Source organism: Eublepharis macularius, chromosome 1 (assembly GCF_028583425.1).
Source record: "Eublepharis macularius isolate TG4126 chromosome 1, MPM_Emac_v1.0, whole genome shotgun sequence".
Classification (NCBI taxonomy): Eukaryota; Metazoa; Chordata; class Lepidosauria; order Squamata; family Eublepharidae; genus Eublepharis; species Eublepharis macularius.
The window spans coordinates 17,428,752-17,552,241 of record NC_072790.1 but is presented as its reverse complement, the minus strand read 5'-3'; the positions used below and the strand labels follow the sequence as shown (position 1 = coordinate 17,552,241).

The following is a 123,490-nucleotide window of genomic DNA, read 5'->3' as shown; positions in this document are numbered from 1 at the left end:
GTATTTTTAGTAGAGAGGGAGAAAAGGTTTTCCCTGTCTTCACTATGTCTAATTTTATAGACCACTATAATCTCTTCCTTTACTCACCTTTTCCTAAACTAAAAGGCCCTAAGTATTTTAACTGATCTGCATAGGCAGATGGTGTAGCCCTCTGATCCTTTTGCTTGCTCTTTTCTGGCCCTTTTCAAGCTTTCCAATATCCTTCCTTAGGTGCAATGACCAGAATGGTACCAAGTAATTCCAAGTGTGGTCTCACCCTAGATTTCTATAAGGGCAATACGATAGTGGCAGTTTTCTTCTCTATTCCTTTTCTAATTGTGGAATTTGCATATTTCACAGTATCTGCACACTGGGTTGACATATTCAGTGAACTCTCCACTACCACCTGTTGCTGACAGCTCAGATCCCATTAATGTACATGTGAAGTTGGGAGTGTTTGCCCCAGAATGTATCACATAGCACTGCTCATACTGAATCCTATTTGCCTTTTTCATGTTCATTCTTCCAGTTTAGAGAGAGCCTTTCGGAGCTCTTCCCAAACCGTTTTTGTTTTCACTACCCTAATTAATTCAGTGTCATTTACAAATTTGGCCGTTTACTACTCACCCCTAACTCCGTACCATTTATGAGCAAGTTGAAAAGCCCCAGTCCCAGTATGGATCCCTGAGGGAGCCCCCTGCTCACATCTCTCCATTGCAAGAGCTGACCGTTTATTCTCTCCCCACTTCCTGTTTGTTAGTCAATTTCCAATTGTCCACTTACCTCATGGCTGTGACGTTTGCTCAGGAGTCTTTAGTGAGGGACTTCTTCAAAAGCCTTTTGGAAATCTAAATAAACAATGTCTACCGGCTCATTCCTGTCCATGGCTTTCTCAACACTTTCAAATATTTCTTTTCATACTCATGTTGATTTTTATTCAGCAGAGCTTCCCCTTATATATTCCTGACAATCTTACGAATGTTTTCTATCAGGTTATCCAGAACAGGATCCTACTTACATCCATGAGCAGTAAGAAACTATATACAGTAGCACAGTCCGTAGTCCATAACTCTTTACCTAAGCATCACTCAGAACCATTTTATTGCAGTTTCCGATTCGGGAAAAATACCCAAATCGGGCCCAATTCTCAAAGATTCGGGTTTTCCGAATCAGGCCCAGCACGTTGGGCCTGATTCGGAAACCCCAAATCAAAGCTTCCTGAAGCGATTTGTATCACATTTAAATGCTGCCTTCAGCTTCCTGGGTACCAGAGGCATCGCGTAACCCCTTACTGAGTGCACAGGTGAGGGACTAAGGGGTTTCTCCTTCCCTAGCTGCCTTGATACCTGTCTTTTACTAGAGGGTTTCTCCACTGGTCTTTCGGACACACTTTGGGGTTCTATCTTAGGGAGCTGGAGAAATTCTGACTGTAGGTGTACTGGGGTTTTCTTGATTTCTTCAGCTCGTGGTGATGCAAGAGGCAGAAAAGAGCTTGCTGACGTTTGCACAAGTTTTGGAAGATGCCATCTGTGTTCTGCGGTCAGACTATTTACATGGGCTTCCTGGCCGTCCTTAGTATTTGTGCTCTGAAAGAGGTGCTGCTGCCTAGGAACATGGACGTCTGTCTTGCACAGAGGTCTCTTCGTCAAGGTCTCTCCAGTGGCTTCTGTGTGCTTCTCCGGCTCAAAGGGAAAGGGAGCAAAGGCATCAAATGATGTCAGCACATCGGACGGCGGACCGCAAATATGCTGGTTTTTCTTGCGTTGCATGTGAAACTCTAAAAGATCCTGAGCCTGGTCAGTGAGGAGGGGGCAGCCTCCCCACAGGAGACGAGAAAGGAGACACTTTCATACTTGCTCATGGGATTGTTTTCTGTTTTTCCTGATGGATGACCTTTAGATGATCCCTTTTTGTTCTTCCAGGCACTGCCTCTTCCTTAGAGTCATCATGGCTGCTTTCACAAGCTGCAGCCACTGGCACAGATGTGGAGGGCTCAGATGACAGAGGCTTTGCTTCAACCAGTTTAGACTGGGCAGTGGATGTGGGAGAGATAAATTTGGTCACTTTTATGCCTGGACTCCTCCCTTTCACTTGCTTCCCTTGGCAGATGTGCTTTTCAGGCGCTCTTTGTGTGACCCTGGTCCGTACTGATTACTCTTCTCCCTTTGAAGGAAAAGGGGTTTCATGCCGCTGCTGTGATATCCAGTGATGTGTTTGTGGATACTCTTTGCTTTCTGCACAAAGGGAATCGAGTTCAGGAGGAGGAGATGTCCTCAGAGCATCTGTGGCGGCACGGGCGCTGGCTCTCAGTCCGGGCAACTGAGCCGCCGTCAATGGCCTGCTAGCCCCGCTATCCGCCTCCCACCATCCCTGGTGGGCATGGTTCACACTCTTCGTCGCTGCCACCACTCACTGATTTGTACACCGCCTGACTGAGGGGCAGTGAGACCCCTCTGGCTGAGGTTCCTTACTGGGAAGTGAATTTCCCAATCTTCGGGTGGGCCCTGGAGAATTGGCAACCCACCAAGGTCTGGCCTGATCCGTTTCTCCCGGGCTCCCTCCCTTCCTGTAGCGTGCCCAGTGGGGGAGCTTACATAGTCAGAGCACCACAAGGTCCTTTATATTCCAAAAAAGTATAATTTATTAACTATATACAGAGCACTATATACAAGCAGGTAAAGGCACAACACATAGGGGTAGACCCCCCTGTTCAGAACTCACAGGGCAGAAAATCAAACTGAGGAGAACCGCCGTCTGCTTTCCCTACCACACTGTTCCCTACTCTACCTTAAGGGGGGGGTCTGAGGGAAGGTCCCCCCTTTATTTCCCTTCTGCTGCCTCCCAGGCCCTCCACATTTAGGGCCTAGGCACCTGGGTTTCACCCAGCAGCAGGAGCCTCTCCTTCTTCAACCAAGAAAAAGACTAACTGACTTTTCCCCCTCAGGATCGGCTGGGTATATCTATTCAGGCTCCGTCCCTCATTTTTCCCGCCCTTCCTTGGCCCGGGGCAGCTGGGAGTTGTAGTCCAGGAAGAAGGGCGTCCCACACCAAGACTCCTGCAGGCCTCTCCCTGGCCCCACAGCCCATCAGACCTCATGGGGAACATTTCCTCCCCTTTCTTTAAAGACAGATTAACAGCAACTGGCAGACATTTCACCCCTGGTAACCATTTCGTTACAGCATCCTTAAGAAACTGGGGAAGCCCCCAGCTGTGTACGGCAATCCGACTCTTCAGGTGGTATTCCAGGTGCTTCCTGTCATCTGGATCCAAAAATGGCAACTCGTGGAAAGGCACCCTCACTTCCGCAACAGGTAGTGCTGCCTGAGAACCAGCTTGTCCTCCCTCCACCAGGCGCTTAGGAGCCATAGATGCTCCTGGTCTCGCTCCCACGATCGTTTCTTTGTCTGGTGGAACGGGGGCAAAGGCATGTAGGGATTCCTGCACAAGGGACGGCATTCCCCACTCGTGCTGAACCCTTTTCTGCCGAATGTGGAAGTCCAGGAGGTCCCAGGCCTGATCCATGTGGACCTTCGCTGACTTTCGCCTGTGCGGGGACGTCTCGTGTGGAGTCTTATTTTGGCTCCTGTTTGTTCGATCTTTGTGCCTGTTGTTTGGCGATGATCCTTCCCCAAGGGGGTGTTGTTGGGACCCCCCCTCTTCTGCTGGAGCTCTCGTGGGGGAAACTCTTCCGTCCGATACATTGAAGTGTAAGGCTTCAGCCTTGCTCTGAGGACCTTTGCTTCCTTGGGAAGGGGATTCAGGTGGAAGAAATATAATCTCTGGTTGCTGATCCTTTTGGGGAATGTCCCACCTGTGCGCTGCAGTTTGTCTCCCGACATGTTCCTCCAGATGCCTTTTTGCGGATGCATCCCGGATCAGCAAGCTCTGGGGGGCGACACTTATTTCTCTGCAGCTTCCGAGGGACCTGAGGACAGTGACGGGCAATCCCAGATGGTGCTGTATTCTCTTCACCAACACATGAGATTCCAAACTTGTGACTGCAATCTCTTCTAGAAAGGGAGCACCCACCTCTCCAAATTCAGTCACCTGGGCCTTTCCAGCTCCAACTGGCAAGTGTGTTGTTCTCCTCAGCAGTGAAGTTTGGGTATGGGTTTTATTCTGACGAAAAGTTCCCTGGTGCTCTGAAGAGGCCTTGCTCTCAGTCCAGGAGGACTCCTTATTCTCCTCCTGCTGTGTGAAGCCATTTTAAGGAGAGGGGTGGATATGCAGAGTGTCAGGCTATCTGCCAAGAACTCAGACAGGCCAGAAGAGGATCTTTTATACCTGCATTGAACTTGGCAATGGCCTGTTACTGTTAAATTAGACAGAGATGCCAGGTAGTGGCTTGGCAGCCCCCATAAGAAGGCCAAATATTTCTGCTTCACATTCAGGTCTAATAGGTCCAGAGTAGCTGGTAGCGGAAAGGACAGGGAGAGAGTTCTACTTCTGGGGCGTTTCTGGCCAGCACGGACCAGCTTAGGAAGGGGTGTCTTTTCCCAGCCAATGCCTGGTGTCTGGGGCTGTCTCTCTAAGGCAGGAAATGCCTCCAGGCATGTCTCAAGGTACTTTCTCTTGAGGTGACCTCCTAGAGAGTTCTGCTGTAACGAGACGTATTTGGTCATAATGCCTGCTCAGAATGCCTGTTGAGTTTCTTCCGTTCTGGAGCTTGCCTGCAGAGGTTGCTCTTTCGTCTCGCTCAGAGAATGCAGAGACTTTCCCAAGGAAAATGAGGGAAGGAACGCCTTCCAGGAGGCCAGGATTCTGCCCGGCAGGCCCCATGTCTGCTGCAGCTTCATTCTCTGGACATGGACTTCCAAGACGCTGCGCAATGCCCGGGGAAGGAATGCCAGCTCCTGAGGAAGCACAGAGGTGTCAGTCGCAGCCTTAGAAAGACAGGGCGGCATGGGCGGGGCTTGCACGAATCCACGGAGCCACTTCTTAGAAAGACAAGGCAGCAGGAGGAGGGCTTGCACAAACACAAGGAGCAACTTCTGCACAGGGGCGGGCAGTCCCCATCCATGCGGCATCCTTGCCTCCCGGATGTGTTGTTCGAAGGTCGCTGGGTCCAGGCCCTGGAAGAAGGGCGAGTGTCCTTCTGGGAGTCCAAAGGCAGCGCTTGGGGGTTCCTCTGGGCGTAACGAGAGCCTGGGCACCGTCGCATCGAGGGCCTCCATGGAGCATGGAGGTGCCGGAGGGCGACCTTGCAAGGCCAGTTCTACCCGATGGATCTCCTCTGTGCTGAGGCTTGGGAAGGAGGCGTGCTGGGGCGCCATGTCCCTGTGGCCTGGGGGGATCAGGGACCACAAGGTGTGCCTCCAAGGAAGTCTGGGGACAGCAGGGGAAACCTCCGAATGCACTTCCACGGACTCCTCCGCCAGGTGCTGCTGCAGCTTCTCCATGCTCACCCCCTTGAGTATGGAGCCTTGACGCATCTGACATGGGGCTACATCCGCTTCCCTGTGGGCCTCCTGATTGTCCTGCTCCCTCTGTATGGCCCCCGCAGCCCCAGGGCTAGAGCTGGTCTCACTGGAAGAGCTTCTCCTTGACAGCACCGTCGTCCTTTCAGTGGGGAGAGGTTCCGACTCTGGCTCCAGCAGGGATTTCAGGACCCTGTGGGGCTCCTTCCCTCCCTTATGGAGGTGTGGGTCTTCTTTAACCCTCGGGGAGCCAGGAGGGTGATTGGAGGAGGCTGGTTTCACTGGACTGCAGTGGAAGGGGCCAGAGATGGGAGCAGGCTCACGGGGGCACCGTAGGAATGTTTTTTGGCCTCCCCCTCCAGGGAGTTCAGGCTGCAGGGCTGCAGGTGCATGGCTGCCCGGTGTCCCTATGGCGTCTATGTATTGACGGGCCTCATGCGCGGCATGTTCACATAGGATGCACGCTGGGTCCTCATCACGGAGCAGTGGACAAATGGGAGGCCGGTGATCCTGGGCTGCCTGCGTTGCGGAAAACCTTCGCAGGCTGATTCCTGTAAGAGACAGGGAGATAGCGGTTAATTGTGCGTCCTCCCTACATGTGCCGTTAAGAAAACCAGAGAGGGCCTTGATTGACTTGCTTTGTTTTTCAATTTAGTTTTCAGGGAATGATCCTATTTCAAAAGCAGATGATGATCCAGAATATTCAATTTACAATGCGAATTAAAACAGGAAGAAATTGAAATAATTTAAATATCACATTTAGTAGCAGGTTTAGGTCTCCGATCCAAAGACACAGGCATCCCTGCTTAGCCTCCAAGCTCTGACAAGCTTGGACTAGTCTCAGCTCTCTGGCTAGTGGAAAGCAGATCATTATTTGCACCTTGTTTGGGAGCCTCCCTCCCTCCTGAGTCCTGGAGAGGATGGCAGAAACCCTGGCTGAAACGGAAAGCGCATTTTGCAATCTGTGCTTTTAACCGTGGAACACAATGGCCAGGTAGTCTGAGCATGGAAAGAGTTGCAGGTGGGTAGTTGGTCAGCAGAAGAAGAGCAAGATTCAAGTCCGGGAGTTTCAGACCAACAAAACAAAGGGAGCTTCTAGCCTGGAAATCTCCTTGGACTTTCAAGTGCTACAGCCCTGAATCCTGCTCAGCTTTCCTGCCTTCCCTCTTTGGAAAAGCTGCTTTGAAAACCTCTCTCAAGCACACCTCTTCCGTGTCCAACCCGCTGCCCTCCTTCCCTCTCGGCCACTTGATCTCCCTCCTGCCTCTAACAGGAAGGGGTATGCAACACTTCTCCAGCCTGCCATCACAGACGGCTTCATTTCATTCTGCTTTGCGAGTTTCCTGACTCTACTTTCAAAGCGCTTGACCCTCATTTTACCCAAAGAACTACAAAGGACAGGAATTCTCCTCTTAACGTTTCCACCCACAAAACGGGTGGATGTCGGCAAGATTAGGGCTGGCCCAAGGACTTCTTCTGTGCTTAGCAGCTTCCCTGCCTTCCCTGCTCGAGCCTACGGGGAGGGAGGCCAGCACCTGCGCTCTTTCCACCTCCACCCTGCAGGGAGAGAGCCGGGAGCTGCCCCTTGTCCTCCCCGCTCCTCATGGCGTGGGGAAGAATCCCGCTGTCTCCGCTCCTCCCTCCTCTGTGCTATGGGCAAGCAAGGAAAGACACTACAGCACACCCTCCGTGTCCAGTGCCATGCTGTAGGGTGGCATGAGAGGGAAGGATGAAGAGGCCCCTTCCCTGGCAGAGGGAGAGGGAAGGAGCAGCCTCCCCGTTGCAGACCCTCTCCGTCCAGGAGTGCCTCCAAGGATTACTGCTCGCTGCAGCAGCTCCCATACGCTTCTTCTGTCCCCATAACAGACACCCTAAATTCGAAAGGCTCAAGAGCGCCACCCAGAGCGTCTCAGAACTCAACCCCAGGGGCGTACACGAGAATGCCTCTCCCTTGACTTCCTGTTTGGGATCCATGGAGGTCTAACGCAGCTCCACTTGCGGAGCTGACCGGACTGCCATTTTAACCGGCCGGCGGGGTGAAAATAGCCCGCGGCCGACTGCTCTCAGGCGGGGAGCAGGCAAAGAACGCTCAAGACCCTAGGGTGAGCTAGATCTCGGACGAGGGGGGGCTCTACACAACGGGTCCCCTCCCGATCCTTGAGGTCCCACCTTGCGACGGGTCGGCTATAATCTCTGCGGCAGTTTTGGGGCCAATTCGGCTGGCATAAGACCTACATACCCAAGCATCGATTGGGGGAAGAAGCTGAGAGGAGAACTTAAAATCGAAACAGCGATTACAACCCGAGAAAAGTGAAGAGAAGGTAAAGATCATTATCTTCTGAGACGGGACAGATTGATAAAAACAGAGAGGAAAAAAAGTAGATTTTTAAACTGCAACAGACTAGTGAAAAGGAGGGGAAGACTCGGCAGGAATTGAATTTAAAAAGAGACTAAGTTTAAAGAAGTTATTAAAGAAATGGGACTATTGTTTTGAATACCTGTGGCTTTGGAGCTGTGAGAAAAAGACACCATCGCGAGATCTGCTGTGGGAAGACGGGAGACAGGAAGTGTGTAATAACAATAGAGTGGCTGGAGAGAAGCGGCCCTTGCTGGAGGGCAGGAAGTAGGGAATCGCCATTTTTGAAAGGGGAAGGGTCGCGGCTTCAGCGGAAGAGGAAGTAGGCCATCTTGGATTACAAAATCATAGAGAAACCATAGAGAAAAGACGCCCGACATTTTGGACTCTTTAAAATTTAATTTCTATAAGAAGACCGGGACATTTAAAATAGAAAAACGTTAAATTTTACGCCACGGAGTTAAGGAAGAGAGCGGATTCGTGGGAGCGAGCTAAAGCAAGCCCCACGATGTCAAAAAAAGAGTGGCAATCGGCAATAGAAAACCTGGATAAAAACCTGGACAAAAAACTTTTAGATATGATTAAAGAACTTAAGGACACGAAATTGGAGCTGATAAAAGAGGTTAAAGAGGTTACACAGACAGTAAAATCGGAGCTGTCAGAAGTGAAAAAAGGTATGGAAACAATACGAAGTGAATTACAAGGAACGCAGCAGAGAGTTAAAACAGTAGAAGACGCGATGGAGAATTTAGCAGACACGCAACAAACAGAGATGAGATTGGTGAAGGGGAGAATGTCAGTTGCAGAAACTAAACATATGGAGAAGCAGCTACGTTTTCGTGGCTTGCCAGAAGTGGAAGGAAAGTCAGCGCAAGAACAGATGACTGAGGTGTTGGCTGAGTACCTGGGGAAGGAGGAGGAGGAAGTTGTGGCTATCCTAGATGTGGCATACCGTGTGAATTCGAGAATAGCAACCCAGAGGAAACTACCAAGAGATGTGATTGTGCAGTTTACAACACGAAATATGAAAGAGAGGATTGTGACAAAACAGTTTCAAGATCCATTGGAGATTGATGGCAAGACGATTATTATAATGAAGGAACTGCCCAGATCAGTGTTACTGGACCGGAAAAAATATAAAGTGCTAATTCAGATTTTGAAGGACATGAAAATCAGGTACAGATGGGAGTTACCGGAAGGAGTGTCCTTTGAGTTTGGAGGGGCCAAAAAACGCATCAGATCTGAGCGAGAGATGGAGCAATTTATTAAGGACAATGAAAAAGACTTACCAACAAGATCATGAGTATGGAGTGTAAAGTATTATCTTGGAATGTAAATGGACTAAACTCACCGAATAAGAGGAAAAATACTTTTCACTGGCTACTAAAACAAAAATGTGACATTGTTTGTTTGCAAGAGACCCATATCAGAAAGCAGGATGTAAAATATTTAAAATCTGGAAAACTGGGCAAAGAATATGTAGCGGCCTCCAACAAGAAAAAAAGAGGAGTGGTGTTGTACATAAAAGAGGAGCTACAGCCAAAATTTGTTATGAGAGATGTGGAAGCTAGATTTGTAGCAGTGGAATGTATTTGGAATTTAAAGAGAGTGTTGGTAGTCGGACTTTATGCACCTAACGGTGCAAAAGAAAGCTTCTTTGAGGATTTAAGGAAGCATCTAGACGATCTTGCATATGACCAGATAATTCTTGCTGGAGACTTCAATGGAGTGACAGACTTGGAACTAGACAAAAAGACTACAACGGCACAAAAGAAAAGAGGACTATTACCAAAGCTTTTTTTTGAGTTGATTCAACAAGAGACTCTTGAAGATGTATGGAGGAGAGAATATCCTAAAAGCAGACAGTTTACTTTTTATTCTGCAAGGCATTCTACATTATCAAGAATTGATATGATCTGGGCCTCAAAAGACTTAGCATTATGGACTAAGGAGGTAGAAATAATGCCTATGGTAGGCTCAGATCACAACCCAATTATATGGAAATTTGGAAAAAAGAGAAAAAGGAAAGCATGGAGAATAAATGAGGACTTGTTACAGGAAAGAGAGAATATGGAAATACTGAGAAGAGAGACAAAGTTTTTTATACAATACAACGTGAATAAAGAAGTACCAACCAATAAAGTTTGGGATGCTTACAAGGCGGTTGTAAGGGGCATACTAATGGACTTAAATGGTAGAGCAAGAAAGAAGAAAGAGGAGAAAAGACAAGAGATTGAGGAGAAAATAAAAGCCAAAGAAATACAGCTAAAAAAGAGACCAGGGAAAAAGAAGGTATACCAGGAAATTAAAATACTTCAAGAACAGCTAACAGCAATGAGCAATAAAGAATTGGAGTGGAATCTCAAAAGACTGAATCAAAAAGCGTTTGAGGGTGCTAATAAACCTGGGAAGTACCTGGCATGGCAATTGAAGAAGAAAAGGGAAAAGAAGATAATAAATAAAATTTGCGAAGATAACAAAACGTATTTGGAGCAGGCTACCATTAGTAGAGCCTTTTATAAATTTTACGCTAAGCTGTATAATAAAAAAGAAGTAAACAAAGAATCAATAGCGTCATATTTGGAGAAAACCAAACTTCCAGAAATCTCGGAAGCTTGGAGAAATAAGTTGAATAGTGAAGTAACTGACGAGGAAATAAGTAAGGCAATACAATCTGCAAATCTAGGAAAGGCGCCAGGGCCAGATGGACTTACGGCTAAATTCTATAAGACAATGGCTAATGAACTGGCACCATTCCTAAAAGAGGTGATGAATGGGGTTTTAAGGGATCAGAAACTTTTAAGGGGTTTTAAGGATTCCAGAAACTTGGAGTGAAGCGAATATATCATTGATCCCAAAAGAGGGCCAGGACCTGACTAATGTGAAAAATTATAGACCTATATCGCTACTCAACAATGACTATAAAATTTTTGCGAAGATATTGGCGGAGAGATTGAAGGGGTGGCTCTCGGAAGTCATAGAGGAGGAACAAGCAGGCTTTTTGCCAGACAGACAAATAAGAGACAACTTAAGGACAGTGATCAATGCTATTGAATATTATGACAAGCGTTGTGACAAAGAGGTTGGTTTCTTCTTTGTAGACGCTGAAAAAGCGTTTGACAATTTAAACTGGGACTTTATGTTTGCCACTATGGAAAAGCTACAATTGGGAGAAAGATTCATCAGAGCAATTAAGGAAATTTATAGAGACCAGACTGCAGCAATCGTGGTGAATGATGAATTGACCAAGAAATTGACGATAAGTAAAGGAACAAGACAAGGTTGCCCGTTATCTCCATTGTTGTTCATTTTAGTATTGGAGATTCTGATGATACAAATACGTCAAGATGATGAAATTCGTGGAACAAAAATAAAGGACTATTCATACAAGGTCAGAGCATTTGCGGATGACATAATGTTAATTGTAGAGGACCCATTGGAGAACATGCCAAGAGTGATAGATAAGATCAAGGAGTTTGGAGACTTGGCAGGTTTCTTCATTAACAAAAAGAAGTCAAAGATATTATGCAAAAATATGACTAAGCAGAAACAACAATTGTTAATGGAAACAACGGATTGTGAAGTAACAAGTAAAGTGAAATATTTGGGAGTCGAATTAACTGCAAAGAACATAGATCTATTCAAAAACAATTATGAAAAACTATGGACTCAGATAGAGAGAGACTTGATTAAATGGAATAGATTGAATTTGTCATGGTTGGGCAGGATTGCAGCAGTTAAGATGAATGTGTTACCAAGAGTAATGTTTTTGCTACAGACAATACCAATCATCAGAGACTCCAAACAATTTGAAAAATGGCAGAGGAAAATATCAGATTTTGTTTGGGCAGGCAAGAAGCCTCGAGTGAAAGTGAAAGTTTTACAAGATGCAAAGGAAAGAGGCGGAATGCAACTGCCCAATCTGAGACTTTATCATGATGCAATCTGCCTAGTTTGGTTGAAAGAATGGATGACATTAAAGAACAAGAAACTATTAGCCCTAGAGGGATATAAAAAAATATTTGGATGGCACGCATATTTATGGCATGACAAAGTAAAGGTCAACTCGATGTTCCTGCATCACTTTGTTCGGAGAAGTCTATACATAATCTGGAAGAAGTACAGAATTTATCTACAAGAAGGAACCCCTTTGTGGGTGGTTCCATATGAGGTGATAGACCCGAGAGCTGTTGATAATGAACAACAATGTTTAACGTATAAAGAAATAACTAAAACTGAAGCATCCAAACTTAGAATAAAGACACAAGAGGAACTATCACCTAACTACGATTGGTTCCAGTATAGACAGATCAGAGACTTATATAATTCGGACTCTGTAAAGGGAGGTATACGAATAGAGAATTCGGAACTAGAGCAGACCCTTCTTAAAGAAGATAAGAAAAGAATATCCAAGGTATACCAAGTACTGTTGAAGTGGTATACCGAGGATGAGATAGTTAAAACACAAATGGTGAAATGGGCTATAAACTTTAATAAAGAAATAACAATGGAGGCATGGGAATACTTGTGGAAAACTACAATGAAGACAACGACATGTATTAATATCAAAGAGAACATTTACAAAATGATCTATCGTTGGTACATGACACCAAAGAAGATTGCGCTAGGGAATTTGAATACTTCTAATAAATGCTGGAAATGTAAGAAGCATGAGGGCTCCCTCTATCATATGTGGTGGTCGTGTGAGGTAGCCAGGCAGTACTGGGGGGAAATAATAAGAGAAATGAGTGAAATTTTACAATTTCAAATTAATAAGAACCCAGAACTCCTGCTACTGAACTTGGGAATGGAGGGAATTCCAGCCCAACACAGGACGTTGATATTTTATATGACAGCAGCAGCTAGACTTTTGTATGCGCAAAAATGGAAAGTACAAGAAGTGCCAACTATTGAAGATTGGACTTACAAATTGCTGTATATGGCTGAAATGGACAAGATGACAAGAAAACTGAGAGATCTGGACTCAGGGCAGTTCAACACAGACTGGGAGAAGCTGAAACAATACCTGGAGAAGAAATGGGAGGTGGGAGGAAAACTGTGGCAGTTTGAGAACTACTGAAGTATTGAAGTAGAGGGGGGAGACTTTACCGGGGGGAGAAGAGATAAATGTGAATTAATAAGCAGTCAGATTAATAGATTGACATATATATAGATATATATAGGTTAACAAACAGAACATAGAGAAAATAATTAATTATAAGGACTAAATATAAGGAGCGATTAACTAACAATATTTTCTTTTTTTTTCTGACAAGTTTTGTACCAAACTGAATGTCTGAAGATATAGATGGGTCAAATTGATTGACTACGTGAGGAGAGATATATAGAACTATTATAAAAAGATAGAATGAGTAATATATAGAGAGAATAAGTCAAATTGTTTGATATAAACGAATGTATGATCTATATGGTTTATGATATATAGAAATACCTGAAATTGAAAAATTGGGATAAATTGTTTATCTAAGATGGAAACAAAGGCTTACAGTTTGGGCATATAATGTTAAAAATAGTTAAGGATGTACTGCTTAGAATAATGGAGAATATATATTTGTTTTAGATAGAGGAAGTTAATAAAAGTAAGGGAAAGGGGACAAAGGGTTGGAAAGCTGTTGGAAGTCAACAAAAAGGGGGGGGGGAAAGGGAGGGGGTTAGAGATGAAAAAATTGGGGAAAATTGAATGTAAATGTGGAAATAATGGATTCTAACCCAATAAAAAATTTTCAAAAAAAAAAAAAAAGAGAATGCCTCTCCCTTACTCAGTCCACACGGGGCTACTCTGGCCAGACTCCTTTGGCAAAGGACAGCCAGTATGGGCCGCCTCCTCTATTTGTCATGGAAGTGCCTAGCCATTAATTAGCACTCTCGTTTTGGGAATCTCCTGCTTGGTAAAGAGCGTTTGGGGAATCTTCTGACTGGTCACATTAGCCTTTGACATCAGAGACAGAGCTTTACCTTCGATTGGATGAATCAGCTTATCAATCTCACAGAGGAGGCTGCCTTCGGTCAGACTCCATTGCCCATAAATACCTGGGAGCTCTGGACTTTCCTTTTCCCACTAGGGTGGAACAGTGTGGCATCTGCAGACCCCAAGACCAGTGCCTGGAGTTAAAGACCCCTCCAGTATCTTGGTATTCCAAGGAACTCTATGCTTTCTCAGAGGAACCTTCTCAACCTTGGTAAAGTGTACTTAGCCAAGTTAGACCAGCTATTGTTTTTCTTTGAGAGACTGGGTGCTACGTGGTAGCGTGCTCTTTCTCTATTTTAAATTTTGCCCTCTTTGAATCCAACCAACATTTCCCCCTTTTCTCTATAATAAACCTCCTTTTGACATTTGACATTCTCCCGCCTTGACTTCATGGGTATATTTCTCTAGGATACTTTTCTGAATCCCTTCAGTACATGCTAGAACTCTTGGGCACTACATAGTTGTTATCATGTATTTTCTAAGGCTCCCTCCTGCTCCTTGAGCTTTGTTCTAGTACTGCACTGGTAGGGCTGTCTTCAGCGGGTGAGTCTAGATGTTCTCAGGAGATCCCTGAATGGTGGCAGCTGGTTACCTGGCAGCTTTCCAGGGAGCCCTCAGTCTAAAAGAGTTTCCCAGCCAGTAGACACGTGCTTTACTTTCATTATTGATTACAACAGTTATGGAAATGGGATGTTTCATAATCATCATAATTAATAGAGAAAAGGAACAAGTTCCATATCTAAGCAGCATATAATGGGGAAAAAACACAAGACTCCCTTTAGTCTTGCTCTGGTGTCTTTTGGCCTTGTGGTCTCCGTTTCTATTGGTTTCATTTTTACAAAGCAGGCCGCGTTTTCCTCATCAGAGCACAGAGGGAGCAGCGTGCTCCTGAGGGAAAGGCAGAGAGGGGCTCTCCTGGGCTCCTTGATTCACTGTAGGCTGCAGCCATCAGGCTTCCCTACATGTGTGAGCTCTTCTTCCAATCCAGAAGAACGTAAGGTAGGACTTGGCCTTCCTCTCTCCTCCCTTGCCCCAAATTCCACCTTTCCGTCTCTCCTGCTTGTCTGCCGCTCTCCAAACTTCATCCCTCATCCAAGCAAATGTCCCCGTGAGCCCTCTTGGTGCCTCCCTGCCTACCCAGGTGCCCTCCCCTCCTGGTGCCCACCCCCCATGCCCTGGCCTTGTCAGGCTGCCTCTTCCTTGCCTTGCTCTTCTTCAGGCTAAGCTGATGCCGTGCTGCCTCTGTTACCCTCTGGGATCTTTCCTATCCATTCTCTCGCAGGTTTTAATAATAAACATGGGTGCTTTTCACTGCCTCAAGGGGAGCACGTTGTTTTCTATCTGTCTGAAATTAAGCCCTGTGGATGTCTTTGGGGGGATACTACAAGTTCCCTCTGAATTAGGATGCAAAAACATGGAAGGTACATACATGAGAACGGGGGGAGAATATTCCCTTGAAAGCAATGGGGAATAATAACGAAATTGAATTTTGAAAACAAAATAAGATCAGAAATTATTATGGAAGAAAGCCATACAAAATAACCCAATAGTGAAACAGTCCTTTTTGGAATTAGTAACAAAAATGGAAGAAATGGAACCAGCTTCCATGTGCAGGCCTAGATCCTTCTTTCCCCACTTCCTCCCATGACACCCAGTTTGTCAAGGGAACTGAACAGTCAAAGGGTCGAACGAGATTGTCACCTGGTTTGAACAGAAGGCCGATAGCACTGCCCCAGAGAACGTGGAGGTCCATTAAGAAGCAAACAAAAGTAGACAGTATCATTTTCCTGTGTTGTGCAAATGGGCACACCCACTCAACAACTCAGGAGTTGTGCTGCCAGCCCTGGCTGGCTTTCAGATGAGAGCAGGCTCCTAGGAAAATTAGGGAGGACCTCTCAAAGGGGCAAAGGTGGGTCTCCTTGGAGCTTTTGTGCCCTCAGCCGGAGGCAGTGCATGCAGCTGCCTTTGCTGGAGCCCCCTCAGCGGGTGGGGCATTTGGGGCAAGTGTACCAACCTGCACGACACAAGATCAGACACGAACAGTTCTGCATTCTTAGGGCCAGTCCAGGCAGGACACTGAGCGATAACCTTCCTTCCACCTCAGGTGGCCGCCTGCAGTTGCTATTTACTGGCAACCCAGGAGAGAAATGGCAGCTTTGGGAGAAAATTATCTCCCCTTCTAGACTCAGCCAGGCTAACTATGTTGATCCGTGCATCTTTAACCTCAATGCTAGACTACTACTACACACACTACATAGGGCTGCCTTTGCAGATAAGCTGGCATCTTGAATAGATACAGAACCCAGCTGTTTGTGCACTACAGCTTGCACTACACCTATCTTCTACCTGTTTGTTTCCAGGACCCGGGATCCATATCCTCAAAGGGCTGCTTCTACCAAGATGAACCTGCGTGCCAATTCTGTTCCTTCGGTCTGCGCCTCCCTCCAAGGCTAAGATCTGCCTCAGCCCCACCACAGACATTTTCCGCAGTAGTGCTGTCCCTTGAAACGGCTGGGTACTGTCCCTAAACCGGGTGGAATGGCCAGGTGCTGACCCTAAACGGCCGGGACCAGGTCAGTGCCAGACAGGGGAGGCTTCCTTCACACAGCACCGACCCGATCCGGATGGTTTGGGCCCCAATCTGGGCCGAAACGGGCCCAAAATGGCTGAAAACGGCCATTTTGGCCCAGATTGGGGCCTAAATGGCTGGGACCAGGTTGGTGCCAGGCGGGGGAGGCTTCCCCGCCCGACAAAGATCCCTCTGGACAGTTTCAGCCCCAATCCGGGCCAAAACAGGCCCAAAATGGCCATTTTCGGCCATTTTCAGCCTGGATCGCAGCTGAAACAGCCTGGGACCAGGTTGGTGCCAGGCGGGGGAGGCTTCCCCCGCCCAACAAAGACTCCTCCAGACAGTTTCAGCCCCAATCCGGGTTGTTTCAGCTGCGATCCAGGCTGAAAATGGCCATTTTGGGTCTGTTTTGGCCCGGATTGGGGCTGAAACCGTCCAGAGGGATCTCTGTCAGGCAGGGAACCCTCCCCCACGTGGCACCAACCTGGTCCCGGCCATTTAGGCCCCAATCTGGTCCAAATAGGCCATTTTCGGCCATTTTGGACCCACTTCGGCCCAGATTGGGGCCCAAACCATCTGGATCGGGTCGGTGCTGTGTGAAGGAAGCCTCCCCTGTCTGGCACTGACCTCATCCTGGCCATTTAGGCCACAATCCAGGCCAAAATGTGCCAAAATGGCCTTTTTGGCCGTTTTGGGCCCATTTCGGCCCGAATTGGGGCCCAAACTGTCTGGATCAGGTCGGTGCCAGGAGGCGGAAGCCTCCTCCACTCAGCACCAACCTCGTCCAAGCTGTTTTGGCCCCAATTCTGGCCCAAACAGGCCAAAAATGGCCTTTTGGCCATTTTCGGCCCATTTTGAGGCTGAAACCATTCAGATTCGGTCAGTGCTGGGTGGGGGAAGCTTTCCCTGCCCGGCACCAACCCGGGTCCCAGCCATTTAGGCCCTGATCCGGGCCAAAATGGGCCCAAAATGGCCATTTTCTGCCCTTTGGGGCCCATTTCAGCCTGGATCGGGTGAAACCATTCTGATCAGTTCGGTGCTGAGCGGGGGAAGCCTCCCCCGCCCGGCACTAACCGGGTTCCAGCCATTTCAGCCCCGATCTGGGCCCAAAATGGCCATTTTTGGCCCCCTTTTCTACTGAAGTTGGAAAAGGGGGCCATTTTGTCCCCCTTCGTACCTGAAGTTGGGTAAAAGCAACAGGAGCTATAGTGTATGGCCTTTGGGCCTGATTGCTAAAAGCACAAGAATGCTTACTGCTCCCCCACCCCTGCCCAAGGCTTTGTGGGAGAGATGAGACATATTGCGAACAAGCTGATAATGTCAGGCTCTGCCAGGGGATTCTCCTAGACTGCTCCACTTCATCAGACCAGGCTGGATGAGTTAAAGGTCTTTATTAAGAGATTACCACCATTAGAGCACAGTACAAAGCAACTGCCAGGAATACCAGGGCAAGGCCCAGTGGGCTAGTTATATTCTCCTTTCTCCTCTCCCTTTTTCAAGCAGAAGCCCGTTAGTCTTGGCGCAGTTTCTCCTGGGAAAGCTGAAAGGAAAAGAGAGGCAGGCACCAAGGTCATTCGGCTGGTCCCCAAGTGCCTTGAGATAAGACAGCTGAGTGCAGGACAGAAGCAGCAGAGAAAATAGTAAGAGTACAGCAGGCCTACCATCTATCGTCCCCCTCCCCCACAGTAAAAGAAATCACTTGAGTATGGCAGGCAGGTCACAGGCCTGCCTGACAGATAATGCTGCCAGGCTTCAACTCTGGCCGGTGGACAGAGAACAGTCGAAACGAAACGGGCTGAGCAAAATAGTCCAGTGTGCATTGGGGGTTCGCTGTCACTGGGTTAGGGTATGGCTATTCTTAACCCCCAGCACTCTTACACGGTAATCCTTGGCAGAGTTACTCTAGTCTAACCCCATAGAAGAACTGAGAAAAAGACTTGAATACCTGCATAAGGTTGCACTGTGTTTTTCTCTAGAAAGTACTGTAGTAGTCCTGCACTTTGATAACATTTCTAGGTCGTCCAGTCCTTAAAGATCAACGAGATTTCCAAGCTATAAGCTTTTGAGAGTCAAAGCTCCCTGTATCAGGAAATCTTGTTGATCTAAGATGCTACTGGACTCAAATCTTGGTCTTCTACTGTAGACACACCCAGCTTCTAACTAAGATGCATAACAAGAAGAAACAAATTCAGCTTTTGGGGGGGGTTACATCTGTAAGTAGCGATACCTTTAATCTTCAAGATGAGTAAGGATCATCTTAGGTGCAAAAACAGCAGTCCCTAGCTTGCGTGCATTTTGGAGTTCAGATTTGACAGCTGTAGCCTCACTACACAGCTGGAAAAATAGGCTAAGGGAAGATTTTCAACCACAGCCCTCTCCAAAGAGACACGACTTTCTATGGCCCACAGAGCACGTTTAACACCTAGATTCATAGGGCTGGAAGGGATCTCTAGGGTCATCTAGTCCAACCCCCTGCACGATGCAGCAAATTTACAAATACTCCCCTTCCACACACACCCAGTGCCCCCTGCTCCATGCCCAGAAGATGGCAAAACACCGTCAGGATCCCTAGCCAAACTGGTCTGGGGGAAATTGCTACCTGACCCCAAGGTGGTGAACGGCCTTACCCTGGGCATGTAAGAAGGGGCCCAGAGAACTAAGCACTGATGTAGCCGTTCCTGCCTTCCCTCTCATGATCTGCCTAGATTCACAGAATACAGCATTGCTGTCAGATGGCCATGTAGCCTCTGCTTAAAAACCTCCAAAGGAGAGCCCACCACCTCCTGAGGAAGCCTGTTCCACAGGCTGCTCTGTCAGGAAGTTCTTCCTAACATTTAGCTGAACTCTCTTAATTTCAACCCGCTGGTTCTAGTCTGACTTTCTGGGGCAGCAGAAAACAACTTCATACCATCCTCTACATGACAGCCTTTCAAGTACGTGAAGATGGTTATCGTATCACCTCTCAGTCATCTCCTCTCCAGGCTAAACATACCGAGCTCCTTCAACCTTTCATCATAGGATTTCAGTCATGGAGGCTTGCAATAAGATGTATACATCAGCCACCTCTTTGAATTCCAGATCTCATGCAGTACAGTGAAAGAGAGAAATTTAGGGATTCTGCCAGATTACACAAGCACTCGTCGATGCAGTACACATGCAATTCAGAGGACCATACCCCACCTCTTTGCGCTTTAGGAGTTCCCTGAGGTTCAGAAATGGAAGTACACACCAACTCCCTGGAACAACCGAGCAGATTCACTTCAGATGTTCGCATACAATGTAGAGAGCTTCAACAGCAGGTCTGGAAAATTCCAGGACACTTAAGATTCTTGGAACAAGTTCAACCACGGTTCTGGATAAAGCTTTATTTATTTTGAGGTGAACACACATGAAACTACTTTAAACGGAACGAGGCCATCGATCTATTCAGGTCAGAAGCAGCAGCTCTCCGGGGTCCTTGGGCAGAGGCCTTTCCCATCACCTGCTGCCTGTTCCTTTCAAGGGAAGATGCCGGAGACTGGCCTGGGACCCCTTCTACATGCCAAGCAGAAGCATTTCCGCTGAAGCCACAGGACCTCCCAGCAAATGGTCAATGACGCCACTTCCTAAAAGCACATCATGAATTGATCCACTATAAGCACACGTCATTATGAAGTACACTTTATTGTGAAATTCTCAGGAGAGCAAATTCAAAGTTTCAATAATTTCAATCTTCTGACAACAGTATGAAGACTTAAAGGACTCTACATTTCAGCGGTGGAGGCAGATCACGAATGGCCGTCCCCCACTTCCTGGGAGGCAGCTTCCATTTTTAGTGATTTGCTAACAACACTTGCCTCCCAACATACCCAAGGGGGGGTTTTGCAGTCACATCTGGGTGTTTCTTCATACAAAAAAAAAGCCGTAATGGCAGTTTTGAACAAATCTTTTGCAAAAAAAAAAGAGAGATTTGCAGTCTCTGATCAAGTTGGTAACTATAATCCCAGATGTCAGGCACTAATGGATTAGTCTCTCTGTACAAAATTTCTACTACTCAAACTCCCATTTTGTATTGAAGAGCTTCTCTTCCATATGCAACGTTACACAATAATCTTCCCATCTCTTTAACTTCTTACCAGTTCCCACCATTCCAGCTTCCTCGTGCCTTTGGGCATAACCAAGCCAACCAATAAATTGCACTAAGTTTTATTAAAGTCAACAGTTTGATTGTGAGACAATGGAAGTAACATTATATAGAAAAGACATAACATAGCGCCGGAGTTAACATCACCTTGTTAGTTTGAAGTCATTCATATGTTAGGAAAAATACTGTTTTCCTCTTCTACGACAGAGCAAAACAAAAGACAAATTATTTCTAAATGAAATCATTTAGAAACAGATCCAGACACTTAGGGGTGGGGTGGGAGACAGAAAGAATGGCAGAGTTAGTGATTATGATCCTATAAACAACGTTTAGCTAAGTTGTTTGTCCCAGGATTATCAAATGCCAGAAACATCATGACAACTTAGTCACTGAGGGTGTGCTTGCTAGTTAGCTGCTAGGAGAAGAGGATCTGATCTAAGGAAGGTTCTAGAGTGCCTTTGCTGCACATTAAAAGGAACATTTGGGGGCACAATGCAAGCCCTTCCCCTTAGCCGTGAGAATTAAGACAATACTTATCACCATACAGTTTGATATTTACTTCCAATAAGTACAATATTTATTAAACATTTCTTCGGTTTGTTACATGTTGTGCAACAAATGACAATATTCTGCAGCCACAAATTATACGTAGAGTAGGATGAAGAAGTCAATGGCAGGGATCCCAGAGCCACTTGAGCACAGGTGAAAGCCTGGGGCAACCTCCCCCCTCCCGCCATTTCCCTCGGAACTGCAGCCCCCTACGCCAGATCAGGAACTGCTTGTCAAACTCTGCTCAGAGGCATTGAGGGGGAGAGAGGGGCTGCGGGTTGAGAAACCTTCCTGCCTCCCGTTGGGTGTGTGGAACTGAATCAGCGTGGCTCGTGGATCCAGGTCGCTGGCTGTTTCTCCATTTACAACTCTACAAGGAGAAACTAGCAAATCTGATCTTACACAGAATGTCTTACAGAACTTTTGTGCATGGAAAAATGGCAGACGTGGTTGTGCTGTTGGGGATACAAAAACGGGCTCAACTTCATCTTCAGAAGGCTAAACCCGAGACTAAACCTGACATCTAAACATGCCAATATAATCAGAACAAAAAAAATATATTCCAAGTTTAGCCAACCACAGGAAACAGTCTGATATAAGAAAAAGCAACGAGGATTACACGCGTTTTATAAACCAGCACACAAAAGGTTTAACACATTTCTGAAAATGAAGTTAGCTTTGTTGAATCGGGGGAATAAAAAAAGTCAGTATTGACCATTTACAATCTCTGACCTTTGTGGAGACGATAAGAATCTGTTTGTAGTGCAGCTACATACAGTACAATTTCAGGCTTTATTTTTAAATTTGCAGTTGGGTTCAGATTCATTGCTGAGAGACAAGGTGGGAGGCGAGTTTTAGCAGCAACCTCCACTGGACTGCTTGACTGGAGTGCTCTGGATTTTGACGTTGGACTTCTCGGCACCGCCAGCCGTCGCGCCGGGCCCCATCCGCTTTTTGATCTCAGCGGCCATGGTCATGAAAGACTGTTCTACGTTTGTTGCGTTCTTTGCACTGGTTTCCAAAAAGGGAATCCCAAGGGAATCTGCAAATTCCTGTAGGGAGGAAAGCATATTATACTATTAGCTGGGCCGCCCAAAGCATTGGTGAGAATCAAGTTAGTCTACCTTTAGCCAGGATATGCTGGCATGCTGTAAGAGGGTATGTGCCAAAAGGAGAGACAGCGAGACCTAGAAGATACTGGAAAAGCTCCTAGGAAATACTCTTCTGGAATGAGTAGAATGATTTAAGACAAGGAGTTATTCAAATGTGTAGGGTGAAACTTTTTATGAAAAAAATCCATAGCATTAGATAAGTGCTGTGAATGCTTTAAACCAAAACTTTTCCAGAAATGTGTGTTTTGCTCAGCAATTAATACGCTCTAACCTGTATAACACACGGCACGACTGAAGAGTTCAGTATTCTCCACCTTATAAAATTTAACTCTTATCCAAATACGCTGCTAGCCCTGTTATGACTGCATGCAACTATTTGGTCAAATATGCTTGTTAGCTACAAAATTTGTGTCTTCTGCTTTCAACTTTTTCCCTGTCTCTCAGATGGGACAAAGATATTATGTGCTAAGGCAGCAGCGGGTGCAGCTCTCTGTCAAGCACTCGAAACAGCTATACTGGCTAGAGCTACACTTTTGCATGTGAAAATCCTAAGGTATTTATATATCCATAAATAAGCCAAATACAATTTTATATGCTTAATTAAGGGCACTTTCACACACAGATATTAATCCTGTTCTGCGTTACTTTTGGTCAGAAACGTTGTAAAAACAAGGTGGGATCTTTTCAAAGGGGGCACTTTCAGATGGGCTCTTTAAATTGTATGCCTAGAGCACCTGAAACAAATTCGGATTGTGCCATGTTTTCCCACGCTGTCCACCTTTTTTGTTCCCTAAGTTGCGTGAAACAGACAGAAATGAATTGATGATTTGTGGTTTAGATGATTAAGAAACATTTTTTAGATAAATAGAAAAAAGAGAGCTTTTCTTTGTAACCATAGACTAAAAGAGTCCAGTAGCACCTTTAAGACTTACCAACTTTACTGTAGCATAAGCTTTTGAGAACCACAGCTCTCTCTGTCAGATGCATTGTCAGCTGTTGACGATGCATCTGACAAAGAGGGCTGTGGTTCTTGAAAGCTGACGATGCATCTGACGAAGAGAGCTGAGGTTCTTGAAAGCTTATGCTACAGTAAAGTTGGTTAGTCTTATAGGTGCTACTGGACTCTTTACTATTTTGCTACTACAGACTAACACGGCTAACTCCTCTGGATCATAGACTAAAAGATAATTTTATAACTGTACTTGTATTTGCCTCAGAGAAAATGGGAAGCCTTTTCATTCTTCCTTTATATTTCTTTTGTATTTTATTTTCTCTTTTTTCCCCTCCCTCCCTCTCTCCTTTTTTCTATTCTTTCTATGCTCTATGTACTTTATGTTAAGTTTTGTTACTTGTATATTGTCTGTTTAAATAAAAAATAAACTTCTGAAAAAAAGGACAATACTTGCCCTTTGGTGGTAGGGAGTGCCCTCGTCAAAGTTGACTTATGGCGACCCCTGGTGGGGTTTTCCTGGCAAAAGACTAACAGAGGTAGTTTGCCTCTGCAACCTTGGTCTTTGTTGGAGGTCTCCCATCCAATTACTAACCAAGGCCAACCCTGCTTAGCTTCTGAGATGTGATTAGATCAGTCTCTCCTGGGCTATCCAGGTCAGGAGTTGCCCTTTAAGAAGTCTGAAATGGGGGGGGGGGGGGAAACTGTTCACCGTCAGAGTAGTCAACAGTTATCAGAAGGTGTCCTGATCTGGCATGGAGTCCAGTGAATTAGTAGACAGGCAGGGTTTGGGTGCTGTTCCTCTCAAAAGCAGCTAGGAGTAAAAAAGTGTTATCTACTGAGGTATCCACGACTACAAGCCTCTCAAAGATTTCATACTGTAAGTTCTTTAGAACCAGCTCACAATTGTCATTTCATTTTGTTTCATTCTGTGTCTGTGAACAGTCTAAGCGATAATATAAACTGCGTGGGTTAAAAGATAAACAAAGGGTAAGTTGTCCTGGTAGATAATAAATCTGTCCTGTGAATATTGGTCTCTTCAATGAATAAAACTTCGCCTCACATCTGAACCTCCTAGAACAGGGGTGTGTGTGTGTGTGTGTGTGTGTGTGTGTGAAACGAAACACCCCAATTTGGCCTGAGAGACTTTACTACATAAAAAGAGAAAGGCCGAAATAAAAGGGCGGGTTATTATGACACACGTTTTATGTTGTTAAAGAAGTAAAATAAGTTCAGTTTAGGTAAGTACCGTGTATGTTTCGATTTCCCACAAAATTTCCTTTCCAGAAAAAAAGGAAAAGGAAAACTCTGTTTTTTCCCTCATGGCTTCCAAATTTTTAGGAAAGTCTGCATCTCTAGCCAAAAGTATGACTGGCTAGAAAACTCCCCCACTGTGCTTTCGACTGGTCCCCTTTTCTTGACCTTGCGCTCCCTCTGTCTCATTTGGACCCTTATTGCAGAATCAGATCCAGGCAGCTGACATACCTTCGCTGTTGTGTAGTCGACTACTTTCTTTGTGGTCAGATCACACTTGTTCCCTACCAACAATTTGTTAACGTTTTCACTGGCGTAACGATCTATTTCTTGCAGCCACTGTTTTACATTGTTGAAAGACTCCTGGGAAGGGGGGGGAAAAGAAGAAAAAGGTCAAAAAGCGCCCCTGACAGATCACTGCAAGGCACTCCAGTCCAACAGCCCTGCAAGTCAGCTCAACGCTTACCTAGAAGAGGCGTATTTAGCCCATGGGAGGTTACAAAAATGGATGTTTCTATGTCTATTGCAATGTTGGATCCGCACTGCAAAAGCAGGAGCCGGCATCTGCAGTGGGCTTTCCTGCTGGCCCTTCCTACTACAGGCCATGCATTCACACACAGGAGGAAGAGCAGGAGGGCTGGGAGACCTTTGGGCATTGCATGGGAAGGAACATGAATGGCTGCAGCTGAAGGTGGGATCCTGGACACGACCCTGGACCTGTTCCCTCTGGAGCCAAGCCCTTCCCTCCTAGGCCCAGCACTGTACTCCATACACTTACTCTTCAGGGTGCACAACTGCAGCCAAGAAAGAGCATCTCCAAGGCCCAAGAGCAATCAACTCCTGCCAGCGCTGCACGCTTAGTGCTAACCGTGGGTGTGGGTGGGAAGAGTAGCAAGCAATCCCAAAGAAAGAGACACTTCACTGTTTAACCAGAGGACTGTCACAGGAACCTGTAGTGCCAATCCAACCTGGCAGATGCATTCTAGAACACAGCGCTTGCGGTGTACCGTGATGGTGCCATGGGATGGATTCCATCTTGTATTTGCATTTAACAGTAGGTGAGGCAGTCAGAACAAAGGTCCAGCATCTCATTTACCATGGAAGCTAACCAGATGACCGTGAAGAGCCACAGCTGGGGTGAGCCCCTCCCTCCCATTCCAGCAATTGGCACTGATCCCAGTCTGCCCCTTCAAATGCATATTTGCAGTTTCGGGGGCTGCAGTTTCGGGGGCTCAAATAGGGTCTAACCAGGGCTTTTTTTCAGCAGGAACGTGGTGGAACGGAGTTCCGGAACCTCTTGAAAATGGTCACATGGGCTGGTGGCCCCGCCCCCTGATCTCCAGACAGAGGGGAGTTGAGATTGCCCTCCGCGCCGCTCGGCAGCGCGGAGGGCAATCTAAACTCCCCTCTGTCTGGAGATCAGGGGGCGGGGCCACTGGCCATGTGACCATTTTCTCTGAGGGCAACCCACTGAGTTCTACCACCTCTTTTCCTAGAAAAAAAGCCCTGGGTCTAACACTATGTATCTTTCAGCAGCTTTGGCTGGTACAGCGGCCCCTCCTAACATTGACTTTCCATAGTTAGCCATGGTTTGTATACCCGTTGGAACATGCTAAGCTGGTCTGCACTGCCAATATTCAAATATTTCACTGGTTGCCCATTGGATTGAGCATAAGCCATGGTATTAGTTTAGACTCCTAAACTAAAAGGACTCTCTCCTCTACTATTTAAAATTCTGTGGTGTCTACAAAAGCTAACCAACAGCCTTCTAGCACTAAAACCAGATCAACAAGAATGTAATCCAACAAATCTGCCAGCAGAGAAAAAAAATCAAAGATTGGAATGGCAAAAGCAACCAGAATTCAGACCCTAGCCATCACTAATAATCAGTCCTCCCAAATCATGAGAAATCATGAGAAGCTAAAATGGTTTTAGCTCAACACTTGAAAGCAAGAGGGGGCAGAGCTAAATGCATTCCTCTAGGAAGCCTAGTTCTGCAACTTTGGTGAAAATTCATTATAGGAAAAAAAAGTGACACGGTAATAAACTGCAACAAAAAACAAGGGAAAGAAACCCACCATGACATACTAATTAGAAATCAAATCAAATTCCTATTTAGAAATATTTACACAAGACTGGTAAGTCTCAAGGCCAATTATAAAGTTATATATTCATCATACAGAGATAAGAGGTGATGATACATAAGATCATTAACTCTTCTAGCAATATTTGTGGATCAATCCATGGCACGTGACTTATGTATTTATCTTTGGATGGCACCTTTTAAGAGACCTTGGATATACAGGCTGATTCTTTGATATGCATTCTGTATATATTTATTGTATTTTGCACTTAGTTACTCTGTTATAGAGAATCACTCTGTATGATGGGTATATAACTTTTGAGTTGATCTTGAGACTTACTAATCTTGTGTCAATGTTTCTAAATAGCAATCTGATTTGATGTCTAATTAGTACGTCATGGTGGGTTTCTTTCCCTTGGTTTTTGTTACTGAAAATTCATTGGTAACCCACCAGACCTCTGACAGTGAGGCAACAAAGCAGGGGTTGCTTAAATGACCCAAAAATATATGGGCCACAGGTGGTCCTAATACCACCCAAGCCATTTATAGAGTTTCTTGGCTTAATCCAAAATGCTTATATTGACCTAACAAGAGGAACCAAAGAGCCAGCAAAGTTATTTCAGGATTGGGGTTTGGGCGGGCTACTCCAACTACCTGCATGAATAAAACCACACTTCCAAGGTTTGCTTTGAAGAATGCTTTCAGACACGCTACTTCTCGCGTGCCAGATACACAAGTGCTTACCTGATCCGTAACATCATACACAACTATAATGCCATGAGCTCCTCTGTAGTAACTTGAAGTGATTGTTCGAAATCTTTCTTGCCCTGCTGTGTCCCACTACAAAGAGAAAAGAGAATTCAGATGGCATTTTCTCCAAACTGCGGTGCCGTTTCATCCTGTTTTAGAGAAGGTTAGGAAAAAATCCTACAATAGCACAAGGTACTCAAATGATCCTGAATGAGATGCTGTGAATTGTCCACCATAAAGACAAAAAAAAAAGACTTCAGGTATTCCATGAAAAGGCATATAGTAGGATCCACATACTACTGAACTCATTGGCAAAATACTTCTAGACATTATGCCAGGTATCAAGACCTCACGGGGAAAAAGCTGGCAGCTCTAGGAAGGCCAGGCATTTTGAAGAACAGATTGAAGTCTTGTACATCACCCCTTTCATCGTTCCAAGACATTAGCAGCTGAGAAGTCAAAGCAATGAAAGTATACAGGAGAACATGGAATTTATAGAGGGAAGACAATAAACTGGCCTAAGGGGCAGGCGACACACCACAGTTCAAAGGTTTCTGCCACATTTGAAAAGCACCCACACCCCTCGTGAAGGTCCTACAGTTTCAATACCTCCATGAGATTCACAGTTTCTGTAACCAACCTGCCCAGCTCTTTCAGTTAGAAGCCTTTTATAAAAATGTACTTCTTAGCTACTGACAACACAAAGCTGTTATCCAGTCTGCAAAAATCTATCACTTCTGATTGGCACTGCATTCCCAAAGGCACTGAAACACTTTGCTGTTTTATATGCAGAAATCTACAACTGCTTTGATTCAAAAATCCATCACCATTAGTATTATAGAAACTTTGTTCACCTTTACTGTTAATTTTATTAACTTGGTTTCAAGAATCCCAGTTGCCTAGTTACCCAGGTATCTGAAAATGTTGTCACAGCAAGTTAAATATTTGCCAGCAGAAACAAAATATAATTTTTTTACCAAGCTAGCCAAGTACAGCTCAGGAATCCGTAAGGGGAACGACATTCACACAGGAGACAGAGAGGAGATGTGATTCACAGAATATAGCAAGGTGGATAAAAATCAATGGTTTTTAAAAAAAAAATCAGATTTTTTAATTTAAATTGGATTTTTTAAATATAATGTTTTTTTGAGGAAAAATCTATCTAAAGATAGTTTTCTATTTAAGACCATAGAATCATAGAGTTGGAAGGGGCCATACAGACCATCTAGTCCAACCCCCTGCCCAGTGCGGGATCAGCCTAAAGCATCTCTGATAAGTATTCATCCAGCCTCTTCTTGAAAACTGCCAGTGAGGGGGAGCTCACCACTTTCCTAGGCAGCTGATTCCACCTTTGAACTACTCTGACTGTGAAAAAGTTTTTCCTAATATCCAGCCAGTACCTTTGTGCATGTAATTTAAGCCCATTGCTTCGGGTCCTATCCTCTGCTGCCAACTGGAACAGCTCCTTGCCCTCCTCCAAATGACAGCCTTTCAAATATTGAAAGAGAGCAATCATGTCCCCCCTCAACCTCCTCTTCTCCACATTACATTACACTACATTATAGTCCAAAGGTTATTCATCATGAAATAAGGATTGGTTTTTAATTATGTAGCACGAAGCTGTATATTCATGCAAAGTTTAAATTTTTGGGTCAACGAATTCTATTACTCCATGCACAATGTCATGCTCTTCCAGAGGTTTCTATAAGATTATTGGGCAGTTTTTCTACCTAGAAGATATTATCACTTTATGCTTGGTTTTACAGTTCTCAAAACTGTGAATCTGCAGAGATCACATGTCTCTTCTTCACAGCAAAAAGGTTACAAAATAAACATACGCAGCTGAGAAAAAGACCTTAATCCCATTGTTCCTTTGCAAATCTGTGTACAAAGAATCAACCCCTTACCAAGTTTTAAAAAGTACTAAGTTTTTAAAAAATTCAATGAATAGAAGATTGTTGGGAGTGGAACAGATCTGCACAAGAAGCTAAGTGTGAGGAGTCTTTATGCAGAAAAGAATGATTTAAATCTAGTCTTACTGAGTAGTGATTTAAATCAATTTAAACCAAACCCACCCTGGAACACAGCCAGCGATTTGGTGCAGCCTGAATGGAGCAGACAAGCAGCAGCAAGGGAGCCACTTTGGTTGTCTTCGTCTGACCCATGCGCCTGAGGGGTCAGCCCTGGTAGGCACAAGCCAGGTTGGTTTCCACGGAGCGTTTCTGCTGACAGAAGCATTTACCTCCCCCCAGCAACCCAAACTGCTGCTCCGAGGGGCTACCGTTGGCGGGGGCGGGGGGAGGCAATGAAACAGTACTCCACAGACAGAAACCCTTCCATCAGTAGAAATGCTCTGTGGGAGTCAAGCCCAGAATTAGCTTCAACAAGGGGACAAAGATCTGTAGCGTCACCACCACCATGTTCTGAGAGGCTCCCTCCAGTTATTCTGCACTCAGTCAGTCTCTTCACGGAAAAGCACACCACTGAACGGTAAGTCCACACCATGCTAAGTTCCCCCACCGCTTTGCTGTTCACCAAGAGTACTTGGGGTCACGCTCAAGGTTGACTGAACTTACCATAAAAGCAGGGCCTGTCGACTGAGCTGCTACAGCTATCTTGGCATTGGCTTTATTTCCCAGACTAGTAATTGGCCAAGAGTTCAGAGACATTGCCTTGCTTAGAACAAATTTTGCAGCGTACTGATGCAGCAGGCGGAAAAGCCAAATGAATGGGATGCGCGTCCCTGGAAGGATCCTACCGGAGCTTGATGGAGCTTCCTCCGCAAGGCTTCCATCCCTTTGTTCTACTCCCTCGAGAACTACTCGGCCTCAGACAAAAGTCATTCCATTTTGTTTACCACGGCATGACGCACCACAACAAGAAGGCCATTAAGCTTCCACAGAGAGAGTTAGTCCAGTAAGATATAAACCAAAATGGAACTACTTTTGAGCCAAGGATTTTAAATGCTGGACATTCAGCAATCAGGCAAAGGTTCAACCAGTAAGCTGTGTGGAAGACAGTAGAAGCGAGCGCTTGGGCTCCATCCAGGCCACTGATTACTGGAAGCACCTAACGTTTAACTGGTTTGTGTGTGTGTGTAAAAGTGCCATCAAGCTGCAGCGGACTTATGGCAGCCCCAGAGAGTTTTCAAGGCAAGAGTCGACCAGAGTTGGTTTGCCACTGCCTGCCTCTGAATATTGACCGTGGACTTCCTTGGTGGCCTCCGAGGGCCAACCCTGCTTAGCTGCCAAGATCTGAGGAGATCAGGCCAGCCTGGGCCATCCTGCTCGGAGTTTTATAGCACCGTATTTTTCAACGTTTCACATCCAACAGAAACAAGATTTGTCAAGGAAACGGAGAATACTCACTATTTGAAGCTTGATTGTTTTCCCATCTAATTCTATAGTTCTGATTTTAAAGTCCACACCAATTGTGCTGATGTAGCTTTCCGTGTAGGTGTCATCCTAGAAAAAGAAAAGAACACCACAGTTTGAGTTGGCCCCAGTGTTTCTCCTGGGGCGTCAACGCAGGGGAGAAAAGCCTGGTCCAGGCAAAAGCTGCACAAATCCACGCAAGAAACACAACCACAACACTGGCACAAGGTTTCCTGCTGAAGCAGGCAGAGCTGTGTGGGCCAGCAGCCCCCACCCACCCACCCACAAGCAGTGCAAAGACACACACATACACACCCTCCCCAAGGCTGCACGACGCTCATATCGTGACATTGCAGGCAGGCTTACAACTCAGCTACAACTGTGTGACAGAAGGACTCAAGAGTCCCCTCACATGAGTGGACTGTCAAGAAGAGTTGAGGAAAGAGTGCTAATCCTTAGGAGCTCAGCCAGGAGCTGGTACAGGCAATTGGGATTTCTGAGATGGCATTAACAACACTCCCAGGAAATCAGATCCTGAGAAAGACACTCTTTTCCAGAGGGGGGGGGGGGCAATAAAACACCCAAGTTGTCAGATGAGTTTCCTGCCATGGGATGACAATCTGCTTGACTGTCAAAGTGGCTTTTTGTGTCCCCCGTGTTCTGCAATAAAGCCAAAAGCCACAGGCACGGAGGGGAGGGTTGCCTAGTCGCTGCAGGGAATGCAATTTGCAAACCCAGAACTGGGAGGCAGGACAGGCTGTCCGCTGGAGGAAAGGGTTAAAAAATCTGAACGTCTTTTGTTCCGGGTATGTCCGGCCTAGACCAGAAACAGGAAGACGAGAGGGGCACCCTGCCTCTACTGCCCATGTCCTAGAGAAGCCGCTCACCCGTCACACCGTTTGGAGATGCTGAGGTGATGTCTAGTTAAGTCTAGCTAAAACGTGTTTACATTCTTGTCCTTAGCTCTGCAGCAGACTTTGTGTTATAATATTATTTTCCAAGTGTTCTGTGCTCTGTAGTGTATCTAGGTATAGTATAATAAAGATCTTCCTCTGTTTAAGAACATACACTGTGTCAAAGTCTTCCCCTTGTGCCTAGATACTTGTTCAGGCTCACCTGCAGACTCCTGGCTGGGTCAGCAGATACAGGAGAAGGGAGTGAGGAACCAGAGGGCACCTCCACCCTGTACACACCATCTGCTGTGCTGGTGCCGGAACTCATTGTTACAGGGAGGGCTGGAATGAGTTTGGTAGCGGCAGAACCGTACAGTGGGACAGGGATGGGGGAGAAGCGGGAGAATGGCTTTCTTAGCCACATGCAAGCAAACCCAGATCACCCCCTTGGGCTGTAACGGGAGGTCGCTGCAGCAACTCTACTCGCGTTCCAGGCCCCACTGAAATGTACCTGAAGGATAGCTCAGGCCTTGTGTAAGGTTTGCCGTATGTGGGCCCTTCCAGGCTAAGCCAGAGATGATGCCGTCCCTCCTGAAAAGGCTAAAGATGTGAAGGCCCAAGGGGTGTGTGTGTGTGTGTGCGCGGAGAGAATGGAAAACTTTGGAAAAGCATCCCCCCAGACTTCTTCAATTATTCTGATACTAAAATAAGACAATTTCGGGTAACTCTGTGTGTGTGTGCGTGCGCACGCATGTGTGTGTGCGTGTGACCGCGATGATTTTCTCCCCGCTTGGGAAATGACTGAAATGTTGTAAGACCTCAAAATGTGTAATATGAAAATTTTTAGGCAAGGAAATGCAGCATTAGATAATGATAAGATCTATGAATAATGTAGACATTTTCAAGAATATGTTTTTATTTAACTGCAAATAATGTTGGCAATAGAAGACTATAATGTGTTTAATGACATTTTTAAAGAGCCCAGCATTTTCAGTTTTATGAGAAAACTGCACACAAACTGGGAGAGCAACGTCAAGCAAACCATATTGTGGGTGAGGGAGAAGGAAAAGCAGTGCGGTTAAGAAGCCAAGAGGAAATAAAAACCCAGCGCAGGAAAGCTAGAAGACGCATCCGGTCCCCTTACCTTTCCCCACCGGGTGAAGATTTTTCTCTTTTATCAGATGGTCCCTCACTGACCCTTGCTCCTATTCATATGTGCTGTTTTAAATGTTTTTTAAAAATGTATTATTTAAAAGATCTTTAATCCACCTTTCCATCTTTAAACACACACACACTCACACACACTGTGTGTGTGTGTTTAATCCCATTTTAATGTTTTCACTGTTGACTGCCTTTGTGACCCTAAATTGGGTGGAAAGGTGGATTAAAGATGTGTGTGTTATGTGCCGTTAAGCTGCCTCCGACCTATGGCGACCCTATGAATGGAAGACCTCCAAAACATCCTATCATTAAGAGACTTGCTCAGATCCTGCAAACTGGAGGACGTGGCTTCTTTGGTTGAGTCAAGCCACCTCGTTTTAGGTCTTCCTCTTTTCCTAGCATTATTGACTTCTCCAGAGAATCTTGTCTTCTCATGATGTGACCAGAGTACAACAGTCTCAGTTTTGTCATTTTAGCTTCAAGGGAGAATCCAGGCTTGATTTGATCTAGTAGCCACTTATTTGTCTTTTTGGCTGTCCTCGGTATCAGCAAAACTCTCCTCCAGCACATTTCAAATGAATCCATTTTCTTCCTGTCAGCTTTTTAAAGAAACTTCCACGGTAAGCCTTTGAATGTCAGTGCTGGGAGACAGTATCAGGGAAAGGTCTTGGCTTCTGTGCCGTCTGTTGGGCCTCCAAGACTGTTGCTGGACCACTGGCAGAGCACCTCATGTTCTTCTGACTCAGGTAAACCTACACAACTACTGTACTCACGTTCAGTCTAATAGTTCAAAACCCCTCCAGTGAAAAAAGAACACTGCAGACTTGCCTGAACCAAAGAGGGGGCTGGAGTCATGGTGCAGGCTGCCTGGAATCCATGGAACCCACCAAGCAGACGTGGATACTGAAAGGGGCTTTCAGCTTGTGCTCCTCAGGCAGCAGCCCTTACTTGGGAGTTAAGTCATGTTGAACTCAATGTGCCTTGCTTTCCAAGAAACCATGCATGGGATCCGACTGTTAAAGAGTTTCAAAAACTTGATTTGGTTGCTGCACAAATGTCACAGGGAGTTGGTCTTGTGATGATCTGGGCAGGGGCCAGGGCTCAGTGGCAGAACATCTGCTTGGCACGCAGGAGGTTCCAGGTCCCTAGCATCTTCAGCTGAAGGATCAGGTAAGAACAGAACTTTGTTTTTGCCTGCCAGAGGAATATGAGCCAGTATGCCTTTATCTTCATAGGGAAGAGTCTTAGACTGCATGCGCATGAGCAGAGCTCTTTCTTGAGTGTAAGGAGGTGCTTCCTTTGGTTACAAACAGTCAGAAAGCCAAAAACCCAACAGGAAGTACACAAACACAGGGTCAGCTTTTTAAGAAGGTTAATTGTTAACATGCAAGACAACTTACTGCAAACCTAAGGAGGAGGCAAGACTTCCCGACACCGGAATCTCCAATCAGAAGCAGCTTGAATAAATAGTCACTGCAAAGAGAAAAACTGGAATTGAAGCTGCCTGTCATATCAGGGATATACAACTCAAACAGTTTCAAGGAGCAGAATGGATATTAAATGGAGCTAAACGGGCTGCCCTATGACATCACCAAGCCTCAACCCATGAGACAACCTCTTAAAAGCGAGCAAAGAATGGGGGTCACTAGGGCAACCACAGCATCTGGGTTAGCTGTAGCCGGAACTTGGGCCCTGTCTCATTAATAGAGAAGGGTGCTTTGGGCCAATGGAAACTGGTGCCTCCCATGTGTGGTCGAGGCATTGCGGTTTCTGTGGTTATAGGTGCACCTTGGACTCTGCTGGGAGACTGTCCCTCCCTTGGGAGAAATTGGCAACTCAGTGCCTAGTATGAGGCATTGTGGTTGCCACAGCAACCGTAATGTCCTCCTCGGCTCCAATGGGAGACCAGAACGTCTCAGAAGAGGAGAACTTCTCCCCAAGGACACCTGGGCTCCTACTGGAGCCAGCCAAGGTACTGCTCTACTGAAGACAATCGTAGCACCTTGGAATCAGCTGACAGGGTCCTCCTCTCCTGGGATGAATGCAATTCATCTGCCTCTCCTGGTGGATGCAGATTTCCACCAAGCTAAAAGATCTCTTCCTGCAATCTCATTGGAAGGAGGACCTATTATGTCAAGCTAGCAGGGCCAGTATGGAAAGTCTTTCATGGGCTGCATGTTATACGCCACGTGTTGTATTATGAGACGTAGCAGCTGAAGCCATTTATCACACACATGTGTTTTCTTTGCTGGAAAAGCAGTTCAGCCCTGAAAACTGCTGGGGTCTACAAAGGTGACATTAGGACTGGAAATACATTCAGGTTTCAGCCATATTGCAAATTTAAGTATTTGATTTCCCTGGGATCTTGCAAACTGCGACTTTATGAGGGTACAGACTGCCCTTTCATTTCAAGTCCCCGCATTCCCAAGTTGGGAGCCATAATATTTAAGCAAGTTAAGTAAGTTTGAAACTAGCTTATATTTGTAGTACAGGCATGACCAAGAGTTTTCATTTCTAGGATGATGAAACTTGCACGTCAAGAGCTTAGTGTGATCATGGAAGAGTTTATTTCTTTTAGCTTAGAGCTATCATCATTTTAGACTTGTGCAGAATTACCATTACTGACTATTCCCAACATGGCAGAAGACCACTGTCTGTTTCCATCAGACCTGTATCACACATTTACTTAATACTGTTCACTGCCAGAAGCCAACGGTTAAGCACACCCTGTTATTGCGTTTTGAGATTGCAGACTCTAAAATATCTGATTTTTCACCTTATTTAAATCATATCTACACAAACCGTAAATTTTAGAATGTCTCAAACAGAGAGAGCACTACCTCACTTCACACTTCCACAAGCCACACATATGAAGGTATTAAAGCAATAATATACTACCATAAAAATTTAAGAGATTAAGAACTGTCTAACAGTAATAATGGCTTGGAAACTACTGATGTTCCCACAATATTGCTCAGTTAAGCACGGAGCATTCTGTCTGGGCAATATGTGCCGAGGGGTGACAAAACATGCAGCCCTAGGCTGAGGAGATACAGGAGATATAGGATACAGCCCAATATACTTTAGCAGAGACTACCAATTCGCTCAGCCAATGCCAAATATGGCTCCCACAAATGACAAATACTTAAGCTGGTGGCTGGAACTGGTTCTGATCACAAAGGATTTGGCCATCAATGAAGAAAAGAAGCTGTTAACAAATTTGCATTGGTGCTTGTAAATCGCATGTAAAACCAAAGGCCGTACAAGGCCATCTCCCCACCCACCCAGCTCTTTTATTAAAAAAGCATACAACTCTGAAGGCTTGCAGTATTAAAAATGTATTCGGCAGCCTCACACAGTGCATAGCATTTTTCCCCCAAAATGCACTTCACTTACATTTCCTTCAATGCATGGTTAACTGACAAATTAATTCCACCCTATCCCTAAACATTTCCCCTGAAAGAGATACTATCACACAAATTGGGTTGGATCCAGACAAGATTCTCCAACAGAAGAGTGTAACAGTTCTCTCCTCCCTTCCTTGCAGCCCACTAATCTCTGTGAAAGGCAGCTGCTGTGGAAGGGGATCCTCTGAAGAATGCCAGAAGCGGGGTCTGGAGCGGGAAGAGGGAACTGGTGGAAACTGCTCTCTTAGTCAGGATCCAACCCCCTTGTTTATACAATTGAGAGAGGCATACTTTATGGGCCTGTCCAATTATTTAGCTAAGCTTCAAGCAAGTTTCAATTCATGAGATATCACATCAGATACAGTTGTATTTATGGCATAAAATCCAGTTAGAGAATTATATGTAAACAGCATTAAGGCATCTTTATGCTCCTTGACGTGCTTGCAGCTGCCAGGTAGGAAGGAGGTCAGAGAACTGAAGGGCAGGGGGAAGGACTGAGAAATTTGGAACGTGCTTGGTTTTCCTCCTCCAAGGACTTCATTTAGTTTTTTTCAACAGAAGAACTAGAAATTTATGGGGCACGCTGGAAAACTATCAAATATTGTCTCTTGAAATGATTTTTAAACACAATGAGCAAGAATCCTCCTGCCATGGAAGCTGAGGACATCCACGGGATTGAAAGCAATATGTTCTGGCTAATAAGATGGCCATTACAATACACCAGCGCATCCGGTAAGCATCAGTACTTTCCAAGGCCACAGAAAAGGGGTTGCTTGGCTTTCAAGGGACACTGCTACCTGAAGTGAACGCCTCTTGTTTGATGCTGCCACAAGTACAGTCTGTTATAGCAGGCTGTGAATAGGAGGGCCCTTTGTTTATTCCCTTCCTGAAGACCAGAAGAGAAGATGTGGCCAGTGTGGCAGTTTTAATGGCTCTGAATGCTAAACGAGACTGCTGTCAACATGAGATTCCTTCCTTCATGGAATCACGTAAGCAGGGCCAGAGAGAATGCGTGGCTAGGAAAGGCCTACATTCCTGAGGCTGTCTCTCACCCCTGTACTTGCACAGCAAGACCTCATGAGTTTTCACCCCAAAAACTTTCTCTTTAGTGACAAAGTCATTTTTGATAGGTATGTGAAAAAACTTTTCATATGCTTTTAACACTTTGCCATAGGTTACAAAGAACACAATAAAGGTTGTCAGCAATTCCACCTTCTGGTGACCATAAATCCCCTGGAGTTATTGAAAACAGATCTTGCCCAACAATTATGGGCAAGCTTCCTATATGCAATATCCTTGATCCTAAACCGATACTACCAAATTGGGAGGAGTAGCAAACACCCAAGAAGATAGAATTAAAATTCGACAAGACCTGAATACTCTGGAGAAGTGGGCAGCTGTGAATAGGATGCAATTCAACAAAGACAAGTGCACAGTATTACATCTGGGCCACAAAAATGGGAAGCACAAATACTGGATGGGGGATACACTTCTGGGCAGTAGTATATGTGAAAGGGATCTTGGGGTAAGAGTGGACTGTAAACTAAATATGAGCAGTCAGTGTGATGCGGTGGCAAAAAAGGCTAATTCAATCCTGGGTTGTATCAAAGGGGCCATAGCGTCGAAATCGCAGATCATAGCCCCTCTCTATACTGCCTTGGTCAGGCTGCACCTGGAGTATTGTGTGCAGTTCTGGAGGCCTCATTTCAAAAAGGATGTGGACAAAATCGAGAGGGTGCAGAAGAGAACGACGAGGATGATCAGGGGTGTGGAGACTGAGCCCTACGAGGAAAGGCTGAGGGCCTTGGGAATGTTTAGTTTGTAGAAGCGGAGGTTGAGGGGGGACATGATTGCGCTCTTTAAATATTTGAAAGGCTGTCATTTGGAGGAGGGCAGGGAGCTGTTCCAGTTGGCAGCAGAGGGTAGGACCCGAAGCAATGGGCTAAAACTACATGCACAAAAGTACCGGATGGATATTAGGAAAAACTTTTTCACGGTCAGAGTAGTTCAAAAGTGGAATCAGCTGCCTAGGGAGGTGGTGAGCTCGCCCTTACTGGCAGTTTTCAAGAAGAGGCTGGATGAATACTTGTCAGAGATGCTTTAGGCTGATCTTGCACTGGGCAGGGGGTTGGACTAGATGGTCTGTATGGCCCCTTCCAACTCTATGATTCTATGATACTTGGACTACGTCTCTACTGAAACAAACAGGATTTGCTCACAATTATTTTAGAATCAAAATGAAAGACTAAGAGGTACAATACTGACTGTCAGGAGAGAGGTATCTCCAAGGGCTTCAACCAATTGTTATTTTTACATTCGCTTAGTCATTTGTTTCACAGTAAGTTTTAAAAGGAATGGGAAATGCTCCGTTATGCCTTTATTTCAATATATGACAAAATATATCGATGACAAGAGCCAGTTTGGTGTAGTGGCTGGAATGCCCGATGAGGGTTTGCAAAACCCACATTCAAATCCTGACTTTGCCATGGAAGCTCAATGGGTAACTTTGGGACAGTCACACCCTCTCAGCCTAACCTCCCTCACAGGGTTGCTGTTGTCAGTATGAAATGGAGGACAAGAGAACTTGTCCCCACTGGGGAGAGAGAGAGAGAGGGGATAAATGAAGACAAACAAGTACGTACACACATGTGACAGGCAGGACTGGCTCCAGCCCCACCTCTCCTGAGAAATCAGCCAATGAGAGGGGCCAGAGTTGGTGTCTGTTGGCTTTTGACTTTACTGAGATATTGCTGGTTGATTTCAAACCTGTTCAGATACATTGGCACATTCCCTGTTTAACCACGATTTATTTATCATTCCCTCCAGTGTTCCATCTTGCAAATAAAAGTTCTTCTGGTTTCTGTTTTAATCCTGGCTGGCCTGAAGTTGTTAGCTGAGGGGAAGCAACACGAACACACAAAAACATGCTCTAGTCATGACCAATGGGCCAATATATCTAAACTGAATGGTGGCAGCATATATATAGGGAAAATAAGTTCTGAGTTTCCTTTTCCCCAATAGGTAAATACAGTGACCTGGCTGCCTGTCTGTCAGAGCCTCTGGAAGAGGAGAGAGGGGACCTGGAGAGGATTTGGGGTCAGGGTTCTCTGCCTACTAACTGGAGGCTAGACAGGTAGCCCTTACCTGTCTGGAAGCCCCAAACCTGTGAAGGGAGGTTTAAGGTGTGTGGCAGGGTGAGTGAAATGCAAGAGGGGCTGCCATAAGACAATACAGTAGTTCCTTTTAATTTTAAATAGTGTGGGCATCCTTTGGGGTTAGTAAGTGCTATGAAGGAAGTGCATCTTTATGCTCTATACTTACAAGAAGGCACACTGGAGGCAGGGACCTACTATAGTATCAAGGTCTTCACAGATTAGTTACCTAGCACTTTATGCTATGGCCTGGCTGGCTTTCTTTCATTTACCCAATCACTCTGGAACAAATATATGATATTAATTATTATGACTGCTGTCATGAGGGAGCTAGATAAGATCCTTAAAGATAAAGATGTCTCTCTGGGAACCAAGATCAAGATAATCCAAACTATGGCATTCCCCATTACGATGTATAGATGTGAAAGTTGGACAGTGAAGAAAGCGGACAGGAAGAAAACTGATTCATTTGAAATGTGGTGCTGGAGGAGAGTTCTGCAGATTCCACGGACAGCCCAAAAGACCAATAAGTGGGCACTAGAAACCAAGCCTGAATTCTCCCTAGAATCTAAAATGACAAGATTAAGGCTATCATACTTTGGTCACATCATGAGAAGACAAGATTCTCTGGAAAAGTCAATAATGCTAGGAAAAGTAGAAGGCAGTAGGAAAAGAGGAAGACCTAAAATGAGATGGCTTGACTCAATAAAAGAAGCCATGCCCTCCAGCTTGCAGGATCTGAGCAAGTCTGTTAACGATAGAACGTTTGGGAGGTCTTTCATTCTTAGGGTCGTCATAGGTCAAAGACGACTTGACGGCACATCACACACACACACACACACACACAAGGCTTGATCAAGAAACAAGAAATAGAACACAGAATCCTTACAAGCCTCTAAATATTCATCACTGGGGCTCTGGAAGTTACAAAAATTCAAACGCAAGACAAGTTGCACTTTCAGCTTCTTTAATACCTCAAGAGCTCATGTAAAGATAAGGAAGTTAGACTGTACAAGGTAAGAGAAGCCTGAAGAGAGGAGTATACATTCTGCAAAAAGGCTTTTCATACAGTTAAGCCTCATGTTTATTAGACAACATAGCGAAAGCTGAGGTTCGACATGCAGTTCCTTGGAGACAAGAGGCCCACTGGACTCCGTGAGGGTTAGGGTGCACACGGAGGTCCCATCTGAACCTTTTAAACCATCATGTTCAAGAGGCTATCGCTTATAGCAATCCTGCTTAAATTCAAAGGCACTTTCAACTTAACCAACCCACACCACACAGGGAAGTACTTGTGTGTACATATGTAGTTTTCCTGATACTGTGAATTTGTTTCTACAGCCAAAAGAGATCCATAATCCCTGTGCTGTTTCAGATGGCATTTGGCATTAAAAATGTTCAGCAGAACGCTGAAGGAATACAACACGAACAGCCTACACATGAACAAGCTACTACTGCTGCAAGAGGCGACTTAAAATTCTAAGATTTAGACACTAAGCGTATTTTAGGCTTCCCTTATTTATCCCAGCTCCATCTTCCCTCCCGCCTCCCCACGTGTCCAGTTTTACGTTGCAAACTTCTCTAGGCAGGGACCCATGTTGGCTGTTACCCAACTCTTACGGATCATACACATTAACGTAATAATTTTTCATTTAACATACTTCATTAGCTGTCACTATATTATTATGGTGTCACTATATTATTATGTTAAGTGTTCACTTCCTATTCAATACAAGCAAGAATTGATAACAAGCTTGTATATCTCAGGGAGCTTTTTTATATCCTACATAGCAAATGTAGGCCTGGGAATCTTGCTGGCCAAAGACAAGTAAAAAATGCCATTGGATATGCTCAAGTCCTTGGGCGTTTCTTAAGCAACTGAAAGGATTCTAACCATTAGCTCTACCATCAAACTGCATATATGCTAGCTCAGATAAACTGATGCCATATTTGGAAATATCCGATTAAGATAAAAGCTTTTATATTCATTGCTGCTATTCCAAAAGATGATTTAATGTACTTCATGCCCAGTCAAGGTTTATGACCCACATAAACACATTTTTTGTTTGCATAAGAACTCTCTCCATGCACTACTTTACCTACGCACAGCTAAGGAGACATCTCTAACTTTTCGCTTCATCATTAAAACAATGCAAAATGAATCTCCCAACAGCTGATAAATTAAAACCATTCATTGCCTACAACTCTTATATCAGAAGGTGTATGTGAATGACCCCCCTCCCCTGCCCGGAGGTGAGAGAAGTGCTACCCTGACGGCACTTTATTTTCTACAGCTTTTAATGGTGTTTGAGCCACTCTGGTTTTCTTGGAAAGAGAATTAATAGGGTTTTATTGCATTATGTCTGGTTTTAATTTGAGCCATAAGGGGAAGAATATAGATAAGTAAACCGCCAGTGCTAGCACCAGCCTTAACCCCTGGGCACAAACCAACCAAACTGTTTTGGTGTAAGTTGTAGTTTGGTAAGAGAGACACTTAAAGCCCCATTCAGTTCAACTAGAATCTTACGCACCTGTTTCCCAACCAATCAGTCCAATTTTAAATTGTTTAACTTTAGTACGATTCTGCCTTTGGCCACTTGCTATATTCACTATTAATTAGTTCTAAGGCTCTTATTCCCTGTTAGCCAATTACTCTTCCTACAAACGCGCATTTCACAGAAAGTTTAGTCCAAAATAATTTGCCCATTGAATACAAAAATAAAAAACAAGAGGAAATATTCCGGTTAATACTTGCTTTAACTTCAAAGACCAAATCCTGATTTCTGTTAAGTTACTTGCTCCTATACTTGAAAATGCATACATTTTTTTCCTGATCTGAGGTGGCACTTTTATTAGATGCTTTGTGAATTCTCGACTGGAAGAGTGGGATACAAACTCCCTAAGTAAATATTTCTGTAAGAAAGACTAGGAACCGAAGCCAATCACTACGTTACCTGGAAACATCCAGAAAACCGTTTCTACCGCTTGCATATCCAATCAAACTACAGCTTGAACAAAACAGGATGCCCAAGGGAAAAACAAGTTAGTGATAGATGCAAACTGTTCAACAGCTAAAGAACAACCTCCTTCATTCTGGGTATTTGCTGCTACAGTTTTAAGTTACTGTGTCTTAGAAGGGTTTCACCGCAGTGCAGGGGCATTGCAAAATCAACGGTAAGCCCAGAAAGCGTTTTGCAAGAATCATGTGGCAAACACATGACCTGCAGTTCATTGAAGAACAGCAGTCAGCAGTCAACGGTAACCAGCTGCAAAGCAAGAGCTGGATCAACCGTCAGTATCAACCCAGGCTTTATTCCCTTATATCTTACTACGTTGGATGCCAAATCAACTTTATTAAATTCTGGCACAAAACAGCAATAGAACCATTACAATGTACGCTCACGTGTTCTCTCATGGCAGTAACTGGGGATGTAAACAAACTTTGCAAAGGTGGCCTGCTATATAGTTAGTCACGTCTTAGTTCAGAGGAGAAAATATCATTAACTTTTCATGACATGTCATGAAATCTCTCACTCCCCGTCTGTGAGCACTGCTGTCTGTAATCCAAACTCCATGGAGACCGTGCTAAAGGTTCCAGGCACTTCTCTTTGTGTTCCTCTTCAGTTTGGTTAAGTTTCTCAGCACACTTGAGAGAGAAAAAGCCAGACAAGCAGTGTGGTGATGTCGTGGAAGAGGTCAGAGAGCCAGCGATCATTCCTGTTCTTCCTCCATCAAACATGGAGATGGGAGAAGGTCTACACTGCTATGCTGGCACTGTTTGTCTCTCTGCCACCTCTATTTAAAGGTGTATGACCAATCATGCTACAAGTTCTACTTCAGCTTCAGCCTCCTCCATTAGTGCAAACTACTGGGAGAGGGGAAGGTTTGTGTCGTAATGTGATCGGACTCGAGGAGGAGTACAGGTAAGAGGGAGAGGAGAGAAAGACATGCACCAGAGAACGAAAGCAAGGGGGAACACAAGTGGGGTAGAGAGGTAACCAAAGAAATAAAACTGTAGAGACCTAGGAGCAGGAGAACGACCAAAGGGAGCAACTGAGAGATGGAATGCAGAACTGTGGTGATGGAAGAGATAGAAAAAGAGCACAGACAGCACTGTGGAACACATACCAGGAAATAGTAAAGATGGGGTGCAGTGAGGAAGAGGGTTATCAGATAATGGGATAAAAAGAAAGCTGTTTCAGAAGATCCGGCTCTTATTACTAAAATTTAAGAGGTCCTCAGACAGCCAGTGTGTAGTGTTAGACTAGGATCTGTGAGACCTAGGTTTGAATCCTCATTCTGCTGTGGAAGCTTAATGGGTGACCTTGGGCCGCTCACACTCTCTCAGCCTACCTCGCAGGGTTGTTGCAAGGATAAAAAGGAGGAGAGGAGAATGATGTAAGCCACTTTGGATCCCCATTGGGGAGAAACGTGAGGTATAAATGAAGTAAAATAAATGTTAAAACCTGAGTTATGCCTCACAGTTGTAAGGTTTATTGAGAAGGTGTGAAATGGTTTGAAGAGCATGAAATCGTACACACAAGTCTAACAACAAACCTTCTTAATAACTAATATCCTAAGCAGGTTACATCCCCCCACCCATGTTTACTTAAGCCGCTGAATAGTCAGGCGCTTCTCAGGTGTACGTTTCCAAAATTAAGGAATGCACACAGGTTCCAGCAGAGCTCTAGTTTTCAAAGGGGGAAGCATCCCACCCCCACAGCACATAGCAGATACTGATCTTGAAACTGACCTCTAGGACTCCACTTGTTACAGGCCTTTGGCTTGACAGATCTGAGCCGCTGAAAAACCAACACTGTCTATCATCAGCCTCAGTTATCCTTTTTCCAAATGTACCCAACCCTGTCACATCACTCCTAATGTGGCCTTCTCATTAAGGTTCCCTTTCACTTCTACCAGCCCCTTTTGCCTTTCTAATCAGCAGTCAAAGGTTCTATATTCCTTTATCCAGCACCAATTTTAATCCCATTCTTTCTCCCAGGAGACCAACATAAGCACAAACAGTTCTTCCTCCTTCCATTTTATCTACAGAACAACAGTTGACTAAAGTTATCCACTGAGTTTTGTGGCCAAGAGAGGATTTGAACTCAGGTCTCTCAGATCCCTGTTAAGAAGCCAGAGTAAGATTTGAGTCCAGTTGCACCTTAGAGACTAACCAGACTTTCAGGATATAAGCTATTGAGAGTCAAAGATTCCTTCGGATCTGGTATCTGACAAAGGGAGTTTTGACTCTCTAAAGTTTAGACCCTGAAAATCTTGTCGGTTTCTCAATTGCCACTGGATTCAAATCCTGCTGTTCTTCTGCAGGACAACACGGCTACATACCTGAAACTAGATTTCTAGGGGATGATCTTTCAAGAGTCAAAACTCCCTTTGTCAGATACAAGGGATCTTCATTCCTAGTTTCTGGCAAAAGGAGCTTTGACTCGTGAAAGCTCATACAAGGGAAGTCCACATGGTGTCTAAGGGGCCACTGGATTCTCACCTTGCTCTTCTCCTGCAGACCAACGCTTGAAACTACCTTGGAAATAAATCAAAATGGGTAGCCATGTTAGTCTGTCTGTAGCAGTAGAAAAGAGCAAAAGTCCAGTAGCACCTGTAAGACTAACAAAATTTGTGGTAGGGTGTGATTTTTTGGCTCATAAAAGCTGATACCCTACCACAAATTTTTTTAGTCTTACAGGCGCTACTGGACTCTTGCTCTTTTCTACTGAAACTACCTGTCAGGTAGGTTAGACTGAGACCCAGCGACTGGCTCACGGGGGATTTGTAGACAGAAGGATTTGAACCCAGGTCTCTGAGTATGGAAACAAGAAAAGCAGGTAAACCAAGATATGGGGAACAGAACCAGGGCAGCGCAGCCAAGAAGCATTTGAAAAGAAGCCACTCAGGAACACTACCCTGTGCTGGCTTTGTATGCCTAACAATCCTTGAGAGAATTTAGGCTGAGAGAAAGGAAGGATACGGCTGGTTCAAACCCGCCAGCGAGGGTGACAGCTAAGCGTACCCATCTCCAGGTGGTGGCTGGAGATCTCCCGAATTACAACTGATCTCCAGGTGGCAGAGATGAGTTCCCACGGGGAAAAATGGCTGCTTCGGACAGTGATAATGGGATATGGGACTATGGGATAATACCCTGCTGGGGCTCCTGCACCTCCCCAAACCCCGCTCTCCCCAAGCTCCACCCCCAAACTCTCCAGGAATTTCCCTCCCCGGAGCTGGCAACCCTGATCGTAACCCAGATCCTGGTCTAACCACTGCGCCGCACTGCCTCTCACGCCGCGCAAATGCCAGCACGGGCCCCCTTCCCTCCCTCCCTCCCCCCCTCGACGAGGGCTCCCCCTGCGCCTCCCCGGACTCACTATTCGGGGTTCATGCTGGACATGTCAGCGGGGGCCCGGCGGCCTGTGGAGGTCGAGGGCGCGGCGCGGCGCAGGCGGCAGCCAGACCCTCCGGGGGCGGCGGCGGCTCCTCGCGGGGTCCGGCGCGCTGTCCGGCGTCTCCCTGCCTTCCCTCCGCGCCGGGCTCGGCTCCCCCCCTCCTCACAGGCGGCAGCGGCGGCCTCCGCTTCGGCGACTCGGACCCAAAATGGCCGCCGGCCCCCGAACCAGGAAACAGAGCGGCCTTCAGTGCGGGGTGGAGGCTTACATGACGGTCGGGAGGCGGCAGGGGGCCCTCGCTGGGCGTTATGGGAAACCGAGTTTCTCGCCGCAGAGGCGGCTTCCACTAAGAGCCGGCGAAGGACTCCGTTTCCCGGCAGCCCCCTCCCGCGCCTGCGCAGTCGCACGCCTTTCTTTCCGGCTTTCCCGGTTGACTCGGCTTTGAGAGGCGGGTTCGGGATTGGCTGACAAGTGCAGCCGGCCGGGCAACATCAGCAGGGAGACGTGGCAGCTGGGGCGAGCCGTTGACCTCACCGAACAGGTTGGGGAAAGGAGGGGCGGGGCCGGGGAGGGGAAGGCGGGGCTGCCGGCTCTGTGGGCGGGGCGACGAGGGCGGCTGTGGAATTTGAAAGCGGCGGCTTTATGGGTCATAAGTTCGAGTCCCACCTTGGGAAGGGAAAAAGGAAGAAATAGCGATTGATCTGCGGGAAAAGACTGCCGGGAAGTTCTGTCAAAAAGCAAATAAAGACGCAGCAAAGTGTCAACTTGTATTTATTTACCCTGTGGCATTGTTTATGGAAGTGTCCTTGATACTGATTGTACTCATCTCACACCGTGTAACCTGTCTTGAGTCTCAGTGAGAAAGGTAAGGTCAGATGTTGTTAGCTCTTGTCTCTGTATAAAACAGGACTGAATATCTTCATAAGAGGGCAGAACAACAATTTTGTCTAATTGTCATTTTTTGCATCGAAGAAGATGCCTTTGAAACATCTGGATTCCTTGTTATCTTTCCTTTTACTTCTTAATCTTGTTCTTGTTGTATCCCATTTGAACGCATGTGTTATAACTTATTTCCCTATCATTGCAATTTTTGCCATGTTCACTCTTTGCTTCACATTCTTTTGCAAATAATGCAGTTACCAAACACAATCTATCCACAGTCTTTGCTGTAGGATTGGGTCTGGTAGCACCTTAGAGCAACAAGATTTTCAGGGTATGAGCTTTCGGGAGTCAGAGATCCATTTTTGAGAGACACAGTCTTTGCTTTGGCATTTCATTTTTTTTTTAAAGTTGTCAGACTTTGTATTGTCGAAGGCTTTCACGGCCGGAGAACGATGGTGGTTGTGGGTTTTCCGGGCGGTAAGACCACGGCAATACAGCCCAGAAAACCCACAACCACCATTGTCAGACTTTATTTATTTACTTCATTAATATCTAGCCTTGCTCTCTATTGGAGACTCAAAGCGGCTTACATCATTGGCCACACCTCCATTTCATCCTCACAACCACCCTGTGAGGTAGGCTAGGCTGAGAGTGTGTGACTGGCCCAAGGTCATCCACCGAGCTGCCAAGGCACAGCAGGGAATCAAACCTAGCAGTGCAATCCTACACAGAGTTAGGCCAGTCTAAGCCCATCGAAATGAATGGGCTTAGACTGGAGTAACTCTATTTAGGATTGCATTGTAGCTCTTAGTCCAGCACTGTAACCACGACATCACATGGGCCCTTTAGGGCTGTGCTTGCTTTCTTGTTTGTAAGGGATGGGCGCTTGGAACACAGGCATCCCTGTGCTATATTGTGACAAGCAGCAGCTGACTCTACCATAAGGAGCATTTTCTTTGCTTTATTTCTGTCAAGAACTGGGAAAACACCTCTGAAAACTGGGATGGGGTCCATACAAGAGACAGTACCTGAAAGACAATTCAGTTTACAACTGTGTGTGACAAAGGGCTCTCTTTGGTTTCCATGGTGCCCTGGAAACTATGGGAGATATGTGATGGTTCCACTCAGGGCTTTTTTTCTGGGGAAAGAGGTGGTGGAACTCAGTGGGTTGCCCTCGGAGAAAATGGTCACATGGCTGGTGGCCCCGCCCCCTGATCTCCAGACAGAGGGGAGTTGAGATTGCCCTCCGCGCCGCTGAGCGGTGCGGAAGGCAATCTAAACTCCCCTCTGTCTGGAGATCAGGGGGCGGGGCCACTAGCCATGTGACCATTTTGAAGAGGTTCCGGAACTCCACGGAGGGCAATCTCAACTCCCCTCTGTCTGGAGATCAGGGGGCGGGGCCACCAGCCATGTGGCCATTTTCAAGAGGTTCCGGAACTCCGTTCCACCACGTTCCCGCTGAAAAAAAAGCCCTGGTTCCACTCATCAAAGTGGTGTGCATTCCTGCCAGCCCTTGGGGGTGTGATGTCTTGCTTTGGCAAGGGAAAGGCGCACTGTGCATGGTCAGAATCCATGCAGCTATCAGGTGCACATTCCAGAACTCATGTCTGGGACTGCAAACAAGTTCTGGGGCCACAGAGGCCTTCTGCCTTCTAGCACCCATGAAAGCCGTGGGCATGAATAATTTAATGCTGCCACTTTTTATTGTAAATGAGTTTTCTCCTTGACGGGAGAATTATGCTACCTGCGACAAAGGGTAGCAATGCTGCGCTCCTATTAATGCCATACACAGAGGGCTTTTATTTCATCATCTGTCACTGCTAGGGTTGCCAACTCTGGCTTGGGAAATTCCTGGAGATTTGGGGGCAGAGCCTGGGAGGGTTGGCATTTGTGAAGAGAGGGATTTCATAAGTCTAGAGATCAGCTGTAATTCTGAGTAATCTCCAGGGCTTGCCTGGAGGTTGCCAACTTGAGCCACTGCATTGACATGACCAATGGAGGTCAATGACGAGTCTTTATTTTTTCTGATTAAAGCATTTCCTCCTTTCCCTGGAGCCATCAGAGCTTTTTGTTCGGCAGGGTAGACAAATGTACCTAGCCTGCCTAAACCATTGCTGCTTATTAAACAACACATCACAAAACATTTGAATGACACAAATACCACTTTCAAGACACCACATCTGAGACATTAAATATAATGCTTTTGATCCGCTTTTGTTTAGGTTGTCATTTTTAATACTGCTTGTAATAATGCTACTTCTGAACCGGTTCAATAATTACAGTGTTCGTTTTGGCGCCTGGATATTTTTAAAAAAATTACACAAAAATCTTAAATTTTAATGATCTATTTTGATATTTTATCTTGATTTTCTTCCCAGTGGGAAGGTGAAGTGGCCATTCTCCTCTCTTCTATTTTATCCTCACAACAACCCTGTGAGGTAGGTTAAGTTGAAAGTGAAAGTCCAAAGTCACCCAATGAGCTTCCACTGCAATGAACTTCCACTCAAACCTAGATGTCCCCGATTTTAGTCCAACTCTCTCCCCACTAATGCTACACCATTAAAACTACATTTATTAAAAGTATCTGTACTATGGAAATATATGTAGGATTACATTATTTTTATATACATAGATATAGCAGTCAGAATTTTTGCCCTACTGGAGTGTTGATAGTTTCTGCTTTTCTCTGGCAGGTTTCGGATGACTAATGATGAATGTACAGGTGAGAAATGCAAGGGCAAAATAAAAATAGTTTAAAATCCACCCATTCCTTCCGATAGGAAACATAAATTGCCCACTCATTTGGCACTCTGCTACATGCTGCATTTTGCAGAAGTTTGCAAGTCTCGACGGCTGTTTTTATCCAGTGCTGGAATGCATCTCCCAACTAAATTTCATTGTCTTAATTATGTTCAATTGACTGCCTAAAGCTTGTTTTCCCATCTATGCTAACAAAATTAAGCATAATCCCAAAGGTTAATAGGATAGCCACAAGATCCTGTGCCTGATAGCCATTAAAGTTAATCTATTTTCAGCTGAGGCTCAGTAGTAGCTAGAGGACAGTTTTAAAATCTGAATATTAATTTAAGGGTATTCACACATGCAAAAATAGATTAGGCCTGTCTCTTGCCCTTCCCAGAGGAGGCCCAGTGGGATCTAAATGGGGTGGTGAAGGGAAGCAATCAGAATCCACTGAATTTTTCTATTTCCCCAAACTTCTTCAAGCTTATTGTTGTTCAAATGAGAAAAAAAAATACTAGTCGACCACCGTCCTCCTCTCCCTCTGTCCTTGATCATGGCCAGCACTCAGCAAAATGAGGCATTTGGCAGAGTCTGGGCACTTTTGTTGCGTGTCCGACACCCGATTCAGACATTACTGAATATACACAGGCTGCGTCTGTAACTGATATGAGCTGCAGATTTGTGGGAAAGGGACTTCAGCCTCTTCCCTTGCACAGTTTTCCCATGTTTGTCTTGCAGGGGGAACCCACATGTTCCATGAGATACATGTGGATTTCTCCAACAGGCCAAACAATGCCCTCCTCTGGGGCAGTTTCAGGTTGGAAAAACGACACCGCGTGGGGAAAGCTGAAGCCTTTTCTCCACGTGTGCCGTAGCCCCAGGCACCGTGCACACAGGAGTCGTGTGCTCCATAATGTGCAAATCTCTATGCTTGCGCATGACTACCATCTCTGCGCAACATCTGAGGAAGGGAGCCTGAAAGCTTATACCCTGAAAATCTTGTGGGTCTCTAAAAGTCCCACTAGACTCAAATACTGCTGTGCAGTATTGGAAGAGGAAGTGGAAGAAAGAGCTGGGCCCAGACCACACTGGATTGTTACCACAACAAACTGGATACAATTGCAAAAACGGCTCACTGAGATTAGGAAAAGTGTTGGCTCACTAAAATCCTGACAACTGAGCGCATTGAGTCATCTGGAGTGAGGAGACCTGCCCACAACCAGACAGGATGTTGGTTGGGTGTGCCCGCATCCTAGTAATCTTTGGAGAAACAGGGAGGGTAGGTTTTGCCTCATACTGGCTGGACGACTTGTCTTCCTTGGGATCCTTTGTAACTTTTTTTTTTCTGCAGGTAAAACAGAAACAAGTTGGGGTGGGTGGGAAAGGGAGTTGCCTTCCCATGTTATGGGCCACCTTGCCATCTATGGCACGCCTTGGTGCAGGTTAGGGTTGCCAGTCTCCAAGTGCAGCCTGAAGACATCCCAGAATGATCTTGAGGTGACATGGATCAGTTCCTCTGGAGAAAATGGCTGCTCTGGAGGGTGGATTTTTCGGCATTATACCCTGCTGAGGTCCCTCCCCTCTCCAAACCCTGCTGTCATAAGAACATGATAACATAAGAAAAGCCCTGCTGGACCAGCCCGGCAGTTCCCCTAGCCTAGCATTCCATCTCACATAGTGGCCAAACAGTAAAAAGCCCCATAGCATCTTTAAAACTAACCAACTCTATTGAGGCATAAGCTTTTGAGAACCACAGCTCTCTTTGTCAGATGCGTCGTCAGCTTTTGAGAACCACAGCTGTCTTTGTCAGATGCATCGTCAGCTTTCGAGAACCACAGCTGTCTTCGTCATGTGTCGTCAAGCTTTTGAGAACCACAGCTCTCTTCGTCATATGCATCTGATGACGCATCTGCTGAAGAGAGCTGTGGTTCTCAAAAGCTTATGCCTCAATAAAGTTGGTTAGTCTTAAAGGTGCTACTGGACTTTTTACTGTTTTTTAACTACAGATTAATATAGCTAATTCCTCTGGATCAGTGGCCAAACGGTTACTTTGGAGGGCCAACAACAGGGCATGCAGACCAAGGCCCCCTTGAAGAAAAAGTATGTGCACATTTAGTAAATAACAGGTAACAAAAGCTGTAATCGGCTCTGGAAATGGCCTCTTTTTTCTTAAGCAAGCCCACATAAATAGATGCAATAGAATTTGCACTGCTGTGAATGTAATGATAAGGCCCAGAGCAGGCAGATCACATCCGACCCGTGTTCTCCCGTTAAATCTCTCAAGCAGTTCTGAATCCTGACTAGATGGAGAAGCAACTGTTGGCCACTCGGTAACAGCAGTCTTGCTTGCTGCCTTGAAAGAGCAAAAAAGAGTGCCTCAATGACAAAGGCACGGCATAATTACCACCAGCAGCCCATATTTCCACTCGGATGGCAAGCTGTGATTATTTCCTAAAATGTCAGTGTATTCTTATCCTACTCTCTTTCTCCTCCACACAGAGGCTCCCAGCACCAGGTCACAAATCTTCCACGTGGGAGGCAGCCGATTCTCAGCCTGTAGCCTGCATCACACTCCCACCCCAATTTTTCCAGTCTCCTACCCCTCCCCATACCCTTTGCTTCCAATCTGGCAGTCAGCCCTCTGGATGCAAAATGAGTGGGAAGGACACCTTTTGGCTTCTGCAGCTGGGAAGGCTGGATGGCTCTGGTCCCATTCGTTTTGGGCTGTGATCACCTCAGGGGCTGGGTTCTCTGTGACTTGAGCAGTTCGGCTGGGCAGGCTGACGCCCAAAGCTTGAGAAACTGGATGTTGCCACAACACACATGCCCGAGATGCAGAGAGTTAGCTTGGCTTGGGGCATCTTTGAGAGCTGGATCGGTCCAAATACATCACCCCTTGGGATCACATCTGCCAATCATGCTGCTTGGGCTGGACAGAAATGTCAGTTCAAAGAGAACTGGGGCAAAATAGGTTATGAAACAGGCCAAAAAAGCCATTTTTTAATTCCACCTGTCCTCCAAGGGTCGCAGGGTGCATGGCTCTTTCTCATCCTATTTAATCCTCACGACCCTGCAAGGCTGAGAATCAGCAACTGGCCCAAAGTAACCTGCACCACAATAGTATGAAGAATTACTCTGGTCTGAATGAAATGAGATCCTGCCCTCAAGTCATAGCTGACTAATGGCGACCCCCCCTGGAGGGGGGCAAGAGACTAAGAGAGGTGGTTTGCCATTGCCTGCCTCTGCAGCCCTGGTCTTCACTGGAGGTCTCCCATCCAATTACTAACCAAGGCCGACCCTGCTTAGCTTCCGAGATCTGATAAGATCAAGCTATCCAGGTCAGGGATATGCCGGTCTAAGCCTGCTGCAATCAATGTAACATGTAAACGATATCAACTATTGTTACGCATGTAGGTCATCAGTACATGTGAGTTTCCTCAGCAAGAAGAACAGGCCAAGCCATTTCAGGTCAGGAAAACAGCAAGGGGAACAAGGTGCGAGTCCCCTCTCACCAAATGCTGTGATCCCAAGCAGAACTGAAAAATAAAGTTTTGTCATGGAACTCCCAACCCATGTCTGGATTGACTGGACCTGAAAACAGCGTAATGTATAGTTAGGCCCTCTGCGTAGTCTGGACCAGGGAGAAATTAAGAGTTTTGGAAGTGGTGACGACGTGTACATGTCTTCATTCTCCAGAGTGAGCAAGGAAGAGCCTGACCAGAAAGAGGGTGAGTTCAGAACAAAGCAAGCAGGCTTTGTGACTTAGGGCGGAGGGCAGAGTCAGGGAAATGGGCCATTGGGTTTTAATTATGAGGGAGAACTCATGTAGGTTAAATATCTGTTTCATCCTTTCAATAATTAATTAATTCCTTAATAAACACGTTTATATTGGGGCCGCTACGCTCTTGGGTCTCAGTGCCTATCCTGTACCTAATAAATGCCAAGCTTCCTGGGTATTAAAAAGTATGCTCTACCTTTAAGGGTGAATGGTGGCAGTGAAAAACAACATTAGGGAATATACAACATACCTCCTCCACAGATTTTGGCCCACAAAGCCTGATTTCCTCACCTGCTGTGAAAGCCCAAAATGCCCCCCCAAATTCCTGCTCCTGGGGGGGGGGGCAGGTCTGCTCTCCCCCTTATCGGGTGCTGTTTCCCAGGTGATGTTATTTATCTCTATCCCACGAAAAGCTTCACCTGCCCATTTCCCCACATTAAGCCACTATCAAAGGGATAGGACACTTTTCTCCAGACCTGATGGAAACCCTAATTTAGGGCTCTTGGGAGATACAGTTTTCCCAGGGCACCTAAAGATAACGATCCACTGGGGTGCTCACATTCTAGGGGCCAGGGAGTTAAGGAAAGCTTCCCAGGCTTCTAGCAGGGCAATCAAGTCTGCCCAGAATCCTACTCAAGTCTACTCAAGGCAGCTCACTCCTTGGAAAGTGTTCATAGGGTTGCACAGCAAAGCATCCAGGAGGCCAGATAATTGAAGGGAGGAAGACAGGGGAAGAGGAGGCATGGAACTCCCTGCTTTCACATTGGAGCTGAGCTGAGATTGAGGAGGGGGAATAGTACTTGGACTTGGGATTTTAGTATCATCACTGGCTTGGATGCACCACAGCTGTGACACGGAGATACCCCGGGGGCATTTTGGGCGGCAGAAGGAGTGGGGAGGCAAGAAAGTCACCTTCCTTGGGTGGAAGTTGTTCCGTTCGTGGACACTGCCCTAGTGGGTTCAAGCTGCTATTGAGAAGCTTTTCATGTTACTGGAACCTGGCATCCCCTTTTTCGTAACCTGGGCATACTATCATCTAACAGAAGAAAATATGCCATTGAGATACCTTGTGTGGCTCCAACCACATCTACTTTATTAAGACAGGATTGTTGAGACTCCACAAAACGCAAAGCAACTTTGCCTCTGGCTGCCAGAGTGGCAGGACTATCGGCACCAAAGGTTCAAATCTTGTGTGTAATTTCTGTGAAATCAGCAGCACACAAAGCGTAACATTGTCACTGTGTTGCACAAGAGTGACAACAGGTGTATCATCCATAATAAAATTACTTCCTTATGTATTCCAGAATGATACATGGCCAACTCCCCCCACCCCGTTATTGGGCAAAGGGTATATATTTGACTGTTGTCGTCAAAATGCTCCAGAGCTAACGTTCACGTATTCTTGAGAAGTAAGATGTATCACATCTTGATGTAAGAAGGAAGTCTGGTATCGTGTGATTTTTAGGTGGTGGTGGTGGTGAGTGCCCTCAAGTCATAGCTGACTTATGGCAACCCTCCGGTGGGGTTTTCATGGCAAGAGACTAATAGAGGCAGTTTGCCATTGCCTGCCTCTGCCTGGTCTTTGCTGGAGGTTTCCCATCCAATTACTAACCAAGGCAGACCCTGCTTAACTTCTGAAATCTCACGAGGTCAGGCTCACCTGGGCTATCCGGGGCAGGGTAGATTTTTAGGTAGTTGTCCAGTATAAGGCCACCATCTGGAATTCATTGTGATGAATTAAAGCCTTCATGGCATGAAGAGCCAGGATGAGTTGGAAGGCACCACCCTTCTTAAGGACTTCAAACTGCTGAGAACAGAAGCCCCGATGGAGTTGGGGAGTTAAAGGCAGGCTTCATTGAACCTTGCTGGAAAGGGCACGCAATTAAGTGTTACAGAACTGGCATAAAGTGGTAACACTGAATCAAATTAAACTGTGTACCCCCATCCAGAAGACTGTTAAGGACCCAGGTGTCCGACCAGATGCCTTGCGGTGATGGAACTAAAGGTACACGTGGTGCTCATTAGCTGCCCCTTTGTGCCAGTTCTCTACCTGCTTGGGAAGTGAAACTCCATGGTCAAGGCAGATGAAGTACTCAACCTGAGAGGCAACCTTTGCTTTAAATCCCACAGGTTTGTGGTGTGATCTTTGACAACTATCCTTTATGGAAAAAATGCAGAGCTTCCTCCAAGTCCAGGACTTGGGCTGTTTTCACACTGCTTACCGGCCGCAGAACATCGCGCCAAGCTCCCAGAACAACAGCGTCTTCTTGCGTGAAATCGCGTCAGGAAGGAGCTGTCGTTTCGGGAGCTTGGCACAATGTTCCGTGGCTGGTAACCAGTGTGAAAACGGCCTTGGTCAAAAACAGGGAAGGGGGGGCCCTTTTGAGAATCCAAAAGTTTATGCTCAGGGTCATGGGGGCTTGCATGGGTCCCTTTTTAAAATAAATGTGCCTGAAGTTCTTGACGCTGCTTGTTTGTATGGAAACTTAACTTTACATCATTCATTTCTTCACCCGTTATTCCAAAGTTCAAATAAATGGAAGTTTTTAAAAGCAATAATGGAGTGATGAGAAACTGGGAAGAAGTTGGATTGGAGGTTAGCTTTTTGTTGTGGTGATGACAACCAGAGTTACCCCATATTGATTTAACTACTGCAATACTTTTGTCATAATTTTAATAAAATTACGAGAAATGGTGAAGAGGTTAGGATTAGGTTTTGTGGTAGCAATAATGAGAAAGTTTTCATAAAAATACAAAGCCCTGAAAAGTGAAAAATGATCCTGGCTCTGAAGTATTTTGGGCTAGTTCTTAGAGCCAAAGAAAATTGGTCAAAGAAAAATCTTAGAATATACACCCATACACTGGAACGAAACTCCTGAAAGTTAACGGGCGAAGAAGTCTTTGAATCAGAGACCAAACAGAAGTCTTCCCTTGATTTCTTCAGGGTTGTTGGGTCACTTGCTCTACGGCGTCTTTTCCCTGAGACCAGCTGCAGTACGGAAATGCCACGGACGAAGCAGCTCCAACTTCCCCCTAACGTAAGAACCCACACGTGAACAAGTCATGACGACTAAACACACACCGCTCAACATTTACTGGAGCAGTTCTTCTCCTACCAACTCTGTCTTCCTGTACTTACTTATTAAAGTTAATAGATGCAGAGGAGTTAGCCGTGTTAGTCTGTAGTAGCAAAATCAAAGAGTCCAGTAGCACCTTTAAGACTAACCCCCTTTATTGTAGCATAAGCTTTCAAGAATCACAGCTCTCTTCGTGAGATGCATGGAGGGCAAGAAGGAACTGGTCAGATATATAGGTGTTGAGGGGAGGGAGGAGTAGATGCAAACAGTAGCCTTTGATATGGAGATCAGTTTGCTCCATATCAGAAGCTACTGTTTGCATCTACTCCTCCCTCCCCTCTCCACCTATATATCTGACCAGTTCCTTCTTGCCCTCCATGCATCTCACGAAGAGAGCTGTGATTCTTGAAAGCTTATGCTACAATAAAGGGGGTTAGTCTTAAAGGTGCTACTGGACTCTCTTTGATTTTATTAAAGTTAAGTATTTGCTGGCTACATTATCCCATGTTTGGAAGACCCAATGGCATTCAGGAAAATGTTCTGTGCCGTACCTTCATATTCATTGCTATTATGCCAAGTTCAAACATCTTTTCCTTTCCTGCTCGTTGGAGGATATCCTGGACAACAGTCTGGCATGCATCCACAGGAGACAAGCCCTGAAAGATAAACAGCGGAGTCTGCTTAGAACAAGTCTCTCTCACCATCCAGTTGTATTCCTGTCTCTAAACAAACGGTCCTCCTCTCGCCAGGCCCCTGTACTGCGCCACTGACAGAGAAAATGCACTTTGCCCTTGTGTTGTAGAAAGGCATGTGTGAAACCCTACAGTCCAAGACATCATGCTTTGGATTCCAGCAAGTAGCAGCCTTGGCCTTCAACTTGGCCAGAAGTGCCAGCGGGACAGCTCTCTCTGCTAAAGTCATCTCCCGGTTCTACTTGCACAGGGCAGATCTTTATCTGAGAACATAACTGTGAGCAGTCAACTTGTTAAAACGAATACATAGTTTAACAGGGCTGGCTGGCTCCAGCAGGCAGCCAATGGGCAGCAGAAAACATCCCCGCGTCAAGTGCTGGACTCTGGACTGGCCCCTCTCTTCTGTCAGGATCAGAATGCTCTTTTGTATACCTATACTTAACTGACTCCATATTTAATCCTTTCAGTGTTCAGTGCTTTCTTTCCCAGGTGCAGAGGTTCCCAGGCAGCTATCTGACAGACCAGCTTTGTTTTGGCTACCGACGTTCCACCAAGAACCGGCCTTGGGGAAGCTTTTGCTTTTGCAGCTTCAAAGGGAATATTTTGGGAACTGTGGGGGGAGGATGGGCCAGCTATGATATTTAGTATGTATCTTTTGCTTTGCCTGGCATTGGTAACAATGCATATGTACCAACCTGGATATTGCATTCAGGCCAGTGGACTATAATAATCTTTTTCTTCATTAAATGCTTTTTGGAAACAATGGACTTTTGTCTAATTGCAGAAGGCAGACTGGAGTAAGGATTTTATCTAGCCACAGTTCTGACATCTTCAGCTCTTCCCCTTTGAGCATGTCGCCGCGATTCATGACTGCTGCTTCTTGCGGTTTCTCCTCAGCCACTAGTCCTGTCAGCATCTGTTTCTTTTTCTCTCTCTTTTATCACTTGTGTTGCAGTGACTGGCTGGTAATGAGCCACAAAGAGTACTGGTAATGAACCACACTTTCTACCTGTCTTTTAGGTGCCAGGCCAAAGCCTCTACCTGGACTTTTAACTAAGGGGTTCCATCTTTTAAATCTTTTTTTATGGCGTGCTTCTAGCCTGTGTACAGTTTTATGAATCTTTCTTTCCGGTTGTAGTTTTATGCTGTTTTATACCTTGGCTTGTATTTAATGGCTATTTATGATTGATAGGTTTTATACTGTTTTTATGACTGTACTGTATTGTTTTATTTTGTAACCAGCCTTGAGCAGATCTCCGGAGAAACATCATACAAATAGCCTAAGCAAGCAAGCAAACAAGCAAATAGATGCAGGTCTTTATCCCGATCACTCTCTCTCCAAGCTATACCATTAACTGTGCTCCTTCTACTTCATATGTGCCCACTCTACTTTGAATATTATTGCCTTCCTTCAAGTAGGCATGCTTACAACTCGAAGATAACACATGACGAACATACCTGTCTCATTAACAGGACTGTATGAAAACAAGGACAGAAGCACATGATCTTGTCTCCCTCGCCTGTAGCTGATGGAAATAAAGAAATTTACTCATGGAAACTATGCACTGTCAACTCTTACCACAAAGCCAAGACGACTGAAGTTGCGCTCATATATAAACGCCAATCCTCTCGTATCACACGTTGGTAGAAGTCACAGGTGGTGAAGGTTTCCTTCCACTGGGTGGAGCCTATCCCTATCTTCTCACTGCTCTATGCAAAGTTTAAAGCATTCCTCCAACTTAAGTGGCTCTTCTGATGGGATGGAGGAAGAGTCACTTAAGTTGGAGGGAGGTCCACACCATTCATCCCAGAAGATCCCTTCAGTTCACAGGAACAATCTTCCGTGAACAGAACGGTCCTTATTTAGCAAAAGGGTCCTTTAAGACCCAGTCCAATACTTGCTTTCAAATATTCTTGCAACCGAAGCAAGGAACACTCCCATGAATCCAAGCAGGCTTCCACATCTGCCTCAGTAACTGGGAGTGTAAACCGGATGCGTATTTAATGTGGGACTCATCAGCCCACACTGCACAAGGAGGCGTGTGAAGATTCACACCTGAATGTGCATCCACATCCAGATGTTGATGGGAATTAAATGCAACCATTACTGAAAGGAACAAACAACCTGGCCCCGACCGGGTGGAACTCTCTTTTGGAAGACATTCGGGCCCGCCAAGATCTTCCATCCTTTCGGCAGGCCTGCAAGACAGAGATGTTCTGCCAGGCATTTGGTTGAGGCCAGGGCTTTTTTTCAGCTGGAACGCGGGGGAATGGAGTTCCGGAACCTCTTGAAAATGGTCACATGGCTGGTGGCCCCGCCCCCTGATCTCCAGGCAGAGGGGAGTTGAGATTGCCCTCCGTGGAGTTCCGGAACCTCTTGAAAATGGTCACATGGCTGGTGGCCCCGCCCCCTGATCTCCAGACAGAGGGGAGTTGAGATTGCCCTCCGTGGAGTTCCGGAACCTCTTCAAAATGGTCACATGGCTGGTGGCCCCGCCCCCTGATCTCCAGACAGAGGGGAGTTGAGATTGCCCTCCGTGGAGTTCCGGAACCTCTTCAAAATGGTCACATGGCTGGTGGCCCCGCCCCCTGATCTCCAGACAGAGGGGAGTTGAGATTGCCCTCCATGGAGTTCTGGAACCTCTTCAAAATGGTCACATGGCTGGTGGCCCCGCCCCCTGATCTCCAGACAGAGGGGAGTTGAGATTGCCCTCCGCGCCGCTCAGCGGCGCGGAGGGCAATCTCAACTCCCCTCTGTCTGGAGATCAGGGGGCGGGGCCACCAGCCATGTGACCATTTTCTCCGAGGGCAACCCACTGAGTTCCGCCACCCCTTTTCCCAGAAAAAAAGCCCTGGTTGAGGCCACCATTAAATCCATCAAATGAGTCTCCCTGCCAGCCTCCCACCTGCAGGGCGGGGGGGGGGCTATATGGTCATATGAGCAGCCGCAGGATATCAACCCACATCTTCACCCTTGAGCAGGTGAATTGTTGAAGTGCTGTATTGTAAGATTTGTGATATTATTGTATACCTGTGTTTTTATTTTGTTGTAACTTGCCTTGAGCCTGCTTGCGGGGAAGGCGGGCTATAAATTAAACAAACAAACAAACCAACCAACAACTGCATTTGAGGCACATCTGATCTGTGTCGGCACTTTCCAATCTGCATGACAAAGCCTGTTTCCACATGCAGACCACTTTCTCTACATTTTGGTGATAATACTTTAGAATTGGCGGGGGGGGGGGGGCGGAGAGAGAGACCTGGTCTCTTTCCTTATATGGTCAAATACCTCAACAATAATATTTTTTCCTTCTACACTGTGAGCCCCATAACCACAAACCATTTCAGGCTAAGTATAGAGATGTTACCCCCCACCCCACCCCCAATGCCAAGTGGCAAGACACAAAAATGTTTGTTTACACTAAACAGATAGTTATACCTGAACATGTTAACAATTTCTCCCAGCTTTATTTCTTTATTAGTTCTCACTGAAAGTAGTGAGAAGTTAAAATGTTATAGCTGGCAAGCTGATGGCACGAGAACCTGTTTCTACTTAGTACGTATAACAAACAAGGTTTTATGAGCACACATTCTGCCATCTGAAAAACACATCCTGGAAGACTTGACTTCCCATTAGCATGGCAATTTTAGAAAGTGCGCTTCCTCCATTAAGTAAGATTTCAGAACTTCTGGTACATTTACATAGAAATCTGGATAGGTTAACATGGGCAAATACCAAATCATCAATGACTGGCTGCGCTGCCTGTAAATCTGATAATCCTACTATATAAAAGAATAAGTGTGTTTCAGATGACTCACTTCATACCCTTATGTGCCACCAGAGGGCGCTGCCACAGAGGGAAGCCCAGGCAAGCCAGCCTGTCCCTCAAGGAGTGTGCTGTGGTGAGCAGCTCAGGCCAGGATCAGGAAGAGAGCAGGCAGCAATGCCATCCCCCACCTTCACCCAGCTGGGATCAAGAGCGGAGCAGGTGGCAATGCCCATCCCCTGCCTTCACCCAGCTGGGATCAAGAGCGGAGCAGGTGGCAATGCCCATCCCCCACCTTCACCCAGCTGGGATCAAGAGCGGAGCAGGTGGCAATGCCCATCCCCTGCCTTCACCCAGCTGGGATCAGGAGCAGAGCAAGCGGCAATACCCATTGCTCGCCTTCACCCAGCTGGGATCAGGAGGGGAGCAGATGGCAATGCCCATCCCCCGCTTCATTCAGCTGGAATCAGGATCGGAGCAGGTGGCAATGCCCATCCCCTGCCTTTACCCAGCTGGGATCAGGAGCAGAGCAGGTGGCAATGCCCACCCCCTGCCTTCACCCAGCAGGGATCAGAAGCGGAGCAGGTGGCAATGCCCATCCCCTGTCTTCACCCAGCTGGGATCAGGAGGGGAGCAGATGGCAATGCCCATCCCCTGCCTTCACCCAGCTGGGATCAGGATCAGAGCAGGTGGCAATGCCCATCCCCTGCCTTCACCCAGCTGGGATCAGGAGCAGAGCAGGTGGCAATGCCCATCCCCTGCCTTCACTCAGCTGGGATCAGAAGTGGAGCAGGTGGCAATGCCCACCCCCCCTTCACCTGGCCACTATCAGAAGCAGAGCAGGTGGCAATGCCCTCCCCCTGCCTTCACTAGCTGGGATCATGAGTGGAACATGAGGCAATGCCCACCCACCCCTTCACCTGGCATGGAGCAGGAGTTAATGCCCTCCCGCCCTTCACCCTTCCAGGATCAGGTGCGTTGCAGATGGCAATGCCCACCTGACCCCTCCACCTGGCAAGGATCAGGAGCACAGGAAATGGCAATGACTGCCCCCTACCTTCACTCGACTGGGATCAGGCATGGAGAAAGAGGCAATGCCCCCCCTTCACCCGGCCAGGATCAGTCATGGAAGAGGAGGAAATGCCCGCTTGCCCACCCTCCCCTTTCCAGAGCCTGTTGTATTTTTTCCCACAACGGGCTTTGTTGCTAGTCCTTTGATATAGGCCGTCAGTGCTTTCTCAAATAGTACCATGTCATACTTTCAGTTTTCATTTCTGTTCCTTTCAGAGTTGGTTTCTGGTTTGAATTTCACATTCTGTGAGCCACGTACTCGCCTTAAGCCAAAGAGCTGCAAGAACAGGAGACTTCACATTCACTGCAGTGCATAGCCTTCCACACTGAAACTCCTACAGAGGACGTGCATTTGGTGACATGCGCTTCATCAGAACGCCAAATTCTGCTTGTTGCTCCAACAACCTTCCTTAAATTCTATCTATGAAATCCTAAACAGAGTTATTCCTTTCTAACTCTTTTCTAAGTCAGTGGCTTTAGAAAGGCGTAACTTGCTTAGGATTGCACTGTAAGTTAATTATCCAAGGTGTTAACATTTAACAGCAGATTAAAATATTTGGGCAGGGTGACCTTTGAGCCTAAATGTTTTAGGTCTCTGAAAGGATTTTCCCCATGCTTGTCAGAAGGTATTGCTGCGAATAAGATTTCTTAAAGCATTCCAGTTTCCCTTTCTTGACTGCAAGTTTACATGGTGGATCCACACACCAATAACCCACATTCTACAGGCCTTTTCTTGCTTTCCAATTTGTATTCATAGACCTGGTCTTGCCAGAAAGGTCTTATTAAGCAGCATCATTTCCCCCTTCAGGAATAGTAATAGCAGGTAATAGTGTGATTTTTGCTTTTAAGCAGATGACCTGAAGTATTTAAATTTCTCTCCTTTTCAGTATTAATAAAGGGGTCAGTTTCAATCACATTTTTCATTTGTTGTGAAAGCAAGAGGTAAATGTGTCCAAATCCAACCATTTAGGATTCTTGCAAGGCAAATCAGAGTACTGGCAGAAATGACTAAACTTAGGTAGGCCTACTTAAAAGTAAGTTCCACTTTATTTAAGAGGGCTTACCCCCAGGAAAGTAGATCAAGATGGGTAGCCATGTTAGTTTATCTGAGGCAGTAGAAAAAAGCAAGAGTCCAGTAGCACCTAGAAAACTAACAAAATTTGAGCTTTTGTGAGTCACAGCTCACTTCTTCAGATACAGCTATAATGTGAGTCCATCTAGGTGTGATTGAATAGGGTGGGGTATGCAGAAGGGTAGTGGGTGTGGAGAAATCAGCATTGGTAATGAGACAAGAAGCCTTTGTCTCGATTCAGTCCAAGTGGATGTATTGTCTTGAGCTTCGTTATCAGTTGCGATTCAGGGACAAGTTTTGTTAGTTTCATAGGTGCTACTGGACTCTTGCTCTTTTCTACTGTCCCAGGACAGTGTTCTTAGGATCGCAGCCGAATGAAACTATAATCTGATCTGAAATAAGTGTTTATAATAGTAAGCAAGTTAGTCAGTTCTGAAGGCATTTTAGATTGATACATGCATCAACATATATTTAAAAGCATTAACCGATTATCCAAAGCATTTTTATTATAACTTCTGATACGTACCTGCTGCAGCTCCTACCTAGGGAGAAAAAAAGATATCACTTTGGAAAAAACTATAAACTACCTGGATGAATCACAAAAAGGAAACTTAGGAATGCAGCTTGTAGAACGACTGAACTCTACGTAAATTTTTTCTCCCATGTAAAATCTTGTCATTTCAAAATGTTATTTCTACCATTTTAGAATGAAGGAACCTTAAAAAAGTAAATTAGGTGGCAATATATATCTAAACTGCTGTTGACCAACCATTTCCCCCTCTTTTTAAGACAACACAGCTACTCTGAAGAATCAAGATTACTGTTGCTCCCGCAAAGGAGCATTTCTTGAGTAACATCTGGGCCCAATAGCACCTTCTGACCAACTAAGTTTCCAAGGCCTGAGCTTTCAACAGCCAAAGCTCCCTTTATCAGGTAAGGTGCTAATGGACCCAGAATCTTACCTTTCAACTGCAGACCAACATGGCTACCAACCTGAAACTACCATCCATTTTTTATTTGTAAACGACTAAACTACTGAAATTTATGGAACCTGCATCTACTCGAATGGAGCAAAAAAAAAAAGTATGAGTCGTTTAAGAGGAAGAGGAGGATCCCCAGGAACAAGAGAAAGTGGGGGGGGAGAGCAGAAAAGTGGAAGCAGATATGGTCCTCAAAAATATTTAATTCTAAAGCCGTGGTAACTAAATTACAGACATATAAGATAGTCAACAGGTGGTATTTGACCCCTAAAAAGTTGTCCCAAATCTTTGGAAGAAAGTTCTTAAAGAAATCCAAATAATGACAGGCTATTCCGTTCCATTGTCACCAGAAATCATTTTCCTTGATCAATGGGAAGCACACCCGGTCCACATTCCTTTGATACGTAGGGACCTTATAGCAACCCTTTTGGTTGCTGCAAAGAGTGCCATTGCGACCTTATGGAAGTCTAAGCAAGTCCCGACGATTGAAAATTGGCTCACAAAAATTTGGGATCATTTTATCTCTGAAAAATTGGCTGATAAGATTTATCAGGCAGAGCATTTTCCATCTAGTACAAATTTTGGGGAGAAGTGGTTTCCGTTTTTTGAGTATCTAGGCAGTAACAGTTCTCATCCAGGTCTAAAGTTCTTTCAGGTTTTAGACTATGTTTAAAATATTTGTAAATTTCTGTATTTCATCACTTTGCAAACTTTTCATAGTTATGTGCTAGTTATCAACTCTCTCAGAAATGTTGTAATTATGAAAGTGACAGTTTGAATTTTTTGGAATGTTGGAATTTTGAAACTGGGAATTTTAAACGTTTTGAATTTTGTAATTTGTTAGTTGTATTTTACATTGTACAAATTCTATTTAATCATTGTATGGAGAATAAGTATTATCAATAAAAATTATTTTTTAAAAAAAGAAAGGGGGAGAGGGGATACTATTCAGTCATGCATTGTTGGGCAAGCAAGCCCAACGCCTCCGAGGTCGAGGATTTGAGAATTTCAGTTGCAAGCGGAAAGCTGTTTCCCATCAGAAACCATCCTTCTAGGCGTGACTGCTCCGAATCACTCATTGGATTGCAAATAGACTCCAGCAACATGAACAGGACATCCAGTTCCATGAGTACAACTATCTGGACATGTGAGTTTCCAAGAGGGCTCCACCTGCTTTTGCTGACGGATGCATGGAATTTCTGAGACTGCTGAAGTTAATATATGAGCGTATGACTGCTTACGGTTTTTACTGTTTGTCTTCAATTGATACTTATTGCATTTGTATTTTATAGTTTAGTTACAAACTCGGACCTATATCTTCCTATTGCTTGTGCGCAGGGCTTTTTTTCTGGGAAAAGGGGTGGTGGAACTCAGTGGGTTGCCTTCGGAGAAAATGGTCACATGGCTGGTGGCCCCACCCCTGATCTCCAGACAGAGGGGAGTTTAGATGGCCCTCTGTCCAGATCTTCCCCTTGGTTTAAACTGATCAAAAGAGATCATGTGAGATCTCCTTATTTAGTGAATATCACATCCCAAAATCTCAGAAAATCATTTACCTCCCTGCGCTTTCAAACAGTGTCGACAGCTTTACTTACAGGAAGATACCATCAAGCCCCAATGGTTCTCCGTCTCTGCATATGCGGTGCCTCAGTTCCTGAGGATCTTCTATATTACACCTTATTTTGTCCCATGTAGGCAGAGGTTAGAGCTACATTTCTTGCCAACTTATTATTAGTGGGGCGTAACTTTACCTCTGATATCGACGAATTAGTTTTTTTGTTATCTGATACTGACTCTTTTGTCACTAGCAGAGTATCCCTGTTTGCCCTAGCTGCAAAAAAGATTAGGGCCAAGATTGTTTCCTTAGAAACCTAATTTTCCCATAACTGCCTGGTATTTATTAAGGTCCCATTTTAATTGTATTCTATTTTTATTATGTTAATAACTGTATTTTATGCTTGTAAGATAGATTTCTATTTTTACTGTTTTTAACTTTGTATTGTGACAGCCTTTGGCCATATACAATTAAACCTGACTGACTGATTGCCCTCTGCGCCGCTCAGTGACCATTTTCAAGAGGTGCCGGAACTCCGTTCCACCACATTCCAGCTGAAAAAAAGCCCTGCTTGTGCGTAAGCAGAAAGTGTCTTCCGTTGGAGGAACAAGAAAAGGAGAGCCGTGCTGGGCAAGCAGAAAACAGGCTCAGGCTCCAACCCTATGATTTACATGCAAGTGCTTTCTAGCTGTGTCCTCAACAGCTGAGCTTTCTCCGTGTTCTAGCTCATGTTGCCTTAGTTGTCTTAGAGAGCCAGTTTGGTATAGTGGTTAAGAAAAGAGCAGCAGGACTCTAATTTGGAGAACCGGGTTTGCTTCCTCACTCCTCCCCTTGAAGCCAGCTGGGTGACCTTGGGTTAGTCGCAGCTCTCTGGAGCTCTCTCAGCCCCACCCACCTCACAGGGTGTTTGCTGTTGTGGGGATAATAATGACATACTTTGTAAACCGCTCTGAGTGGGTGTTAAGTCGTCCTGAAGGGCAGTATATAAATCAAATATTATTAGTAGTAGTATAGAAGCCAGATATCGATCTGCTAACCTAGACCATCTGCAGTCTTTCAAGAACTATGTTACATTTCTTTTTTTTTAAAAAAAAATATTATTAATTTTGAATTAGTTTACAACATACAACTCACGAAACATAACATTAACAAACTTCGACAGATGTTTAAAACAGTTCGTTGTAATCTTATTATGAGTTATTAACTTACATTAAATTAACATGTAAAATGTTATTATAGCAAAAGCAGTATTAAATAGAACTTCATCTGGGTAAGACTGCCACAAACCTCACGTTTCCATATCTAGGATATCTTGATAGGGCAATTTTGTTAACAAAAGCTCATTTTTAGAAAGGAATTCTAAAAAAGGTTCCCATTTAGTACAGAAGTCTGAGATACCCGTGGGGTTAATTTGGAGATACAATTTTTCTGTGATTTTTTCCATTAAAAGTAGATCCCAAATTTAGTTAAACCAGGTGCTGCATGTTACATTTCTGATGTTTCTTTCCTTCATACAGTTCAGGTCAGATCCTGACGTACCTCTTGATCAGCAAACAGCCCACATCCGGGCAATGGAGAATCGCCTACTCGTCCTGGATATTTAAAGGGAGACCCAGAGGTAGAAACTCCTAGATGTTGTTTAAAAAGTAGATTATTAACAGTTCTGGTGACTGTATTGTCGAAGGCTTTCACGGCCGGAGAAGGATGGTTGTTGTGGGTTTTCCGGGCTGTATTGCCGTGGTCTTGGCATTGTAGTTCCTGACGTTTCGCCCGCCATAGCTGCTGGCGAAACGTCAGGAACTACAATGCCAAGACCACGGCAATACAGCCCAGAAAACCCACAACAACCATCGTTCTGGTGACTCTTTGCAGAAATGGTTCAAGAAGAGTGGAAAATGGAGGACGGAATGCAGTCTCTTATTCAACCTGCCTCCTTGTATCCAACAATATATTTTCTGTACTCTTCTCCTTTTCAAAAGGTGAGAAATAGGCAGAATGACTCAGCTTTTCAGTTAATGAATTCTGTACCAACACTACAATTTACTAAGTGCTAACTATTAATCAAGATCTAATTTTAAAGGGTTCATTGCTTTAATATAAATACTAACCCAGATGGCTGCTGTCTCATATCATGTTTCCTTTTTCCTCCAAGTAAGCAAGCATCTGAACTCCCTCCCATCAACTGAAGATGAGGCCCAACACAGTCAACTAGCAGCATTTGCATCTGACATAAGGCGGGCATGAAATCTGAACCGCTTTCTGGTCTGTGCTGTTCTCTCTTACCAACTGTTATGTTTCCATAGATATCCAAGGCGATCAAACCTAGGGAAAACACAGATCCAGAAGAGTTAGCTGTGTTAGTCTGTAGTTGCAGAATAGTAAAGAGTCCAGTAGCACCTTTAAGACTAACCAACTTTATTGTAGCAGAAGCTTTCAAGAACAGCTCTCTTTGTCAGATGCATCTGACGAAGAGAGCTGTGGTTCTCGAAAGCTTCTGCTACAATAAAGTTGGTTAGTCTTAAAGGTGCTACTGGAGTCTTTACTATAGTGAAAACACAGGAGTAATAAGAGTTACTTAGCAAGCAACAGTTGAGACATTACATCAAATAAATTCATCTGTTACCCTCTGAGATGGCAAAAAGATGCTGTCAGGCTTAGCTGGCAGGACTGCAGGGCGAGTTCAAGGCGAGGGATCATTGGAGTTCAGTTCACAAATCCGTTTGGTGGTGGGTTTTTTTTACATCAGTTTAGACAAAAAGGGGGGGGAGATTAAGCACACTGGACTGCTCTAATAACATTTAATTTGCTCGATAAAGACAGTATCTGAATTTATTGGGAAAGAATATTATCGCTGTCCTGAGTGATTATCTGTCTCCCTTGAGTTTTATAGGCAGGTCCTGAAATCAGCAAAGGGGAACAGAACGTGCACAAACATCCAAGCAGCTTTTCCAGTTGGTTCCACAAGTCATTTGGAACTCTTGGGCAAATTGCAATGATCCAGTTTTATTCAGAGGTAAAAAACCAACTCCACTCTAGAGAAGCCAAAAGGATCCCCCAGAGATACTCAGTTAAAACTCTCACATGCTCTGAGATTTTCAGGAGGAGGTCAGGTGCCACAGGGCCTGAGTGGCAAAGAGTCAGAACAGTACAGTGGGTACTATGCCAGACTATGACTTGGGAGATCCAGGCTTGAATTCCCATTCTGTCATGGAAGCTCACTGGGTGATCTTGGGTCAGACACATGCTTTCAGCCCAACCTACCTCACAGGATTGTTGTGAGCATAAAATCGAGGCAAGAAGAACAATGTAAGCTGCTTTGGGGAGAAAGGCAAGGTATAAATAAACAAAACTAAACAAACAAACAGGATTTGGGAGACCCACATGCAAATCCTCATTCAGCCACAGAAGTTTGCTGGGTAACTTTGAACCTGTCACAAACTCTCAGCCTAACCTACCTCACAGGGAGGTTGTGAGGATAATACGAAGAAGAGGAGAACAATGTAAGCTGCTTTGGGTCCCCTTTGAGGGAAAAAAAAGGCAGAAGACAACTGCCCCAGGCAATGCCAGCAGTCCATACTCCATTAAAAGCCCTAGTGACATGAGGTCAGTCACTTTCTCTCAGAACCTAACCCAACTCATTGGGAGGACAAAATGGAGGGGCTATGTTTGCCATTCCGAGGGAAGAAGGATGGGACAAAAATGGATAGACCTATATCCTTTCAAGAAAAAAAAAGAGATGAAAAGCCCAAACCATTATAAGCCTAATTTTTAAAACAGGTTCAGTCAATGGGATATTTACAACATCTCTTTAAGACTAAACTAATGGACACCCTTACAGGGAAGCCAGTTCTGCTGAAATCCATGGGACTTGCTTTAAGTACAAGTAAAAATAAGACAATTCTTGGCTGTAAGATTATTGTAAAATTAAATTGGTTGTAGAGGCCAGTTATCTCCAAAGAGGGGGAAACACCCTTGATTAAAATTAATGCATTTAACTGAGGAAAGATACATCCTAGAGCAATGCTTCAAGAATATTCTAGTGAATACAGCTACATTGTAATTAACAAAACAGCTAAATGACTATATTAGAACTTCCCTTGATGACACAAAGAAATTAATTTGCTGTTACCTGGCAGATGCTAACAGGTTCTTGCTAATGTTATGTCTTTTAAAACTTGTATCTATTTACCATATGGCATTGTTTATAGAAATGTCCTTCACAGAATCACAGAGTTGGAAGGGGCCATACAGACCTTCTAGTCCAACCCCCTGCCCAGTGCAGGATGAGCCTAAAGCGTCCCTGACAAATACTGTATGGAAAAGTACTTTATACTGATTGTACTAATCTCATACTGTGTAATATGCCTTGACTCTCACTGAGAAAGGCAGACTATAAATGGCATAAATAAATAAATACAATATATGACTTCCTAAATCTAGAACACTAAACTGAGACCGTGAATTATCTTTTCAGTTATTTCTTTACACACAGGGGACCTGCAAGGCTTTGCGGGGGGAGCATCTCATTTGCCCCTCCACTTCTATTTCCTCTCCCCTTTCCCGGAAAGCCCCCACAGCCTTTTCGCTTCTCCTGCCTCCTTCTCTCCTTCCCACCCACCAGCCAAGCTACATTTATCTGCCACCCTTCTTCAGCTTTCCTCCTTCCCTCTCTCTAGAAGCCTCTCCCTGGCTAAGTCGTGTGATGCCAGCTGCTGGGCTGGGCCCAGTTCTCTAGAGGGAACCGGCATCGTCACTGTATCCCCCTTCCCACCTTATTCTGGCTTGAGAAATGCCTGGAGACTTGGAGATGGAGCATGGTGAAGGCAGGGTCCCACCAAAGCAGACATTTTTCTCCAGGGGAAACTGATCTCTACATTCTGCCGGGTGAATTATAATTCCATGAGATCTCCAGGCCAAACCTGGAGGTTGGCAACCCTAATACTATTTCCCCTCCTCCTAGTAACCTTTCCTTACTTCCTGCTCTCCTTCCAACCCACCAACATTTTATCTCCCAATGGGAAACCAAAGAAACTTTCATCATTATCTTCCATTTTATCTTCATAAAACCCCTGTGAAGTAGGTTAAGCTGAGAGTGGCTGGCCTAAGATCACCCAGCAAGATTCCGTGGCAGAGTGCAAATTTGAACCCGGGTCTCTCAGATCGAGTCTGAAACTCAAACCACTATACTACACAGACTTCCACGTGGTGGCTGCTGTTGAACAATAGTAAGCAGCTGGGCCTGGGCGAGCCACGCAAGTTGGGTGGTACCAAGTTGCTCAGAGCTGATACCAGACCTGGCACCAACGAGTCCTCCCTCAAAGGCTAAAATAGCCCCAGAAAAGCCCCTCCCCTTCGCCGACAGAAACCAGGAAATACTGCTGTTGTTGCCTAGCAACAGCTGCTGCTTCTATTATGGGAGGGGGGGGGTAGATTTCAGATTTTTTTCTACAAACCCTGGGACCTTTCTTAAGTTTGTAGAAAGATCTGTCTTGTCTGCTCAGGGCTCCACATAGATTCATTCAGCCACACTGAAAATGAGGCATCTTGATTTCTGTCATTCGTTCCCTGCTTTTCTCCCCAATTGGGGAGCCAAAGCGACTCACCTTCATTCTCTTCTCCTCCACTCTATCCTCACAACCCTGTGGGGAAGGCTAGGTGGAGAGCGTGAGAGTGCGTGCCTGGCTCCTGGCCACCCAGTGAACTTCCAGGGCAGACTGGGATCCGACCCCGGGGCTCTCGGGTCTTAATCTGACCGGCTGACCGCTACGCTATACTGGCTCTAAACACAAGAGTTCCAAACCCACCAGATTAAAAAGAAATTTGGAACATGAAGTGCACTGTGTGGTTCTGTGCTAGGCAACAACAGCAGTATTTCCTGGTTTCTGTCGGTGAAGGGGAGGGGCCTTTCTGGGGCTATTTTAGCCTTTGAGGGAGGACTCGTTGGAGCCAGGTCTGGTATCAGCTCTGAGCAACTTGGTACCACCCGACTTGCGTGGCTCGCCCAGCTGCTTACTATTGTTCAACAGCAAACATATGATCCGTAAGAAGCTCTCTCTGCTGATGTACTTAGTATGCATTCTTAGCCGATTCTCTCCATTTGCACACATACACATTCTCGTTCAGTTTCAGGCGCATGCACGCACACCCACAAATAGCATCTGCATTTGGCTAAAGCACTGAACGAAAGCAACACAATGTTTGTGACAAATTTCTACAGCCCCATGGTTAAGTCTTTTCTCCCAAGGATTGATGTAGAGAGCAGTGACCTTCCTTACTAATTAAAAGTGCACAGATATATTTACTACTGGCTAGATGTAAAGCATAAAAATATGACAATTCAAACCATACAGCACAATCCTAAGCACAGCTACACCTTTCCAAGTCCTCTGGCATCCATGGGCTTGAAAGAGTATAACTGTCTAGGACTGCACTGTTAGTAACCATATCACAGGAATTTTATAGGACAACAATAACAATAACAACATCCCATTTATATACCGCCCTTCAGGACAACTTAACGTCCACTCAAAGCGGTTTACAAAGTATGTCATTATTATCCCCACAACAAAACACCCTGTGAGGTGGGTGGGGCTGAGAGAGCTCCTAGAAGCTGTGTCTGACCCAAGGTCACCCAGCTGGCTTCAAGTGGAGGAGCGAGGAATCAAACCTGGCTCTCCAGATTAGAGTCCTGCCACTCTTAACCAATACACCAAACAGGCTTCTTCAAGAACTGCAGAATCCTTTAAAAATAAGGTTTGGGGTGCAAAGTATAAATATTAACATAGGGAAAAAAGTGGGAACACCAATATTGTTCTGAAGAAAACTGGGTTCTGAAGAGCATTAGAATGTATTACCAAACATCATCCAAACAGCAATAATATACTTCCCAACAAGGGGTTGGATCCAAAGATGCTTGAATGCAGGTGTACGGGTGTTTACCACAGAATGGCAAGAAGAAGAAATGGCAGTCTTCACACATACCCCCAAAAAGGAAGCAAGACCCCACGTATGCCATCACCTCCACCCCTTCCGCTGTTCATAAGGGTTGCCAGGAGCAGAATTCCAGGAGGGGCCCAGAGGGCTGCAGCAAGAGGCACGAGGTGAGAAAGTTCTATTCCACAAGTTTTATTCCACTCGGATCCACCCCATGAAACAGAAATGAAATTGTGGAATATGGATTTAATGAAAGAGATTTTATATACCAGTAAACCCCAATAAACATATGATCGTCTTCATTTGCCCGATGTGCTTAAACTCACCGGTCTTCCTCAGTGGTCTGTGCTGACAAAAATGGAGTGGGTCGTGGGGACCATATCACTCCAGTCTGGTCCATCTACACTGGCTCCCAATCGGTTTCCGGGCACAATTCAAGCCCTATATGGGCCGTTTTCACACTGCTTACCAGCCGTGGAACATCGTGCCGAGCTCCCAGAAGGACAGCGTCTTCCTGGCACGATTTCACCATTCTCGCGCGAAATTGTGCCAGGAAGACTCTGTCATTCCAGGAGCTTGGCACGATGTTCCATGGCCAGGAAGCAGTGTGAAAACAGCCGTGGTTTGGGATCAACATACCTGAAGGACCACCTACTCCCTATGAATGTCCCCGACCACTGCAGTCATCTTTGGAAGCCCTGCTTTAGGTGCCCCCCCCTTATGAGATTAAGCAAGTGGCCTTCTCGGTCGTGGCACCAAAACTCTGGAATTCTCTCCCCAGGGAGATCTGCCTATCTCCTTCTGAGTTTCATTGTCAACACAGGCTTGGAGAAAGGGCTGTGGCTCAGTGAGCGAGAGCATCTGCTTTCAGTCCCCAGCATCTCCAATTAAAAGGATCAGAAAATATGAAAGACCTCTGCCTGAGACCCCTGAAAGCTGCTGCCGGTCAGAAGGGACAAGGCTGTCCTTGACACACCAATGGACACACCAATGGTCCAATTAGGACTGGGCAGGCTCAGAATACTTCACCACAAATTATCTGTGGATTACAGTCGTAAACAAAGGCTTTCTTGTGTACATTTCCTTGAAAAATTCTAGGTACGCCTCTGTTGCGCCCCTTGCAATGGAAGCATGCAGGCATGATTTATCACTTTCCCTCTGTACTGGAACATGTGCCAAGAGACCTTGTTCCAGCCACCCTTTCTTTCCGAGTAGGCCAAGTATTCGGCTTTTGTTGAGCCACAGCACCCTCTTGAGGCCTTGAAAGAAAGAGCATAATAAATGCACCCGGGTATGTTTTTAGAGGGAAAGCCCCCGTAACTACACTAGGCTGCTGAGTCCCTGAACTAACTCCAGGTTTTTATGGACCCCGTAGGTAAGAGTGAGCCCTACATTTCAATGATCTTTAATTCACCTTTCCCACTGGTTTCCTGAGCACTGAACTGGGAAAAAGGAAGATTGGGGAACATGCTAGTATGCTAGTTTCCTTGAGCACAGACCTGTTCCTGGATTGTGCCACGTGCGTGAATGCATGAAGCTGCCTCGCCCGGAGTCAGGCCCTTGGTCTACCTAGGTCACTGTTGTCTATTCTGACTGGCAGTGACTCTCTCTGGTCTCAGGAGGAGGTCCTCCACATCATCTACTTGATCCTTTCTACTTGAGATGCTGGGGATTGAACCAGGGGCCTTCTGCATGCAAACCAGAGGCTCTACCACCAGGGTTGCCAGGTCCCTATACCCTCCTGGAGGGAGGAGGGAAACCTGGCACTTACCTTGTGCCTTGTTTGTGCTCTGTTTTGCGCATTTCCCGACGATGGTATGATGATGTCACTTCCTGGAAGTGAAGTCATCACACTTCCTGGAAGTGAAGTCATCACACCAGTCATGGGGATGTTCCTGAGCTTTGTGCAGGGCTAATTCTGACCTATTTGCAGCCAAAATTGGCCCCAGAAAAGTGTGGGAGCAAGCTTACGGCCAGTGTGGTGGCATCACTTCAGGAAGTGACATCGTTGTGCCCCACCGGAAGCGCGTCCGGTTTGCGCTTTCCAGCGTTGGCTGCCAGTGGTGGGTGATCTCCAGGCAACATGGCAAACCCTCAGGAGACTGCCCTCCACTGGTGGGCAACTGGAAAGCCTATCTACCACTGAGTATGGCCCCTCCCAATGTTATGTAGGTGCTCTCTGGATATTTTCTGTCTGTCTTTAACAAGGCTATATATGATCATAGGGGAATGAAATGTTCTAGCACGTATTCACACAGCACAATAGGCTTGCTGTTGTCATAACATGACCACCTACATGAAAATTTGCAAGTTTTCCTACAGAGAAATGCAGTTCTATCAAATCTGAAACACTCCAAAATGTCTTGTCTGACATTTCTGTCAATCCCTGTATTATTTCATTCCGATGAAATGTTTCAGATAATTTTAGAAAAGAGCAATAGTCCAGTAGCACCTATACAACTAACAAAATTTGTGGTAGAGTATGAGTTTTTGTGAGTCACAGCTCACTTCTTCATGAAAGCTCATACCCTACTACAAATTTTGTAAGTCTTACAGGTGCTACTGGACTCTTGCTCTTTTCCACTGCTACAGACAAACATGGCTACCCATCTTGATCGGATAATTTTGTAAAAGTTGTTACTTGATGCACAAACCTTAGCTCAGTATATCACCCTATGGTTGTACGCACAATCATACACTGACAAGCATTACACCAATATCTCAACAATTACAAAACAAAACAAAAAATCTACACCACCATTTAGGAAGAGGCAGCATTTTCCATCAACGTTTCATTTATAAAAGATAACTTACCTAATGTATCATGTTTCTTCAAGGTTTTTTTTGTTTCTAAATACTTCTGTAGAACAAGAGAAACTGAATTAATTATGCTGATAAATACTACTTGATTGTATGGACCTATAAGCAGAGGCCCTTGCTACCTGAGGCTAGATTGGTGGCGACCTGAGAAAGGGTCTTCTTGATCATTACTCTAAAATTATGGAATTTCCATCCCAGGGAGATTCATTTGTCCTCCTCAATCACTGTCTTCTACCAGTGGGTAAAGACTTGTCTGTTTCATTTGCCATTCCCTCACTGACCCTCCTTCCTGTTTATCGGTTTTAATTGTTCATGTTAATTCCCCAGAGGGTTGGACCAGAACCAATGGGTTAAAATGAAATCCAAAGAGTTTTCAGCTAAACATTAGGAAGAACTTCCTGACAGAGCGGATCCTCATTGGAACAGGCTTCCTTGGGAGGTAGTGGGCCCGCCTTCTTTGGAGATTTTAAGAAGAGGCTAGATGGCCATCTGATAGCAATGGTGATTCTATGACTCAGCAGGGGTCATTTCATAGAAAAAGAGCTGGAGGAACTCATTAGCGTAACTCATCAGCATAACTCATGAGCATATGCCATGCCTCTTGCCATCACCAGAAGCGTGTCATTAGTATAACTGATTTGCATATGCCACACCCCCTGACGTCACCTATTCTGGCTGTTTTGGACCCAATTCTGGTCATTCAGGGCCAAAACTGGGCCCAAAATGGCAAAAAGGGAGTGAAAATTGCTGAAAAGGGGCCCAAACTGGTCAGGATTGGGCCGCTGATGAGCAGGAGAGTGATCCACCACCTGTCAGAGGCCCGATCCAGGCCGTTTCGGCCCCAATCCAGGCCGAAATGAGCCCAAAACGGCAGAGAGTCAGGTGGGCGGGGCCACCTGACATGTGACCTCTTTGGGAACTGCCGGAACTGTGTTCCTGTGCGTTCCCCCTCGAAATGAGCCCTGTGACTCAGTATAAATCTCGGCGGATTGGGAAAGGGAGGGCAGAAAGGGACGAGCCCCTGCTAGGCTTTTGTGGCCCTTTTGTAATGCTGATTGCCACTTCGGGGTCAGGAAAGAATTTTCCTCCAGGCCAGATCGGCCAGGGATTCTGGAGGTTTTTTGCCTCTTTGGGAATAAAGTAACAGTCACTGGGGGAGTGAGGGGGGAGGTAGCTGTGAATTTCCTGCATTGTGCAGGGGTTGGACTAGATAACCCTTGGGGTAGATATCCTTTGGGGATACCTTCCAGCTCTATGTTTCTATGTGTTTTGCTTCATTATTGTTTTTAATTGATTTTATATTATGTATTTTGAAAAGCTTGTTTTTGGGGACCTCTGGGGACCCTGCATTGGGTTGAAAGGCAGCATTTAAATGTTCTAAATAAAATACTGGTCTAAAGCAGAACGTCACCTGGTAAGCCTCAGTACTCTTTTTACTCATCAAACTGCTGTTATCTTCCACGACGAAGCCTTGGTCCTTTGCGAAAGCCACAGCACCGTCTCCGACTAGAAAACTGTGAGGAGTCTCTTCCATGACCTTACGAGCGACAGCAAGTGGAGTTCCAATTCTTTATTAACAAAAGGAACATATTTTAGGATATTTTTTGATCCACAGCTCCTTTTAAGAAGTCAGGAGTGCTATTGCTCAATGGAATGATGAGCATACAAAATGTGAAACACGAACAAAAAAGAACATGCTAAAGAAAAAAATACTTTACTTCTTTTAGAATGGTAGCAAAACTATGTTGAAATAAAATATATCAAATTAAGATATGCATAGTAGTCTCTAGAAGGGTTGATGGCAGGAAAAGAAAAAAATCTCAGAATAAATCTCAGTAAATAGATCTTAGGTGGTTCCAGATACGTCATAGATATTCATTTTAATGAGGTACAAGTTCTTGCCCAATAAGATCAGGAAACTTAAATACTGACAGAACATATTACAAACTACATCTCAGCTTCATGCGAAAATTAGCTACAGACAGTACATTTATGGAGGCACCCATAAAATCTCTCAGGAATATTTTGTCCAGGTTCTTATAATTTACAGTGCAATCCTAAGCAGAGTGACTCCGATCTAAGACCTCTGATTTCAGTGGGCTTAGAATAGAGTCACTCTATTTAGGATTATGCTGTTAAACTATGTGGGAAACTACACAAAATGTCCAGATGCATGTTGGGTCCTGCAAGGTTCCCTGGGCAGTGTAGTCTTACAAAGAACAGCTGCTCGATGCAATTCTCTGCTGGGAAGGAGCGATGTTGGTGGGATTCTCTCTCGTCCTCTCTCTCATACAAAAAGCCGCTCTGGCTTTCCTTCCTATTACGTCTAACCCCACCCCCACCCCCTGAGCTCCTGGAAGAAAACCAGACCTGAGGCTTTTTGCAAGAGACAGAAAGAGAATCCCTCCCATCATTTTTTCCCCTGCAAAGAATCTAATCAAGAGGCTGTTCTTTGTAAGATTGCACTATTTATTTATTTATTTATAGTCCACCTTGCTTACTGAGACTCAAGGCGGATTATATAGCGTGAGATTAGTACCCAGGGAACCTTACAGAACCTGTCATGCGCCCAGGGACCTCGTGTAATTTGGCTCTGAGCTTGATGATGAACCCAAGATTTCATTCCAGATATAACTCACAAATCAACAAGTACCAGAAAATGCAGGTTAAGCCAAACTTTCAATCCTACACAGTTTGACTACTTCTGGACTCTGCATAGGATCAGTTTACATGACACCTCTAATCACAACTAACCCATGATCAAAAAGAGTCCAAAAACAATGTCTTTCCACTATACCCCCTCAGAAAAAGTTCTAGTTCATGCGCTACTCATCTCCCCTTGACTACTGCAATATTCTCTTTTCCGACAATCCACTGGCCCATCTCAACCCCCCCCCCCTTATATCTAGTACTCTGTCACCAAAATCATTTGCCTCTCTCAGTGCTTTCCTTCCTTATATCCCTTTTTGGCTTTCTGTCCCCTCCCAAATCCAGAACAAACTCTCCCCCCTCACCTGAAAAGAGCTCTATGGCCTTGTTCCCCTTCCTTTCTTCTATCCCAATATGCTTCTAGCCTCAGCCTTCCAAAAATTCCCCCTCTCTCAAATGAATCCACCATTACATCCTTGCTGCCTCGTGTACCTGGAATTGTTTGCTAGAATTCCTGTGTGAAGGAAATTCTGAATGTCTGTTGCAACAGGAACTACCAGATATCACTAGGGGTGTGCGCTTTGGGTTTCCAATTTGGGAAAAATACCCGAATTAGACCTGATTTGCAAAGATTCGGGATTTATGAAACGGCCCCAGCATACTGGGGCTGTTTCGGGAACCCTGAATCAAAGATTCCCAAAGCTATCTGTGTAGCTTCAGGAAGCTTCGGGTCAAGGGGCTGAAATGTCTCTCTCCATGCCCCTCTGCAGCAGGAGGGAGAGGGATATTTAAACTGCTGATCAGATGTTTGTTGGGGGTTTCCCGACAAGCAGCTGAGTGCAGCCTGCCAGGGTTTAAATTTCCCTCTCCGTGCTGCTGTGCAGCCTGCCTGGGTGAAATGCCCTTCTCCCTGCTGTAGCAGCAAGGAGAGGGACATTTAAATCCCCGACTCAGCTGCTTGTCAGGGGTTTCCCTGACAAGTGGCTGAGTGCAGCCTGCCGGGGTGATATCATATGCCCTTCTCCCTGCTGCTGTGCAGCGGCAGAGAAAGGGGCATTTCACTCCTGACTCAGCCGCTTGTCAGGGAAACCCCTGACGAGCAGCTGAGTGTAGCCTGCCGGGGAGTGTTCTTCCCTTCAAACTCTCCCCCCTTCCCCCAGCCAGCTGGAAGGGGCCGTTCCGTGCTTCACCTGGGTCATGGGGGTTCCCCCACAACCCAGATGGAGTTTAAAGGGCCGGCCACAAACCCTGCCAAGCAGCTGATCTGCTCGGTGGGGTTTGAACTTCTCCCCCCTCAGCTTATTTCACCCAATGGCAGGGGGAAGAGGGGGTTCCCTCCTCCCCTTCCCATCGGGTGAAATAAGCAGGGGGGGCAGTTTGTCGGTATGCTCTGAATCTTTACGGGGCACACTGAAGCGGGTCAAACAAGGGATTCCCAAAGTGGCTTGCCGCTCCGAGAATCCCTTATTTCTGATTATTTTTTTCTGCTTCGGGTTCCCTGAAGCGGGAAACACAGATTATTTTTTTTTGCACACCCCTAGATACCACTATATAGATCCTCCTGAAGAAGCGAAGGCAAAATGCATAGGTGCAGATAACAGAATAAACCCTTCCCCCCCAGTGTACCATTGGTTTTTTGCTCTTTTGCTCTGTCTTCAGTATGGCCTTCTTCACCTGTGTACTGGTTTGTGTGTCTGACTGGCTCTAGGCAGTCAAAGTTCAAATCCCAGCTTTGCCACTGAATGTTGTCAGGTGACCCTGGGCCAGGCACACTGTCATATATGCCCCCTGCATATCTGCCATGCATGTATATGGGTTCTGCCTCTGGCTTCTGAGAGTGTGGGAAGTTCTTTATTGCTCCATGCCAATGGGTTATCTTGCAAACGTTTACTTTCTCTTTCTCGCTCCGCTGAGCCAGTGTCCTTGACAGCCAGCCAAAGCTGGCTCGGGGTGTGCTCCTCGTGAAAACCAAAGATAAGTTCATCTTTCTCACTGTCTGCTCTAAAACAATGTCTCACTAGAACCCCCCCCCCCCCTCTTAACAGTCCTCTATCCTAAGGCGGGAAGATTCCCTATAACTAACATTGCTAGCCCCACATATGTCACTTCTGCCAATTCCACTGTCTAAGCACCTTATACTGAATGAATCTCTAATAAAGTTATTTCAACTGCAACACCTGTGGGTGTTAACAGTGGAGAACTTGGGAATTCTACCTGCCAAGGACTGAGACATGCATTCTCAACCTAACCTACCTCACAGGATTGTTGTGAGGATAAAATGGAGGCGAAATGAATGAGCCACTTTGGGTCCCCATTGGGGAGAAGGCGGAGTGTAAATCAAGACAGTAAGCAAATACTGTTCTGTTTTTATTGCATTATTTTTAAATTTTGTAATCCACCTTGAATCCCAGCAAGAAAAGCAGCTTCAAAATAAATAAAATAAATAAAATAAATGCCGCCCCTCTCACTTCCTTTAATTTTTTCCTCAAAACTTAACTTTTCTATGAAGTCTTTGGGTACAACCTTTTATCTACATTTCTCATGAGACCAACAGTTGCCATCTCAAGCACACTGGCTGGTACCCTATATCTACAAAAACAAACAAACAAACAACTGTGCAAACTGATACACCGAAACTCAGGGACTTGGACTACAGTAATTCAGCATAGATAGCACTGCAAGTCTTCCAACCACTGCAGAACAGTCTTCTTACTCTTAAAAATCTTGAAATCTGGTTAAAACCTTAAGTAATATACAATACTAGATAATAGATGTCAGATGCTTACCCATGCAAAGCTGCTACAGCTCCAAAACGGCCAGGCTGTCCTTCCATTATTGCTGCATCACACTGGATGATACCGTCTTTGTTTGGGTAGCCTCCACGTCCCACTACAAAAACTCCAGTCTCTTCATCATTTTCTATATCTAGATACAAGGTCAGAACAGTTTGAGCTCAAATTGTTTCCAAAAAGAAAGCCTGTTACAAATAAATCCCCAGAATTTTAAAATGAGCATTCATAAGCATCCAGTATACAACTGAAATATCTGTATGTAAGGTATTTGTGTATTATTGTTTTTGGTCAGTTGCCAACTCTGCACCAAGAAATTCCTGGAGATTGGGGGGGGGGGCTTAGGAAAAGAGGGCTTTGGGAAGGGGAACTCAGCAGAGCATAATGCCATACAATCCACCCTCCAAAGCACCCATGTTCTACAGGAGACTTGATCTTTGTAGTCTGGAGATCAGTTGTAAATCCGGGAGATCTCCAGGCCCCACTTGAAAGTTGTCAACCCAATTCCATAAAAATCAGGAAAAATACAGAGACCCTCCACACAAGCGACACTGAGGACCAAGCTACAAGTGACTCACTTGTAGCTTGACTCAGAGCTAGTCAACGCATGTAAGTAGGCAGTAGGGAGTCCTGTTCAGGGAAGCTAGCTGGCGCCTTTACTTTGCTTGTTACTGCTATCAATGATAATGATAGTAAAAAGTCCAGTAGCACCTTTAAGACTAACCAACTTTATTGTAACTTAAGCTTTCGAGAACCACAGATGCATCTGACGAAGAGAGCTGTGGTTTCCGAAAGCTTATGCTCTAATAACGTTGGTTAGTCTTAAAGGTGCTACTGGACTCTATTACCGACTAACACGGCTAACTCCTCTGCATCAATGATAATGATAACTACATTATTCTTCTTGTTGTTATTATGACTAAGCATCACCTGCCATGGCCTCCTGGAGGCAGTCGGTCGCTAAGCCCCCCCGGAGCAGCCTCTGCCTCATCCTCTCCACCGCCGGGAGGGAGAAGCCCCAAGTGCCCGCGGCCGCTGCCATAGCAACCCACCCGGAAGTGGGAGAGGAGGCGCGAGCCTTACAAGGGCTGGGCACAGCCCGTGCGCTGATTGGTTGTCGGCGCGCCAGTCCAGCACGCCGAGGTGCCCGCGGCGGGAGGAGGCGGGCCTTAGCGGGGCGGACATTTCCTTTACGTCACTTCCGGGTCTGCGTGCGGCCTGGCGCAGGGGAGGAAAGAAGGAAGGAGCAGCGAGGCGGGCGGCGTCGGCCTCTCCCCTTCCTCCTGTCGGTCGCTGCTGCTCGGTGGAAGGGGCGAGATGGACACTCTGGGCAGGAAGGTGGTGGTCTGCGACAACGGCACCGGGGTGAGCAGCAAGTGGGGCCGGCGGCGGAGGGGAAGCCGCCCCTGCTGAGGGGAAAAGGGGGGGGGGGATGAGCTCCCCTCCCCCCCACCTTTTTTCTACTACCCCCACTAAGGACTCGAAGAGCCCTTAAAAGGCCCCCTCAGGCCGCAGCAGCCCAGCCCGCTGCGCATCCATTCATTGGGCTGACTCCCAAGGAGGCGTGAGAGGGGGAGGCTTTGGGGCCCTGGCTGCGAGGCTGGGCGCCTTCCTTCCTCTCTCTCTCTCTCTCCTCTGGTTTTGCCACCGTAGATCCCTTGGGATGCTGCTTCTTATTGAGCGCATCGTTATTTTATTTACGTCCTTTATAGTCCGCCCTTCTCACTGAGACTCAAGGCGGATTACGCAGTATGAGATGAGTATCAAGGACATTTCCATTGAATATTTGGTAGTACATTTCTTTTTATAATTCTCTTCTTCCTCCAAAGTGGTGCTTGTGGTTCCCTCATCTGTTTTATGTCTACAGTAAGATGGGTGAGGCTAAGTCGCTGCCCCCAGATCAACTTCATGGCGGAGATTTGGACCCAGAGCCTCATCAAAAACTTTAGGCCATTATGTCACGCTGGCCCTCTTCTTAGTTGTTTACAGTATTTATAGTTGGCCTTTCTCATTGAGACTCAAAGCAGATTACACAGTGCTATCAATTTTCAAGGATATTTCAATAAATAATGCAGTGGGGTCTATAAATGCTGTATTTATACTGCACCTTTTCTTCCCAACTGGGACCCAAAATGGCTTACATCAATCTCCTCTCTTTTTATCCCCACAACAACCCTGCAAGGTGGGTTAGACTGAGAGCAAGTGACTGGCCCAAGGCCTCCCTGCAAGCTTCCATGGCAGAGCAAGGATTTGCACCTGAGTTTTCCAGATCCTACTCTGACACTCTTAACTACTACACCACACTGACTCTCTTCTGTCTCCACCCACACAGCTAAATGCTGCATATGAGAGGGAAATCCCAGGCAGATGAGTCTTGCTTTAGTACTTGTCTAGGTAATCTGGACCTGGGATCTTGGTTACAAAGTTGTTGTCTCTCCCCCTGCCTACCTTTTTTACATTCAAGCAAAACCTCTTGAGTCTAGTTTCAAGTCTCTCAGAAGGCTTAAGGTCTGCAGCAGTATTAATAGTAGTACTCTATTGCCAGTATGTCACCACCATCATGTAAAAATGCTCAGGAGCTTAGCAAAAGATCTCTGAGCAAATAAATACAATAAAACCAAATAGGGAGAAAATCCAAATCAGTAACATGGCAGGGACTTAACTCTTCTATCTCAGTGTAAGTCTGAAATTTTTGTGTGCCCTTTCCTAAAGATTAATTAGCTCTATCAGAGTAAATAAAAATAATATTTTGTCATTGAATAGATTTTCTGCACGTAGGGTTGGCTCCAATCACCTTTTTCCCTGCTGGAAAAGGGAGGAGGGGGTCCCCTTTGACCACTCAAGAATGCTATGTAAAAGCTTTTGGGATCAGCATAGACAAAAAGCTGTGTGGAAGCTTTTTGATGAGGCTGTAGTAAGGAAGGGAGAATTGAGCAAGGTTGAGTGAAAAAGCTAGCTTGATCCAACTCCCTGTGCTGTGGGAACAATACCAACATTTCCTCTGTTGGGCCCTCTCAGAGTTGCCCCACAGGGCCCACATTTATATGTTCTTAGACAATTTTGTCTCTTTATCATTATGTTGAGTGCTGCACAATCTGGGTTCATTCATCTTGGTTAGCTCTCTATTCCCCCCCCCCACCCCTGATTTTAAAACAAAAACCTTCCAATTGAAAAAAATGTGAAGAACGCTAAAACAATCCCCATGAAATATTTGCTGTTTTGAAATTAATAAAATCTTTTGAAGATGAGATTTTGCTCTCTTAAAATACGCAGCATGATTTTTTATGTAAGACAATGTATAGCATTAGATATTTACGTACACTAGACATATACAGCATATTTTCAAGGATGTGTTTTAAATGTGAATAATTTTGTCAGTTTATGTGCTGTAATGTTTTTGATAATATATTATTAAAGAGTTCATTGTTTTCACTATTAGAGTTTAACTTGATGTCCAAATATGCTGGTAGTCTACAGTGATTATGACATTGTTTCTGTCCAAATAATATGCTTTATTTTGTTTGGCATTTAATTTGGCATTTAATTTCAATTTTTTCCTCTACATCTCATATAGCTGTTTACTTGTCTCTCAGCTATTGCATATATTTGCAGTTTTGCTTGTAAAAGACTTAGAGCAATCCTGAGTGGTATTAGAGTTGCACTGTAAATGCCATAGACTGAAATCCAAACACTTTCCTGGGGATAAACCTCATTGAGTAGACCTGAGTAGCCTGTTTAGGATTGCTTTCTTAGGTAATATAAATAGGTCAGATCCTACAGTTTTGCATGCTGAGTTAAAATGATGCATTTTTGTTAAAGTGGCAAGATCAGTTTAGGTTTGATAAGAAAAGACATTGCATATTTTTCAGTTTTCCTATCCCGTCCATATTTTCCATAGTTTCAGCATTTCTAGATATTTTACATCGCTAATCTCATTTGGGGAATAATAGTTGTGTGCTCCAAGATACATGTGCAGTTGAGGCCCCACAGGTGAACGAGGCAAGAGTGTTCCTATGTCCTCACAGAGCGAATACAGCATGATCAAAATGCTTTTAAATGATCTTCAGAGTAAGCATTCTTTCAAGAGATTGCTAGGCGGCACCTTCATTTTCAGTTGTGTATGTGTTTAGATTTTAATTGCAGTATTTGCAATGTTAACAGTCATGTTCTGTGGTGGTGAAAGTTGATGATTATAGCTTACTTGTTATGATTGAAACAATTTTTAGTAAGGTAATTATCTCTTAAGCCATTTCAGCTGCTAACTAACATAACAAGCATCTTATAGTGAATTTCCAGCCTAAAATCCAATATAGGAAGGCAAGATTTATAATTATTTGACATACCTATGGAAATTATTAGTCTGTGATGGAAAATACCTGAAAAATGCATGACAACAATATTTATAATAAAAGTGGAGTGTCATGAGTGTCGGTAGGAATGTTTGCAAATGCTGATGTTGGGTACATTGGCTGCTTTTCGAAGACTAACAGTAAAATCCTATATTCCTTCTAAAGAGATTGAAACTGCTGAAGGAATGTTGTAATGTTTAATTTTTGAAGAGTCTTACATTTGTAGTTTCCATTTCAAAGAGTATTTATACATAGGCATTTTTCTCACCACTTGATGACTGAATGGGAAGTGAGAGGGCCAGTCAGAAACCACAGTGCAGTGCAGAAGAAACTATATATGGTAAAATGCACGCTACATTAACCTAGTGGGTTCTACTAAATCATTTGCTATTGCTTTTGCAAGTTAATGCATGTGCTCATAACTGTGAGCTTCGATAGTCCAAATTTAGAAGGGGTAAAAGAACAGTGACAGTGAAATCCTAAGCAGAGTTACTCCTGTCTAAATCTTAGACTGGACTAACTCTGCTTAGGATTTCACCGTTAAATATATTTGCAGAGGTTAGTAAAGCACAATATGCTCAAAGATGTGGTAAGCTAAAATAATGTATATTGATTTATAGATTCATGTGAAAGCACATGAGTAATTCTTGAAAGGCTTCTTCAAAAAGCAAAAAAAATATTTTCCTAGGTATGTTAGCGATTAAAAGAACAAATGAGGGACATGCTGTGTATGTGGGTGTTAAAGCAAGTTCTCAACGTTGTTGCCTAGGATAAGATTATACATAGAGGCTTGAGGTTCATCCAGTCAGGGATTTGTTTCATCCCTTATCCTGGGGTAGCCACAAGTGCACTCCTTGACACTTCTCTCTTGGAAACAGTGGCAACCATTTTTGTTGCATTCGGGAATGTGCTTTCTCTGTGGTAGCCCCCTTCTGATGGAATAGCCTGCCTGTTGTGGTCAGGAAAGCTCCCGCTCTCCTGGCTTTCTGCAAACTATACAAAACTGAATTATTCAGGAGGGCTTTCTGCCCAGATTACAGGACTGTGTCATAAGAAATAGCTCCGAGAGATACCTTGGTAAGGAAGGGGGCTAAATGCTATGCTATTGGGTACTGTCTGCTGATGTAGATGTGTCTACTACGGAGTTCCAGTGCTGCTAAAAGTGCCATGGAAATCAGTTCTGCTTTGTTTAAGATAGATTTCATCTCTGTGCTCAGCTTTATGGTTATTTAATTTTTATCTGCTACTATTCCCTATTGTATCTGTTTTCCCTGAATGACCTAACTGTTGTTCATTATTGTACTTTAGTCAGTGAATGTCCTAGCTTTTGATTATATTGTACTTTTATTTGCATTGTGTAATCAGCCTTGGATCTCAGTGAGAAAGCAAGATCTATAAATAAATAATAATATTGTGGTGGAATCAAGACCTGCCTGCTAACCATGTTATTGGATGGCCAGCCATTGCAAATAGGCGCACAGTGTGTTTGGCAGGGTGGGAAGAAGAGTATCTTCCATTTGCCTTTTGAGAGGGTAATGTTTCTGAAACATCTTCCCTGCTCCTAAAAAAGAACATCTTAGGAACTTGGTCTAGGAGGGGAAAACTGCACCCCCCCTCAAAAAGAGCCATTGGGGGAGGGGCCAGAGTTAGATTTGGAAACTCAGACCAGTCTCTTCATCCCAGTGATGGACATTGGAACGCACGGAAGGGGGAGGGGGTTGGGTTGAGGAGTGAATTCAACCTCTTTGTTCCTCCTTCATCCATCAAACTTGATGGAACTTTAAATACTAATTCCCATCCCACCCCCTAGCAGATGAGATGGCATTAGTTAGAACATTCAGGCAGTGCCACCTCAGATTACCTGCTTGTCTTTAATCCTCTTGGTCTGCTACTTTCGTAGGGAAGATATACAACTGCTTAGATCAATACAAGCTTAGAACAAAGTTGTATACAAGCTGCTTAGAGCTTCCAAGTTGATGAAGTCTGCTTTGTTCATCTCATCAATTACAAGCCTTTGTTTTTTTTCTCAACACCAAATACAAAACAATAGGCATACCAAGGAGCGCAATACTCCTTCCAACAGTCCTTATTGCTTAACTATAATCAGAAGGTTTGGTGGTGGTAGAGAGTGCTGATAAGTGATCGCTGACTTCTGGTGACCCCTGGTGGGGTTTTCATGGCAAGAGACTAACAGAGGTGGCCTGCCATTACCTGCCTCTGCAACCCTGGTCTTCATGGGATGTGTCCCATCCAGTTACTAACCAAGGCTGACCTGCTTAGCTTCCAAGATCTGACAAGATCACACATCAGGGCAGTCAGAAGAATTGTTCTCTCTCTATTCAAAAATAAGTTGTATTCTAATTTTCATGACTGTTTTAACCAAATGGAATTAATATGAAGTTTACTCTTGTCTTAATAACTGTGAAATCGTACTCACTAGATCATATACAACGCAGCCCTGATCAAGTTGATTGTGAAGATGGATCAGGATGTGTAGCAACTAGGAAGAACTGTTTGGTGTTCACAAATGCACTGAGCAAGGAGAGAGATGTTCTCTTCAGAAAGCTGTGCCTTGTGTTGAGAGAAGGAAAGAGAAGGAAGTCTAAACTTCATTCAGGGAACTTCTTTTGTGCATGCTCTGTGTAATGAAAATGTAGCTTTTGGGTAATTGAGGCAAAATATAAGAGAGTCAATCAATCGATTTATTCTTGTAATTCACGACCAGCACAGTTTACTCAGATTATAACAGAATCAAAATAAACAGTAATAAAATTTACAAAAATGTGCATAAAAACTTTGTAAATTTAAAAACAAGGCTCAATATTAATTAATAGAACCTAGACCAAGAGGACCACTTAATTCATATATCAAATACCTTCTGTAGTCATTCCTTGCAAATTCTATAGGCTGCGGCAAGGAATATGGCACAGGCAAATGAAAGCTGAGAAATTCCACCAGATAAAAACTTATTAGTAATTTCTAATGCAGGGAGTATGGGAAACCTCTTAAGTAAAGGTGTAAGATCTTCACACAAGCTTCTTGATAAAAGCTGAAATAAAGCAGAATATCCTCGATTGTCTCAACCATGCCTGCTCTGCCATTGAGATCTTTTTCTACGGACCCTCAGCAGCTGCAGAGGGGGAGATGGCCAAGGAGAAGGCTCTGTGATGAGATGGAATCACCAACGACTATAGGCTGCTGGGGTTACAACTTTGTCAGGTTTTCCCCCAGGCGCTGCTGCGTCAGGCGCTGGGGCACTTGGCTTCATTATCAGGGTGCCGTTAGGGATTATGCGGGACTCCGCTTTGTGGTAGAAGGGGAGGTATACATCACCCATGCACCCTCTCAGGCCACCAGCGAGTCTGCTCAACCTAGCCCTGCCCCTGTGTCCACCGTCCTCCTCCATCACCTTCGCCGCCTTCCTTCCTCGCTCCCTCATTCTCTCCATCTGAGCTCCAACCACTCCTGCTCCGCTCCTCCTACACAACCCACCCTGCCCTGTGGATGGAATTTCCTTATATCCTTTCCCTCATTCCTGGCCCCACCTGCCAGCCACACCCTGCTTTGGCCCTCTAGCATTGGCCTTGGCTGCCTCAAGCAGTTGCCTCTGGAGGTAGCTAGTTTGGCTGCTTTGGACAGCCCCAAGCACTTGCACCTGTGGTAGCTTGTTGGGCTGTGTTGGACAGCTACAGGTGTGCTCTCTTGGCTGGCTGCCAAGCCTCCTCTTCTCCGAGCTTCCAGCAGCCCCAGCTGGTCTCTATTATCCCCTTCCTCCCTGTTTGCAGCTTGGGGCGTGGCTCTGTGCTGCTTCTGCTGTCCTGCTGGTAAGGTAGCTGTGTGCTGCTTCCACTGTCCTGCCGGTAAGGTAGCTGCCTGTCTGGCTGTCCCTATCTCTTGTGCCTCCTCCCTCTGCCCTGGCCCTCTCCTGGCTGTCCTTCCTGCCCCCGGTAGGGCTCTTAGTCTCCCACTGGAGGGTGGGGCTGGCTGGCTTCCACCTGCTCCTTCTGACCTTCTGGGGCTTGGGGGCTGCTCCACCTTCCTGTGGCTGGGTGGCTTCTTCCCCTCTCCTGGTGGTCCGTGCTGGCCCAGGGTGATTAGGGCCCTTGCTTGATCTAAGGACATTGTTAGAAGAAACTTGGGGGTGGGGGAAGCCTAACAAATTCAGCTTGTGATAGTCTGCCTTAAGCCAGGCAGAACAGAAACCATCCCTAAGAATTAACCATGTAATATCTAAAGAAGGATGGTTTAACTTAAGCCATATATTTATGGAGACGAGACAAACCTTCGTATAAGAGAATTTGACATTGTTTCTTGGATACTTAGGCTCATAAGAATGTGTACTGCAGATTAAGGGAAAACCAAAATAAAGTGTCATCTGAATAAAATATAAAATCACATATTTTGCTTATGCGGTTTAAGGAGCAGAGCAGTGTATCACCTGGCCAGTTTATAGAGTTCATTGATCATTTTCAAGTCTGTGGTCAAAAGAGTGAAAAACTTGCTTTAGCGGAGGAAAGCCAGCTGGAAATCTTCAAAATCTTAGTTCTGTGTCTGTATGCTGTTGCTTTTCTTAACTTTTAACAGGACTAGAGATTATAAATAGGGAATCTTGCTGTTTTCCTTGCTTCCCCTCTTTTGCCTGGTTCTTTCAGGTGTGTTCAAGGATGCCAGAGAAAACTAGATTTATTAGTGTGATATAATGTTGACTTAAGAGTGGCAGTCCTCAAACAGAGAAGGTTCAAGGGAAGATTACCGTGTGAGATTGTTGAACTTGAGTTCAACAAATTCAGAACAAAGGCACTCCCCCCTTCCTCAGCTAAATAGGGACATAGGATCCTTACCCAGTTACAGGTGCTAGTTTTTTTGCATTTCCTAGCCATGTGCATTTCTCTCGTGCTCTAATAAAGCTGGTTACATTTTTGCATTGTACCTTTACATCTTAACCCCCTTCTTTGCAACAATGGAGAGATTATGATGGTTTCATAATTGTCTGTATAGATGCTAATTGTAGTTAAACTAACCAGGATTTTTGCAAGCACTTAAATTTGGTTAATGTTAACTATACGAGAGTATCATTCACTACACTATTTAACACTAAACCGTGATTCCTGGTGATGAGGGAGGGAAGAGGCGAGGAGGAGGAGTTCCCAGTCCTGTGTGCTGCTCCTGATCTCCCAAGTGATAAGAAGCTCTACAGATGGCCGGTCATTATTTCATCTCACCCTCATAGTTGTGCTGACATTGAGGCTGTTTTCAAACGTCTTACGGGCCGTGCAAAATTACGCAAAACTCCTGGAATGATAGTCTCTTCCCGGCGCGATTTCCCATCATGGCTCCGGTTTGTGGTACAATTCGTGCCACAAACAGGAGTCGATGGGAAATTGAACCAGGAAGAGGCCGTTGTTTGGGGAGTTTTGCACGATTTTGGGCAGCCAGTAAGATGTGTGAAAACGGCCTTAGTTCACTTAAAACTAATAAGTTTAGGAGCAGTATGAGGTAGAGCTAGAGACATTTGAAGCCGCTTGATCAGAGAGAGTCATTTGAAGCCACTTAAAATCCTCAGCCACTCTTGCTTCGGGCCTCTGTAAACTTAAGGGAGGCCTGTTCTTAGAGCCAGCTTCTATTGAAGCATTTGACAAAAAGGACAATTTAATTTTCTGTTACAACCTTGAGTTTTTAATCTTGATTAAGATGTGTTAGCATAAATGGTAGGTTAAAGAATGTGCGGACACATAAATGCGGTAGGTTGGATTCTGTCCAGTTTTCCTTCAAGAAAGAGACTGATGTACATCCAGGGAAAGATTCTCCATTGGAGGAAAAACTATAAGATCCAACCTCAAACAGCCAAAATGACAGTTTTTAATATATTTGATCAGATGAAATCATCTTATGCCTTTCCACAATTTCAAATATATTTTTCATAAAACAATTTGTAACTAAAAATATTGTAATTCAAGGTTTCTTTTCACAGGCTCTCAAATGGTTTGGGAACATAGCTGGCTGCGTTCAGCAATTTTTCATTGTTTTAGATTTGTGTTAAAGTAATTGCATCAACAATCTGCTATTATGCTCATCATTAAATTATCTTTTTTTTTTCTTTCCAGTTTGTGAAGTGTGGATATGCCGGCTCAAATTTTCCAGAACACATCTTTCCGGCTCTGGTGGGAAGACCAATAATTCGATCAACTGCCAAAGTGGGAAACATTGAGATCAAGGTAATATCAAAGGAAATCTCTCCATTGCATGGTACTCTAGCATACCCTCCCCATAAAGCTTCAGGTACATTACGTGATAGTCACATGCTGAAAAGAACACAAATTAAAAGTGAGTGAAGGATTCTATGCTGCTTCAAATCCAATAGTATAAATATGGGTTATATAAGTTTTGGAACGGTTGTGTGACATCACAACAGTCTCTTAACCGTTGTCTTCAGACTGCTCAAGTGAATAGAACATGTCTGCGGAAAACTTTTCATGTAGCCTGAGAAAAACTTACAGTCTGGTACGAAGCACCTAAATCTGTTAAAATTTTATTATGAGGAAGTGGTGAATGTTTGAAAGGGAAAAGTAGGAATCTACAACATAAATTGTAGCATGAACTGTGGCTGATCTCAGTCACCCTGCTGTTATCCCGGGGGGTCCCGGAATCCTGCGGTAATTCCAGGGCACAAATTTCCCATGCTTGGTTCTAGGGAAGAGAGGTGCAAGGGCTTCTTCCTGTGGGAAGATGCATGCAAAGGGAATTACTGTGTCTTGCCTGAGATGAGGGAGTCTTGGGTCTGAGACAGGCAGTGCTGTGAGATTAGGTTCGGAAGAGAAACATCCACCCAGCAGAGTCATGCTCTGTGCTTTGCTTCGCGAGCAGCAGAGGCATGCCCTGGCCAGTCGGGCAAGGAGGCATCTTTGCCACTCGTCCTCCTCACATAATATAGTGTAGTTGACTGAGAGAAAGGGGGACAGTGGAAGGCTTCTGATGGGTGAGCTGGAAGGTCCTTAAGTTTCCATGTCAGATTGGTGCCTCCCTCAGTGTCAAAGTCCGAAGTGTGCATTACACTTTGTCCTGGAGGTTGGCAAGACAGACTCCCGGCCAGCTTCATGTGCCCTGTGTGCATGTAGCGCTGTCGGCCACCTTCTGTTTAGCAGACCATAGAAAGAAGAACATGTAGCAGCACAAGTGTGCATAGAATCTTTTTCTGACTCTTTCATCGTCTGGGAGCATGGGCAGCCTTCCCGTCTGCAGCACTGCTTTATGTCTAAGCAAAAGTGTAGCGCTTTCATCCTCTTTTCCTGGACTCCTCAAAGCATTGTGTAGGTAGCGTGGTGGTGGAGAGTGCCCTCAAGTAATAGCTGATTTATGGCGACCCCTGGCAGGGTTTTCATGGCAAGAGACGGTTTGCCATTGCCTGCCTCTGCGACCCTGGTCTTTGCTGGAGGTCTCCCATCCAATTAGTAACCAAGGCTGGCCCTGCTTAGCTTCTGAGATCTGATGGGATCAGGCTCACCTGGGCTATCCAGGTCAGGGCACATAGGTAGCGTAGTGAACTGTTTTCTTCTTCCTATATCGAAACACACAGGTGGGCCCCGAGGTGAAGAATACAGGAAGTTCAGGGGACAAAGACATCTTTTTTTAAAGTTAGATAGTGATTAGGAGGCCCATCCCTTTGGAAATCTTGGCCAGTTAAAAGCACATGACAATACTCTCAAACTTGTTAAGGCTTGTCTGGTGTGGGTGTCCTGCTAGGGTTGTCTGTAGACAGGTGACGTGAATACATAACTGCTTTCAATATTATGAATGCTCAGGTTTTGCAGCATTTCTGAAAGATATCCAAGGTTGTGTTGCTGGATCTCCTGAGACTCCCATTCTCATGAGCTGCTCCCACTTGACTATTCTTTTTTTACTTGGCTAATGTCTGGCATTGCCCAGAGAGAGCTCTTGGGTGCTTCGAGGTGATTGAGAGACGATGTAGGGGAGGAGTCTGTCTTGGGGTGTATCGGACCCTGACCATTTTGAGATGTACAGCTAGCACCCCAGATTGTCTGAGAGGGGTTAATGGACGTCCGTGCCAGTATGTTTTATTGGGCATCTGTTGAAGCGATGTGTTGATCTTACGAGTAATTGGCTTCTCATTATTTCATTATTTATTCAATGTGCTGTGGTGGGTAAAAATAATCTAAAAAACAGGGACTCCTGAGCTGTCTTCATGCAGATACAGCCAGTGTAGTGACTATGAGAGAAGAGTTCCCTTGCTCAAATCTCACCTCTCCAATAACTAGACCTTAAGCAAGTCCTTCAGCGCACGATCGGAAAGAATTGGATAACACTGATGTATTTCACAGGGTGTCCGTAGTTATTACAGCAAGATAATATAACTCTTTCAGTTCCTGAACGTTAGTATTGTGCTGTCATTAGGATTTTTTCTTTGTGAGATGGAAAAGAAATAAGCCAGGATCAGTAAATGTTCCTCTTCCTCTCAAATTGCCCTATAAACAGAGGAAGAAAAAGGTTTGAAGCCGGTGTCCAGAATGCCTCTCCTGATGCTGCATGTCCTAGATTACGGTGGGTTTCCAAAATGCAATGTTTACTGGAAGCTAGGGGCTGAGTCCAGTAACAGGAGTATGTAAAAATGTGCTGAAGTAGCATTAGCGCATACTGGAATAGTAGCTGAGAGAAGCATGTTGAATTAAGAGCCCATTAGAGGATGCCGGGAACGCATCTTTGTGCTCAATAGCTTGGCCCTTATTTTTTTATCCCTCATAGTTAAAGGACAATTTAGTGGCATCTGTGTTTGCGAAGAGAGCCAGTGTGATATAGTTGCTAGAGTGCTGGCCTAAGATCTGGGTGACCCAGGCTCCCGTCCTCGCTCTGTGATACCGCTATAATTATCACACACTTGAATGCAGGTTTTTAACAGTATGCTAAAACACTGAAGTAACAAACCTCTACAGGTTCTTTCCCACCTCCAAGCTACTGAAATTATCCCGGATGTGCTCTCGGCACTTCTGAACGAGTGGTTCTGTTCCTAGTGAGCTGTTTAGTAAAACTGGTTTATGCTGCTGGGGCACCTGCTGATTGTAAAGAGTTAATAGTGCCTCTGAAGCACTGCCTAATAATAGCAATTACAGACCCACTTCCTGTTGTATGTAAATCTCCCCACCCAAGAAAGCAAACTTCTGAAAATGTAGTAGCAGAACTTTGGCTTTGATCAGGGGTGAGGGGGCAGAGTAGACTGCGATAGTGTATGGCTCCCCCCGCCCCCAACAGGATGGGGGAATATCTGCTTTCCTTGATCTTTCATTGAAGTATATCAAGAAATCAAATGTTATTTTTATGCTAATAGCTTCCTCAGTGATAGGAGACTTTATTTGGGCTAGATCAAGATGGATAGCCATGTTAATCTGTCCGTAGCAGTAGAAAAGAGCAAGAGTCCAGGAGCACCTGTAAGACTAACAAAATTCATTTGGGTTGCTGCTCTTAAATGAGGTGACTAATAGCAACTGAAGAGAGATTTATTACCAACAGAAGTGCAAGTCGCTGAAAACAACTATGTTGATTTTCCTCTTTGATTTAAAGTAGCAGTGTGTTAAGAAAGCCAAGGTGGTGTGATAGTCATGGTTGAAGTCAGGCCTGTGTTCAAATGTCCGCGCGGCCGTGATGTTCACCAGGTGACCTTGGGCTCATGATTCTCTTAGCTTCATCTGGCTCACGGGGCTGTTTCGAGAATCAAATTGGGGAGAGGGATTTACAGTGCCCTAAGCTGATTGGCAGAAGAGTGGGATAAAAGTGTGGCTGGTAGATAAGAAGATTAAGGTAGACGGACAGTTTTAAAGAATTAGGTTTGCTCACCATCAGTTTGCTTCTTTCTGCTGCTGCCTCTTCATTTTATGAACAGGAATAAATATTAAGATTACTGAATATACTTTTATTTTTATTATTTTTATTAGTTATGGAAAATTTCTGAATTTTTTTTCTGTGGGCAGGGAAATTGCAATAGAAGAAATGCTTACTGTCCTGTTGAACCTAAACACTTATTTTATTGGTTTAATAACATAAAATGTCTCATTTATAACTTCACATATAAAATTGCAATAGTTAACATATTTATAGCATTCAAAAGTTATAAATGCCTTAGCTTTCTAGAAGGAAAATTGCAAACATACTCAGTATTTGATGGAAAACTACAAGCTGATGCTACCTTAGGATAGATATCTTAATATTTATCTGAAAAGTAGCAAAAAATAGGAGTTAAACAGAAAACTTGATCACTGCAATATTATTTGGTCAGAAAAAGGGTCACAGAAATGGCCAATAATAATAATATCGGCAGAGTTAGGTGTAGTTCCAGCTAGATGTGCTTCTCTTCCTTCTTTGGCTACTGGTTAGAAAGAGCCCAGTTCTCAGAGAGACTTGCAGAGTTTTCCTCTGAAACTTGGGTGCGTTTTCTGCCCCATCTCCTTCTGATCTTTTCCCTCGGGCAAGGCAAGGCAATAAGCTACTTCTTACGCAGTCTGTGGGTATGTGTGTCACAGTGGTTTGGGGGAGAGGTAGAAAGTTCTACCAAGAGGGAAGAGTCGGGTCAGAAGGACAACAGAAGGCCTGCAGCGGTTCAGAAGCAATGAAGGCCCTGCATGAAGATCAGGTATATTTCTAGGGGAAGAAATGCATCTTAGATTCAAGAGTTGTGTGTGTCTACAGAGTTCCCACCTGGTGTTTAAAAGCGTTTCATTCTAAAGGAGAAAGCATTTCATAGGAGTCCTTTTTTCAGTATCCCCCCAAATTTCCATATTTCCCTGACAGAGAAATGGAGGGAGGCCTGAGGGGGGGAGTTTTCTCCCCAACTCTTTCCATGGTATCTCAGGCCTTCACATCTTTACTGAGGCATGATTTTGATACTCATTTCCTATGGGTTGGTGGGTGGCACGTGCTTGTTATAATAAATAAGAGGTTGCTATGGAAAGGTTCCTGCTTAGTAAGCGTGCCAGCCTCCCCATAGTACATTATCAGTGAAAATGCGTTCTGGCCGACTGCGTGTATGGGAATTGGTTCTTCCAGGAGCTGCTTCCATGGGTTTATTTTGCCAGAGCATTAGTCTTGGCTGTTGCTTGCACTGAACTGTACTATCTTTGGATCATTTCCACCTGTCCCCGCATCTGGTTTTCTGCTTTATTTCTGTTGTGTGTACTTAAATAATTTGATTAAAGATTCCATTTAGACTACTTCTGATTCTCTCGCTTCTGCCTTTTCTTCATCTTTCTTGACCTGTTGAAGTAGAATAACAAAAAGATGGTAAGTGAGGCGCCCCCCTGTACTGTCATCTAAACTTTTGCTTGATTGGGACCATGTAGCCATCCTTTTATTTTATTTTTTGGTGCTTTTTATTTTTGCCATGTCATCTTGAGTTACAAATACATCTTTTAATCTTTCTTCATTGCTTTGATTTGGTAGCTGTTGAATTCTTCCAAATATGACATACTGCCAATAAGTGCAGTTCGCTGTAGGCACAGGCTGTTCGACTAAAGGTCAGTACTGAGGTTAGAATCCATGCTAGAAACTTGAACATGACAAAGGTGAGCTATGGAGAAAATGCTGACATGCCATTTACCTTATATTCATTAGACAACCGGATAGGACTGTTAACAATGACTGTAGCTGGTTCACATAGGCAGACTGTCCGTCTTCGTTTTTTCACATGGTTCCTCTGGAAGTTTCTGGGTATAGAATCACATGGGGAGCGTGAGCTGGTGGCAAACTGTACATGGATGCATTGCTAAGACTTCTTTGATGGCAGCGGTTCCAAAAGTACAGGTGCTGAAATCTTTTCCCTGTGTAGTGAAGTTCACACATTTTGACCACACAATCCCATATCAAGGAATAGTTGGGAGGGATTGGTGGGCCAGGGGTAGTGGTGACTTGAGTTGTGTGTGTGATCCCACACTTCATGTGTTCTGTGTTGTAACTTGGTGAGAACATGACATTGCACATAGCTTTTTAGTTGTTTTTGAAGACCTCTGTCGGAATGCAAGTTCTGAAGCATACTCTTAAGAGCTCTGTAGGCAGGATAAATTTTGGTTTGTTGCCTGTTTTAAAAATTGGCAGTTGTAGGCGGTAAAAACACCAATGTGCTAAAGTGGGATGAAATCTATGTGGCATATACTTAACCAATTTGAATCTTTCTAAAGGTTTGCTTCTGCAATTGCTTTCTGAATTACCTTCAGTAGATTATTTAACTAAAACCGACATGAAGTTGTATTGTGAACTGCCTTGGGCAACATGACTGAAAAGACAAGTATTTTTTAAACAATGAAAGTCTTAAAGAGGTATGACACTAATACACATTTCTTCTCATTTTGAACATCTTCATTTTGGTGCCTCTTCTCTCTGCACTGAAGCTCCCTATGATTTAAAAAAAACAACCTTTAGGCTTCCCCAAATGGCTTCAATATTATAAATGTGTTCAGGTGCTGAAGATCAGTTGCTTCCACTCTGTTTGTTTGTATGTGAGAAATAAGAAGCATTCCTTTTGGCATTTCCTTTTACAGGCCACATTAACTCTAGTTAACATACAAGGGCTAATTTAACTTTCTTCATTTGCATTTCATGCTAAGGTAGAATATTGGTGGGATGCAGAATAAAGGTTGCCTGTTTTCTGCCTGTATTGCAAAAAGAATGGCCATAAAGAGTTATAGCGCTGGTTTTCGGGGCACATCACAACAGTGTATGGTGCAACTTCTAAATCGATTACAGGCATATCTATGTAAAAATTAGTATTGTTGGGAGACAGCATTAATATAAAGCTTCTGCCTCTTTTTTCACTCAACGTAGAACCTGCAGTCCCTTATTTGCTTTTGCTACTTGTTCTCTATGCTTGTGCGGCAACTTGTTACTCCCATTTGGTGCTGTGCTCAGAAACATGGATGAGATGCATGGAAAGTTTATTCTGCTAAGCCTGCCTACTTACATGCAATTCCATCTCGCGTGGCCTTTTCGTATAAATGTAAATAAAATAATGCCAAGATGTCGAGAAGCATTTCATGTAAAGCTAAGATCTTTACAGTGCAATCCTAAGCAGTGTTACACCGGTCTAAGGCCACTGATTTCAATGGGCTTAGACTGGAGTAACTCTTCCTAGGATTGCACTGTTAGTGTCCTAGAGATGCAGTTGTAGCTTGCATGTATCGGTGAACTGACATTCCTTTAACAATGGCATAAATCTCCCTTCTTGATGCTTAGTGAGGCATATAGGCAAAAAGTTGCATGCTTGGAAGTAAATTGAAATTTGTGAGATTTATATAGACATAATAGATTGTGGAATTGAGGCTTGCACTACTAAATTTCTTGGCCTTTTCAATTGAGTACATTAGCTTGTTCCCTTCTCCATCTCCTGTCCTCCAAAGACTGTATCACAAGCCTAAATGTAAAATAGCCATTCTTTTTGTATGAGGCTTCCCCCCCCCCTTGAATTGATTGAACAAAAAAGATCAGGAAAACTTGTTAACTTACCAATTCCTGTTTGTACCCTGTAGGATCTCATGGTAGGTGATGAAGCAAGTGAGTTGCGGTCAATGTTGGAAGTGAACTACCCAATGGAAAACGGCATCGTCCGAAACTGGGATGATATGAAGCATCTTTGGGACTACACCTTTGGACCAGAAAAACTGAACATCGACACGCAAAACTGTAAAATATTGCTGACAGAACCTCCCATGAACCCAACAAAGAACAGGGAAAAGATTGTGGAGGTGGGTTCTTTGGAGAGAAATCAAGCTGGAAGTCTGGCAGGAAATTGGGGTTTCCTAACTGGAGCAGAGTAGTGCTGTGTGCAAGGAAGGCCCATAGCACAGGTTAGGTTTCTCTCAATGTTGATATTTATCCAGTATCCAGGAAATGGTTGTGTTCCAAAGCTGTTGAAACTGCAATAAAATGACAGTACACCTGTTGGAACAGGAAGTGCTAGCATCGAGCATGTTGGTCTGTGTTGAATCAGCTAGATGTATGATGCAACTAAAAGGGTTAATAACTTTGCATTGTATCACCTCATAGTGGGTGAAATTGGCTGATTTAAAGGCGAGGAATGATTCCTGTAGTCTTTGGTTAGGGATTGCATCAAGATAGGCACTTCAAAGAAAACTAGGTTGGGCTGGATCCAAAGGTGTCGTGCATCTGACAGAAGATGCCCTTCTAGCCTATTGCAGTTAGCATGACTTACTTCCAGGTAATAATCGAAGCCCAACATGGTGAATACGTCTTTCAAGAAATGAAGGTACAGGATTGTCATGACCTGGCTAAAAATGGGACTTGGAGTCCATATTCCCTAGTACCTGCTGATGGAGGAGGCCATACTAGCACACGTGCCTTGTAATGTTTCCTTTACCTGTGTGTGTGTGTGTGTGTGAGAGAGAGAGAGAGAGAGAGAGAGAGTCTGTTTGTTAAATGCTTGCCCAGCCTTTGCAAACTTGACCTGCACCATGTCGATCTAGATTAATTTATGGTTTAAGACATCCATTTGGGGACAGAGTAGAAATCCCTGGGACAAGATTAAATCATGATTAAATAATGCCCTTCAGGATCGTTCCTGTTAAGAACAAGTAGAAGACATTCAGCCAGCATTTTCACTCCATCTCATTTACTTCCTCTCCTTGCTACAGGCTACATGATGCTTGTCCTTGCAGGTCCCTCGATCTCCACCATAGCCCTTTTGGAGGTTTAGAGCATTCCTTCCTCCCTTTTTCTGTAGCGGAGAAGCTGGTTGGTTCAATCCCATTGAATGCTAATCGGGTCCTGCAGATACATTTGAACAGAGCTTTGTGGGGACTGCAGGTGTCATCATCAAATGATGGGGTACTGTTTCCACAGAGTGAAAGCTCTTGGTCAAAACTGCCAGATATGTCCAAGTCAAAAGATGAATTGGCACTTAGAGGTATTCCTCTTGCTTAGCAAAAGAATTCCCTTCTCCCAAGAAAGGGAAGCTTGGAGGTAGCAGGGTTGGGCTAGAGGGTCTGCATCAGGGCTGGGGGGTTTGATCAAGGTCTAGACTTGTGCATACCTGTGGCCATCTTGGTCTCATAATTCACAAGCAGTAAGAGATCCAATCTTCCCCATGTTGACAGGCTTTGGACGTGACTGCATCTTTAAAACGAGTATCTTGAGTAAGATTTGTCTGCTCTAGAACAGATTCCACTTTATACTGAAGGTAGTAAAATTCTGCATGCCAAAATCAATCCAGCGTGCGTTCTTTTGCATCCGAGCTAAGTCTAGCCACAGTAAAGACTAGGAGTGTTTTTTTTTTCATGCCAGAACTAACTGGTTTCTAAAAAGCAAGGCTTCAGGAGTTATTACTTGAGTTGGCTTTCTCAAGGAGGAAGGGGCAGCTACAGTTAACACACTATGTGTTACTTTTTTAGTATACAGAAGCTGCTATCATGGTTAAATTGTGTCTTGAGTATTCTTTGCTCCCCACCTAGTGGTGGGCTCTGACAGTGAACAAGACTGTGGATTGTGAACCAGACTGCTCCATTTTCAGTATGTAAAATGAAATGATCGAGGAGGGGGGAGGCCTTATTTCTACTTCCCTTGACGGTGCTTGTAGTGGTACCTAATTTCTACCGGCCTTAGCTGTCTTCTCAATTGCATCTGAAGGTCAGGTCAGGCATAACTGTCAATATTGACCCAAGGACATTCATTTTAGTAGATACTGAGCTCAACGGGAGAAACGAGTCGTAATGCCTGCCGTCTCAGAGACAGACGAGACATGATGGCGTCCCCAAGTCCCCTGTGAGGATGCCTCCACCATTTTAGGGATGTTTACAAAAGCTGTGGAGGCCAGATCTTGGTTGGGACTGTGGCGTGGGGAGAGGCAGGGTGTCTCTCACCCCTGGCACCGTTTTCAAAAGCCCAAGCACCAGGGGTTTGGACCCTTGAAAACTGTATGGGGCTGGGGAGAGGAGCCTCCCTCAGGGTCCAAATCAGGATCAAGCTCACAGTTTTAACAGAGCAAATAGAGGGAATTTCATCTAGGGGGTGGGTGGGGGTGGGTGTGGATGTTAGGTATCTAACAATGTAATCCTATGCCAAGTGACTCTAGTCTAAACTGGAGGAAACGGTCTAAACTGGAGTAACTCGGCATAGAAGTAATTTGGCATAGGACTGCACCACAAATGCAGGAATCCATTTGTTTTAAATGGTTAGAACATTGTTCTCCTGGGTCATATTTTCAAAGCTATCATTTCCCCCCCTTTCTCTGCACCACAGTAGCTCTTTTGTTTGCAGCACTGAGCAATTTGAATTTGCATCAGGATATTTTACAGAGACTTCCAGAATTCTGTTGTACTAGAAGTTTAATGAGTCATTGTCTTAAGCAGAGCGGCATTATTTCTAAAATGCTGCCATTGGGAATTGGAGTGAAATCAGTACTTGATTTCTGTAATTTTTTTAAAAAATTAAGGAATGATCTTCCCGAAGCCAGCAGTTAGTAATTAACTGGAAATGTTTCAGAGCTACTAAACTTTGTAGACAGGCTCCTTATTGAATGGATGAACTGATATTTCTGATATTTCTTTATTATTGCCCTTGCTTTATTGGACTGGCGTGCCTGGGAGGGCAGCGCAGGAAGAATAGGTGGCAGAGAGGCCTCCATCCAGCTCCTCTGTATGAAATTAAATTGTGGGAGGAGTATGGTCCCGCTCTACTGAAGTGCCCTTGACTGCAGCAGTTAAGCACCTGCTGAAGTCTCTTTGGTTGAAAGCGGTGGGACTTTGGATTTGTGTGCAGAGTCTGCTGTAATAAAACCAGCCCAGGAAGTTATAGTATCAACTCTGAAAACCTTTTGACCGTATCTCAGCAGTATCTTGTAGGTATTGAAGACTTGGTCTCATGCACGGAGTCTGCATTTTCATTTCAGTGGTAGCAAGGAGTAGTGTTTTATTGTGTGATTGTGCAATTTCACTTACTGTGCCTTGGATCTTGATGTCTGTGACGTTCGGACTTGCGTCCTGTGCATTGCAGGTTGTGTTTTGAAAAGGGCTGTTGCTGCTTATACTGCTGAAAGTTTCTGTGTTGAGTCATACAGTGTAGACCTTTCTGCTCATGCTCCAAGAATCCGAAGGCCCTTTGGGAATGTATTTTGCTGCTGTGGATTTTGTGTCTCTCTGCTGTTTTGGGGATTGTAAGATTGATGCTTCTTTTATCTCTAAATCTTGTCCTCTTTTTTTCATTTTGGTAAGCAGGGTAAAGAGTCTGTTGGCAGACCTTGGCAAAAAGAAAACGTTAGCTTAACGATAAGACCAGTTTGCCACTTTTCAGGAACACACCTTGAACAAATATATCAGTCCAAAGTCAAACGTCAACATTTAAATGTTTGGCTCTTCTTAGAGAGGCATTCACTTGCTCTGAAGAGAATTCATACAGCCTTTTCTTTTTTTCTTTTTCTTTTTTTGCATAGTTGCAGGCAGTTCTGAGAACATGGTCTGTGCGAGGTCCTTGTTTGCAATCTCTTGCACACAAAGGCCTCCTCCGTCTCATTGCCAGTAATGAAAGAGTGCCACTTACTTGCCTCATGAGATAGCAGTCTCAACTGTTTGTACCCTCTAAAACTCAAAGCCCTCTTACGAAATCCTGCATTAGCTGGGTTGGATCCCAACAATAATTTCTGCTAGCAAGGGGTGGGGAGGGGGGTTGACTCTTACTGATTTCCATCTCTGACTGGTGGAGAGCGCTGTCAAGACATAGCTGACCAATGGCAACTCCTGGTGGGGTTTCCGTGGCAAGAGACTAACAAAGATGGTTTGCCATTGCCTTCCTCTGCAGCCCTGGTCTTCATTAAAGGTCTCCCACCCAATTACCTCTCTGACTGCCAACCTCCGTTTTCTCCTGATGGTGCCGCTGAGGGTCTCTTGGCCTCCAGGAGCAGCATTTCTAGGAGATCAGTATGGAAGCCGAGGCAAGGAAGTCTGTTCTTCTAGCAGAAATGCCTTTTGTTAGTGGAAATGATCATCAGGATGCAGCCCTTGGTCTAAGAAAAGGCACCACAGCTTTGCGCGTGCATTTTAGCCAAAGCTCGTTTGTTATATTCTTCAAAGTTGCAGGAGCGCTCTTGGGACTTAAATGCTATCTAATCATCAAGACTTGTTAGACGATACAGAATTTTACTTGGGAAGTTTTCAACAAGATAATGTTAAACGGCCACCACGGGTCAGGTTTCACAGCTGTGAAATGTGTTGCAATGAACTTCCGGCAGCAAGAGGGTTTTTCTCCCCCTTTTGGGTTAGAAAGAAAGCTTTTGAAAGCCAGTGTGGAGTGGGGGCTTGTGTGTCAAACTGGGTTCAGATCTCCACTCTGGGTGATCTTGGGCCAGCCACACACTCTTAGCCTAGCCTATCCCATTAAGATGTTGAGATAAAATGGAGGAGGGAGAGAACCAAATCCGCTGCCCAGACCTCCTTGGAGATACGGATGGATTTTAAAAGAAAAACAGGCATCTTTTTATTTTCCAGGTAATGTTTGAAACATACCAGTTTTCTGGGGTCTATGTAGCCATTCAAGCAGTGCTCACTCTATACGCTCAAGGTAAGTAAAACCCTGCTTTTAATTGCATGCACCTTAAAGAGACTTATTGCAAATGCTATTTGGCCAGTTTTCCCCTGGCACTTGGTGGTACCTCTCTTAATTGCTTTTGTTTAAGAAATAGGTGATAAACATTGCTAGTCAGGCTGTCATTTTCCAAAGTGTCGTGTTTCTACTACTAAATAATGGTGTGTGTACATAACTGGTACAGAAATTATGTATTCAACTGCAGCCATATTTTATCACAAACGTGGGTCAGGCTCCTTATTTTTTCCCTTTAGCTTTTTGAGGCTGAAGCTGCTTCCTGTGGCTTAGAGTCTTATGGAAGCATGTTTCTTCATGTATTGATTCCAGAGGCTCCAGAGTCTGCTCAGTTGGCTGCTTTATTTCCTGAGAACAGAAGGTCGGCTTCACCTTTGTAGCATAGCCAGGGCATTAGACCGATGGGATCATGATGTCAGTCTGTGTCTGATAAATGTTCTGGAAGCATCCAACTTAGCATTACAACCATGCTTGCATTTTGAAGAACAGGAATAAAGTGCTAGTTATTTTATGTATTTGTTCGGAACGTTATGCAAATATGTTCGCCAGGGCAATGAAAATCAGAACATTTCAACAGTAAAACAACATTTAAAGTAGAGTATATGTAAAATATTTAAACAATTCAATAAAAACGTATAGGCCATTTCCACACGTCTTACCTGCCTGTGGAACATTGCGTGAAAGACCCGGAAGACACCATCTTCTCGCACGAAATCTCTCCAGGAAGACGCTGTTATCCGGGAGTTTCGCGCAAAACTCCCGGATAACAGAGTCTTCCTGGCACAATTTTGCGCCAGAAGACAGTGTCTTCTGGGTCTTTTGTGCGATGTTCCGCAGGCAGGTAAGACGTGTGGAAACGGCCATAAACACACAACAACACAACCAGGGTAGAGAGTTAATAAAGAGTTACTGGAGGAACGCCAAACAAAGCAAAAAAGTATTCACTTGCTGGTGGAAGATAATGATATAGGCAGACAGACAAATCTCTGTAGGGAGGGAGTTCCAAAGTTTTAGCACCACTATCGAGAAGGTCCTTTCTCTTGGAGAGCAGTTGTAATTCCAGGAGGTCTCTGGGCCCCACCTAGAGGCTGGTAGCCCTTCTGGAGTGCTTGGTTGGTTCATATGGGAGGAGGTGGGGGGTTGATATAACATCTGTTACATTTAAAAACGTTAATGGAGCATAATTTCTAAACAGCTCTGTGCTGGGCTCCAGATTTAAGTGCTAGATGGGAAATGATCGGAGTCTGTTTCATTTCTTTTTTTCCCCCTGTGGCAGCTGAAATGATTTTTTGTTGACTTGAGAAAAAGATCGAAACACAAACAAATCATCATCAGCAGCAGAGGGCCCATAAAAGAAAGGAAGGCTGTAAAAGGGGGCGCTAGGATTCAGCTGACACATTTATGATGCTTATGTAGGGATCTGCCAAATGATCTCTCTTAATGGGTTCCTACTGGAACTGTAAAGATTCTTTCCAGACTGTGGCTTTGGAGCCTTGAGGTGTCCTGGTCACTTGCTCTTTCTCCTTGAGGAGGAGTGGGAAGATGCACTAACTGTCCTTGAGGATGGGTTTTATAAAGGAGGACCCCAGACTCTGCTCCAGCCATCAGCAGTGATCCAGATATTTCCAGGGTCTGTGACCCTGGGCCGTTTACCGGCCACGGAACATCGCGCCGAGCTCCCGGAACAGCAGCGTCTTCCTGGTGCAGAAATTGCGCCAGGGGGACGCTGTCGTTCTGGAAGCTCAGCACAATGTTCCATGGCCAGTGAGCAGTGTGAAAATGGCCCAGATGTCAGAAGCAGAACTGCAGCTTTCCATCTGTTTGGTCTGAAACTGATTGCAAGAGGGATAATGGGCTAAAGCAATTCATGTAGGGTCTGGGCTTTGTTGGTTATAACCCAAAGGCGCTGGGGACGGCAGCCTGTTTTCGACTGCCCTTCAAAAACTTGATTCCTAAAGGTGCCTATATTGGTTCTGTACCTTGGTATGTTTTTTGTATGGGACCTGTGAACATTTTTAACCAATGTGGTGGAGTGGTTCTGGTGTTGGACTAGGACTTGGGTTTGCCAGGTGACCTTGGGCCAGCCATTCTCAGCTTAATTTACTGCACGGGGATGTTGTGAGGATAATGACAACGTAAGCCATTTTCTATACATTAAGGAAATGTGTATATTTATTTTGAAATGGGTTACTCTGTGTAAAAAAAATGCAATGAGATCTTACCAGGGAGAAAAGTCAAGCTAGGTTAAGTTAAAAACCCCCAAAACATCCTAATCTACACCTTTCAATGTTATTCCAGTAATGACATTCCTTTTATCAGGTGATTTTTTTCTTCTTATTTAGGGTTATTGACAGGAGTTGTTGTGGACTCCGGAGACGGTGTGACTCATATCTGTCCAGTCTATGAAGGTTTCTCTCTTCCTCATCTCACCAGAAGACTAGACATTGCTGGTAGAGATATTACCAGATACCTCATCAAGGTAATTAAATCTAAGTAGAAGGCCCCCGTTGTCCAACTACCTTTTGCTTTTATGTGCTCAAAAGCCTGCATAAAAACAAAACAGAAACCCCACCAATGAGATGGGTTATTCTTCAGAAGATTACAGTCCATTGTGGAAGAAAGGAGCATAGCAGGATACCCAAAAGCAGAACCTGAACTCATTTTCTTCCAACACTTTCTGAATTTCAAGCAGCCTCTGTGGATTCTTTTTCCTCAGAATCTGCTGCTACTAGAGATGAGCATGAACCAAAATATGAACCAAAGTTCGTCACAAACCAGGCCAGTTTTTGGTCCACAAACCAGCGGTTTGTCGGAGTTCATTTCTGACAAACCGTGATGAATCGCTATGATTTTTAGAGCAGTCCGTTTGGTTCGTTTTTCGGTTCGTCACTTCAGACAGCCTGATGCTGATCAATCTGTTACCTAGGCAATGGGAGGGATGGGCTTTCTGCAGACCTTCTGCAGCCCTGGAAGTGATGTACGCACAAACCAAACAAGCCGGTTCACGAACCAGGCAAGTTCACGACAGTTCGTGAAATGCAACGAACCACAACAAACCGCCATTTCCCAGTTTATGCCCATCTCTAGGTGCTACCCTTCAATTGGTGCTTGCCAGCAATATGCCATTAGAACAAGTATTTTAAGGGATAATATTTAAATAACACCTGGGGAAACATGGGATGCCTGTTTCCAAATATTTGTTTTAAACTGCTTTTCTTTATGTTTGCATTTGGATGCTCAAGGAAATAATAGACTTAACACTGAAACAGTAGTATGAAATATCAGACAGGAGCACAGATGTACCACCATGGCAACAGAGGAATAATGTTAAGCTGATAAACAGCTAAACATTATGGCTAAAAGTTAGCAGAGGAATGCTGGTTGCCCCCACAGGAATGCAGTTCTGCAGCAGCAGGCAAAACGACACCGCTCAGATACAAGGGATGTTTGGCAAAGGGCTCCCCGGAAAGAAGACCTTACGGACCATGGAGGCTCTTAGGCAAAAAGAGATTCCCAGGCCCCTTTAGGACTTTTCAAGACAATAACCAGCGTTTTTAATTGGCCGCTATATCTGAGGAAGTGAACTCTGAAATTGTACTGCCAGACAGTGCAAGGGAGCAAGAGATGATTTTGGTTTTCCTTGAAGTCCTGCCTCCTCCCTCAGAGGTGGGCGACAGAATCTTTGGCAAGTTAACGTCTTGTGCTCCATACCGTGACTGTCTTCAAGAAGAGACAATTTCAGAACCAGATAAACCTGAAGTCAATTATGAAGGAACCACTAACGGAATTTGAACAAATACTAAACTCCCCTGCTCATCAAAAGGAAGGGATGATAGCTAAAATATATAACATCCTGCTGAACACATTTAATAAAAAACAATTAAGCTGTCAAACAAGTTGGTACAAAGAATGTGAAATGGACCAATCACAGGATAATTGGATAAAAATACGGTCAACTGGAATATTTATATCAAATGTCATTGTAACTAAACTGCAAACGTTTAAAATCATTCATGGATGGTACTTGACACCCAAAAAAAATCATTAATTACGGCTAAAGCATCTCCAAAATGCTGGAAAAAATGTGGTGAGGAAGGGAACCTTTGCTCACTGTTTTGGAAGGAAGTCATGGGTGCAATAAAAGACATCACTAACTATGATCTTTCCTTTGATCCAAAAATAATCTTTTTGGACCTGTGGGGGAATATACTTATTCCTAAAGTTGGAAAGGAGCTGATCGCCTCACTCTTTATAGCAGCCAAAAGCACCATTGCGACAGTTTGGAAATCAGACAGACCACCAACACTTGAGACTTGGTTCTCCGAAGTTTGGAATCATTTTATTTTTGAAAAAATAAGCAACGACTTACAAAATGCAGAGCAATTTACAAAAAATGATGGTTTTATCGAAAAATGGCTTCCGTTTTTGGACTGTATTGAAAAGAACAACTTACAACCTACATCGAAAGTTTTACAGTGTACAGTGGATACTTCGCTCTATATTAAAGTAGTAGATCAAATGTGAACAATACCAGAACTCCTCCTGATTCATGAAGAAGATACTGTGTTAACTTTGTATTGTTTAAAGAGTGATATGTTATATTTGTAATGGTTATTGTTTATTAGTTATCTGTTAATAAAACTAAAATTTAAAAAATAAAAGAAGAAGAAGAGGCAATTTCAGTAACCTTCGTTTTTTAAAAAAGGAAAACCGGCACACTCCTGCTATACGCGACGAGCAGCTCGTGTGCATTCTGCCTTCAGATAATCCAGATTATAACATGTAAAGTGAGGATCAGCCCTTGGACAAATGCGTGATAGAACTTCCAGTAGCGCCAGAAGACTTAATTTCAGAAATTAAAAGCTCGGCTGTCTTTAGCACATAAATGGTTTTCTTTGGTGTTGGGATTAAATGACTTTGTAATTTCGTAGTATTCCCTCTATGCTGATCTTTGACCGTATAATAAATTTGATTTGATTTGACTTAGGAGGCCGTTTCCCTTTTAAAAGGTTATGTATAGAAGGGGCGCACAGTTGTTTCCCAATCTGCCACTAACTCTGCTTGCTTTTGTCCCCAGCTGCTTTTGCTACGAGGTTACGCCTTCAACCATTCTGCTGATTTTGAGACTGTGCGTATGATTAAAGAAAAACTCTGCTACGTGGGCTACAATATTGAACAGGAGCAGAAACTGGCCTTGGAAACGACGGTGCTGGTGGAGTCTTACACAGTGAGTGTGCCTAGCTGCTGCCTGTCCGAATGTTTTCTGGAGCTACTCGAAATATGATGGTTTGAGCAGAACTTGTTCCTTTTGGCATATGGCTGTCATGGTCCCAACGGCTGTGAATGTGGCCCTTTAATTTCATAGAACTCAGTGAAATTGGTTGATTGAAGATAGTGGAAAGTGACGCTGCTGTAATATTTGCCAGACTCGTGTCCTTGGCAAGGTGTGTGCCCCCCCCCCACCGCCTTGCAATTTGCTTCTTAACTTAAAGCAAGTAGAAAGCAAATGGGCTGGATCCAGACGGTGGAGCTCTTTGTCCACTTTTGAGGACTGTCCCACCCCCCCACCCCCCGTAGCATATTGATGACAGAGAGCAGACTGCAGCTTTGTTAAGCCTCGTCGGTTGCCAGGGATAAACGTATTCCTTCTCTTGGCACAGATCTTCAGTGAGGCCTTAGGGCAGGCAGCCCTTCTCTTTCAAAATGCCGAATCTGGAGCTTGCCCTGTCAGAGCACCCAGCACCCCCTATTGCAAGCCAAGCTTAGTGCATGATGTGACCCATTGGGGCAGTTTGGGAATTCCCCCCACCCACCCACCCACCCACCCACCCACCCACACACACACACACACACACACACACACACACACACACACACACACACACACACTTGGATTGCTAGGGGTGGTGGTTCCCGGTAGCAACCAGGTGCTTTCGGGATGCAGTTGGCGTTCACTAGAGATTTAATAACTTTCGGGATGCCTTTCGTTGATCAGCTCCCGGATGGTAGAATTATCAAAGTGGGGGGTGAGCGGTTTGAGGCCCCAGAAGCTCTGTTCCAGCCTCACTTGATCAACGTGGAGGGAGTCGGCGTTGCGGAGCTGCTGTTCAACACCATCCAAGCTGCAGACATTGACACCAGGTGGGCTTCCATTCTCTGCCTGTCAGAGGCGGGATGGGAAGGGGGCATGGCTGGAGTTTTATTGAGGCTTCAGAGCGAAGAATAAAACAGCAGTCCTGTGGCACTTAGAAGGCTAACCACATTGATTCCAGTACAAGCTCTTGTGGGTTACAACCCATTTGGTCAGGTAAATATATGACGGAGAGCCAGGTTGGAGAATTTTTATGGGGCAGATTTTAGAGGGGGGGGTAGTGGCAAGGCTTGGTGTGGATTTCACCATGAGGCCTTCAAGTGTAAATCTGAGTTTAAGGGGGAAAGGGAGGAGCTGATGGAGAAAGGTTCAGTGTGGGCCCCATCATAAATCAACAGAATTTAGGAGCTACACTGGATGTTGAGTCTGGTTTGTAAATGGTTGTAGGAATGAATATTGAAAGGGAAAGGGGGATCATTAACCAATTTAGCCTTTTTTGAAGGGCAGTTTACTCAGCAATCACTTCTGTTACTGTTCATGGAAATGGAATGACATCCGCAGGCGTTCTGCATTTACATGCCGTACATTCCAAAACCGGTGTGTGTTGTTTTAGGTCGGAGTTCTATAAGCACATCGTGTTGTCTGGGGGTTCTACTATGTACCCTGGGCTGCCTTCACGACTGGAACGTGAACTCAAACAACTTTACCTAGAACGGGTCCTGAAAGGTGATGTGGAAAAACTTTCAGTAAGTACTCATCCTTGAGCTTATTATTTCTTTAATAGTAAAGAGTCTGGTAGCACCTTTAAGGCCAACCAACTTTGGGGATCTATAAAGATTTTGAAAATTAAGTGAAAGGATTTTATCCTTTTGATATAGAAAAGTGGTAACATTGATATAGGTTGAAACAATGTAAGAATATAATAACTTGTGTGATATGCTTTGGTTAAAATGATAAAAAGAAAAATGTATGTATATTAAGGTAAAGAAATGAAAAAAACGAAAGAACATAAGATTAAGTAATCCCAAAAAGTAAATTAGGAAAAGGGTGCAGAACATTTGGAATTAAAAAGTTGGTAACAGAAGGAGCAGTTGTTCAAGGCTCCAGGTTTCATATAGTGGCTAGATAATATTAGACCATATATATGTTAGTTTATATTGTTATATAGACACCTATATTTTTTAAGATGGATGTGTTTGTTACTGAAGTTTGTCCCAGATGAAGGTAATAAAGACCATGAGAGATGGAGGAGATTGCTGGACAGTAGAGACTACCCTATTGCTGGAATGATAACAAATATGAACAACAAGGATGAACCTTTTTATGTTACAAAATACAAAAGGAACTATATGCTCTATTATAACCATTATAATGTACTTATTAAGAATATTGAATGATATACTAGATGCTGTTGTGAGCAGATCATCATGAAGACACTCGCCCCCCTTTTTTCCCTCTTTTCCCTTCTCCCTGTTCCTTCAATCCACCCCTCCCCTTACCTGTGATCTGTATTCAAAAACCAATTAAAGACTATTTAAAAAAAAAAGACTAACCAACTTTATTGAAGCATAAGCTTTCGAGAACCACAGCTCTCTTTGTTAGATGCACCGTCAGCTTTTGAGAAGCACAGATGTCTTCATCAGAGGCATCGTGAGATGCCTCTGATGAAGAGAGCTGTGGTTCTCGAAAGCTTATGCTACAAATAAATTAGTCTTAAAGGTGCTACTGGAGACTCTACTATTTTGCAACTACAGCCTAACACGGCTAACTCCTCTTATTTCTTTAAAACTCAGATATGCAAGACTGTCACTAGAGGGAGCAAGAGGGTAGGGACAGTGATTAAGCCCATAAATTACGAACATCCCATTAAAGGAGTTTGGGAGATGAACCCTTTTTCAAAAATCCTCTTTAAGATGACGTCCTCTAGTGCTGCCGTTGCCAGCCGCCACCCTCCTCCCCCACGCAGTCTGCGTTTCAGGCCTGTGACTAGTTTTTGCAAGCTTGGACTCCAGTGACGTTAGCTGTACTTCTCTCTTTAAGAAATTTAAAATTCGAATAGAAGATCCACCTCGTCGGAAGCACATGGTGTTCCTCGGGGGTGCCGTCCTTGCAGACATCATGAAGGACAAAGACAACTTCTGGATGACCAGGCAGGAATACCAAGAAAAGGGGGTGCGAGTGCTGGAGAAGCTCGGCGTGACCGTTCGATAAACTTGGGGAGCGCCCTCCCATCCTGGCTCCGGAGCTTGCATTCCTTCTTTCAGTCTTTAAACTCCTCCGCCTTCCATGAACGGGCGAGGCCCGTCTGTGCCCCTTTGACCTAAAGGCCAGGTTTCGGTTTTGTTACTTTTTTGGGGTATTGAATGATGATGACTTAGTTGGACCACTCAAGCTCGGCTTGTCTGTTGCATTGTTCTTTTCCAGCAGCAGTTGGGTTAATCGCAGTTGGCTTGTGCTTGTGCTGTTATGGTACCATTCAACGGCTTCTGTGTGTAGCTCACTTTCGGGTGGGGAAGAAGTTCTGGGCACAGCTCTTTACTCTCACTTAGCTGCCATCATCCCATACAGTTCCATGTGGGCAGGGTGGGGTGGATGACTTTATGTCATACCTTGGTTAATGACTGCTAGCAGGTCAGGCTGCCAACCAATCTTTAATACTCTCCCAGAGTACTCTGAAGAGAGAGATGATTGGATCCCATGGATTGATTCCACATGCAGAGGCTCTTTCCTCTGGTGCAAGGGGCTGTCCCCAGACGCAAGGGGGCTCTGAGCTTCTTGCGTTGGCAGAAGGAGCTTTGCACCGGAGGACAGTGCCCTCAGAGGTATGGGACAAACATAGGGCTTCTGAAATAAGTAATACAGAATAGGACTGTTATTGCCTGAACTGGACAGGAAAGCAGAGGGAAACAACAGACTTGTGTTAAAAGTTTCCCTAAAAGAGTAGCAATTCCGGTGGCAAAAATAATGACCCGAAACCTCTTGTATTTTTCTGTCAAACACGTTTCTAGCTTTGTCTTGGCACTAGATAGCTCTTCCCCTACAGGACGTACATGATTGTTTCTTTTACCATTTTTTCTCTTCTTGTTTTGGTACTACAGTATCTTCTTTTTCATTACCATTGGGCTTAATGGTGTGTGTGTATTTTTTTTTTTAAAAAGTGGGAAACATTATTATGTCATCTGGGACTGGATTCCCTGCATATAATCTATTGAAAAAGTAATATGTTCAAGAAAAGTCTGTGAATATTCTAATTACTGGTACAATATTACAAAAAAAAAGTAGAATTGTATTAAATTTCAAACACAAATGCAGTGCCAAGTAATTGCAAATCGGTTTTTTTTTATAACCGTTAAATGTTATTTAAAATCACCCAGATATTTATATATGGAACTGTCAATAGGTTATGAAGAATGACCTATATTTGTAGCAGTTAAAAAACAATCTTGGAATGTAGACCTTGTAGTAAGGTAAATTTTGAATATTTACCAGTCTTATCTTGACTGGAGGGAGGGAGAGAGAAAAGGAGTATTTGCAATACTGTTTCATTAAAGACAAGTGTGCTATTGAAAAAATTGTAGTGATTGTTGTATATCATAGTGATGCCCACCAGGCAGTCACAGAATCACAGAGTTGGAAGGGGCCACACAGACCTTCTAGTCCAACCCCCTGCCCAATGCAGGATGAGCCTAAAGCATCCCCGACCAATATCCAGCCAGTCCTGATGAAGAGAGGAGGGAGCTGTTCTTCACTGGGCTGCTCCTACCAAATTCTCATGTGTTCCTTCTTTATATGTCCCTGTATGCAGGTAGGCAGTAGCCAGTTGGAGGCGTGCTGGGGCGGGAAGAGTACAGCAGTGCAGGACAGTCATCCCATGTGAACAGGAGTGCGTGCAGAGAACAGCTTCCTTTTGCGGTTAGGCTTATAATTTCTCCCCAGGTTTCATTGTGCTTAGGCAGTGGTACTGGGGAAAGAAAGCCCCAACTAAGGAAGACATTTCAGCTTCATACTAGATGGTGCACTGCACTTCCATGATTTGCATACTGTGTTGACCTTTCTTAGTGGACCATTTCGGTCACACGCTTCTGCTTAATTTGCCCTCTTTACCATGCTATTCCACCACCTTTAGTAGTCAAGTTAATATATTGCAATTCTCTGCAATGAACAGCACTAACAACAACAACGTTCAATTCATATACCGCCCTTCAGGACAACTGAATGCCCACGCAGAGCGGTTTACAAAGTATGCCGTTATAATCCCCACAACAAAACACCCTGTGGGGTGGGTGGGGCTGAGAGAGCTCTGAGAGAGCTGTGACTGACCCAAGGTCACCCAGCTGGCTTCAAGAGGAGGAGTGGGGAATCAAACCCGGCTCTCCAGATTAGAGTCCTGCACTCTTAACCGCTACACCAAACTGGCTAAATGCAAAACGAGCCACGTTGCCTGTTCTCTCAAACAATGGTAGGCAAACCTTCTACTCTCTTGAAAACTGTAATTTGATTTCAAGTCCACCTTGGTCTGGGAGCAGATGTTTGTATCAAATGCTTGCAGTTGTTCTAAACTGTGCAACAAATGTTTTGAACAAGTGCATCACTTGCACTGCTTTGCTATGGCTGCCAGTGGGTCTCCTCTCCGACTTTCTAAATCTAAAAGATGGGCTGATAAAAGACAGAGATGTTGGCAACAATACTCGAGTCTTGCTCCTCTTTGGGAGTCAGGCAAGCACAAGGAGGTGTACTCATATTAATGGAATGCTAAGTTAGATTGTAAATACTTCCATGCTGCTAACTTAAGTTTGATCCAGAAGGTGATGAACATACACTGCGCTTGCCTCTATCTGCGCAGCTGCTAAAGCACCTACAGTCCCACAAAATGTAGGTGCCTTTCCACAGTGCATAGCACTGTAAAGCATAGTACAGATGTGAGCACATGTGTAGAGTGGCTTCCCAGACAGTTGCCTGTGGGACGTCACCACCTGTCTTGAGGCAAAGCCATCTCGGATATTGAAACCCCCTTCGTCATATAGGTTATATAACTCAAGAGGAAACTGGCATTGTGAGAAGATATTTGATTCCCCCGCCCCATCATCTTAGCTAAGTTTTGAATGGTTTTTAATTTCCATAGGATTTTCTCTGTTAAGTAACTTGCAAGGAAGACTTAGCCGAGCTGGCAGCCTTCTGGATCTAGGTGAGCAATTCTTAGACCAAAAATGCTGGACTGGGGCTAAGAACAGTAGCCTTGGAGGATTTGTGTGAACAGAATGGATTGCAATCCATGGGGTGTGACTGCCTTGCCTCTGAATAGAGTCCAAAATGTCCCACAAATGCTGTTCCTTGGAGCCTCAAGAATAATATGGGGGTGTGTTAGAGGTCGGTAGCAGGAGAGGGGAACTGGTGATAATCATTCCCCTTTCCATTCATGGAAATCCTCCGATGGATCCTGGCCTTGGAGCACAGGGGGGGAAATGTAGCAAATAGTTGATTTTCTAGGATTGCTTAAAAATAATTTTAATGATTTTTTAAAAAAAAAAATCCAACTGGCCTGCTAATTAGCTATTGGCTGTAAACAATTCTAGATACTAATCGTCTGGGGGGGGGCAAATTCTGCTTTGGAACTACTCTCAGAGGTGAACCTTCCTCTAATATTGCTTTGTGATCTAAACAAGAGGAAAACAGTTTAGCATGCTGGAAGGAAAACATATAAACTACAAACATATACAAAGACTTTGAATCAAAATGCTTTTGAGGGCAATTAAATGTAATGGGGATGAAATGGGCAAGACATGCTATGCGCTGAAACACATTTAGCTATGTGGAAGGTAATAAAGCATGTAAACTTTTTTTATACATAAGAAAAGGGCAGTTTCTAGCAGTAGAGAATGCAAAAAAAGGTTAACCTTAAAAGTGGGGATGGTAGGAAAAGTCTTCTACATAAATAGTGCACAGGGGTTTAATTCAAGGGGGTTTAGGGTGGAGGATATTGTGGGTAATGAGCCACATTAAACCTGCAGACTTTTCTTAAAATTGTAGCACCGCTAACGTCATGGTGGTAGATTCTAGAAGGACACTTGCTGCAAACAATCCCTGTAACTTTCCTGATAGACTCGGCAATACCAAAACTGTGTAGAACCGTCCAGTGCTCTTCTCCCCCCCCCCCCCCCCCGCCCCAGTCCCAAACCCATCAACCAGGGAGGTTCAGAGCTTTTCCCTTCTGTTTTCTTTGCCCGGCTGTGTATCTGCGAGCGCCAGATGCTTTTGCTGATGCTTTAGCGGGAAACGGCTGGTGAATATGCTCCGGGAAACTGCCCCTGCTGCTTCTCCCACCCCGTTAGTCCTTTTTGCCTACAACTGCTCTGCTCTTCTCTTTTCTCCAACCCGAAGATCCTCTTGCTTTTTCTCATCTTTGATATATCTTGTTCTGGGGTCTAAATCTTGAAGTACAGTCTTGCACTGCTATACATGCACACCTCAAGCATGTCGCGTTAATGGCTGTAACAGTCCTAGAAGCACCTGAAGGAACTCATCAGGCTGGCCGAAATTTTAGAAGCAGCTTGGTGCTAGACCAGCCACCTGGCCACCTGGCTCCAATGTGTTATCCGTTTTAAGCCAGTAGATGTCACTGTTGCTAGCGGAACTTTTTTCTGTCTTGATTCCTTGAGTGCAGAAGTCAACCACAGTGAGAAGCAGATACCACAGCAACAGTCCAGGAAGAGACAGGTGGCGATCCAGTTAAGAAAGGCCAGTGTCTGATCTTCAGGCACATGTGAAAATACTTCTAGAAGTTGGTGTCAAAAGAACAGAGGTGATGATTTGCAGGGAGGTTGGTGCCTTAAAGAGGCCCATGTGGTATACTGGTTTGTTACCCAAATGGCTACACGTGTCTGTGGCCCCAGAAGCGTCCTTCTGAGCATGTCCAAAGCACGCACTGGCTAGGGTTAACTTACGTTGGGATCTTTTCCTATATATACCAAGGTCCCACAGGTTGACCTAACTCATGCTATGGAGTGAAAGGGGAGGTAGGACTTACCTATCAAACTTTTGGGGAACTGCAAAAACCAACACTCAAATATGAATGATAGTGTTTTATTACTGACAATGGGATTGCTGCAAATGGGCAAGCTAACAGACACACCACAATGACGACGCAACTCAACTGGGGAATATTCACTAGCACACACTCAATTTCATACAGAATCAGAAATCATACACATAAATTGCTGAATAGCGGAGGTTGATTATCCTGGCTCAGCCTGAAGTTCCCTGAACGTCCTTAATGCAGGTGTGGGTGCAGTGATAAAATGCGACCTGTCCAGAAGCGTGAGGAGTCCAGGATGGCACAGTTTCCCCAACATTTCAAGTCACCGAAATACAGGTGTCACGGAATCAGGCCCAACCTATGGCCAAAGAGCACGGACACTTTGAAATGGCATAGCGGTTCAAGCTCTGAGAAAACGCACCTAACTAACAAGTGAGCACCTGTTGGGGTGCTGTATACCCAAGTTCTATGTATAATACGTAAACAACGTTCATTAATATGGACACTTGGTATGTATCGTAGTCCAGATTGGTTGCATTAACTAATTCTAAAGGTGATTGGAAAGCTGGACCACTGAAGATGCCGCAGGAAAAAGAAGGGATGGATGATTGGTGAGGGATGGGGATTGAGAGGGGACAAATCTGGAGACCTGGGAATTGAGGCAAAGATACTTACTTTCATGTAGTGTGACTCTGCTAAAATTAGCATGAACCTAAGAGGATAAAACCTGTCACCTTGGGGCAATTCACCCCTCCTTTGTGGGTCTGATGTACAAATTAAGACAGGGCAATACAACCGACCTAAATATGAGTTGTGGGATTATTTGAACCTTACAGAATTTAGGGATCAGACCCTACATTTGAGGATAGCAGAGGAATCCGCTTTATCTGAAGTGACTCAAAAAGCAGCTCCGCTAAGACCCAATGCAGTTGTTCTTGCCATAGCGATAGAAGTTTGGGCGGCTGAGGCCAGAAGAACCCCTTTGCTTCAAACAGTTGCATTTCCCATGCAAAGAAAAACGAGGTCGTGCCTTTGGAGCACTGCCTTCCCCAGAGCCTGTCAGGATTTCGATATCCTGTCCATGGATCCACTCTGTACGCAGCAATCACGTTTTTACTAACACTCTACGCCTGCATATATATATCAGTGAGGACAGAGGCTGTCCCTGAGGTCCCAGTTTCCCTGTGGCAAATACCCATTCCGTGTAGCTGTTTTAAAAACAACGCTGTAGCATTTCTCAATAGGGATGCTGTGATGTAACAGGTTAAGAGTGTCAAACTGGGGTCTGGGGAGTTCTGAGTTCAAATCCTCATTCTGCCATGGAAACATGCTGTCTGACAGTGCAATAAGTCTTGCTGGCTGACACTGAAGTCAGCAGAGAAGGGGTGCAAAGTTCAGTGGAGCCAGAATTGTAACTGATCTCTAGATGACAGAGATCAGTTCCATGGAGGAAGTGGCAGCTTCAGAGGGCAGACTCTATGGTATACCATAGTGTCTAGGAGAAACTGCAGTCCTAGAGTGACAAGACATCCCTTCTGAGCTCCCCTCCCCTCCCAAAACTCTCTTCTCTAAGCACTGCCTCCAAATCTTCAGGAATTCCCCATGCTAGAGTTGGCAAACGTACTGTTAAGAAGTCATCCAAAGATTCAATAAACCTGGAAGATAGTCTCACTTTTTGTTTTTGGAATTCCAGCCCAGTTAAGAATTCTGGAGAATGAGAAAGCTCGCAGGCTATTCTGTGTTATTTTGATTGGCCATAATAAAAGGGTGTTGCATGGCTTTTTTTTTTTTTTGTATCTTACCAGCATCTTACCACCTGCTCAGCATACTACTCAGGTGTATTCAATGGTGACTCTCTCCCAAAAAGGCATCCTGTAAACTTACGACTGAGCCTGTTCCTCTCTAGGTTGGACCGCTGGGAAAACAAGTTTTGCAAGTTGGAAGAAGAATCTCTGCTGGTGTAATACTCTGAATGGCTGTCGCCAAGAATCCTTCCAAGAACTGTTTTGCTCCTTAAGGATTAAGGCAATGCGCAAATGGAACATACAAACATTGACGCGGCTCTTAAAAATTAAAGTTATGCATCTTGCCTGAAACCCAGGGGGGCCAGCCAGCCAGCCTGAGTGAAGCATGGGTTGATGGATGGACGGGCAAGGCGGGGGGGGGGGATGACCCAGCGTTTGATTCCCAGCTGTGCAGAGGCATCGTTTTCCAGTTGCAATACTGCCTTTGCATAGCAGTGAAGATACTGGCATTTGTATGCCTTTCACCCTTAACACCTCTACTCTGAAAATGTTGATCACGATTCAGAAATGCCTGCACAGCACATCTCTGCACGGGTGCCTTTGGCCAACTGAACAACAAGCCATATTTTTGTCCCTTGGCCCCAAACCCAAATTTATGTCATTTATAGTCCACCTTTCTCACTGAGACTCAAGGCAGATTACATAGCGTGAGATTGGTACAATCAGTATCAAGGACATTTCCATAAACAATGTCATAGGATTTTACAAAGACATTAGCAAGGATCCAATACAAAGTTGAAGAACTGCTGAAACAGAACATAAGTTCTAGGACTGACATTAGATAACATGAAGCACAGGTAGTATATAGGGATACATATTCATTGTACTGGTGAAGTCTCTGGTCCCTAGCTCATTAGCGAAGCATTTGAGAGCCCCTCCCTACAATACAGCCCTCCTCTATCTGAGTAAAAAACCTTTATGAATAATTTGGTTTTGCATTGTTTGCAGAAAGCCAGGAGAGGGGCGGGGCTCTTCTGACATCCTCAGGCAGGCTGTTCCACAGGGTCGGGGCCACCACAGAGAAAGCCCATGTACGGGCTGCTGTTGATTTTGCCCATGTGCAGCCTGGCACCTGCAAGAGACCCTGTTTAGACGAGCAAAGCTGCCATGGAGGGACATAGGGAGGGAGGCAGTCCTGTAGGTATGTTGGGCCAAGGCTGTGAAGAGCTTTGTATGTAATAACCAATACCTTGACTTGAGCACAGCAACTGACAGGTAGCCAATGGAGCGACTGTAGGATGGGAGTGATGTTCAAGCTCCCACTCACTCCTGATAATAGTCGAGCCGCAGCATTTTGCACCAATTGGAGCCTTCTAGTTATCTTAGATGGGAGACCAATGTGTAGTGTGTTTCAGGGCTGCTTTGAATATTATGCAATGCGGCTGGAAAACAAATGCAGCAGCTTGCTGTTCCTGAGTTGCTTTGCCAGTGGGGAGATGGGCAAACCCGATGCAAGCGCAGTGGAAAAGACACAGGGAGGATGCACACACTCGCCTCCCCTGCTCTCTTGCTGCATTAAGAAACGGGCTGCAGACGCCATCATCCAAATAGTGCTCTCTTCGTTGCACTAGAGTCAAAGGCCGTTTCCAGACGGCTTACCTGCCTCCGGAAAGTCGCGCCATGTTGCGGGGGAAAACGCGAAATACCGCGTTTTCTCTCTCTTTAATTTTTATTGGATGGGTTTACAAACATAAACATAGAAATCATTATCATTATTCACTCCATATTGAGAAAACGCGATATTTTGCGTTTTCCCCGCAACATGGCACAACGTTCCGGAGGCAGGTAAGCCGTCTGGAAACGGCCAAAATCTCAGTTTCTGCTGTCAATCTTTTGGGCCAGTCATTCTGTCCGCCTGACTTACTTCACTGGGTGGTTGTGAGGATAAAACTCAGAGAAACTCCAAAAACCCTCAGCTTCTTGGATGAAAGGTAAGATAAAAATATACTAAGAAAGATACAAAGTGGTGGTTTTTATCAGATATTTTCACATCCTCCTTTGAGCTTCTTCAAATGATGGGACCTGACGCCGTATCTTACAGATCTAATGTCAGCCTCACCAGGTTCTCTGCTTTCCTGTAACAGTTACTTTTTGTATACCCAAACTTAATGTTAGAATTTGGTTGGTGTGTCTTTTAAAAAAGAAAAGAAAAAGCCTGCACACTCTGTTACTAGAAAAGGAAAAGAGGGTTTGAAAGGAAGTGTCTCCCCTCCTCCTCGTCTACATTTTAGCATTGTTGCCTTCAAGAATACAGACGGTCTGTTTTTCTTCTGACTTGTCTGGTAAAGCAATTAGGAGAGTCAGACAAGAGAGGAAAGAATCACAGCTGCACAGGACAGTAGGAAATGGGGAGGTTGGAGGGAATCCCCCCAAGGGTGAGAGCGGCCCACCAAGGGTCGATATAGAACTTGGCAAGGATAATACAAACCAACTGAGGGAGAGAGGAGGAGGACCCCAAGGTGCCTCCTGTTGAGTAGACTGACAACAAATAACAAATCCCACCGGGATTTGTTATCTTTCCACCAGCCCGGTAAGACAGAGATGTTCCGCCAGGCATATGGTGGAGGCTAGGTTGCCCCCCCATCACTGGCCACAGTAAAGGATCTGTCCACTACCCTACATATGAGGCAGGGCTTGAAAAGCAGTATTTTATCATCGCCATCTGAAGAGAAGCTGTATTGTATTTATTGTATAAAGTTGTTTTAATGTTATTTGCAGGGCTTTTTTTCAGCGGGAACACGGAGGAACAGAGTTCCAGCAGCTCTTGAAAATGGTCACATGGCCAGTGGCCCCGCCCCCTGATCTCCAGACAAAGGGGAGCTTAGATTGCCCTCCGCGCTGCTTGGTGGTGCGGAGGGCAATCTAAGCTCCCCTCTGTCTGGAGATCAGGGGGCGGGGCCACCAACCATGTGACCATTTTCTCCAAGGGCAACCCACTGAGTTCCACCACCTCTTTTCCCAGACAAAAAGTGCTGGTTATTTGTATAATGTTTTATCTGTTTTTAATTGTTATTTATGTAAATTGAAATGTTGTACTCTGCCCTGAGCCCACCTGGTGGAGAGGGCGGACTAAAAATCTAATATAAAAAATAAATAATAAATAAATAAATAAACAAGAACTGTGGAAAAGAAAAGGTTCCAGCTGGCTTTGTCCTCCATCTTTCTTACGTCGCCTCACCAACATAGGGATATGAGGGAACAGGCAAAACTACTTTTCTTTTTAATGCACGTTTCTGCTAGAGTTTTATAAAAGCCTAAAGTTCCGTCTGTAGCAGCCCTAATAGCCCAGACTTTCCTGATTACATCAGGGCTCGGAAGCTAAGCAGGATTAGAACTTGGATGGGAGACCACCTAGTAAGACGGGGGCTGCTTTGCAGAGGAAGGCAATGGCAACCCACCTCCATAACAACATTTGATTTATATACCGCCCTTCAGGATAACTTAACGCCCACTCAGAGTGGTTTACAAAGTATGTTGTTGTTATCCCTACAACAAACACCTTGCGAAGTGGGTGGGGCTGAGAGAGCTCTGAGAAGCTTTAATTAGCCCAAGGTCACCCAGCTGGCATCAAGTGGAGGAGCGGGGAATCAAACCTAGCTCTCCAGATCAGAGTCCCGCGCTCTTAACCACTACACTAAAACCAAACCCCATGAGGTGGAACTTCATGGAGTTGCCATAAGTTGGTTGTGACATGAGGGCACATTTCACCTTTTAAAGTCACATAATGTCAGGCCCAAAGACAATTCCCCTTTCTGCATTCAGGAAGCAGGCCTTATATTTACCTTCCCTGGGACAGGAATTGCCAGCCCCAATTTTCTACTCCTGAGAAACTAAGGAGTAGAAGAAAAATAGCTTTCATACAGTAACACTCTAGAAATTTCCCCTAGTCTCTATGGTAAAAACTACAGAGACTAGGGGAGACAGCCTAGAGTATCACGTGGAAGTGACATCACATTCTGCCAGAAGTCTGCCTCCCTAAGGCACTGCTCCCAGAATCGTCTGGCATTTCCCTATCAAGAAGGCTTGTAAAATGAATTTATTTCAGAGGGCGCTTATGCTTATGTTCAACTCTGAGGGCGCTTATGCTTATCTTCAACTCTGTATTGGTTTTCTGCTAGTTTTAAATCTTTGCAAATTTGCAATTATATAGCCTATTATATTGTTTATTGAAATACCTTTGAAACTGATTGTTACTGATTTTCACTGTGTAATCCACCTTGAGTCTTAGTGAGTAATGTAATAATGTAAATAAATACGTAAATAAACTTAATGGATTGTTTTGAACTATTATGGTCGATTTGATTTTTTTAATTTATTGATGGACTGTCATATTGTTTTTATGTCTTTGCAATCTGTAGCTTTGTTAGCCACCTGGAATCCAAGGAAATAAGGCAGGATTTTTAAAATATATATTTATATATTCTGTTTCAGATTCCAGCCCAAATATTTTAAGGCTAAAGCGGGAAGCAAACACAAACAGTACATCTTAAATGTGGACTAGATGATAGCTTCCACCAAGAGATAACTTTTGCTCATTCATAATCAGTAACCACTTGTCCAAGAAAAAAAGTTTGGAAGCTCTTTACCTTTAAAGGTACGAATCAACACTTTGACTTTTGTCCAGAAATGACAGTGCAGCCAGTGAAGATATTTTAATACATCTCTAGCCCCTGATGAAAACCTGGCCGCCACACTTTGCTCCCATCAAAGTTACCAGACAGTTTCCAAAGGCAGCCCTGTGTAAAGCACTACACTAAGCAGGCTGTGATCAGAGCTTAGACTGCTGTGGCCAAACTTCTGCCTGTTATGTAGCTCTTAGAGCAGAACCACAAGTGACAAAAGGCACAGGTTGGACACTTGTCAGCTTCCCTCAAGTTTTGATGGGAAATGTAGGCATCCTGGTCTCGCAGCTTGGCTCTCCGACTGCTGTCCAACGGACTTTTCAACTGTCACTTGTCCAACATTCCGCCAAGCTGCCTACATTTCCCACCAAAACCTGAGGGAAGCTGGCAAGTGTCCAACTAGTGTCAAGCGTCACTTGTGGTTCCGCTCTTAGAGGCACATTGCTTCAGCCAGGAAGACAAAGGTGAAACCCCCCCATCTACATTTGGGCCCAGAAATATTATGCACCAAGAAGGAAGAGAGCAAGCAGTCCTGTATTGCTTATGCTCTGTTTCAGCATTTCTTCAATTCTGTATCAGATTCTTGCTAATGTTATGCCTTTGTAAACTTATGTTTATTCACCCTCTGGCATTGTTTATGGAAATATCCTTGATACTGACTGTACTA

At 44.8% G+C, this 123,490-nt stretch overlaps 3 protein-coding genes across 5 annotated transcripts; 1 reads left to right on the top strand and 2 right to left on the bottom strand.

The window, feature by feature from the left end:
- Nucleotides 1-19,955: 19,955 nt before the first annotated feature.
- On the bottom strand, nt 19,956-45,910 carry RAB1A (RAB1A, member RAS oncogene family). The gene is made up of 6 exons (XM_054976767.1): nt 45,502-45,910; nt 33,960-34,032; nt 30,500-30,595; nt 27,126-27,221; nt 24,530-24,661; nt 19,956-22,035 (listed from the first exon to the last, which is right to left on the bottom strand). Exons 1-6 carry the CDS (start codon nt 45,522-45,524, stop codon nt 21,838-21,840), a joined length of 618 nt encoding a protein of 205 aa, XP_054832742.1. The 5' UTR covers nt 45,525-45,910; the 3' UTR covers nt 19,956-21,837.
- A 9,671-nt stretch (nt 45,911-55,581) lies between these two features.
- On the bottom strand, nt 55,582-81,390 carry LOC129333528 (N(4)-(Beta-N-acetylglucosaminyl)-L-asparaginase-like). Of its 3 annotated transcripts, none has more exons than XM_054985289.1 (10): nt 81,257-81,390; nt 80,324-80,462; nt 76,300-76,456; nt 74,883-74,928; nt 67,419-67,457; nt 66,675-66,763; nt 63,127-63,142; nt 58,149-58,216; nt 56,550-56,654; nt 55,582-55,954 (listed from the first exon to the last, which is right to left on the bottom strand). In XM_054985289.1, exons 1-10 carry the CDS (start codon nt 81,366-81,368, stop codon nt 55,862-55,864), a joined length of 864 nt encoding a protein of 287 aa, XP_054841264.1. In that variant the 5' UTR covers nt 81,369-81,390; the 3' UTR covers nt 55,582-55,861. The 3 variants fall into 3 exon arrangements, with proteins under 3 accessions (XP_054841264.1, XP_054841353.1, XP_054841433.1); XM_054985378.1 differs by having other exon boundaries at nt 66,675-66,727; XM_054985458.1 differs by lacking the exons at nt 55,582-55,954; nt 56,550-56,654; nt 58,149-58,216; nt 63,127-63,142 and having other exon boundaries at nt 66,676-66,763; nt 67,244-67,457.
- A 153-nt stretch (nt 81,391-81,543) lies between these two features.
- Nucleotides 81,544-112,510, top strand: ACTR2 (actin related protein 2). Its single transcript, XM_054987355.1, has 9 exons — nt 81,544-81,691; nt 90,780-90,890; nt 98,196-98,411; nt 103,161-103,233; nt 105,615-105,751; nt 108,350-108,499; nt 109,268-109,413; nt 109,977-110,109; nt 111,404-112,510. Exons 1-9 carry the CDS (start codon nt 81,644-81,646, stop codon nt 111,572-111,574), a joined length of 1,185 nt encoding a protein of 394 aa, XP_054843330.1. The 5' UTR covers nt 81,544-81,643; the 3' UTR covers nt 111,575-112,510.
- Nucleotides 112,511-123,490: the final 10,980 nt, after the last annotated feature.

Excerpts from the sequence above, each read along its gene's own strand:
- ACTR2 (XM_054987355.1), top strand. The coding sequence starts at position 81,644 with ATGGACACTCTGGGCAGGAAGGTGGTGGTCTGCGACAACGGCACCGGG. Across the intron at positions 90,891-98,195 it reads TGGGAAACATTGAGATCAAG|GATCTCATGGTAGGTGATGA; the intron begins GTAATATCAAAG and ends TGTACCCTGTAG. Across the intron at positions 98,412-103,160 it reads ACAGGGAAAAGATTGTGGAG|GTAATGTTTGAAACATACCA; the intron begins GTGGGTTCTTTG and ends TTTATTTTCCAG.
- LOC129333528 (XM_054985289.1), bottom strand. The coding sequence starts at position 81,368 with ATGGCAGCGGCCGCGGGCACTTGGGGCTTCTCCCTCCCGGCGGTGGAG. Across the intron at positions 74,929-76,299 it reads AGAGTACTGAGGCTTACCAG|AAGTATTTAGAAACAAAAAA; the intron begins GTGACGTTCTGC and ends CTTGTTCTACAG. Across the intron at positions 55,955-56,549 it reads TAATAGCAATGAATATGAAG|GGGGAAGTTGGAGCTGCTTC; the intron begins GTACGGCACAGA and ends TTCTTACGTTAG.
- RAB1A (XM_054976767.1), bottom strand. The coding sequence starts at position 45,524 with ATGTCCAGCATGAACCCCGAATA. Across the intron at positions 27,222-30,499 it reads AAACAATCAAGCTTCAAATA|TGGGACACAGCAGGGCAAGA; the intron begins GTGAGTATTCTC and ends TTCTCTTTGTAG. Across the intron at positions 22,036-24,529 it reads TCGACTACACAACAGCGAAG|GAATTTGCAGATTCCCTTGG; the intron begins GTATGTCAGCTG and ends TCCTCCCTACAG.